This window comes from Trichomycterus rosablanca, chromosome 27 (assembly GCF_030014385.1).
Source record: "Trichomycterus rosablanca isolate fTriRos1 chromosome 27, fTriRos1.hap1, whole genome shotgun sequence".
Lineage (NCBI taxonomy): Eukaryota > Metazoa > Chordata > Actinopteri > Siluriformes > Trichomycteridae > Trichomycterus > Trichomycterus rosablanca.
The window spans coordinates 7,047,481-7,160,908 of NC_086014.1; the positions used below are offsets into that span (position 1 = coordinate 7,047,481).

Below are 113,428 nucleotides of genomic sequence, written 5' to 3' on the forward strand. Positions count from 1 at the left end.
GTTGCTGCTGTCAAAGTGGATTGTTTCCTTTTCATACTTAATATAAGATTTCTCCTCCTCTAAAGTTCAGAGTCTCAATTTGCTTCATAATGCAGCATACATTTTGCATATACTGCATACTGAATATAGGCCAATCTAGCCCCTGCATTGTCTTACAACAGACAAGCATGGACATCCCTGAATAAGACATTGTCTAGATGGCAGCAAACGCTGCTACAACATGCATTTGTAAGATAAGATAAGATAAGATAAGATAGCCTTTTATTATCCCACAGGGGAAAATTTGTAGTGTTACAGCAGCTTTCAAGAATACAAAAAATAGAAAATTACAAAATGTTTACATGTATGTATACATATATTAAAAAGTAAGAATATGTAAAAATTACAAAAATATAAACAGTATTTATAGAGGAAGTTAACCAAATATTGCAGTTATTAGAAATATTGCACAAAGTACAGCAGTAAAGTGCAAAGTTACAAAAAATTACAAAAGTAAAAATTACAAAAATATAAACAGTATTTATAGATGAAGTTAACCAAATGCACAGTTATTAAACAAATATTGCACAAAGTACAGCAGGTACAGCAGGTATTGCACATAATTTAAAAGTAATTGCACAGAGAAGTACTAAAAACCAAGTGGATTATTGTACTAAAAACCAAGTGAATTACTGATAAATATAGCCACACTGTACAGGAGTACTTCAGAAAACCGTTAACTCAGTCCACCATGGCAAGAAATCCACAGTATTTGTACCCCATTAATTGTGCCTAGAAGGGCAAGTAAGAACTGATGTAAGGCTTGCTCTTTGCTTAATAAAGTTTCAGGTTGGATTTCTTGCCATGGTGGACTGAGTTAACGGTTTTCTGAAGTACTCCTGTACAGTGTGGCTATATTTATCAGTATATTTATACAGTTTTTTATGTGATGCCATCTGAGGGCTCAAAGTTCATGCACATTCAACAGAGGTTTTTGGTCTTTCTCTAAACAGACTGAGAATTCTTAAGATTCCCCAAATCTTTAAACAGTGTTATGCGTATTAGACATTCAAACACATTTAAAAACCCTTGCACTGAGAAATGAATCTTATTGATGTGATTGACAATTCTCTTACAAAGTCTTAACTTTTTCAGAAATTGGGTTTGCATTTATGTATTGACAATGTACAGTAAACATTTGTAATGAACTACAAATCCCAGGGGCTACAGTACTCAACAGCACTTATCTGCTATAGCTGACTCCACCATTATATTAGGAAAGCCTAGAGATTAGTCCGATGCTGACCCAGTCGGTAAGGTAGACATCCAGTGTTGCATTATTTCTCTTTGTATAACAATACTACCAGTGGAGGCTCTGCTGCTCATCACCACCATTGACAGTCAAGAACTGGCATCCGGAGTGGTTACCTGGCAAATTCACCCGGTTAAACTGTGGCTGGGTAATCATACCGAAAAGATTTCACTTTTCCAAAACCAGGCTTCAGATCTTCCACTAATCCTGGGGTTTATTTGGCTTTAGCACCACCCATTTCATTGTGCTATCCTATATACAGTGGATAGAACATGGCAGGGCATGTTGTTCTTTGTCTTTCCTTAAGCATAAAACCATGATTAAATATATCCAGGTTGCACTGACCCTAGGGTACATAAGACCCTCTACCTATAGGGCTGGGGCAAGCTTTTTTCTTGTTGAGAAAAAGGATGCTTCCCTGCTTCCTTGCATTCTCATCAATGAGATACTCCAGGAAGCACTGGGGCATAACTATGTTTGTTTATATTAATTACATACTTGTCTACAACAGAATGTCAAGTGTTGATGAACATATAGCTGACATCAGGCACATCCTGCAGCTGCTCTTGGAAAACCACCAGTACATCACTTGAGAAATTCCAGGCTTACACCAGCTCTGTGAACAAGCAGATGGCTTGTGTCAAGACCAAGGCCATCACTGAATGGCTTTGTCTCACCTCGATTCTATTTGTCCAGCATAAGGAACAGAAAACTGCTAGCAGTAAAGCTTGCTCTTAAACAGTGGAGGCATTGGCTAGAGGGAGCTAAACTTCAGTTCCTGGTCTGGATCAACCATTGGAACTTAGGCTACATTCATGAGGCCAAGCATTTTAACCCCTGGCAAGCCAAGTTGGCTCTGTTCTTCAGCCATTTTGACTTTGTCATACAGTCACAGCAACAGGAACACCAAGCCAGACTCCCTCTCCAGACAGTAGGAACCTCCGATCTCCTCTCCCCACAGTGAGCCCAAAATTCCATAATCCCGTATTGTAGCTATTGAAGAGGCCATGCAGAAGGCTTAGCAGCAGCCCTGATCCTGCAATGGCCCTCTGAGAAAATTATTTGTCCCCACATCTGTTTGAGGGTGGGGACAGATGCTGTCTTTGCAGATGACCCCGGGGGGGTTTATGCACACACGATTCAGGTGGCCTTTGATGGACAAAGATGTATGGGAGTACGTTGGAGCATCTTAGGTTTGCACCCTCAATAAGGACCCAAGAATGAACCCTGCGGGTTTACTGCATCCCCTGCTTATCTCATCCGAGCATAATCACCCCTTTTCCTTGACGTCATAATGATGCTGTTGCCCTCTGATAGCACTTTTCCACCAAAAGAACCATGGTTCTTGAACCGGTTCTGTTCAGGTTTCTTCGAACCTTGGTGTTTTGTAGAGAACCGAACCACGTTTCCACCAGTTTTTGGGAAACAAGCCTGCATCATCAATGGTGGGCGTTACACAGCGAAAGTAAAGAGTAGTATCATGATGGTGGAGTGTGTAGATTATGTGCGAGCATTTGTGCTGTTGTTACAGATGATTGTTTTTATGTAAAAAGCATCGATCAGCTGTTGGTGATAAGAAGACGTAGACGCGTTTGTCGCAGTTGTTGTTTTCTTTAGTTCATTGACGTGAGAATCGTTTTGCGCTTCGCTCTCACCGCGACTCTTGGCGTAAATAGCCGATTTGCTTAGCGCTCGACTTGAGCGATAAAACATCATTAAAGTTCCATGACACGAACATCCATCTGTGTGAAATAACCATCAAATCCAGTGTTTGTACTGTCCTGGTCACTTTTACCACGTCTTATTACACAGTTCATCGCTTTGAAAATATCAGGGACTATCAGCGGCAAACTGCCTCACAATTTAATTAATTGAACTTTAAAAGATGAAAGTGGTTTAAATTCTATAAAATGTTATAATGTCTCATGTGAAAGCGTCCACTCCAAACCTCTACACTGTGACACGCCCACAGATGGACGTCACGGTTCGCGCTGAAAAACCAGGTATTCTGTGGTGCCAGATTAGATCGCAAGAACCTTTTTTTTTCGGTGGAAACACCGGGGTATGAAGGTGACACCATGATCTTTGCCTAAACATCTCTTAGCCAAAGGGTTGCCAAGATTGTTCTAGAGAAAGTGGTTTGCATCCATGGACTTCAGTTCTTTAGCCAGTTCCGGAAACCCTTCTGCCAACTGCTATGGGCCTTCATTAGCCTCTGGATTCCACCCATAATCCAACAGGCAGATGAGGAGGGTTAATCAGGACATAGAACAAACGCTCAAGTGTCTGGCCTTGACCAATCCCACCACTTGGTCCAAACATGGGCTGCATAACACCATGTGGCACTCTTCCAATAATATGTCTCTGTTTGAGTGCCAGTTTGAGTACCCCTTCACATGATCTCACAGCAGGAGGCTGACACCAGTATTCCATCTGTGCAGCACTTTTTTTTTTATTTTGCACTTTTCATATTTAAATCTTAAAAATTAATAAAACATTAATTACAACTTAATAACATTATCTTAATTTTTATATCTTTATTTTTAAAATGTAATATAAAAATCACATAACATACTGTATCTACCATAACATTAAAACCCCCTCTTTGTTTCTACACTCACTGTCCATTTTATCAGCTCAACTTACCATATAAAAGGACTTTGCTTCCATCACTTTGCTTCCATCTGAAACAGTCCATCTGTTTCTTTGCATGCTTTCCTTTCATTTCCTATCATGCCATTCTTCAATGGTCAGGACTCTTCCAGGACCACTACAGAGCAGGTATTATTTAGGTGGTGGATCATTCTCAGCACTGCAGTCACACTGACATGGTGGTGGTGTGTTAGTGTGTGTTGTGCTGGTATGATTGGATCAGACACAGCAGCGCTGCTGGAGTTTTTAAATATCGTGCCCACTCACTGTCCGCTCTATTAGACACTCCTACCTAGTTAATCCACCTTGTGGATGTAAAGTCAGAGACAATCGCTCATCTATTGCTGCTGTTTGAGTTGGTCATCGTCAGTTGGTGGTTGGTGGACTAATCTCAGTCCAGCAGTGACACTGAGATGTTTAAAAACTCCATCAGTGTTGCTGTGTCTGATCCACTCATACCAGCACAACACACACTAACACACCGCCATCATGTCAGTGTCACTGCAGTGCTGAGAATGATCCACCACCCAAATAATACCTGCTCTGTGGTGGTCCTGTGGGGGTCCTGACCATTAAAGAACAACATGAAAGGGGGCTAACAAAGTATGTAGAGAAACAGATGGACTACAGTCAGTAATTGTAGAACTACAAAGTGGTCCTATATGGTAAGTGGAGTTGATAAAATAGACAGTGAGTGTAGAAACAAAGAGGTGGTATATGTACACAGATCAACCATAACAGATCAACCATGCTGGTGGTGTGTTAGTGTGTGTTGTGCTGGTACGAGTGGATAAGACACAGCAGCACTGCTGGAGTTTTTAAACACCTCAATGTCACTGCTGGACTGAGAATAGTCCACCAACCAAAAACATCCAGCCAACAGCGCCATGTGGGCAGCGTCTTGTGACCACTGTTAAAAATAATCATTTAAAAATATAAGTAAAAATAAATTTCTTCATATCTGTCTAATAAATGCATTAAACATTTCACTTAAACTGCCAATTTTATTTGTAAGGAAAAAAATATTGTATTAAACTCGTGTAACGTGTAAAAAACACAAGTAAATAACATTTATTTATATTTCATTTAATTAAATTTAAAGCAATTTAATCTATACTTATAATAATGACCCGTCCAACAAAGAAGGATTACTTTTAAAGAGTCAATGCTGCTATCTGCTGGCGAAAATAAGGACTACTGGACGCTCTTATTTATCTGCCAGTGAGGCTAGTGGATTATGGATAGCAGCACACTATTTAGCCACTGACGTCACTAATAATTTTCTTTATCCTCTGGTTGGTCTAGAATCTAGATCTTTGTCCCTGACACACTGACAAGGTTTAATTTCATAGGACAAAAGACACCATATATAACCTACGCTTACTACACTCCTACCCTGCCCATCCTCACCAAACGCTTCGAATTTTTATCTAGGTTTGTAACTGGCATTATGAGTGCACTGATAATGGTTATGGATAAGCTGTCATCAACTCTTCAGACATAGCCAATCATGTCTGTGTAGATGCCGGCCAATAACACCGAATCAAACCTGCTGTGCCGCACGAGCGCCCATTGTTATTTTAATTACCAATTTTCTTTGGCTATCAAGGCCATTTTTAAAAAGACTGCTAAAATTCAATCACATAAAAATTAATTGCCGCTCAGGTGGTGCAATGGTAAAAAAACACACGCTAGCACACCAGAGCTGGGATATCATATCGTATCGAGTCTCAGCTCTGCCTGCCGGCTGGGCTAAGCATCCACATGAACAACGATTGGCCTGTTGTTCATATAGGGGTGGGTTACGCCGGATAGGGACTCTCTCATAACTCATGCAACTACAACCTCTGCTGGCTGATTGATGGCGCCTGCACAGAGACGGGGAAAGAGTGTGGATCAGGGTGTGTCTCTCCGCACACAGACCTGGTCCGCAGCTGATCTCATCTGGTGTGGGTGACAAAATGCATACGAATACGAATCCTTTATTGTCATTGAACATTGTACTTGTACACTTGCACAACGAAAAATTTTTTCTTGGTGCAAGAAAAAAAACAGCAAACAATAAAAGTACTATATACAAATATAAATATAAAAATATAAAACAGCACTCGAACTAAACAGAAGCAGAACCAAAGCTATTGCACATGTCCTATTCAAATTAAATTAGAAGTTGCACATGTCCCATTAAAGTGAATGAAGTGAAATTGCACAATACCCATTGAATGACGGCTGCTGCCCATGTGTCGGAGGGGGCATGGGTTAGCTTCGTTCTCCTTAATAGGCATTAGTGGAGAGGAAGCATGATGCAATCGGGCAATTGGACGCTCTAAAAAGGGAAAAAATGCATAAACAAAATATTTAAAAAATTAATTAAGTTAAAAATGACCTGCTACTTTCAAGGTACAGTGCAGTGAGCTAGAGGAGATCACACAAAAGAGGACCTTGGCAAATCTTAAGAGACTCTGTAGAGAGGAATAATCTCAAATTCCCTGCTTTGAATTATCCAAGGTTATGAGATCTTACAGGGAAAGTGTTGTTTCATTGGCTAAGGAAGGTTGTGCAAAGTACTACATGCAAAGGTGAAAATAGCTGTGGCTTTTGTTGTTGTTTATTTTATTTTCTCATAATTTGACAATCAACATTTAAACAAATATGAAATCTAAGCACCTTCATACAAATCTAAATCCTTCATACCTGCCTATTCAATTTATGTTATAATGTGAATGCATAAATTAAAGAAGCCATTTTTTTCTTCCTATCATATTCCTATCTGCTGTTGCTGGAGAGAATGTTGGTGATTCGTGGGCCAGCTACAAATTTTCAAAGAGCCAGGCTATAGTAATTGACCAATCATATCTTCCCTCTAAATGGGTGGGCTTTGTTATCCCTAATTTTATGACAAGAGTGAGGACATGGTTGTTGTATAGAATTGTTAATAGCAATGGTTCTACATGGACATGTTTAAGTGTAACACAAGTTTGAGTAAGTCACACACGGTAGTTAAAGTCAAGCCAGAAAGTTTGCGCACCCCTTTCACCTTCTCCACATTTTATTACATTACAGACTTATTTTATAATAGATTGAGTTCATTTTTTGTGACAAAATTCGACACAAAAAAAGACCTCAATGACAAAGTGAAGGCGGGTTTTTAGACATGTGCTATTTTATTAAAATGTAAAATATCATATGTACACAAGTGTGCACACACTTTGATATGACACCCAAAAGTGAGCTGAGCTGCATTTTGTTTTCACTGATACTGCTTGAGATGTTTCTACAATGTAATTGGAGTCCACCTGTGGAAATTCAATTGATTGGACATGATTGGGGATTGCCAACACCTGTCTATATAAGGTCCCACAGTTGACAGTGCATATCAGAGCAAACTCCAAGCCATGGGGTCAAAGGAATTATCTGCAGACCTCAGAAACAGGATTGTGTCAAGGCATAGATCTGGAGAGGGTTACAGAAAAATTGCTGCAGCTTTACAAAGAGCACAGTGACCATCATTCGTAAATGGAAGAAGTTTGGAACCACCAAAAATCTTCCTAGACCTGGTCGCCCGGCCAAACTGAGCGATCGGGGAAGACGGGTCTTGGCCAGGGAGGTAAGCAGGAACCGTCACGTCTCGAGGAAACCAGGCGTCGCTCATCACCTGGCTAATGCCATCCCTACAGTGAAGCATGGCGGTGGCAGCATCATGATGTGGGGATGTTTTTTTCAGCAGCGGGACAGGGAATGATGAATGCAGCTAAGTACACCGAGATCCTTGAATAAAACCTGCCCCAGAGCGCTCTGGACCTCAGACTGGGGTGAAGGTTTACCTTCCAACATGACAACAACCCGAAGCACACAGCCAAGAGAACAAAGGAGTGGCTTCAGAGAAAGTCTGTGAATGTCCTTGAGGGGTCCAGCCAGAGCCCAGACCTGAATCCAATCAAACATCTGTGGAAGGAGCTGAACATGGCTGTGTACCGACGTTCCCCATCCAACCTGACGGAGCTTGCAAGGATATGCCAAGAGGAATGGGCAAAAATGTCTAGAAACAAGTGTGCCAAGTTCGTAGCTTCTTTCCCAAGACGCCTTGAAGCTGTAATTGCTGCCTAAGGTGCATCAACCAAGTATTAGGCGAAGGGTGTGTACAGATATGTAACCCCTGTTTTCACTTCGTAATTATTAGTGATTGTGTGTAGATGTTTGAGGCAAAAAAAGAACTCAATCTACGTATTATAGAATGAGTCTGTAAAATAATAAAACGTGGAGAAGGTGAATTGGGTGTGCAGACTTTTTGGCTTGACTGTATAACTGTTCTTCAACTAATAAATATAAGCTGCACAAAGATAAATGCTTTAGCTGTCTGTTGAATGAAACACTGAGTGCAGTCCAAATACTTTAAGAATAAAATTGAAGTATCATGCTCATAGGGAGTGCAACAAGAATATTTACATTTAATCAAAATTAAAAAATTTCAAGGGAGTGGAAAGGCAATTAAATGCTCCACCCAGAGACATTTATATTCCATGAAGCAGCATGAGGAAAGACAGTTGTGATAAGCAAAATACCTGTCAGGTGCCATCAGGACATATATCTTTTTTTTTTTTTTTTTCATTTATTAATTCTCCAATCCAAAAAAATACAGTAAAAATGCAATAATTAGGAATAATAGATTTTATTGAATTTGGTCTTTAGTATTAAGTTATTTTTAAGTTATTGTGGATGTTTTTCGTTATGCTATGGGTCAGCATTTTAAAAGCATGTCAGTTCTAAGAGCTGGTCTTTTCCTCGTCACACTGTTTTTGTGGGTAAGTTAACATCAATCAATTATTACACCAAAATGTTTTTGTATTATATTATATTATATTATATTATATTATATTACATTACATTACATTACTTTACATTATATTATATTATATTTTTTAGTTTTTGTATCTTTTTTAATAGCTGATTACTGGTACAATGTATGAAGAAATGTCTTTAATCAATTCCAGATGAATCTTTTATTTACTCAATACAGTAATTTCACATCGTTGCTGGTGTTTATTTATCTTTACAGAATTTATGGTTCTTTAAAAATGTATGGAATTTGTTGGATGTGATAATTTCTTGAAACCCATATATGCCAATAGAGACATCACATCAGTGTAGTTTCATTGTGTAATTATGTATACATCAAATAACAGTGCAACGAGATTTGGGCGGCACGGTGGCTAAGTGGGTAGCACTGTCGCCTCACAGCAAGAAGGTCCTGGGTTCGATCCCCAGGTGGGGCGGCCTGGGTCCTTTCTGTGTGGAGTTTGCATGTTCTCCACCGTGTCCGTGTGGGTTTCCTCCGGGTGCTTGTGTTTTCTCCCACAGTCCAAAGACATGCAAGTGGAGATACAAAATTGTGCAAGACTGTGTTTGATATAACCTTGTGATGAATCTTGTGTAATGAGTAACTACCGTTGAATGTAACCAAAGTGTAAAACATGACGTTAAAATCATAATAAACAAAGATATTTTTTTTAGATATTATGATTCCCAACCTCAAGTTTCAAAAGCTACACATGATTTTCCCATTCAACCACATCATTTTATTTTATAACTAACTATTATAACTATAAAAAGTGTGAATTTAATACACTGCCTGGCCAAAACAAAGGTCACCACCTGGATTTAACTAAGCAAATAGGTAAGAGCCTCCCATTGGATAAATAGTGCATGGGTGATTATGTTTCAGCTGGCAACAAGTTATTTAACCCTAACTGATGCAGTGAGTAGCTTCTCATTTGTTAAACAACCACGTCGAAAAGATGTTAATCGGTCAAATTATTGGCATGCATCAAGCAGAGAAAACATCTAAGGAGATTGCTGAAACTACTAAAATCGGGTTAAGAACTGTCCAACGCATTATTAAAAAGTGGAAGGACAGTGGGGAAACATCATCTTCGAGGAAGGAATGTGGTCGGAAAAAAATCTTGAGTGATCGTGATCGGCGATCACTTAAACGTTTGGTGAAATCAAATCGTAGAAAAACTCCAGTAGAACTCAGGGATGTTTAATAGTGAAAGTAAGAGCATTTCCACACGCACAATGCGAAGGGATTGGGACTAAACAGCTGTGTAGCCTTAAGAAAACCACTTGTCAGTGAGGTTAACCAACAAAAACGGCTTCAATTTGCTAGGGAGCATAAAGATTGGACTCTGGAGCAACCAGATTTACCCTGTTCCAGAGTGATGGGTGCATCAGGGTAAGAAGACAGGCGGCTGAAGTGATGCACCCATCATGCCTAGTGCCTACCGTACAAGCCTGTGGGGGCAGTGCTATGATGCTGCAGTTGGTCAGGTCTAGGTTCAGCAACGTTATGTGCCCAAAGAATGAGGTCAGCTGACTACCTGAATATACTGAACGACCAGGTTATTCCATCAATGGATTTTTTCTTCCCTGATGGCACGGGCATATTCCAAGAAGACAATGCCAGGATTCATTGGGCTCAAATTGTGAAAGAGTGGTTCAGGGAGCATGAGACATTATTTTCACACATGGATTGGCCACCACAGAGTCCAGACCTGAACCCCATTGAGAATCTTTGGGATGTGCTGGAGAAGACTTTGCGCAGTGGTCCAAATCTCCCATCATTAATACAAGATCTTGGGAAAAAATTAATGCAACTCTGGACAGAAATAAATGTTGTGACATTGCAGAAGCTTGTGGAAACAATGCCACAGCGAATGTGTGCCGTAATCAAAGCTAAAGGTGGTCCAGCGAAATATTAGAGTTTGTGACCTTTTTTTGACCAGGCAGTGTATTTTTGTAGTTTGGTTTTTAGAGTGATCAAAGCATTAGCATTTAAGGCATGACATGGAAAGCAAACATAAGCTAAACTATCTATTCATTTTCAGTTATGTCAAGATGTTTGTCATGAAACTTTGCAAACCAGGAAATCGCACCATCCAGACACTTGTACAGATGCACTAGAGGCATATTATACCAGGGACGGTGGTAGCCTAGTGGGTAGAGCTTTGGGCTATCAACTGGAAGATTGGCAGTTCAAATCCAGGCAGCCACTGTTGGGTCCTTGAGCAAGGCCCTTAACCCTGTCTGCTTCAGGGTACGATGGCTGACCCTGCGCTCTGACCCCTGAATTTCATTGTACTGTACAACTGTATATGTATAAATGACAAATAAAGTATATCTTCTATATTACGAGGTGCTTCATAAACAAAGCGAATTTGCTCTATTCTATACATACCGTCAATTGGCAGGGTTTATATGAAATGTCCTGGTTGTTAAATGGTATAAAATGTCATTTTTAAATATTCTGGTAATTTATTCAAGTAATATGGTCTTTTTTTACTTTTTTAATGATCGCGACTACAGTAATTTCTCTATTGTCTTGAAAAGGTAAATAATAGCTAATTGCTTATATAGCTAATTGCCAGTGACGTAGTAACTAAATTCCCAATTACCTATAAATGGAAATACTTAGACTCCACATTTATTACAACCCTAGATCAGAAAAAGTTGGGACAGCATGGAAAATGCAAATAATAAAAAACACAGAGTTTCTTACATTTACTTTGACTTTTATTTAATTGCAGACAGGATGAATCTGAGATATTCCATGTTTTGTCTGCTCAACTTCATTTCATTTATTAATAAACATCCATTTCAGGCCTGCAACACATTCCAAAAAAGCATTTATCACTTTATAATGTTGCCATTTCTTTTCACCACATTTAAAAGACATTATGGCACTGAGGATACCAAGTAATTTAATGTTTCAGCTTTTATTTTGTCCCATTCTTCCTGCAAACACGTCTTAAGATGTGCAACAGTACGGGGTCGTCGTTGTCGCATTTTTCGTTTCAAAATTCTCCACACATTCTCTATTGGGGACAGATCAGGACTGCAGGCAGGCCAGTCCAGTACCCGTACCCTCTTCTTCCGCAGCCATGCCTTTGTAATGTGTGCAGCATGTGGTTTTGCAATGTCTTGTTGAAAAATACACGGACGTCTCTGGAAAAGACGACACCTTGAAGGCAGCACATGTTGCTCTAAGATCTCAATGTACTTTTCTGCAATAATGCTGCCATCACAGAAGTGTAAATGACCTTTGCCAAGAGCACTGACACAGCGCCATACCATGACTTTTTGGACTTGTTGCTGATAACAGTCTGGATGGTCAGAAACACACGGCATCCATTTTTTCAAAAAAAAAAAAAAGAAAAGTCACCTGTTTGGAATCACATCATTATTTCGTTTTTTCACCTCATTACTAGCCCTAAATTGGCTCCGTCCCAACTTTTTTTGGAAAGTGTTGCAGGCCTGAAATGCAGGAATGGATGTATATTAACAAATGAAATTAAGTTGAGCAAACAAAACATGAACTATCTTGGGTTCGAACTGTCTGCAATCAAATAAAAGTCAAAGTAAATGTAAGGAACACTGCATTTTTATTTTATTTGCATTTTCCATACTGTCCCAACGTTTTCTGATTTGTGGTTGTATGATATTTAATTGAATAGGATCTGATTCTAGCCAATCTCTGATTAGCTTGTTAAATTACTTCATGGTCAATTTGGGCTTTAAAACAATGTCATGTTGACCTTTTGAAGAGCTTGAGTGTCCTTTAAGTATGTGAAATATGTTATTTTTTTATTTATATTTTTTAAATCATATATTTAGTATAATTATAAACAAAATATTTCTTCACACGTTGGTATTAGCATTATACATTATGCATAAAAAATGTTGATTAAGGTTGATTTCAGTAACTTTCAGATTTTACTGCAAAATATAATCCATAAAATTACATTCATAAACATCAGCTGTAATATTGAATAAACAATTAGGCCAAGTTTTGAAAAGTTATAATAACAGTAACATATTTTATATCAGATAGTTATAATCACCACAGTAAAATAAAGTGGTGCACATAGATTTGTATTTCCAAATGTGTTGTTATTGATTGGAGACAATACATAATGGTATTCTGGTGATTATATTTTTATTTGGGACTTTTTCAGGTTACAATGCAAATCACTCTTTATTACACTTTACTACAAGTTCACGTTGTGTTATAGGAAGTTGTTATCAGCATGTGGAACAGATGAAGTTGGGTGTGTGGGACAGGCAGTATCATGCAAATAGGGCTTCAAATGTACTTCCTAGAACAGTTAGTCTATGAGGAAGTACATCAGAGCTGTTATACAATCTGTACAATCAAAAATAAAACAAGTAGAAAAGCTGCTCAGGTGGCACAGCGGTAAAAACACACGCTGTTCACCAGAGCTGAGATCTCGACATCGTATCGAATCTAGGCTCTGCCTGTCGGCTGAGGCTGAGCGGCCACATGAACAACGATTGGCCTGTTGTTCAGATAGGGGCGAAATTAAGCCGGATGGGGACTCTCTCTCAGACTAGTGCGATTACGACCTCTGCTGGCTGGTTGGTGGCGCCTGCACGGAGATGGGAAAGGAGTGCGGTAGAGGGTGTGGCTCTCCGTACACAGCGCTGTATTGCACTGCACTCGTCAAGTGTAGGTGATAAGATGTTTGATTGCTGTGCACGTGTCGGAGGGGGCGTGGAGCAGCCTCGTCCTCCCCAATCAGGAGCATGAAGTAAAAATAAAAATCTGTAATTTGTTAAATAAATATTGAATCTTGAACTGACAAAAGTAGAAAAGATTTAAAAACACACTTAGAATTTGATGTCTACAACACACTCCAAAAAGTTGGGACAGAGGTGAAAACTGTAAAAAGCTCATAGAACATTTATAGAATAAATGTGCATTCCACACCACTTTGTGTCAAACATCAGTAAAGAATCAGTTTTAAAAGAACATTTCTCAATGCAAGATTGCAAATAATTTAGACTTTTACTATCTACTGTTCATAATATTATAAAAAGTTTCAGGGGGGCCGCTCAGGTGGCGCAGCGGTAAAAAGAAACGCGCTGCAACCAGGGCTGGATTCTGAGAAGCGTCGTATCGAATCCAGCCTTGCTTTACCGGTTCGAAGCTGAGTGGCTATATGAGCAACGATTGGCCGGTTGCTCATGTGGGGGGTGGGACAAAGAATCGGATGTGGGTCGCTCTCTGTCAGAATGCGGTTGCGTTCTCTGCCGGCTGATTGGAGGCGCTTACACAGAGATGGGAGGGGGTGCACTTAGGGTGTGTCTCTCCGCATGCAACGCTAGGTGGCGCCAAACTCGTTAATGTGTGGGTGGCAAAGATGCATCTGGCTGCTGCTCGTGTTTCGGAGGGGATACGGGTTAGCTTCAATCACCTCCGTCAGGGCAGGGTTCGGCATAGACAGAGAGGAAGCACGATGCTAATTGAACAATTGGATGCGCTAAAAAGGGGAGAAAAAGGGGTAAAAATTTAAAAAAATAAAATAAAAAAATAAATAAAATAAAAAGTTTCAGGGGATCTGGAGAGATCTCAGTTTGTGCAAGCCATTAGAGCTCTGAGACTGCACTGCATGAGAAATCGTCATGCTACTTTGATAAATATAGCCACATGGGCTCTTAAGTACTTAGGAAAACCATTGTCACTTAACACAGTCAACCGCTGCGTTTGTTTGTTTGTTTTTAGGATTTTAACATCATGATTTACACTTTAGTTACATTCATGACAGCAACGGTAGTTACTCATTACACAAGGTTCATCAGTTGACAAGGTTATATCAAACACATTGTCTTGGACAATTTAGTGTCTTCAATTCACCTCACTTCAGAGATGGGGAGTCGCACGTAATGCCAAGTTCACACTACACGACTGGATCTCTTGTAATCGGGAGTCTTTCAAGTCAGTGTGGCTTTCACACTACACGACTGATCGGCGATAGGGGGTTTCACACTACACCAACTATCACCAACTGGAATCGCAGACGAGCTTCTCTGGTCTCCAAAACTACGTTCTGTCATGAAAACAAACGTGAGAACTGATGAGGGGTTTAATGATATCACGTCAAAAAATGCACGTCAACAAGTAGCGAGCGATCAAAGTTGTGTATGCCGATGTATTCTGATATAAACTACAGTATATTATGCCCCTGTCCCACCTTTTTACAACGCCTCCCCTGCGTTTCCCTTCACCCCGTATCTTGCGTTCTCACTGGCTGTTCGACATAGCACTCATTGGCAGTCAGGCAACTTAGATTCAAATATCTGACATGCTAGAAATCTCGTTTCGGTCGCTTCGGCGAGCCGCTCGGATCGAGTTGTTGGGTAGTTCACACATAGCGATTGAGAGTTTCGATCGCCGAGCGAACACCGAGCTGCTCCTGAGCCGGCAAATCTAGCACTGACCAGTTGCTGAGCGAAATTGTGTAGTGTGAACTAGGCATAAGTCGCACACACAGCCACTTCAGACTGTGACTCATTTCAAATGACTCAGACTCGATTCGTGACTCACATAAAATGACTTGTGTCCAACAAAAGTCAGCAACATTAGTTACGTGTGACAATTATATACAGTGTATCACAAAAGTGAGTACACCCCTCACATTTCTGCAAATATTTTATTATATCTTTTCATGGGACAACACTATAGAAATAAAACTTGGATATAAGTTAGAGTAGTCAGTGTACAACTTGTATAGCAGTGTAGATTTACTGTCTTCTGAAAATAACTCAACACACAGCCATTAATGTCTAAATGGCTGGCAACATAAGTGAGTACACCCCACAGTGAACATGTCCAAATTGTGCCCAAAGTGTCAATATTTTGTGTGACCACCATTATTATCCAGCACTGCCTTAACCCTCCTGGGCATGGAATTCACCAGAGCTGCACAGGTTGCTACTGGAATCCTCTTCCACTCCTCCATGATGACATCACGGAGCTGGTGGATGTTAGACACCTTGAACTCCTCCACCTTCCACTTGAGGATGCGCCACAGGTGCTCAATTGGGTTAAGTCCATCACCTTTACCTTCAGCTTCCTCAGCAAGGCAGTTGTCATCTTGGAGGCTGTGTTTGGGATCGTTATCCTGTTGGAAAGGATTTCGAAGGGAGGGGATCATGCTCTGTTTCAGAATGTCACAGTACATGTTGGAATTCATGTTTCCCTCAATGAACTGCAGCTCCCCAGTGCCAGCAACACTCATGCAGCCCAAGACCATGATGCTACCACCACCATGCTTGACTGTAGGCAAGATACAGTTGTCTTGGTACTTCTCACCAGGGCGCCGCCACACATGCTGGACACCATCTGAGCCAAACAAGTTTATCTTGGTCTCGTCAGACCACAGGGCATTCCAGTAATCCATGTTCTTGGACTGCTTGTCTTCAGCAAACTGTTTGCGGGCTTTCTTGTGCGTCAGCTTCCTTCTGGGATGACGACCATGCAGACCGAGTTGATGCAGTGTGCGGCGTATGGTCTGAGCACTGACAGGCTGACCTCCCACGTCTTCAACCTCTGCAGCAATGCTGGCAGCACTCATGTGTCTATTTTTTAAAGCCAGCCTCTGGATATGACGCCGAACACGTGGACTCAACTTCTTTGGTCGACCCTGGCGAAGCCTGTTCCGAGTGGAACCTGTCCTGGAAAACCGCTGTATGACCTTGGCCACCATGCTGTAGCTCAGTTTCAGGGTGTTAGCAATCTTCTTATAGCCCAGGCCATCTTTGTGGAGAGCAACAATTCTATTTCTCACATCCTCAGAGAGTTCTTTGCCATGAGGTGCCATGTTGAATATCCAGTGGCCAGTATGAGAGAATTGTACCCAAAACACCAAATTTAACAGCCCTGCTACCCATTTACACCTGGGACCTTGCCACATGACACCAGGGAGGGACAACGACACATTTGGGCACAATTTGGACATGTTCACTGTGGGGTGTACTCACTTCTGTTGCCAGCTATTTAGACATTAATGGCTGTGTGTTGAGTTATTTTCAGAAGACAGTAAATCTACACTGCTATACAAGCTGTACACTGACTACTCTAAGTTACATCCAAGTTTCATGTCTATAGTGTTGTCCCATGAAAAGATATAATGAAATATTTGCAGAAATGTGAGGGGTGTACTCACTTTTGTGATACACTGTATATACTACCGGGGGGACAGGGGGGCAGGTGCACTGGGGCCTAGGGCGGAGGGGGGCCCTCCACGACATTAACTCAACTCTCCACCGCACTACACCCCTAACCCCCCCCCCCCCCCCTCATTGGCTGCACTCGCCAGGTCGTTATTATTAAATTACAATATTGTAGCGGCAATATGTGAGTGACATTCAGCTCAGCCAATCAGAATGCAGCACCCGGTTTATACATGTGCGTTTGGACGTTCTGCAGTTAGTTAGTTTTTTATATGAGAGTCGCCGTATGGCACAAGCATTGAACCCAAAGTGTTGTAACGCTCATTGAACGCTCCTTTATTCCCACACCTCGGTAAAGTGCGGCGATAACGAAAGTAAAAACATGACAATATTTTTGTTAAGTAAAATATTAAAATACCTAAAAGACAATGAAATATCATAATACATGTAATCACAATATACAGTGAGTGCACAGCAAGGAATTTTGGAAATCTGTGTATCCTTAACGTTACTAGGCCAATATATGTTTATATATGAAATTTGTTGAGGTGGCCCATGAGCTCCTAGTTACGCCACTGCTTAGATGGTCTGAAAGACAGTGAAAACGTGGACTGTGAACAGATGAATCCACGGTTCACTTTGTTTTGGGGAAAAATGGACGTCTCTGTGCCCAAGATGAAAGGGACCATCCAGACTGGTTTGATGAAAAGAGCAAAAGTCAATATCTGTCATGGTATTGGGGTTCATCAGTGGTGAATTGCATATATGTGTATGTAACATTGACGCGGTGACGCATATTGGAATTTTTAGAGAGACACATGCTGCAGTCAAGGCTGTCTTTTTCCTGCAGTTCAGATCTGTCTCCTATCAAAAATGTATGGTGTAGCATGAAGAGCATCAGACAATGGTGACCACGGACTGCTGAGCAGCTGAAGTCTTGTATTAAGCAAGAATGAAGAAAAATTCCACTTTAAAAACTGCAACATTTAGTGTTCCTAAACCAATAAAAAGTGTCATTAATAGGAAAGGTGATGGTGATGTTTCCTACATCTAACTTTCGCCCAACCTGTCAGACCCTCTGCGACCCTGACTTAAACAGAAACAGCGGTGGCAAAACAGAAAATGAATGAATGAATAAATTAATGATATTATATATTTGTATTTAGATATCAAATAATTGTGTTGTTGTCTCCCTCCAGGTCACTTTTGGGCAATCAAATTGTAAGTATATTCTTTAACATTAACAAAGTAAAAAATTTTAAGATATTGTCTAATTGGTGTGTATTTTTTTATTTTATTTTATAATTTTTCCCAATTTTTTCCCCCAATTTTCTCCCCTAATCTAGTCGTGTCCAATTACCCTGAATGCGTCCTCTATACTGATTCGACCCTTCGCTGACTGAGGACGCCTCTGAACTGACATACGCCCCCTCTGGCACGTACAGTCAGTACAGACTGCATTTTTTACCTGCACGAGTCGAGTTCATACACCGACGGGTACTGTGTACAGAGGGCCACACCCCCATCAGCATTATTCCTCAGCCCTGTGCAGGCGCCATCAGTCAGCCAGCAGGGGCCGCAGTTGCACCAGTTATGAGGACCTATGATCCGACTTTTTACCCCTAACCCTATAAACAACAGCCAATCGTTGTTCATGCTGCCGCCCAGCCCGGTCGGAAGGCAGAGCTGAGATTCGATACGATGTATTCGAAACCTCAACTCTGGTGTGCTAGCGTACTTTACCGCTGCGCCACCTGAGCGGCAATTGGTGTGTATGTAACACATTCATGTTTATCACTGTCCTACATTACAACTGCTTTTAAAAACATTTAACCATTTAGGAACTAAGATACCAACTGATCCAGTTTAAAAACAGATGTTTTTTTCTCATTTTTATGTACTTATGGTCTTCAGCTCTGCTACCCTACTGGGTTTTGTTGACATAATTTGCTCTGCTACAAAAAAAAAGGGTCTGGACTGGAGGCAAACAAGTACAGCAACAACATTCATTGAAAAAAAATTGAAAAGATGTCAAGCTAAAGGCATATGTTTCTCCAAAATGTCCTTAATTTCCATAAACAATCCACATGGAAGACGTGTACGATTTCAACAAAGGTTTTTGTGTACATCTTTATATTTTAAGTGAGCTTGAGCCCAGAAAAGTCAAGGCCATTGCAAGTCAAGTCAAGTCAAATTTATTTATATAGCGCTTTTTACATTAGACATTGTCTCAAAGCAACTTTACAAAATCCAGGACCAACAGATACAAAAACCCCTGTTGAGCAAGCCGAGTGCGACTGTGGCAAGGAAAATCTCCCTTAAAATTACAGGAAGAAACCTGGAGGAACTAGACTCAGCAGGGCCCATCCTTCTTGGGTGGTCATTTCTGGACGTTGTTGACGTGGGCCCTTTACTGAGTGTAATACAGGGCTAACTTGCATTTTTGAATTCAGCAAACTGGCTGTATTTATTAAGAAAGTTTTTTAAAGTATTCCCAAACCCATGGTGAAATTGATTAATGATATTATGCATTAAAAGATGCATTTTTTTGTATTATTATTGTTATTAAAAATGATAATACCTGTACTGGTATACTTAATAATATGAGTGTTCTGTTTCAATTTGTTTCTAAATAACAATGGCAACTATAAAACCTAATATATTTTGCCAGTTATTGATAGTCACATCTTAAAATCAATATGTTGCAATCATCCAGTTAAAAATCTGGATTCTTTGTATACGTGTGTATGCACAAAAATATTTTATCCACTAAAATATGTTACTATTTTGTTATTTATTTCTGTTGTTTACACAGAAATGTGTATAAAGTATAAAAATAGTACTAAATAAAGCAATAAATATGTACATGACCTTTTATATCTATTAATTATTTATTTACTGAATATCTACGGACATGCAGACCTTAAGATCAAATAGTCATGCATTCAAATAACTGCACCATCTACTTTACATGTCAAACTCAAGGCCCGCGGGCCAAATCCGGCCCGCCACATCAGCGAGAGCTTAAGGCGTATGATTGTCTTAAAATACACTGTAAAATCATACATAAACTGCATCTCCCACAATGCATGCTGATTTTGTGACCAGCAAAATGACCACATCCTGCCACTAGATGGCAGTGTTTCTACATCAGCGTTTAACTGAGGTGGTTTTCCAACAAGTGATGTTGAGAAATATTTGCAAATAATCCCAAAATGTACAAGAAGAGAAAATTGAAGCAGAGGGAAGAGAATTTAATGAAATATGGGAAAGTTGTGCTTCAAGTTTGTGCTTCAAGAAGAAAAACTGGTATGCCTTTTGTGTTATGAGGCCGTGTCTGTGGTAAAGGAGTACAATATAAATGTATCTGTGTATCTGACACCAAACACAGAATTTTGCCTCCAAGAAAAAACAACAGTCATAAATTTTCACAACTCAACCAAAATAAGTAAAGTAACGTATGATGCAAGCCAGTCATCAGAACAATGCACTATGCTGGGCTTAATGCACTTATCAGGGTTGTGTATGCCTGATTAGGGGTGGGCAATATAATATCGTTCACGATAATACCGGTAAAGTTGTAAATTCGATATGATTTTTGCCATATCGCGATATTGTTAGCAAACGCGCGTCACTCGCTCTCAAGCGCATAACAGTGAAATAATGGCAACCAATGCAGAGAGTAGTACCGGAGTTAGCATTGAGGACGAACTCGTCCCTAAAAGGCGAGCTACATCAGCGGAAAGCGGAACACTTTCGTTATTCATATGTGCAATAATTTCGTTATTCATATGTGCAATAATAATAATAATGTAAGTATTTTAATTATGTGTGAAATAACTTTTTAACCCTTTGATGCACAACCTGGGTCAAAAGTGACCCAACTGAGTTTTTATTTTCTATATCTTTGCAATAAATTAATTTCGTCATTCAAGCTTCCATGAATTTTTCAGTTAACTTGTTTTTGATCATCACAAATCCATCACAAATCATTTTTGTATCACTACCCTTCTAATGCACAACATGGGTCAAAAATGACCCTTATGTATTTACTATGGAATTTGACAGAAACTACTGACATTTGTAAGTGTTTGTAGTCAAAAACATATTTACTGATCTTTTGAAAGACAACCAAAGATTAGGCTCTTGAATCTTGAATATGTCCAATACTATTTGCTTCCTAGCTGTTTACATATTCTAGTATAGATAGCTTGTATTTGTTAAGACAGCAAATACATGAATAACTGACAAATGTGCATATTAAAATATTCTTAAATGGATGAATATGGGTAATTTTTGACCCATGTTGTGCATTAGAAGGGGTTTGCTTAGCTTGTGCATCAAAGGGTTAACTTTCTATTTGCTAATTTTTCTTCTTTTTTTTTCTTTTTTTTAAATTATTAAAGTGTTTATTCTTCTACATAAATGAGTACTACTGTAAGAACTGCAATTTCCCTCTGGGATCAATAAAGTATTTCTGATTCTGATTCTGACTTTCCTTTGCGTATGAGCATGGAAATTGAATCACTAAGTCAGTAAGTCAGAAACGACTCTTTTCAGATGAATTATTCATTGGAATCGAATCAGAAAACTGTGCTCCTATCTATGGTAAATATTCATTCCTTTTGCTCACTCTGTGGGCAAAACAACTCCGGTTCAAGAGATTCAAATGTATAAACCAATCAGAGCTTCGAATTCAGATTTTGGGCAGAATTTCAAGCTCTCTCTTTATTGGTTGCTGTATAATTGACAGATAAGTGAACAAATTACCAGTTTCAGCTTTCAACCGCGACAGCCGAGAGAATAAATTAAGTTAAATCTAAGACGGTTTTCATTAGTTAGGTGGATAAACACAGTTAAATATGGATTTTTATATTCTGGAAATATTCTGGAAATATACAAGATGGCCTCCAGGGTAAGCTGCGCGCTTTCATTTTGCAATGATAGCAAAGCATTATTAAGTATTAAACGTTTGTTTAATATAAATATTGTCAATATGAATACAAATACAGCCTGTAATAATACAAAATATAAACACTGTAATTAGTCAGAATTGATCAGAACTACAATGCTTTGTGTTTTTAAGATAACTTATAAACAATATAAGGTGAAATACGGGCAGTGGCCTGCCATTGTACTTTAAGTTTACATTATATCGTATCGTATCCTATATCACCACTTCTCAAAAGCATATCGAGATATGAGGTTTTTAGCCATATCGCCCAGCCCTATTGGAAGTGATGCTTAATTTAATATACATTTAGTAACGTTTGTACCTTAGATTTCCTGACTGTCTGCAAAACAAAAGTGTTTTTAAAATAGACTTTTTAAAACTTTTTAAAGTAACCAAAATATTGTGATATTATTTAAAGGCCATATCGCCCACCCCTATGCCTGATGGTATTTTATTAACTGAAAACACAGCAAAAGGTGGAAACACTGTTGACACCTCGGTTTGCATAAAAATGCATACTCACATCTGTAAAGACTATTACATACAGGTAAGATTCAAATATATTTTATTAATTAATATTTGCTTTCCTATCTTTCTAGGTCCGTCATGTAAATATAAAACACTTGCGTCAGTAAATGAGATCACTATCTGGACAGAAAACAGGACTTGCAGTGTGCAAAATGCCACAATGCAACAGAATGACTCCAGTATTATAGTCACTAAACTAATGCCTGGAAACACGTACTTTCTTAAAATCAACTGCTCGGACGTCTGCTGTGACAACTTTTCTACCAGTAGGTCTTGCTACAAGGTTCTCATATAATTTTTTCCCAAACAAAAAATCATGAGTATATTATTGTCAAAATAAATTAGATTTGACACACTTATTTTACATTTCTCAATAATTCATTATCCTTGGGTTTTGACATTTAAACCCTCTACCGCCACAAGCAAGCCACATTTGGGCTTTCATATATACTCATTTCTTTCAAACCGTAGAATTTAAAATTACACTATATACCCATTCTAAAGTGAAAAATTTACCATGAAAAAAAGTATGTCGTATGTTTCTCTGCAGATCCCGAATCAGTGAAGAATATCAGTGTATTGGATCAAAATAACAGCAGCGTGCTAATGGTATGGTCAGCTCCTCAGGGTCATGTGGACTCATATGAGGTGAACATCTCCAATGTGGGACTGAACAAATATGTCACAACCGTGCAGAACCAATCACTGATCCAAGAGCTTCAGCCAGGATGCATGTATAACCTAACCATAACCTCGGTTAGTGGAGGAATGAAGAATATCTCTCAAATCTTTCAACTTGCTACCAGTAAGCACTAAATACATTACAAAGCTATAGATTATACATCGATCAGCCATAACATTAAAACCACCTTCTTGTTTCTACACACACTGTCCATTTTATCAGCTCCACTTACAATATAGGAGCACTTTGTAGTTCTACAATTACTGACTGTAGTCCATCTGTTTATCTGCATGCTTTGTTAGCCCCCTTTCATGCTGTTCTTCAATGGTCAGGACCCCCACAGGACCACCACAGAGCAGGTATTATTTGGGTGGTGGATCATTCTCAGCACTGCAGTGACACTAACATGGTGGTGGTGTGTTAGTGTGTGTTGTGCTGGTATGAGTGGATCAGACACAGCAGCGCTGATAGAGTTTTTAAACACCTCACTGCTGGGCTGAGAATAGTCCACCAACCAAAAATCTCCAGCCAACAGCGCCCCGTGGGCAGCGTCCTGTGACCACTGACGAAGGTCTAGAAGATGACCAACTCAAACAGCAGCAATAGATGAGCGATCGTCTCTGACTTTACATCTACAAGGTGGACAAACTAGGTAGGAGTGTCTAATAGAGTGGACAGTGAGTGGACATGGTATTTAAAAACTCCAGCAGCACTGCTGTGCCTGATCCATTCATTCCAGCACAACACACACTAACACACAACCACCATGTCATTGTCACTGCAGTGCTGAGAATGATCCACCACCCAAATAATACCTGCTCTGAGGTGGTCCTGATCATTGAAGAACAGTGTGAAAGCAGGCTAAAAAAGTATGTAGAGAAACGGACTACAGTCAGTAATTGTAGAACTACAAAGTGTTTCTATATGGTAAGTGGAGCTGATAAAATGGACAGTGTGTGTAGAAACAAGGATGTGGTTTTAATGTTATGGTTGATCGGTGTATAGCGTGTGCATGTTGGCACATTTGTGACAAGTTGATGATTTATTCTATTTTTACAGAGCCCAACCCTCCAACAGAAATCACTCTGATTGGCCAAACAAATGTGTCTCTCACTCTAAATATATTGATGGATGGACCTGGTGTGGCTTACGAAGTTTCGTATAAATTGGACCAATTTAACACCACTACGATTTTACAAACAAACAAGACCGTACAGCTTACAGCTTTGTCACCTGGGAGCCAGTACAACATGACAATATGCACCATTGGAGTTATGGATTTGAAAAGCTCCAGTATCAACATCACTGCCTACACAAGTATGCAGACATTTACACCCACCGCAAAATAACTCAAAAAATTTGGGACTGGGGCAAAATAAATAATGTTTATACTTGTAGTTCAGTTCCATTGGTCCGGACCAACTATAAGATTTATACATTGTTACATTTTAGTCCAGGTTTGCTTAGCGTTCAAACTCACATATTCACAATCAAACCAAAATAAGTAAAAAGGGACATATGACGCAGGCTCATGTTCATATTGTGGTCATACCTAAAATGTATCACACCAGAATTCATTTAGGAATTGACTAAGACCCCTTTATTTGGTGCGCACTAGAGTTTGAAAGAAAGTGTTTGTAGTTTGAAGTAGTGCTGGATGATTTTCATGATTAATTCGGTTAATTTGAATTAATGTTTTCACATGTTAGAAATGTGACAATCAAGATCGGGGGAGGGGGTTGTGGGTCTGTTCGAAAACCTAGTGCACTCTCTACATAGACAGCATTTTACATCATTCTATGCGCGCTCCCGACAAGTAGGCTGTTTGAAATCCTAGAGCCCTTAAAATGTTCTCTACTGTAGATAGATATCTTAAATGTAAACATTGTTTTCAGTGAATAACGAGGGAGCATCCGATGCTTCCTTAGCGATGAGGCCAATTCAGTGCAGCACGACTTTTCTCACAAAACTGTCAGTGACAATTTAACCGTTTTCGGTACACGGAGGAAGATGTTAGTTCACATGCTAGCGCGTTGTGCCACCTCATCCCATTGGTTTGAATGCCATGAGGTTAACTGTGTTAGCTTAGTAAGCGAAACCCAATGTAATCTCTGTCTGCCTATGTAGGCAGTAAAAGAGCAAGGTAGCTCACTAGGTTTTTGAACACACCCAGGGTAATGTTAATATAAGGAGGTTATGCTTGCACATTATTAAAAGTGAGAGTTGTTTGTGAGCTATTCTTAAAAAGGATAAAGCTTATTAAGATTTCTGTTAGTTTTAATTATTGTTATAATTTTTGGTACAAATTTTGTTGTGCTTACAAAAGTAACCATTGTTTGCACAATTTAATAATTATAGGTGGTGCTGTTACTATTTTTGCACTTCTGCAGTCTTTTAAATAAAATGCAAAAGAAGAACAAACCAAAAAAATTGCAATCGTAATTGAAATATCGTTAATAAATTTGAAAATAATCGAGATTTAATTTTTTTGCAATATCACCCAGCCCTAGTTTGAAGTTTGTTTTAATTACACCAAAGCTTAAAACATTTCACAATGAATAGCTACATTAGTAACATGTGAGGGAATCATGATTGGGTATTAAAAAAAAATCCAGGAAATCACATTGTAGGATTTTTAAAGAATTTATTTGTAAGTTATGGTGGAAAATAAGTATTTGGTCAATAACAAAAGTTCAACTCAATACTTTGTAACATAACCTTTGTTGGCAATGACAGAGGTCAAATGTTTCCTCTAAGTCTTCACCAGGTTTGCACACACTGTAGCTGGTATTTTGGCCCATTCCTCCATGCAGATCTCCTCTAGAGCAGTGATGTTTTAGGGCTGTCGCTGAGCAACACAGACTTTCAACTCCCTCCACAAATTTTCTATGGGGTTGAGGTCTGGAGACTGGCTAGGCCACTCCAGGACCTTGAAATGCTTTTTACGGAGCCACTTCTTCGTTGCCCGAGCGGTGTGTTTGGGATCATTGTCATGCTGGAAGACCCAGCCACGTTCCATCTTCAATGCTCTCACTGATGGAAGGAGGTTTTGGCTTAAAATCTCACAATACATGGCCCCGTTCATTCTTCCCTTAACACGGATCAGTCACCCTGTCCCCTTTGCAGAAAAACAGCCCCAAAGCATGATGTTTCCACCCCCATGCTTCACAGTAGGTATGGTGTTCTTGGGTTCTTCTTCTTCCATTTTGGTTTCATCTGACCACATGATATTCTCCCAATCCTCTTCTGGATCATCCATATGCTCTCTGGCAAACTTCAGACGGGCCTGGACATGTACTGGCTTAAGCAGGGGGACACGCCTGGCACTGCAGGATTTGAGTCCCTCTCGGTGTAGTGTGTTACTGATGGTAGCCTTTGTTACTTTGGTCCAGCTCTCTGCAGGTCCCTCAGTGTAGTTCTGGGATTTTTGCTCACCGTTCTCATGATCATTTTGACCCCACGGGATGAGATCTTGACCCCAAGGGAGATTATCAATGGTCTTGTATGTCTTCCATTTTCTTACAATTGCTCCCACAGTTGATTTATTCACACCAACCTGCTTGCCTATTGTAGATTCACTCTTCCCAGCCTGGTGCAGGTCTACAATTTTCTTCCTGGTGTCCTTCGACAGCTCTTTGGTCTTGGCCATGGTTGAGTTTGGAGTCTGACTGTTTGAGGCTGTGTACAGGTGTCTTTTATACAGATAACGAGGTCAAACAGGTGCCATTAATACAGGTAACGAGTGGAGGACAGAAGAGCTGCTTAAAGAAAAAGTTACAGGTCTGTGAGAGCCAGAAATCTTGCTTGTTTGTTATTGACCAAATACTTATTTTCCACCATCATTTACAAATAAATTCTTTAAAAATCCTACAATGTGATTTCCTGGATTTTTTTCTCATTTTGTCTCTCATAGTGGAAGTGTACCTATGATGAAAATTACAGACCTCTCTCATCTTTCTAAGTAGGAGAACTTGCACAATCAGTGGCTGACTAAATACTTTTTGACCTTACTGTATGTTTCCATAAAGATGACATCAATGCCAGGCCTTATTCTTACCCAAGGTAGAACAATACTGTGTCTAGCTTTAATGGAGTATCCCAGGCTGCTACAGCTTTTAGAATTGGAGATCTATGTTAACTGCATTGTCCACAGATCAGTTGTCTATGTAGATGTACTACATGGGTCTAGGAATGGGTCAGTGATGGTTTTGAGGTGGGACAGCATAAGGCACTCAAAGCACTTCATTAAAAAAATAGTTTTATTATTTATATAATGAAATCATATCTCTTATTCTTTAGGACCAAATCCAGTGTCTAGTTTAAATTCCACTTCTGTAAACACGACTACAGTGCAGCTCACCTGGTTTTATCAGGGTGAAAGCACATATGAGGTAAGCGTGAACGAAGAAGCACGACAGAACCTGACTGGCAAGACAGCTAATATAACCAAACTGAACCCCGGCAGCAACTACACCTTCACTGTGGTTGCTATAACAAACAATGTCCGCTCTGACCCCACACAGACCTCTGCGTTCACAGGTATTGCATTTTTACATACTACACTCACAGCATTACTCATATAAACACATACACCGACCAGGCCTAACATTATGACCACTGACAGGTACAGTGAATAACACTGATTATCTCTTCATCACGGCACCTGTTAGTGGGTGGGATATATTAAGCAGTAAGTGAACGTTTTATCCTCAAAGTTGATGTGTTAGAAGCAGGAGAAATGGACAAGCGTAAGGATTTGAGCGAGTCTGACAAGGGCTAAATTGTGATGGCTAGACAACTGGGTCAGAGCATCTCCAAAACTGCAGCTCTTGTGGGGTGTTCTCGGTCTGCAGTGGTCAGTATCTATCAAAAGTGTGGGGGGGGGGGGGGCAATGAAGACTGGGCCGTGTGGTCCGATCCAACAGACGAGCTACTGTAGCTCAGATTGCTGAAGAAGTTAATGCTGGTTCTGATAGAAAGGTGTCAGAATACACAGTGCATCACAGTTTGTTGCGTATGGGGCTGCAAAAGGGGGACCAGCACAATATTTGGAAGGTGGTCATAATGTAATGTTATGCATGTTTGTGTCTGTTACACACAGGCGCTTAATTTTAATATATCTTCACAGTTCCACTACCAGAAACAAAACAGACCCAGATTGGCTCTTTATTGGCTTTTATACATGCAAATTTTATGTTTCTTTGTGCCCTGCTTTGTCAGGTCTTGATAAAGCATCAAACATTTTAGCGGTGGGGACATGCGTGAGTATGAGAGTGGAGTGGAGTGGCCCGTCTGGAAATATTTCCTTCTACACCGTCAGCATCCTACAAAATGGAACCATTATTCAAACGAAGAAACAGACAGATACAACGCCTGTGATGTTCTCAAGCCTGCTTCCTGGAACCCTCTACACTGTCAATGTGGGCATTACCTCTGGACCAGTGAATGTTGACGGTGGAAGTGTGCAGAATGCTACCTGTAAGAGCTTTTTAATATCAAATAATCCCTCAAATTCCAATTAACTATATAAAACCCTATTTCTGGAACATCAGGGACATTTTCTAAAATTCAATGAAAAGAAGAATTAACAGTTCCAGGTCCATGAACCATGGCCCAAGAAAACCCTGGTCCGTCAATATAGTCCCAGTCCAAGCTCTCCTGACCTGCCCTCTGACCTTCTGAACTATCCCTAAAGTGTCACCATTCCCAGAGTGCTTCCTGGAGATCAATCTCCAACCCAGGACCTAGTCATCTCTCTTGATCAGACCATCTGATAATGTAAGAAGATCGTGCCGGTTCCTCCTCTACAACATTAGGAAGATTCGGCCATTTATCTCCATGGAAGCCACTCAGATTCTTGTGCAGTCAGTTGTAATCTCACGGCAGCTCCCTCCTGGCTGGTGCTCCTATGTCCACTATTAAATCCTTGCAGCTCATTCAAAATGCAGCTGCCCGTCTGGTTTTTAACCAACCTAAACACTGCCACATCACCCCACTGCTGCGTTCTCTTCACTGGCGTCCTGTAGCTTCCCGCATTCAGTTTAAAACACTGATGCTTGCCTACAAAGCCAAAAATGGACCAGCCCCAAGCTACCTTCGAGGTCTAATCAAACCCCGCTCTGTACCACGCAACCTCCAAGCCACTAGTCTCGCTCGACTTGATCCTCCACCCAGGACTCCAGAAAGACAAGCATCAAGGCTCTTCTCTGTACTTGCACCCAAGTGGTGGAAGGAACTTCTGTCCGAACATCTGTGTCTCTTGCTGTCTTTACAAAACGATTAAAAACCCACCTCTTTACTAAGCACTTAAGCTGACTTGTACTTACTTATTAATGCTCTTATTCATTTCTTGCAAAAAAAAAAAACCCAATAACCTTGGTTCTAATAGGGTTTCAGCAGGGTTTCCCTTCTCCACTGCCCAAACCAACTCTAGCCATATACAGTGGTACCTTGTAACTCGACATCCCCTAAACTCGAAACTTAGAAACCTGACGCCCTTCATCAAGAAATTTGTACCCTTAAACTCGACATTTCCCTTAAACTTGACGTTTTGGTCAGCGCATGGCTTGAGCAGTGTGGTAAAACGTAATCAAAGTGTGCATATGAGACGAATATGCATTTGTGTGGAATAACTGTCAAATCCACATGTATCTGTGTTTAGGTGGATTTTTCTCCTGTTTCACTTTTAAACTTGTGTTATAGCTCGGGGTGAGGAGCAAATGTGAGAATCAGCTTTTCCGAGAGAGTCTAAAACGCTTTTCGTTTAAAAAAAAGCTTAATGTGACCATGTATTAAAAGAAAAACATAGGAACACTAAACTTCTCTTAATTATTATTGCTCATAAGTTCCAGGACCTCCTCTTAGTAACAGACCCTCGCCCCAGACCTGCTTGCCTTCTCTTTAAAATGAAAAGTAAAAGTAAATAAGACACACTTTGTTTTTCTACACAGAGCCCTGACTTTAACTCCACTGAACATTTCTAAAATAATGTGAAACATTAGTTGCAACCTAAGATTGCTCAAATAACTTTGAGTGAAGGGGCACAAAATCCCACTTCACATTCTTGTGAAAGGCCGTACAGACCTGTTCCAGGCAGAATGGGGAGGGATTCCATAGAATTGCCCATTGCCTTAATATTGAGTATCCAATATACACTGATCAGCCATAACATTAAAACCACCTCATTGTTTCTACACTCACTGTCCAGTTTATCAGCTTCACTTACCATATAGAAGCACTTTGTAGTTCTACAATCACTGCCTGTAGTCCATCTGTTCTCTACATACTTCTTAGCCTGCTTTCACCCTGTTCTTCGACAGTCAGGACTCCCACAGGACCACCACAGAGCAGGTATTATTTAGGTGGTGGATTATTCTCAGCACTGTAGTGACAATGACATGGTGGTGGTGTGTTAGTGTGTGTTGTGCTGGTATGAGTGGATCAGACACAGCAGTGCTGCTGGAGTTTTTAAATACTATGTCCACTCACTGTCCACTCTATTAGACACTCCTACCTAGTTGGTTCACCTTGTAGATGTAAAGTCAGAGACGATCGCTCATCTATTGCTGCTGTTTGAGTTGGTCATCTTTGAGACCTTCAGCAGTGGTCACAGGACGCTGCCCACAGGGCGCTGTTGGATGGATATATTTTTGGTTGGTGGTGTATTCTCAGTCTAGCATGGACAGTGAGGTGTTTAAAAACTTCAGCAGCGCTGCTGTGTCTTATCCACTCATACCAGCTCAACACACATTAACACACCACCACCATGTCATTGTAACTGCATTGCTGAGAATGATCCACCACCCAAATAATACCTACTCTGTGGTGGTCCTGTGGGGGCCCTGACCATTGAAGAACAGGGTGAAAGCAGGTTAAAAAGGTATGTAGTGAAACAGATGGACTACAGTCAGTAATTGTAGAACTATAGAAGTGCTTCTATATGGTAAGTGGAGCTGATAAAATGGACAGTGTGTGTTGAAACAAGGAGGTGGTTTTAATGTTATGGCTGATACTTTCTAAGTGTAAACTAAAAACTGTCTATGTCCTTATACTTTTGCCCAAAATGTTTGTTACAGATGTATGTAAACCTTTTACTTTACTTAACGTATGTATGCATTTTGGATGTGTATGTGAGCCTTTGACTTCTTTTTTTTATTTTGTTTGTTTTAGTGCCCTCTCCACCCGGTATGCCTAACATAACTCAGCAGACCACAGATTCCCTAAACATCAGCTGGTCTCAACCTCTTAACATGAGCTCTGTGGACTATGGATATAGAGTTTTGTACTGGTGTAATAACTCCAACAGCTCCATTTGTCCACAAAACTGCCTAAATGTGAGTGGCAGCAAGAACTCAATCACGCTGACAGGTCTCACTGCTGGTTCTCCCTACGTCATCACAGTGCAGACGGTGGGAGCACTTGGTTACCTGAGCTCTTCTTATCAGATATTTGCGTACACGTGTATGTATCTTTTTTAAGCACATAAGCAAGTAATAGAATACATTTTTGTGTGGTCTTTTCAGATGATCGAAAATGCCTGTGTATAATTTTTGCATTTGAGGTTGCCAAGCATTTTAAGCAGATGCTTTTGTTGTATCCAGTTTTCTGTTGCATTTATGGTGTCCTAATGGTGTCAAGTCTTTATACTTGAACAATATACTGTTATTCTGTACTGAAAAGGACATCAAATCAGATGGACCAGAGGAGCAAAAATGATCCACTGTTGTGACCCCAAAAAATGTGTGAAAAGAAAAAAAACTTACTTTAAATTTGGAGCAATACAGGTTAACAAAACCAAAGCAACAGAGAACCCACAAAAATACCAGAGCCAGCGCAGCGGGATATTCCGCTAGCACATCAGCGCCAAGATTCTGAACTCCTCAGTTCGAAACTCGGCATTGCCACCGGTCGGTTGGATGGGCATAATTGGCAGTGCCTGCAGCAGATACTAATTGGCCACCATATCTGCTATGGCGGGACGACCGGACTGTCTGTGGGTGGGATCTTCATACGCTGTGTAAGGACCCTGATTGGCAGAAGAGACGCCTGTGCAGAATGCAGGGGCGAGAAGAGAAGGGCTGTGTAAGAGGCGTGAGCAACGACATGCTCTCCTCGGATTCAATCGGGTATCCCTCAGCAGCAGAAGACAATTTGACTGCGCTAAATCGGGAGGAAAATGCATGAAATAAATTAATAAATAAAAATACAGAAGCCAAGGGTCAAACCTGGGTCCTTAAATAAAAAAAATTTTAAAGTTTAAATAAGTACATAAATAAATAAATGAAAAAATTGAAAAAGATTGAAAAGATTGACTACTGTGTAAATATGATCAAATAATTAATAAATAATTGCTCAAACTGTAGATAATAAATTATGGTTAATAGTGTAAATAGTCCTAGTCACAATAATTACATTAATTGCCATCATTATACCTTGATGAAAATTTAACCAGTAAAATAATGTTATTTCAATACAATTATAAGCATGGATCCAGTTTGAATTTAACTGACCCATAGACAATCTAAAAGAAAAATACCTAAAAAATTACTGATCATTATATTTCATTTCACATATCCTTCCACAATAAACCACCTTTATCTTCTTTTGTGTACATGTCCATACAGGTCCAAACCAAGTAAGCAGTGTAAATGTGGACTGGTTTAGTGAAAACAGCATATTTCTGAGCTGGAAACAGCCAGACACTGAGTCAAGCAAGTACACCTACCTGCTAACCATCACAAGCCCTAATGGGACATACATTCTTCAGCAAAGTGTGTCTGACATTACAGCACAGCTGCAGCCACTGCAGTCCGCGAGCCAGTACAATATCAGCATCATCACATGCACTGCTGACGGCACCCAGTCTTCGGCCAAGTTCATTACAGCCTTTACCAGTAAGTAATCAATTGAACTCTTTTCAGATTTTTAAGATTGTTTTTCTTACTCAAAATTACGCTAACATTTAAATTCATTTTCATTTAAAAAATTTTTTTGTAGTTTTATTTTAAAATTATTTAAATTTTATGTCACTCAAAATACGCTAAACGCTACAGTTGTAAAACACGCTAGCACACCAGAGCTGGGATCTGAAATACATTGTATAGTGCAGTATGCATTATATACTGAGTGCAGTATGCATTATATACTGAGTGCAGTATGCATTATATACTGAGTGCAGTATGCATTATATACTGAGTGCAGTATGCATTATATACTGAGTGCAGTATGCAGTACATACTGAGTGCAGTATGCATTATATACTGAGTGCAGTATGCAGTACATACTGAGTGCAGTATGCAGTATGTATTCAGTGCAGTATGCATTATATACTGAGTGCAGTATGCATTATATACTGAGTGCAGTGTGCAGTATATACTGAGTGCAGTGTGCAGTATATACTGAGTGCAGTATGCATTATATACTGAGTGCAGTATGCATTATATACTGAGTGCAGTATGCAGTATATACTAAGTGCAGTATGCAGTATATACTGAGTGCAGTGTGCAGTAAATACTAATTGCAGTTTGCAGTATATACTGAGTGCAGTGTGCAGTATATACTGAGTGCAGTATGCAGTATATACTGAGTGCAGTGTGCAGTATATACTGAGTGCAGTATGCAGTAAACACTAAGTGCAGTGTGCAGTATATACTGAGTGCAGTATGCAGTAAACACTAAGTGCAGCATGCAGTATATACTAAGTGCAGTATGCAGTATATACTCAGTGCAGTATGCAGTAAACACTAAGTGCAGCATGCAGTATATACTAAGTGCAGTATGCAGTATATACTCAGTGCAGTATGCAGTAAACACTAAGTGCAGCATGCAGTATATACTAAGTGCAGTATGCAGTATATACTAAATGCAGTATGCAGTATATACTGAGTGCAGTGTGCAGTAAATACTGAGTGCAGTATGCATTATATACTGAGTGCAGTATGCAGTAAATACTGAGTGCAGTATGCAGTAAATACTGAGTGCAGTGTGCAGTAAATACTGAGTGCAGTGTGCAGTATATACTGAGTGCAGTATGCATTATATACTGAGTGCAGTATGCAGTATATACTAAGTGCAGTATGCAGTATATACTGAGTGCAGTGTGCAGTAAATACTAATTGCAGTTTGCAGTATATACTGAGTGCAGTATGCAGTATATACTGAGTGCAGTGTGCAGTATATACTGAGTGCAGTATGCAGTAAACACTAAGTGCAGTGTGCAGTACATACTGAGTGCAGTATGCAGTAAACACTAAGTGCAGCATGCAGTATATACTAGGTGCAGTATGCAGTATATACTCAGTGCAGTATGCAGTATATACTGAGTGCAGTGTGCAGTATATACTGAGAGCAGTATGCAGTAAATACTAAGTGCAGCATGCAGTATATACTGAGTGCAGTATGCAGTAAACACTAAGTGCAGTGTGCAGTATATACTGAGTGCAGTATGCAGTAAACACTAAGTGCAGCATGCAGTATATACTAAGTGCAGCGTGCAGTATATTTTGAGTGCAGTATGCAGTATATACTGAGTGCAGTGTGCAGTATATACTGAGAGCAGTATGCAGTAAATACTAAGTGCAGCATGCAGTATATACTGAGTGCATTATGCAGTACATACTGAGTGCAGTATGCAGTAAATACTAAGTGCAGCATGCAGTATATACTGAGTGCATTGTGCAGTACATACTGAGTGCAGTATGCAGTAAATACTAAGTGCAGTATGCATTATATACTGAGTGCAGTATGCATTATATACTGAGTGCAGTATGCAGTAAATACTGAGTGCAGTATGCAGTAAATACTGAGTGCAGTGTGCAGTATATACTGAGTGCAGTATGCAGTAAATACTGAGTGCAGTATGCAGTAAATACTTAGTGCAGTATGCAGTATATACTGAGTGCAGTGTGCAGTATATACTGAGTGCAGTATGCAGTATATACTGAGTGCAGTGTGCAGTATATACTGAGTTCAGTATGCAGTAAACACTAAGTGTAGCATGCAGTATATACTAAGTGCAGTATGCAGTATATACTTAGTGCAGCGTGCAGTATATACTGAGTGCAGTATGCAGTAAATACTGAGTGCAGTGTGCAGTATATACTGAGTGCAGTATGCAGTAAATACTAAGTGCAGCATGCAGTATATACTGAGTGCATTATGCAGTACATACTGAGTGCAGTATGCAGTACATACTGAGTGCAGTATGCAGTACATACTGAGTGCAGTATGCAGTAAATACTTAGTGCAGCATGCAGTATATACTGAGTGCATTATGCAGTACATACTGAGTGCAGTATGCAGTAAATACTAAGTGCAGTATGCAGTAAATACTGAGTGCAGTATGCAGTATATACTAAGTGCAGTATGCAGTATATACTGAGTGCAGTGTGCAGTATATACTGAGTGCAGTATGCAGTATATACTGAGTGCAGTATGCAGTATATACTGAGTGCAGTATGCAGTATATACTGAGTGCAGTATGCAGTAAATACTGAATGCAGTGTGCAGTATATACTGAGTGCAGTATGCAGTATATACTGAGTGCAGTATGCAGTCTATACTGAGTGCAGTGTGCAGTATATACTGAGTGCAGTATGCAGTAAATACTAAGTGCAGCATGCAGTATATACTGAGTGCATTATGCAGTTTATACTGAGTGCAGTATGCAGTAAATACTAAGTGCAGCATGCAGTATATACTGAGTGCATTATGCAGTTTATACTGAGTGCAGTATGCAGTAAATACTAAGTGCAGCATGCAGTATATACTGAGTGCATTATGCAGTTTATACTGAGTGCAGTATGCAGTAAATACTAAGTGCAGCATGCAGTATATACTGAGTGCATTATGCAGTTTATACTGAGTGCAGTATGCAGTACATACTGAGTGCAGTATGCAGTAAATACTGAGTGCAGTATGCAGTATATACTAAGTGCAGTATGCAGTATATACTGAGTGCAGTGTGCAGTATATACTGAGTGCAGTATGCAGTATATACTGAGTGCAGTATGCAGTATATACTGAGTGCAGTATGCAGTATATACTGAGTGCAGTATGCAGTATATACTGAGTGCAGTATGCAGTAAATACTGAGTGCAGTATGCAGTATATACTGAGTACAGTGTGCAGTATATACTGAGTGCAGTATGCATTATATACTGAGTGCAGTATGCAGTATATACTGAGTGCAGTATGCAGTAAATACTGAATGCAGTGTGCAGTAAATACTGAGTGCAGTATGCAGTATATACTGAGTGCAGTATGCAGTATATACTGAGTGCAGTATGAAGTATACAGTATATACTGAGTGCAGTATTGTACTGCTATGCCACCCAAATGCACACCTAGCACACTTTCATAAATAATATGTTTTGTGCACATGTACTGTAACTTGAAAAAGAAAACAGAATATACCCAAAAGCAATGCCAATTTCTGCCCATACTAAATAATTTAATTGTATTATTTCACATTTTCATATTTATTTTGCAGAACCATTAGCACTCTCTGGTTTGGAAGCAAAAGTGTTTAACAGCACAACCGTGTGGCTCAACTGGACACGTCCTACCGATTTCCATGAAGGATTCTCATACCACGTAGGGGTGACAAACTGCACAGAGTCCAGTAGAAGCCTGCAAGTTCTGTCTGAGAACATCACAGTTTCAAACCTACAACCTGGAACAATGTGCTTGTTTAGCGTTTACAGTTCTTTCCAAGGAAATGAGGGACAGCCAGTCAACGTCTCCATTTACACTAGTATGTAACATACTGTACCGTATTTATATAGCTTACATGTTTACACTGTTTAAGAAAAATATTCATAATTTGTTTTCTTACTGCTCTGTAGAACCATTTCCAGTGAATCCTACAATATCTAATAATGGTTCCAACGCTTCTGTGGTGGTGTCCTGGAATACCCCCTTTGGTCATGTTGATCAATACTTGCTTAACATCAGCAGTGAAGACTGGGAAAGTTCAGTATTGCTGAATAACACTGAACACTTTTATACGTTCACTCAGCTTTCAGCCGCAACAGTCTACACAGTAAAATTCATCACTATAAGCGGATACTTGAAAGAAGCATCACAACCAATTTCCACGGCAACCTGTAAGTACACAAAGTTATCTTAATTAAATAGTAATGTGCAACCATTATGTATTCGGGTGTTGAAAAAGGAAAATACCAATAGCTGCTGTTTAGGCATTTGGATAAGGGTCAGAGGGTCAGAGAAATCATTCCATAATTTAAATTCACATGTTTATTAGAAGGGTGACATCTGCTAATGAAGTATTAGGAAAAAAAAACACATAAAGCTAATAGCTTCCTTTAACAATTATTTTACAATTCTGTTATTTTCGAGTAAGGCCTTGCCGCCAGTCCACATAGAGTTTGGTGTATTCCTGCATCCATGTGGGTTTTCTCTCATTTTGTGGACAGTATGTGTATTAAATAATCTAAATTGAACCCCATTTGTAACGCTGGGCACAAGGACCTGGACAAACACACTTGCAGAGACGTTCTAAAAGTAACAAGTTATTAAAAAACAGACTTCGCTTCACTGCTAATTTGCATAGCATTAAATATACTTTGCTCAACTTTTCTGTGTCACCGACTCCACCCACTTCAAATCAATAACATCACTAAAAAATCGAGCAGAGGAGTGAACAGGCACTGCCAATTATGTCCACTAGATGGCCAGTGGCAACGCCGAGTTTCGAACCAAGGTTCTGGTGTGCTAGCGGAATAACCCGCTGCGCCACCTGGGTGCCCTACAATGTAGATTTTGATGCCAGCCTTGCTACATAAAACATAAAACTCACTATGACATTCATCACTATGAGAAAGGCCAGAGAAGTAGTGTATAGTAGTGTGTAGAGCTTTTTAAAAACAAACACTAACGAAGCGTTCGTCGTAGACACAAAGATAGCCATGCGTTTTTCCCGAAAATAAGCTGAACTGTCTGTTTTGGACCATCTGACCTGGACCCAGAGATCTCTGCAGCATTTCTGTATAGAAATATAGAAATATTCTGGTTTCTTTTGTGTAATAGAGTTTCAGGTTGCATTTGTTGATGCAGCGGTGGACTGTGTTAAGTGACAATGGTTTTATGAAGCACCTATCCTCTTATAAAGCTTTATGTTAAATGTGTTAATGTATGTTAACATGATTAATTTAACATTCCCATTTAATAAAATACTGAAAATGTTGGTTGTTTGATTACAGACCCGAACAAACCGGGAAGTGTCCAGGTGTTGGCTAAAACAACAAACTCGCTCCTGCTGGAATGGGCGACAGCTCAGGGCATGAAAGCAAGAAACTTCAACTACAGCCTTACGTACCAGCCTAACCCGAATTTTACCACTTTTATTACACAGAACAACACATTCCTGCTCACCAACCTGCAATCTGGGACATCTTATAACATTTCTCTTAATACTGTGGGTCTGGGAGGGTTCCAGAGTGAAGCATTTATGACATGCTTTATAACCACAAGTAAGTTACTACAGTAAATGCAACATGGTATGTTCAATATCAGTTAAAAGCTAAATGAAATACATTTACAGTTCATTAGCACAAGCGTTTATCAGCATAAGTGTTTTATTAATAGGAAAGCATGGTAGTTTAGCAAGAAGCCTTAAGGTCTCAAAATATACTGTATATTGACGGCAATGCAATAGTCCATGTCAATTAATGTCATATTTACAAAAAAGAGTGTCTTCCCTGAACGTTAAGGTTTTTAATAATACTTCTAAAATTGATAAAATATTTATTATTGCTACTTTTTCATCTATATAATAATAAATCACTAGCAACAATTCTGCCCTAATCCACAAGCATTCATTTACAAGCTGGACAAGGCAACTACTAACCAAACATTAAAAATCAAAATGTTCTACTACTACTAAAATGTATGAAAATAAAACTACAAGAACATTTTAATCACATAAGAAACTGATAACAAGCTCAGCAATTCCTCTGCCGCTTTACACAATAAGAGTTTTTTTCATATACACCTGACCAACAAATGAGGCTACAAACACAAGGGTTTATATACACATGACACTGGTATACAATTACCTTCATCCATTAGTCCGTATATCTGTCCATCCATCTGTCTATCCATTTATCCAAAATGTCTCAAAAGAAACTAAATGAAATGAAAATGGTTTGGCAAACAGTGATTCAATTTTAGACACAAGCTGTGGGCAAAGGAGGAAACCTGTTAAATCTAGTTTTTTTCTTGTTTTTTCAAATGGGAAGGTAGATGTGTGATGCATCAAAATGGTAGAGAATTTCACCAGTTTCACACACCAAAACAACGATGTGTTTCATGTTAACGTAACTTTATTAATTTACATGTTAAAACATTCATTTAATGTGAAATCCGGACATTAATATTCTGTTCACCATTTTGAGTGTTAAGGCTGTTCTTTTCTTCTATTTTGAATAAACTTTTACCAAAAAATATGGCTAAAAGCTAGCACAAGCATCGACTATTCTGTCTTTAAAAAACAACTATTCTTGCTACTTTTTCATGTACAGGTCCTTCTCAAAAAATTAGCATATTGTGATAAAGTTCATTATTTTCCATAATGTAATGATAAAAATTAAACTTTCATATATTTTAGATTCATTGCACACCAACTGAAATATTTCAGGTCTTTTATTGTTTTAATACTGATGATTTTGGCATACAGCTCATGAAAAAAATTTGCATATTTCATCCGACCAATAAAAGAAAAGTGTTTTTAATACAAAAAAAGTCAACCTTCAAATAATTATGTTCAGTTATGCACTCAATACTTGGTCGGGAATCCTTTTGCAGAAATGACTGCTTCAATGCGGCGTGGCATGGAGGCAATCACCCTGTGGCACTGCTGAGGTGTTATGGAGGCCCAGGATGCTTCGATAGCGGCCTTAAGCTCATCCAGAGTGTTGGGTCTTGTGTCTCTCAACTTTCTCTTCACAATATCCCACAGATTCTCTATGGGGTTCAGGTCAGGAGAGTTGGCAGGCCAATTGAGCACAGTAATACCATGGTCAGTAAACCATTCACCAGTGGTTTTGGCACTGTGAGCAGGTGCCAGGTCGTGCTGAAAAATGAAATCTTCATCTCCATAAAGCTTTTCAGCAGATGGAAGCATGAAGTGCTCCAAAATCTCCTGATAGCTAGCTGCATTGACCCTGCCCTTGATAAAACACAGTGGACCAACACCAGCAGCTGACATGGCACCCCAGACCATCACTGACTGTGGGTACTTGACACTGGACTTCAGGCATTTTGGCATTTCCTTCTCCCCAGTCTTCCTCCAGACTCTGGCACCTTGATTTCCGAATGACATGCAAAATTTGCTTTCATCCGAAAACAGTACTTTGGACCACTGAGCAACAGTCCAGTGCTGCTTCTCTGTAGCCCAGGTCAGGCGCTTCTGCCGCTGTTTCTGGTTCAAAAGTGGCTTGACCTGGGGAAAGCGGCACCTGTAGCCCATTTCCTGCACACGCCTGTGCACGGTGGCTCTGGATGTTTCTACTCCAGACTCAGTCCACTGCTTCCACAGGTCCCCCAAGGTCTGGAATCGGCCCTTCTCCACAATCTTCCTCAGGGTCCGGTCACCTCTTCTCGTTGTGCAGCGTTTTCTGCCACACTTTTTCCTTCCCACAGACTTCCCACTGAGGTGCCTTGATACAGCACTCTGGGAACAGCCTATTCGTTCAGAAATGTCTTTCTGTGTCTTACCCTCTTGCTTGAGGGTGTCAATGATGGCCTTCTGGACAGCAGTCAGGTCAGCAGTCTTACCCATGATTGCAGTTTTGAGTAATGAACCAGGCTGGGAGTTTTTAAAAGCCTCAGGAATCTTTTGCAGGTGTTTAGAGTTAATTCGTTGATTCAGATGATTAGGTTAATAGCTCGTTTAGAGAACCTTTTCATGATATGCTAATTTTTTGAGAAGGACCTGTATATAATAATAAATCACTAGCTGGACAAGGCAATTGCTTGTGAAAAAGTGTAGTAATAAAATAACCAAACATTAAAAATCTAAATGTTCTATGACAATTAAAATGTATGAGAATAAAACTACAAGAACATTTTAATCACCTAAGAAACTGGTAATAAGCTCAGCAATTTCTCTGCCGCTGTACAGAATAAGAGTTTCTTCATGTTTGTTCATACACAGCTGGCTTTTGACTATAAAACACTTAATTATATGTTCTCCAAACCAAAAATGAAAAGGACCATCTAGACTGTCATCCGCAAGTCCAAGAGCCGAGGTAGCATGGCAGCATTAAAGCAGAAAATAACATTAAAATTATAGAGTAACATATGAAACACCTGAAACATGTGATCGCTTTGTGTCCTTGGTGCTAAAATGTCTTTTAAGTGTTGTGAGAAAGAAAGACAACATTACTAAGTGGTTAATGCTTAACCGTCCCAACTTTTTTTTGTATTAAAATTACCAAACGGGTATGTAAAATTAAAAATTAAAACATTCTAACTATAGCAAACCTAAGAAGAAAAACATTTTATTCACTTAAGGAACTAATAATGAGCCCAGCAAATCTTCTGCCGCTGTACAGATTAAGAATTTTTTCATACACAGCTGGCTTTTGATAAAGCACTTATTATATTTTCTCCAAACCAAAAATTAAAAGGACCATCCAGACTGTTATCCGCAAGTCCAGGGTAGCATGACAGCATTAAAGCACAAAAGTACATTAAAATTTTAAAGTAACATATGAAACACCTGAAACATGTAATCTCTTGGTGTCCTTGGTGCTACAACATATCAGACCGTGTTGTGAGAAAAAATGGCAACATTACAGAGTGGTAAATGCTTTACAATCCCAACTTTTTTGTATTGAAACTACCGAACAGAATACAAACATTTTAATCACCTGAGAAACATTAATAAACTCAACAATTCTTCTGTCGCTGTACAGAATACGAATTGTTTCACACACAGCTGGCTTTTAAATATAAAGCCCTTATTATATTTTCTCTGGACCAAAGAAATTGTCCAAGAGCCAGGGTCTGTCATGGTATGGGTTCATGTCAGTGCCCTTGGCATTACACAACTGTGATGGCAACATTAATGCAGAAAAGTACATTGAGATTTTAGAGCAACATATAAAACACCTGAAGTGTTTTTAAGTGTTGAAACCACTTTGAAGTGTTGTAAGAAGAAATGACAACATTACAAAGTGGTAAATGCTTTACCGTCCCAACTTTTTTAGTATTAAATCTACCAAATGGGAATGTAATATTGGAAATTAAAACATTTTAACTATGGCAAACCGTACAGAGGGTACAGAATAAGAATTTCTTCATACACAGTATAAAGCATTTACTATATTTCTTCTGCTTTACAGTCCCTGATCGTGTAAAGAATCTGAGGACTATTTACACATCTACAGACCAATTGTCTGTGGAATGGAAAGGACCAGAAGGGGTTCTATCATATGCAGTAAATGTGGTGAGTAAGTGGAGTATATTTGTAAGGAAAACAACCACTCTGGAATGGACGACCGTGGACGCGCTGGTTCCTGGAACACCTTACAATATTACAGTGCAAAGCGTAACATCTGATAACACCACCGGAGAAATGGAACTGCTGCAAGTATGCACAGGTACTTTTTATTAATTAGGCCACAAAAGACTGTTAAACGTAAAATTATTATTATTTTTTATAAAATTATTATTCTTATTCTTCATATTGTTATTATCATTTTGATATAAAAATGCTTTTTTATAAAAATATTTTTTACAATAATAACTAGCAATTAAAATGAGTGACAGAAGTCTATACCAATTTATATTTTATGTTTTAAAGTTTACTGTGACTCATAAATCACAATGTTTTTACTGTGGTAAACATACAAGGTGACACACAAGTCTAAATCTTTTTTCTTATTTATACTATGAGAAAGCCCACAAAATACAACAGTAATGTAGATCTTTTAAAAAAGTTATCCATGTGTTTTTTATCCAAAAACAAGCTGAACCATGGACTCATTTTATAAAGCACATATTTCCACTGTCCTCAGGATCCTCTGAAATGGGCAAAGAGATCTCTGCAGTATTTCTACAAATGTGTATAGAAATGATGCATGGCTTTCTCTTTTTGTACTAGAGTTTTAGCTGGCATTTTCTTGATGCAGTTAAGTGACTATAGTTTTGTGAAGCACTACTGAGCCAATGTGGCTATATTTATTACAGAAGCATGATGGTTTCTCAGATGTTTTCTGAGAGCTCAAAGGCCATGCATATTCAACAGTGGTTTCTGACTTTGCCCTACACAGACTAAAATCTCTCCTGATTCCCTGAATCTTTTCACAATATTAAGAACAGTAGATGGTGAAAGACTAAATTATTTGCAATCTGGCATTGATAAATGTTCTTTTTAAATGGATTAACAATTATCTCACGAAGTTTGTGAGCCACAACCCATCATTGCTTGAAAAGACTCACCTGCTTCTTGTGGAACACTGTAACTTAAACATTCTATACATTTTTCGCTATTCTTTTGTCCCTGTCGCAACTTTTTGGAGTGTGCTGCCAGCATCAAATTCCAAATACATTTACACTTACCAAATTCAATGTATTTCTGTCTATCTATCTATCTATCTATCTATCTATCTATCTATCTATCTATCTATCTATCTATCGATCTATCGATCTATCTATCTATCTATCTATCTATCTATCTATCTATCTATCTATCTATCTATCTATCTATCTATCTATCTACTGCATTTTACACATTGTCCCAAATTTTTCAGAAATGTGGTTTGCAAAAATGGATAGAACTATGGTCTAGTATGGCTGGAAATACCCACCTAAGGATGCTGCAAAAGTGGATTTTGAGTGACTGATTTTCTGATGGTTATACTCTTATTTCTGCAGATGCAGCTCCGATAGAAACTGTGGCTTGTTCGGGCCCTGATTTGACTTCCCCGATGCTGAATCTCTCATGGAGTCCACCCAGTGGTTCCTATATGAGTTTTCAAATTCAGCTTGTTAGCTCCACCATGGACAGGAGAGCAAACACCACCGATTTACACTACATGTTTACTGGACTTCGGTATAAAACGTACTACACAGCTACACTTTGGACAGTTGGCTGTGGGAACAAAAGCTCAGCAAAAGAAATTGGCTGCACAACAGGGGTTACAAGTATGACTAATGCCTTTCTTTTTTTTAATTCTATTAGCTTATTTATATTTAGTAGGGCTGTCATGTGATTACATTTTTTGATCACGATTAATCATGATTAAACAAGGCAAGTTAATTTGTATAGCACCTTTCAAACACAGTGGTAATTCAAAGTGCTTTACATAAGGAAAAATTAAAAGCGTTAAAACATTCCTGAGATCTAGAACCTCAAATAAAATTATGATAAAATTATTAAATGCCTATATAGAATTGTAAACAGCTACCAATCTTTTTAGCCAGTTATTTAAAATTACAAGTCTGTTCACATTATCTGGCAAAAGTGAGAATTTTTTCCATTCGTAACCCTGCCACTGAAAACAGGCGCTCAGGGTACTAATATGAACCATTTCTAGATGCAACACGTATAACGTCATGTAGACCCACATCGTTAACTATGTTAAATCCATGCGATCCATTTAACACCAGTGTTTGTAATGTTCCCAAACTAAAATTATTACTCAAAACACGCTACATTTCACAATATGTAGCAGCAGGAGCTAGAGTAATTTGTAACTCACGACCGCAAACTGGAAAAAGACCCGTGTTATCGCTATACAGTATAAACACAATGTTGCTGTGTTAAAGCAGTGCAAATTACCACAGTAATGTATGTTTAAAGTGACACAAACATAGCCCAATAAAAGTCGCTTGATTAAAAATTTTATTAGAGATTAATTTTTTACGCGTTAATCGCATTAATTAACACAATAACGACAGCCCTAATATTTAGTAATTTAATTTGATCATTTAAATGTAATCCTATATGACCTTCTTCTTTAAATACTGTACTGAATAAGAACTTGCTAGATGTTTGATGATTGTTTACTATAACTTCCATAGATGTATTCTACATATATATACAGTGTATCACAAAAGTGAGTGCACCCCTCACATTTCTGCAGATATTTAAGTATATCTTTTCATGGGACAACACTGACAAAATGACACTTTGACACAATGAAAAGTAGTCTGTGTGCAGCTTATATAACAGTGTACATTTATTCTTCCCTCAAAATAACTCAATATACAGCCATTAATGTCTAAACCACCGGCAACAAAAGTGAGTACACCCCTTAGTGAAAGTTCCTGAAGTGTCAATATTTTGTGTGGCCACCATTATTTCCCAGAACTGCCTTAACTCTCCTGGGCATGGAGTTTACCAGAGCTTCACAGGTTGCCACTGGAATGCTTTTCCACTCCTCCATGACGACATCACGGAGCTGGCGGATATTCGAGACTTTGCGCTCCTCCACCTTCCGCTTGAGGATGCCCCAAAGATGTTCTATTGGGTTTAGGTCTGGAGACATGCTTGGCCAGTCCATCACCTTTACCCTCAGCCTCTTCAATAAAGCAGTGGTCGTCTTAGAGGCGTGTTTGGGGTCATTATCATGCTGGAACACTGCCCTGCGACCCAGTTTCCGGAGGGAGGGGATCATGCTCTGCTTCAGTATTTCACAGTACATATTGGAGTTCATGTGTCCCTCAATGAAATGTAACTCCCCAACACCTGCTGCACTCATGCAGTCCCAGACCATGGCATTCCCACCACCATGCTTGACTGTAGGCATGACACACTTATATTTGTACTCCTCACCTGATTGCCGCCACACATGCTTGAGACCATCTGAACCAAACAAATTAATCTTGGTCTCATCAGACCATAGGACATGGTTCCAGTAATCCATGTCCTTTGTTGACATGTCTTCAGCAAACTGTTTGCGGGCTTTCTTGTGTAGAGACTTCAGAAGAGGCTTCCTTCTGGGGTGACAGCCATGCAGACCAATTTGATGTAGTGTGTGGCGTATGGTCTGAGCACTGACAGGCTGACCCCCCACCTTTTCAATCTCTGCAGCAATGCTGACAGCACTCCTGCGCCTATCTTTCAAAGACAGCAGTTGGATGTGACGCTGAGCACGTGCACTCAGCTTCTTTGGACGACCAACGCGAGGTCTGTTCTGAGTGGACCCTGCTCTTTTAAAACGCTGGATGATCTTGGCCACTGTGCTGCAGCTCAGTTTCAGGGTGTTGGCAATCTTCTTGTAGCCTTGGCCATCATAATGTAGCGCAACAATTTGTCTTTTAAGATCCTCAGAGAGTTCTTTGCCATGAGGTGCCATGTTGGAACTTTCAGTGACCAGTATGAGAGAGTGTGAGAGCTGTACTACTAAATTGAACACACCTGCTCCCTATGCACACCTGAGACCTAGTAACACTAACGAGTCACATGACATTTTGGAGGGAAAATGACAAGCAGTGCTCAATTTGGACATTTAGGGGTGTAGTCTCTTAGGGGTGTACTCACTTTTGTTGCCGGTGGTTTAGACATTAATGGCTGTATATTGAGTTATTTTTAGGGAAGAATAAATTTACACTGTTATATAAGCTGCACACAGACTACTTTTCATTGTGTCAAAGTGTCATTTTGTCAGTGTTGTCCAATGAAAAGATATACTTAAATATCTGCAGAAATGTGAGGGGTGTACTCACTTTTGTGATACACTGTATATATATATATATTTATTTTTTATTTTTATTTTTTTTTTTTCATATGTTTTTAGATCCTCCAGTACCTAACATTGATCCATCTGTAAGTGTGGCTGATACACAATACAACCGATTCAGTCTTATCATACACCGTAAGCTGTTTGACAACTCCTGTTGTTCAGTGCTTTACTTTGGCATTCTCATCACTTCAGACACCAGTACGGCTGATTTTTTCATTATTAATATTCAAAATAAAAGCCATAACATTAGAACCACCTCCTTGTTTCTACACTCACTGTCCATTTTATCAGCTCCACTTATCATATGTCTGTCCATCTGTTTCTCTACATACCTTTTTAGCCTGCTTTCACCCTGTTCTTCAATGGTCAGGACCACCACAGAGCAGGTATTATTTAGGTGGTGGATGATTCTCAGCACTGCAGTGACACTGACATGGTGGTGGTGTGTTAGTGTGTGTTGTGCTGGTACAAGTGGATCAGACACAGCAGCGCTGCTGGAGTTTTTAAATACCAGGTCCACTCACTGTCCACTGTATTAGACACTCCTACCTAGTTGGTCCACCATGTAGATGTAAAGTCAGAGACGATCGCTCATCTATTGCTGCTGTTTGAGTTGGTCATCTTCTAGACCTTCATCAGTGGTCATCACTGGTGGCTGGATGTTTTTGGTTGGTGGACAATTCTGAGTCCAGCAGTGACAGTGAGTTGTTTAAAAACTCCAGCAGCATTGCTGTGTCTTATCCACTAATACCAGCACAATGCACACTAACACACCACCACCATGTCAGTGTTACTGCAGTGCTGAGAATGACCCACCACCCAAATAATACCTACTTTGTGGGGGTCCTGGAAGAGTCCTGACCATTGAAGAACAGCATGAAAGGGGGCTAACAAAGCATGCAGAGAAACAGATGGACTACAGTCAGTTATTGTAGAACTACAAAATGCTTTAATATGGTAAATGAAGCCGATAAAATGGACAGTGAGTGTAGAAACAAGGAGGTGGCTTTAATGTAATGGCTGATCGGTGTATGTTGTTAATTGAATTTTAATGCATTATTCTTATTCTATTTATTTACTAGAATTAGTGGACAATAAGTCCCAGTATAACCATTACCTAACGCAGACATATGATGACTGGAAATCAGGACAGACCAGTACTTATCTTGCGCTGGTGTACGAAAACATAGATGCTGTTGCTGAAAATGTGGAACTCACCATTAACATTGGAGACGAGACTCAGTGGAACAGTTACAGAAATGGTCCCCTCAGTGCTAAATACAGCTACAGGTAATACCCCAAGGCACATCACACTACCAAATATAAGGCAACAGCCTGGTAAGGCAAAATAACAAGGCTGGCTTTTAAAGTCTGGTTTAGGCACCAGCAAAAGTGGTGGAACAATACTAAGAGCATAGCATGTTTTCTGTATGCAGTAAAATATCTGGTGGCTGGTGAAAAACAAGCAGTGTGTGCTAGTCTGAGGCCCCTTTTGGACAGTGTTGGTGTGGAGTATTCAACAAAAGAATTTAAATTGGAAGTGGAAATGTCTTAATTAAGAGAAAAAAGCAAAAAAGAGAAACAAAGGCATCATGCTTTTGCTGACTGATCAGCCATAACATTAAAACCACCTCCTTGTTTCTACACTCACTGTCCATTTTATCAGCTCCACTTACCATACAGAAGCACTTTGTAGTTCTACAATTACTGACTGTAGTCCATCTGTTTCTCTACATACCTTTTTAGCCTGCTTTCATGCTGTTTTTCAATGGTCAGGACCCCCACATGACCACCACAGAGCAGGTATTATTTAGGTGGTGGATCATTCTCAGCACTGCAGTGACACTGACATGGTGGTGGTGTGTTAGTGTGTGTTGTGCTGGTATTAGTGGATCAGACACAGCAGCGCTACTGGAGTTTTTAAATACCAGGTCCACTAACTGTCTGCTCTATTAGACACTCCTACCTAGTTGGTCCACCTTGTAGATGTAAAGTCAGAGACAATCGCTTATCTATTGCTGCTGTTTGAGTCGGTCATCTTGTAGACCTTCATCAGTGGTCACAGGACGCTGGCTACGGGGCGGTGTTGGCTGGATATCTTTGGTTGGTGGACTATTCTCAGTCCAGCAGTGACAGTGAGGTGTTTAAAAACTCCAGCAGCGCTGCTGTGTCTTATCCACTTATACCAGCACAACACACACTAACACACCACCACCATGTCAGAGTCACTGCAGTGCTGAGAATGATCCACCACCTAAATAATACCTGCTCTGTAGTGGTCCTGGAAAGGGGGCTAACAAAGCATGCAGAGAAACAGATGGACTACAGTCAGTAATTGTAGAACTACAAAGTGCTTCTATTTGGTAAGTGAAGCAGATAAAATGAACAATGTGTGTAGAAACAAGTAGGTGGTTTTAATGGTATGGCTCATCAGTGTATATTTACAACATTTAGCAGACACATTTATCCAAAGTGACATAGATTACTGAAACAGTAAACAGTCTAAGCAATTAAGGGTTAACGTTTCTGCTCAATCACCCAACTGTGGCAGCCTGGCAGTAGTGAGGCTTGAACCAGCAACCTTCCAAGTACTACTCCAGTATCCTAACCACTAAGGTACAATTGTATGACTGCTCAACTGTTAACAGGTTTTTCTTTTACTCAGTTTTGCAGTTGTCAGCTTCACTCATATGGTTCTACAAAATGGATTAGTGGTGGTGTCTCAGTCATACTTCTCTGTATCTCACTTTCATCAAGATTTTATCACCCTGCCTGAAGCCCCAGGTAAAAAAAAAATCATAGCCTAAATATTTATTTTGCTTATCTTAAAATTATTTTGCAACAGAATGGCTGCATTTGTAAAAGGTCGTAAATATATGATTGCAAATGTAACAATTATTTAAAACACAATTTTACTGCTTGATACAAATGGGCTGTGGGTCTGTAGAGATGTTACAAGAACACAAGCCTTTCTGGGGTTTAGAACAACGGTTTGACTGGAGCCTATCCCAGCTTGTCAATGGGTGCAAGGCACACAGTAACACCCTGGACGGGACTGTGGGAAGAAACCGGAGCTCCCGGAGGAAACCCACGCAGACATGGGGAGAACGCACTGGCGTAACTACAGGGGGTGCAGGTGCACTGGCGGGGGGGGGAACTCAACCACCCATCTCACTGCGCCCCCCCCCCCCCCCCCCCCCCATTGGCTGCACATATTATGCATGCAAGCCAAACAGGAAATATATAGCAAACATATACGTATATGGAATATATACTGTATATAGCTGATATATATGGAATAAAATATGTGTATATATATATACGTATATATATATGTATATATATATATATATATACTGTATATATATAAATATACTGTATATACAAAGAAGAAGAAGAAAACAGACAGTACATTTTAAAGAGTATTGAAGAACAATGACTAAATTCTAACACTGTTTCTAATTCTTTTTCATACCTGAAAGTCAAATTTGAGGATTTCACTTCCCCTGTTGGAGGAGCAGTGGGTGTTGTCATTTTTCTTCTCGTCATTATCACCACGGCTGTTGTTTTAAGGAGGTAAGTTTGCTTTTTACTGGTATGATGATTAGTTAAGATCTAGACAGCCCTGAATAGTCTCCTGATGATAAAGTGAAATGCTGAGCTGGATGACTCAGCTTGTGTCACGTGACTGATTTGCACGCGGGGGTGCTAACAGCATTAGAGCTGGGTGGTTCCTGAATCACCCGGGTTAATGAGTCGAATCTTCATACTGAACCAGGAATCACTAGTCCCAGGTCTCAATTAACCCGGATCCTATGAGTCCTCTGATTGGCTGCTGCTAAGTACACAAGGCGAGTGAGCAGACTCGCTAAAAACACTGCGGACTTAGATGATTCACTCCAGTCCGTGAATCTAAGTAATTAGTAATATTCCAAAAACAAGCAGTTAAACACACTGGTGTTCGTTATGTGGCTCATTTTATGCACATGCTATTATCATTATTATTATTATCAGTAGTAGTGGTATAGATTAGTAATGCAGCATATTTTCTTGTAAGCAAAGCAAACTACTTTAGGACTGTACCACTTAGGGAGTATCATAGCCCTTCCCCAATTTTTTGACTGTTTGTTTTGGTGCCACTGTGGCTGCCTGACTGGGTCAAGTTACCATGGCAATTTGTTGTTGACCATCCCCCTTGAACCCTTGACCCATTAATATACCCATCTGATTGGTAGGTGAGTCCACCCCCCTCTCCTCCCTCCTTGTCCCTATCCCACCTCCTTGTCCCTATCCCCCATGATCAAGGTTCCACTTGGAAAAAAGTGTCAACTTGAACTTGTCACTGACAAGAGAAGTGTGAGGTGCCAAGAGAATTAAGAGAGAAGGATTTATTTACAGAAGACATGGAAGACAAGTGATATTTGGATGCATTTTCATGCAGTAAATCAATCACAATCAAGATGTCAGTACAAGTGACTCAAGTCAACCGGATCACATCACTGAGTGACACAGATTAACCCGAGTCCATAAAATGAACCGAATTTACCACCACTAAACAGCATAAAAACATAGAGGAGAAATCCCACAATAAAGCAATAAACCACGAGAGACGCGAAGTGGAGTGCCTGAAACGTCTTTCCCCGTGATAAAATCACTTTTATAAAACAGTGGTCAACATAAAATATAATAAAATACAACAATGTTCAATTTATAAATGTTTTTATTTACAAAAACACTTACAAAAAGCATTCTTCCGTGACCCCAGGTAGTTCGTTAACAGTGTTGCTAGGCAACATGAGGGCGAACATAACATTCACCTTTTCTTTTCAGTGGCGTATTAATATGGAATGATGTGAGGTGGTCATAGGTGTGCGTTTATCGGGGATTTTACAACGGCTTTGAACGTGGCTCAGCCAATCAGATTTTAGGACCGGAACTATCCGTTTTATAATTAAGCAATAGAACACGAGAGGGAGTGCGTTATCGCGAATAACATCACGGCTGTGATTTGGTCGCAGGCACGAACCGAAGGTGAGTGCCGTAGATCATCACAGCCGTGATGTTATTCGTGATAACACATGACCTCAAGTGTTCTATTGCTTTTATACAACAGTTTTTACAAAATAATGAAAGAAAATAAATCAAAGAAGCCCTGAATTTCATATTAAATATGCTTTAATATTGACAATACCTTCCGCCAAAAAGTAGTTCCACAACGAATATAAAGTTTAACACTACAAAGCAGACATCCCAAGTTGCAAAAACTCATTTCAGGGAGGTAAGAACAAGAAGAAGAAGAAAGCAAGAACCTCCGAAGGGAAAAAAAGAAATAAAAAAACCTCTCGCACACACCAAAGGCTATGGATGAAAACAGAACTACTAGGGCTTAACTAACTGTTCGCGTTACAAACACATTAATGTTCCCTACATAGTGCACTAGACTGTGTATCAGATCATGGATATATGTTCCCTACATAGTGCACTAGATAGTGAATTAGACAATTGGTTATGTTCCCTACACAGTGCGCTAGATTGTATATCAGATAACGGATTTAAAACGTGACCGGGAAAAAAAGGCTGTGTTGCCTGCGTGCGCGTTTATGTGCATGAAGCTTGTCGTTAATGGCAACGCGTCAGCGGAGTAATACCATTGTGGTGTGAAAAGACCGTGCTGTTATCACGAATATCAGCACGTTTAGAACGCTTCTCAACCAATCAGATTGTAAGGTCGGAACTACCTGTTGTATAAAACATTATTGACAACAATAATGACAACAATAATTAAACCTTTTTGGGGAAAAATACATTCTGGATTAAAATTATTAAAATAGAATCCTAAAAATTCTATTTTCCTGGTCTCCTTGGTACACTTGTAGCCAAATAAAGCGGTACCTTGAAACTTGACGTCATTTGGTTCTGGGACAGGCGTTGAGTTTGAAAGACGTTGAGTTTCAAGGTATTTTTTCCCATTAGGATGTATAGAAAACCTGTTAATGCATTCCATGGTCCCGTGGAACTGCATATATTTTAGGCAAATGTAAAATATTTGGGTTGTTTTTGACACTTATACACTGAAAATCAATTGAAAAACAGTTAAAAATCAATATAACTATTCAATAAAACCTGCATTTTACCTTTACTTCTTTATTGTTTTCTTATGCTTTTTAATCGTGGATATACTTGATCTTGTAATACGGTATTCCAAGATCAAGGATTCACAATTAAGAAGCGTAAGGAAACAATAAAAAAGTAAAGGTAAAGTGCAGGTTTATTGTATTTTTATATTGATTTTTAACTGTAGTCAATTGTATTTCAGTGTAGACTTATTTTAGACTTACTGTACTAAAACAACGAGCGAGGAATTTCATTAGTGGAGAGAACTTATGAGCAGTAATAATTAAGGGAAGTTTACTGTTCCTGTGTCGTTCTTTTAGTACATTAATCCACTTTAAGCTTTTTTTGTGTGTTATACCCCCCCCCGCTATAACACAAGTTTATCAGTGATACAGTGAGGAAAGTACAGCTGAACACAGATACATGTGGACGCTTTCAGAGTGGATTTGATTGTTATTGGTCTCATATGCGCACTTTGATGACATTTCATGGCACTGCTCAAGCTAAGCACTAAACAAAGCTGCTGTTCATTGTTAATTTTAAATTTAAAAAATAAATTTTTTAAAGGCTGAACATGTCCAATTTAAGGGAATGTCGAGTTTAAGGGTACAAATTTCTCCCTGAAGTGCGTCGAGTTTCAAATATTTCAAGTTTAGGGGACAAGGTACCACTGTATCCCAAATATCTAAATAGCATTTAAACCAGAATACATAAATATCATAGGTGTTACACATGTAAAATGTTTTAAACCAGTTAAAGGCAAAATAAGGTAGAAGTTGGACAGGTAATTAGTTAAGCTTACTCATTTTTGTCACATTTTGCTGTCTTGAATTCTCTACTTTCACACCACACAAGTGAACCCTCATATGTTTATTTCCATATTATGCAAAATGCATATTTTAGAGTATTTGTATGGAAATTCACAGAAGGATGAGACATGGAATAAATAAAGCTGGTACAGTATCTTGTATCCTACATTGGTATCAATATCACTAGAAAATGTGTTCACAGGTCATAACTTTGATAAATATTTACAGCTTGTAAATTGTAATTACAAATAATTATAAAGTTTTTTTCATCTCAATGTAGAAAGCAATGCAAAAAGGATTCTCCAGGAGTTCCGATAAACTCCATAAGGTAGGCAAAGTACCACATTTAACACTACAGCAAAACACAAGTTCAGAAAAGTATTATTTGACACCCAATTTTACTGTTTTTTTTTTCTTACAGATCAGAATTGTAAGTAACTAACCTTTAATAGCTTTGTATAAACATTTTAAAGCAGGTTAATTTGTTATATCATGTGATAATCTGTCTCATTATGTTTGTTTTGCAACTTCCCATAGCCAACCAATCTGTGTAGAAGATTATGAGGCCCACTATAAAAAAAATAGAACCGATTCATTCTGTGGTTTTGTCAAAGAGTTTGAGGTAAAAATCCAAAGCTTTATATATATCGTTGTAATGTTTTTGGGGCTTTTTTAACTTTTACAACGTTCACTGTTTTTTAGAACAAAAGTGAAAATTTATTTAGTTGAAAAACTGAAGTGCTTAACTCCATATTAATTCAGTACTTAAAAACAACAATTTATATACATATTGCAGACAAGAGCACATATACACACATGGATACATATTGCAAGTATTTTTGTCATTGCACTTATTTATTATTAATAATAATAATAGTAAAACATGATTATTACACCCTGGCAGTATAATTAATTAAATTCTCCATAAATGTATGTAACCAGGGACAATAAATGTAAATAAAAACAATAAGCCATGACTAGTGAAGTTTTGTATTAAATACCTGTATTTTTTTATGTAAATGAATGGCAAAAGAAATTATATTTAATGTTTCACATTATCAACTGTATTGATTTTTATATGTATATGCCTAACTTAATATCAGCAACACCAGAGTATACTTTCTACTAGTCATTATAGTATGATGGTATGAAAGGAGCATTAAGTGAAGGATGGGTTGAGGTTCAGAAGTTTGCAGAATTGTACATGCCACATACTGCTGTTACTTTACAAGCAATTTACTGTAATTGAAAAATTTGTTAATGAATTCTGAATTACAGTACTACAGTAAACAGCTTTTTACAGCAATTTTACTGTAACAAAGGGCTCATGATGAAAGACCAGGGCAGACACACACGCAGAGATGTTACATATAATTTATTCATACTTACACTAGACATAAGACACACAAATGACCTATGCTAACTGCTTCGCTCAGTGCTATGCTAAATGCTAATGCTAATCTTAACACACATGATACATGACTGAACTATTCACTACCCTAAGCTAAGCTTAACCATGCAAGCTAGAACAAATGCTAATGCTTTTAACATGAACTAGGCTACAACATAAGACATGATTATCTAAGCATTCTCTAAGCACAGTCTTCACAGTCTCTGCATTTATACTTGTAAATCCCCATAAATAAAAAAGTAAAAATTAAAATTCCAGAAGGATATATATTAAAGAAAAGATTGCTGTCATTTACTGAAAGTTCTCAGTGACGTGTATAGCTGAATTAATGGCAGGCTTTACTGAACCCATGAGCATAAGATGCTTTTTAAGCAAAAAAAAATACTGTATTATACTGATAAATTACAGTTATCTACTGTTATTGGTTAACTGACCACATTTCTCTTAATGTACATTTGAAGTATGACTAACAGTATTTTACAGTTATTAGAGAATACAGTAAGATAATGTTGTAAATCCACAGTAAATTTACAGAAGTTCATTACAGTGGTGTGTGTGTGTGTTTTTTTTAGGATCTGAAACTGGTAGGGATCAGTCAGTCCAAGAACATTGCGTTGGCACCTGAAAACAGAGCCAAGAATCGCTATAACAATGTGCTCCCATGTAAGCCACTACAGAAACATGTCTTAACAAGTAGAACATTGTTAATATATAAACTCTTATAACTAGGACATGATGTTTTCGTTTGAGTCTGGAGTATAACTGACCATTTTTAAACCATTTTTTGTCTGTAATATTTGTATTATATAATGTTCAGATGCAGTTGTTTAAAATTCACAATAAATAATGTTGTCATTAGTAATTGCACATTCTAATGTAAATGTCCTTCATTTATTTTTGCCTTAGATGACACATCACGTATGAAGCTGTCAGTTCTGGTCAGTTCTTTTGACGATTACATTAATGCCAGCTACATTCCGGTATGTATAAAATAAAAAGAGTAACAATCATATATACGTATAATTAGAGATTATAAGGGACAGTTAATCATGTTGCTGATGTGTGTTTTTTTTTTCAGGGTTATACATCGAAAAAAGAATTTATAGCAGCACAGGGACCTTTGCCATGTACAGTTAATGACTTTTGGAGAATGATCTGGGAAAAAAACATTCACACACTTGTCATGCTGACGAGATGCAATGAGCAAGGACGGGTATGGTGCACAATTATTACAAATCATAATTCCTGAAATTGGGACAGTATTTAAAAAACAAAAAAGCACATAGCACAATAGCACATAAAGCAGTGTTTTTTTAAAATCCACAGTGAAGTGCATTTTAAATAACACACTGCAAAGACAAAACATTTTTTTGATGAACTTGTTGTTTTTTAATAAATACACACTAAAAATTAAAATTAGAAACTTAATGTTTAAATAATATCTTATTTAGTTAATGCAATAATGATTGGGTGTAAAAGGAGCATTCATGAAAAGCCTATTTATAATCAAGCACCTTAAGAGCAATTAAGATGAACAATTTGAGCATTAAAGAACAATTTGGGAATTTTACAATCTACAGTACATAATATAGTCAAAAGATTCACACAATTTAAAGAAATCTTTTGGTGTAAAATGCTAAATATAAGAACACTGTATTAAACACCATGGCTTGAAAGTAATTTGACAAATTATTGTAAATAAACACTGTTGTCAACAACGTCCAGAAATGTTGCCGATTTCTCTTTTGCTGTTTTGAAATGTGAACCATTCAGATTATCCAATGGTCTCAAAATAGAAAAAGACCCAGCACTGAGTTTCTGAACTCTTCGGTTCGAAACTCTGTGTTGCCACCGGTTGGCTGGGTGCCATCTGGCGGGTATAATTGGCAGTGCCTGCAGCAGACTATGTGTGGGTGGTTGGGACTTCATACTCTGTGTAAGGACCCTGATTGGCTGAAGAGTTGAAAAAGATCGTTCGTAACCCAAAATGTCTGTATGGTAAACCGTTCGTAACTCAAGGGTCCACTGTATTTAGACTTTTCAGGAACCAGCTATATCCTGCATACGTTAAACCAGATACGTCCTGTATGTATTAAGCCAGCTATATCCTTCACAAGGTCAACAAGAAAAATTAAGGTTTTGACTTGAATTCCAAAATGCATTCACAGTGACAGAAAGACTCATAAGTTATCACAAATGTTTAATTGCAGTTGTTACCAGTTATTAGGTTTAGGGGGCAATTACTTTTCCACATGGGAGATATAGGTTTTAAATAAATCTTTATTTTCAGTAAATTTACTGACCCACTTTGTTTAGTTTACTCTTATTGTCTTGATCTTATATTAATTTTAACAAGCTAGGATATGGGGGGAAAAAAGAATTTCATTGTACTGTGCACGTGTATATGTACAGTGTATCACAAAAGTGAGTACACCCCTGACATTTCTGCAGATATTTAAGTATATCTTTTCATGGGACAACACTGACAAAATGACACTTTGACACAATGAAAAGTAGTCTGTGTGCAGCTTATATAACAGTGTAAATTTATTCTTCCCTCAAAATAACTCAATATACAGCCATTAATGTCTAAACCACCGGCAACAAAAGTGAGTACACCCCTAAGAGACTACACCCCTAAATGTCCAAATTGAGCACTGCTTGTCATTTTCCCTCCAAAATGTCATGTGATTTGTTAGTGTTACTAGGTCTCAGGTGTGCATAGGGAGCAGGTGTGTTCAATTTAGTAGTACAGCTCTCACACTCTCTCATACTGGTCACTGAAAGTTCCAACATGGCACCTCATGGCAAAGAACTCTCTGAGGATCCTAAAAGACGAATTGTTGCGCTACATGAAGATGGCCAAGGCTACAAGAAGATTGCCAACACCCTGAAACTGGGCTGCAGCACAGTGGCCAAGATCATCCAGCGTTTTAAAAGAGCAGGGTCCACTCAGAACAGACCTCGCGTTGGTCGTCCAAAGAAGCTGAGTGCACGTGCTCAGCGTCACATCCAACTGCTGTCTTTGAAAGATAGGCGCAGGAGTGCTGTCAGCATTGCTGCAGAGATTGAAAAGGTGGGGGGTCAGCCTGTCAGTGCTCAGACCATACGCCGCACACTACATCAAATTGGTCTGCATGGCTGTCACCTCAGAAGGAAGCCTCTTCTGAAGTCTCTACACAAGAAAGCCTGCAAACAGTTTGCTGAAGACATGTCAACAAAGGACATGGATTACTGGAACCATGTCCTATGGTCTGATGAGACCAAGATTAATTTGTTTGGTTCAGATGGTCTCAAGCATGTGTGGCGGCAATCAGGTGAGGAGTACAAAGATAAGTGTGTCATGCCTACAGTCAAGCATGGTGGTGGGAATGCCATGGTCTGGGGCTGCATGAGTGCAGCAGGTGTTGGGGAGTTACATTTCATTGAGGGACACATGAACTCCAATATGTACTGTGAAATACTGAAGCAGAGCATGATCCCCTCCCTCCGGAAACTGGGTCGCAGGGCAGTGTTCCAGCATGATAATGACCCCAAACACACCTCTAAGACGACCACTGCTTTATTGAAGAGGCTGAGGGTAAAGGTGATGGACTGGCCAAGCATGTCTCCAGACCTAAACCCAATAGAAAATCTTTGGGGCATCCTCAAGCGGAAGGTGGAGGAGCGCAAAGTCTCGAATATCCGCCAGCTCCGTGATGTCGTCATGGAGGAGTGGAAAAGCATTCCAGTGGCAACCTGTGAAGCTCTGGTAAACTCCATGCCCAGGAGAGTTAAGGCAGTTCTGGGAAATAATGATGGCCACACAAAATATTGACACTTCAGGAACTTTCACTAAGGGGTGTACTCACTTTTGTTGCCGGTGGTTTAGACATTAATGGCTGTATATTGAGTTATTTTGAGGGAAGAATAAATTTACACTGTTATATAAGCTGCACACAGACTACTTTTCATTGTGTCAAAGTGTCATTTTGTCAGTGTTGTCCCATGAAAAGATATACTTAAATATCTGCAGAAATGTGAGGGGTGTACTCACTTTTGTGATACACTGTATATATGACAAATAAATGCATTCTGTTAAGCTGGCACAAAGCCAGTAAAGGTTTTAGAGGAACCACAAGGTGAACACCACAGACACAGAGATAAGTTAAACAGGGAACCAGAAGGCTGGGATGGAAGCAGGATGAACCGGCAGGAAGGGTGGCAAGGAACTGAGGATCTAGGAGAGAGGAAGGATAGGGTCAGGAACAAAGAAATCCAGGAAAAGGCAAAAATCTAGTAACTAGGGTTCAAAAACCAAGGACAGCAGAGATCAAAGAGGTGTCAACGGACTATCTGGTGGAGTGGGGGAAAACCAGAGGCTTATGAAGGCTGGGTAATGAGGAGCTGGATGAGACCAGATGTGTCTAATGCCTAGTTCACACTACACGATTTTTGCACTGATTTTCGCTCGCTGACTGGTCGGTGCTAGATTTGCCGGCTCGGGAGCAACTCGGCATTCGCTCAGCGATCAAAACTCGCTATGTGTGAACTACTCAACAACTCGACTCGCCGAAAATATCTAGCTTGTCAAATATCTGGATCTGAGTTTCCCAACTGGCAATGAGTGCTATGAAGAACAGCCAATGAGAACGCAAGATACAGGGTGAGGGGAAACGCAGGGGAGAAGTTGCAAAAAGGTGGGACAGGGGCATAATATAGTTTATATCAGAATACATCATCATACACACAAGTTTTATACAGTATTTATACAAAATATAATACCAACGTTGCATTGCCAACTCACTATAGAACAATCCATGCTCTTCCTATTTTTCCTACTTGTTTTTATGCTGCACATCAGCGCACAAACTTTGATCGCTCGCTGCTTTATGACGTACATTGTTGGACGTGGTATCATTAAACCCCTCGTCACTTCTCGCGTTTGTTTTCATGACAAAACGTAGTTTGGGAGACCAGAGAAGCTCGCCTGCGATTCCAGTTGGTGATAGTGTAGTGTGTGACCCCCTATCGCCGATCAGTCGTGTAGTGGGAAAGCCACACCGACTTGAAACACTCCAAGATGCCATCAGATGCCGCCAAAACTCCCTGAGCAGAGCATGAAGAATAACATGCAGAAATATGACTACTGACACATTCTTCTTCTCAAAATTTGTTTACATCTAAAAGTAGAAGAAATTGGGGAAGGGGAAAATACTTTTTCACAGCCTTGTAGACTATTATAACTGTTACTGATTACATTATTAATTTACTCCCAGGTGAAATGTGAAAAATACTGGTCTTCTGAGACATCACACTTCAATGCTCTAACGGTAACTATCACTTCAGAGATCATAATGAAAGAATGGACCATTCGGGACCTTGATGTAAAAAATGTAAGCAGTGATTTTACTGTTTTTACTTTTTCTTTGTGAGTGCTTTACAACTAAAATGTATGGAAACAGTATGGAAAATATAGTGTCATACAAATTTTCGTGCAATTTTAGGTGAAAACTGCAGAGACTCGATCCATTCGGCATTTCCATTTCACGGCCTGGCCCGATCACGGAGTGCCTGAAACCACAGAGCTGCTCATCAATTTCAGACACGTGGTCCGTGAGCACATGGACCAGTATTCATGCCACACACCAACTCTTGTACACTGCAGGTACTTAACCATCGACACATATTCTAATTAGCTTAATATGCTAATATATTATTATATTAACATGCATTCGCTGCAGCTATAGTCTCATTATTTGTGTGTTTCCACAATGCAGTGCAGGGGTGGGTCGCACTGGAACCTTCATTGCCATTGATCGCCTGATATACCAGATCGAACGCGAAGGAGTGGTCGATGTTTATGGGATCATCCATGACTTGCGTATGCACAGACCACTCATGGTGCAGACGGAGGTACAGCAACAGTACAACAGCTTTATATTTTATCTTTGATACAACACATTTACTTCAATTTCAGTTATACAAATGCTCAACTACCAACTGAAAATTTTATATAACAGAAGTAAAATTTGTGTGTGCTGAGCAGTGCAATATATATCCAGTGCAAAGTTATACTGCATTATTATTAAAAAATAATAATAATGCTAAGAATAAATATAAAATAAATTGGCTTTTTAATATTTCCTGTGGGCTTCCGATGTGGTCTTAAAGGCAAATTTGATGGCTATGCTGAAGCTGTCATAAAAAAAAAATGTAGGGGAGAGCACAGATTCCTGTATTTGTAGTAAAAGGCTTTTGTCTTACCCATCCACACAGCCCAGACATATGAAGAATATGGGAGATTGTTGAGATGTGGTAATGTCACTGTGCCATATTTTAGCTACTTGTTGATGACCGTCTTTACTGTGTTCCATGGTAAATGTAATGTAATGTAATGAACTTTTAGGGTTAATCAGAGTCACTTTAACAGATGGTGGGCATCATTAACTACTATGTAAGATGAATTTGAATGTGATTGATTCATTCTAAACATAGACACTTCCCCCAATTAAAAGACCACATTATTGTATTTTTTTTATTTTAATTGGTCCCCCCACGTAATTTCAGTTTATTATTATTCAATTGAATTGCACAGATTAAATGTGAAAACAAATCTCAATATATTTTATTAGATCTGTTTTTTACATCACAAAAACTGCCATTTTATTAGGAATATGTATACTTTTTATGTCCTCTGTATATATTTGTCATCAATAATGCCACATTTTATTCTTTCTCCTTTGTTAGGATCAGTATGTGTTTCTTAACCAGTGTGCTGTCTACATTATCAGATCTCGGAATGGCAGAAATGTGGACTTTATCTATCAGAACGCTGCTGCACTCACAATTTATGAGAACTTGGAACATACCAAAAAATCCAACAAAAAATAACAAAATACAAAGTCTTTCAACACAAGGATGGAGTAATACATGCACTTACAAATCTTCTACACTATTTGTCAAAAATCTTTTACTTATACCTTTGTTCTAACAGGGTTTTAGCAGATTTGTGTCCGTGGACTGTTGCCCACTTGATCTAGAGTTCACAATGTCCACAGTGTTTACGGTTTAAGCAATTTTGTAAGTCGCTCTGCTAAATGCCGAAAATGTACTGTTTTAAATATTATTATTATTGTGTTAGAATGTCTTGTCAAAAAGTGTTTTAAACAATATTATTTTTCTAAACTTATATTTACTTTAATTGTTTGATTATATGTGTATATGTATATTAATTTAAAGTCAGTTGGAATATGCACTTTAGGTATAAATTTTAAATGCCTTTTTCTAATTTCAGCAAACTATTATTACAGCTTTTAACAGCTCTTTCTCATGAAAACAGACTTCTACTTTTAGCAGAACATGTAGCTGAATTTACACTTCTCATTATTAATAAAAATCACATACAAAACCTGTATAAACATGCTGTTATTTTTTATGCTTTATTTTAAAATATAATAAGATGCTTTCAATATATATGGAGATTTTGGTAGGAAGCAGGGTATGTAATTTATACAGAAAGTACCAAACTGTTTATGGTAGGCCAATGTAGCTCCTCTTCATCAATCTTTTTAAACCATGGCATGGACCTCATCTTGTGCTCAGGAGTAAAGCTAGAAATGAAAGGGCTTTTTCCAAAAAAAATTTTATATAGGGCTGTTTGTTCATTAACTTGTTAAAATTTTTATCGTGATTAAAAAAATTATTCGAGATTAAAAAATTTTATCGAACTATTTTTATTGGGCTGTTTGCGCCACGTAAATATGTGTCTCTGTGGTAATTTGCATTTCTTAAAAGTGCATGAAGCAGAACGCTGATTAAAATGCATTAAATGTTGTAATAGTGCACAGTCAGAGACAATCATTTTTTATATCTTCCTTACACACTTGCTCCCTATGCCCTAGCATAGTACACTTAACATTCTTAAAGGGCCAGACATTATAATTGTAATTCACATTACATGACAGGTGAGATGTTAGAAAACAACATTCTTTTTCTTAGAATAGCCCTTTTTTAGGGAAAAATAGTTCCTGTGTGAAATAAAAGGGCAGAAAAAACTACGGCAGACACAAAAGTCAGAATGGGACGTTGGATAACATTATTACTGTTTGTTCCGTCTTCTTTACACTTGGGCTTGTTTTACACTTCCTCTATATAAAGCAAATAATATACACGTCAGCACGTGCTTGTGTGTTTATTTCCAGGTGAACTGATAAAAACTGACCTTAAATGGATCATAATGGACTGTATAAACGCTTTAACATAGGTAACAATGTGGGTTGACAGGACGTTATACATGTTGCACAGGGGCGTAAATACAGGGGGTGTGTGTGGCAGGTGCACCTGGGCCCATGGCATGAACTCAACCACTCACCTCACTAACACCCCCCCATTGGCTGCATTCGCCAGGTCATTATTATTATATTACTATATTTTCGTTAAAAATTAAAAATTAAGATAACTAAAACTGTGCATTAAAAAACCAGAGGCAGGAATTTGGACTTGAAGTCTAACTTCTGAGTGAGAACTTTTAATTCATTCTGATCAGCTATCAACATATGCAATTTGTTGAGGGGGCCCAACATTTTTTTTGCACTGGGGCCCATGAGCTCCTAGTTACGCCACTGGTGTTGCATCTAGAAATAATTCATATTAGTACCCTGAGTGCCTGTTTTCAGTGGCAGGGTTATGAACAGGAAAAGATTTTCACTTTTGTCAGATGATGTAAACAGACTTTTTAAAATAACTGACTGAAAGATGGGTAGCTGTATATAGGCATTGGCTGGCTTTCTAAAAATAATTTAGATTTAATAATTTTATCATAATTTTATGAATGTTTTTATTGGTAAATAAAAAATGTGCCTAACTTTTCAAATTTTGCTTAGTTATTAGTTTGCGAAATGATACAATACCTCATAATACCTCATGCCAGCAAAATACTACTGAAGATCTTACAAAGACGGTTGCAGCCTTACTTTGACAGAGGGCTGCCGGAGGAACAAGCAGGATTCAAGAGGGGCAGAGGTACAAGAGATGTGATTGCTAACATTAGGTGGATAATGGAAAAGGCCAAAGAATACAACAAGGAGCTTTAATTTTGCTTCATCGATTACAGTAAAACATTTGACTGTGTTGATCACCAGAAACTTTGGATTACCATGAAGGATATGGGTGTGCCGAGCCATCTGATCAGCCTCATTAGGAACCTTTATATCGATCAAGAAGCAACAGTCTGAACAGAACACGGCATGGTTCAAAGTAGAGCGGGGCGTCAGACAAGGATGCATCCTGTCGCCATTTCTCTTCAATTTGTACGCAGAAGCCATTTTCAGTAAGGCTGGACTAACTGAAAAAGAAGAAGGAATTAAAATTGCTGGACGAATCATCAACAATCTTAGATATGCAGATGATATAACTCTGATAACAACAAGTGCAGATGAAATGAAGGACTTATTACGGAGCATCAAGCTGGAAAGCTCGAACATGGGGCTGTTACTCAACACAAAGAAGACAAAGATATTGACTACTGCCAGATACGACCAGGACACATTTGAGATGGATGGCGACGAACTGGAAGTTGTAAAGGACTACAACCTACTCGGAGCGTTGATTACTCAAGAAGCTGAAACGACACCAGAAATCAGATGGAGAATAGGTATGGGGAAATCAACAATGAAGTCACTGGACAAGGTCTTCAAATCGAGGAACATTTCACAATTGACGAAAATACGCCTTGAACATAGTTTAGTCTTCTCTGTGGTAACATACGGATGTGAAACCTGGACGATAAAGAAACAAGACAGAAGAAGAATCAACGCCTTCGAAATGTGGTGTTGGAGAAGAATGTTATCAATACCTTGGACGGTCAGAAGAACAAACAAATCAATTTTGGAACAAATCAAGCCAGACATGTCACTCGAATCAAGGATCACTAAGCTACGACTTGCCTACTTTGGACACATCATACGAAGAGAGCGATCACTGGAGAAGGACATCATGGTCGGAAAAATAGAAGGAACAAGGCGAAGAGGAAGACCAGCAACTCGATGGCTCGACACAATCACAGTAACGGCAGAGAAGACCCTGGCGGACCTATCTAGACTTGCACGGGATCGATATTCCTACAGATCGTTCATCCATTAAGTCGCCATGGATCGAGATTGAGCGAAGGCCAATAAAAAAAAAAAGGAAACAAAAAAAAGTTTGCGATTAATTGCGATTAATCACGATTAATTTGGTTCTTTAATCGCGATTAATCTCAATAAAAAAATTTAATTGCTTGACAGCAATAATTTTAGATAATTACATTTATACTTGTTACTACGGAGCCCTTTATGGGTCACTACTGAAAAAAAAAATGTGAAGAGCAAAATCCGTACCCTCAGTTTAGTCATCCATACACACGGTTTAGTAATCTGTACCCTCGGTTTAGTAAATCGTACCCTTAGTTTAGTAATCCGTACCCTCGGATTAGTAATCCGTACTCTCGATTTAGTAATCTATATGCACGGTTTAGTAATCTGTACGCATGGTTTAGTAATCTGTACGCACGGTTTAGTAATCCGTACTCATGGTTTAGTAATCCTTACCCTCAATTTACTAATCCGTATGCATGGTTTAGTAATCCGTACGCACAGTTTAGTAATCCGTACGCACGGTTTAGTAATCAGATAATGTGAACAGACTTTAAAATAACTGACTGAAAGATGGGTAGCTGTTAACAACTCTATATAGGCATTGGCTGGCTTTCTAAAAATAATTTAGATTTAATAATTTTATCATAATTTTATGAATGTTTTTATTGGTAAATAAAAAATGTGCCTAACTTTTCAAATTTTGCTTAGTTATTAAAAATTGTAATCGCTTGACAGCCCTAATTTTGTATAATTACATTTATACTTGTATACCCTCAGTTTAGTAATCCGTACGCACAGTTTAGTAATTCGTACTCTCAGTTTAGTAAGGCGTATGCATGGTTTAGTAATCTGTATTTAAAAATATGAACTCAAACATTACAGTAAAATGTTATCATTATATTAGAAACACAGTTAATCTAAATATACCACAGTTTTTCCACAAATAATCCCATTACTAAATAATACCATTCCTGATTTTTTGTTACAAAGACATTTTGCTAAACATGACCTTACCTCTGAGTTTTGCTACTCATTATACAGCATTAAAACCCTCAGAGACACTTTGAATAATGTGCCATCTTATGTGTCTAAAATGCTACAGTGTCAAGTAGGTAAGCCATGTAAACTAGTTAACTATGTAAACTGGACCAAGAACTTCATGGCTGCTGCTCGGTTCATATGACAATGAAACTGTAAGACTTCTGTAAGTTGAGCAGAATTGGTAATTTGGTAACCAGGTATCAACTGACACAAGACACAAACAGACTGAGGTGGTATAAGAGGTATAAGAAATGTATTTTAAAAGTTTAAAAGTCAAGTCAAGTCAAATGTATTTATATAGACATGGTCTCAAAGCAACTTTACAAAATCCAGGACCAACAGATACAAAAACCCCTGTTGAGCAAGCCGAGGGCGACAGTGGCAAGGAGAAACTCCCTTAAAATTACAGGAGGAAACCTTGCGAACAACCAGACTCAGCAGAACTCATCCTTCTTGGGTAGCCATGAGAATACTTTAAATAAATAGGATTTACACAAATCATACAAACACAGAATTAAAATGAACTAAAAGTTATAACTAGCAATAAATAAATAAATAATAATAGAGTTATTATTCAGTCCAGTCTGTAATAAAGTCTGGAGTAAGTTCTTGAAATTCTTGGTGCAAACACGCCAGGACCCGTCACATCCGTCAGGAGCAGCATTGTTGGCACGGCAGTCTTGACTTCATTCCTTAACCTCGGGCGGGTAAACAGATTTCCATTCGAACCACCTTGGGGTAAAACAACAGAAAATGTAGTTAATAATGTACAATGTGAGTTGAGAAAAATATCAGTTTTACAGAAAGTTTTAGACTCCGGCAGCCCTAATTATAACAGCATAACTAAAAGGGAGAGCGAGCAGGTAACAAGGTCATGAAGGATTTCACAGGACATCAGCACCCACCTCCCCACTGTCATCAAACCTAAGTGATCGGACATGAGAGGCAGAACGACAGCAACGACATCCCTGATCACAAGTTTCTATGACCAAGAACCCCCAAGCTCTGCGCCTTTGTCTATACTAATCAAAAGCCTGAGAAAATAAATATGTTTTCAGTCTAGTCTTAAACATTGAGACTGTGTCCGAATCCCGAACAGAGGCAGGAAGATTATTTCAAAGTTGTGGAGCTTTGTAAGAAAATGCTCTTCCACCAGCCGTGATCTTTTTAATTCTTGGAACTATAAGTAACCCTGCATCTTGTGAGCGAAGTGGACGCGCTGGGCTGTAGTGATTAATAAGTTTACTCAAGATACTGTGGAGCCAGACCATGTAGCGCTTTATAAGTTAGTAAAAGTATTTTGTAATCAATGCGGAATTTAACTGACAGCCAGTGTAGAGACGATAGAACAGGACTAATATGATCAAATTTTCTAGTTCTAGTCAGCACTCGAGCTGCTGCATTTTGAACTAACTGGAGTTTGTTTATGGATCTACCAGAGCATCCAGTTAGAAGACCATTACAATAATCTAACCGAGAAGTTATAAATGCATGGATCAGTTTTTCAGCGTCATTAACAGATAGTATATTTCTTATTTTAGAGATATTATGCAGATGAAAGAAAGCAACTCGAGTAATATTATAAACGTGTGCATCAAAGGAGAGATCTGAATCTAGTGTGACACCCAAGTTTTTTACATCTGAGATAAAAGTTTGGATATGGTTGTCATTTGGAGACATAAGAAAATAAAAACCAATCCAAAAGAGTTCATCAAACTTTTTTTAATTAATCTAAAGATGAATTTTATTATATTAAACAGCTACAACGCCAAAACTAGTTATTCCAGAATTAGGACATGCACTAAAATGCAAACCTGGTCTCCCTATTTCACAGTTTACTAGTCGCTATACTATATTTTTTGTCATAGTAGATTTAGGATTGAATTAAACAGTTAAACAGTTTTAAAACAGTGAGAATCCTGCTCATTTCTTCCTGCAATGTCTCGACTTTGCTTCTGTCTACATCAAGTAAATAATTTGTCAAATTGGCAGCACTTCAGCAGCAAACTATGGTCAGAGTTCAAAATCAAGATCAAATCAAGGTTTATTTGTCACATACATACGTAGTCATACACGCCGAGTTCAATCAGAAAGTGGTACTTCTTGGCTGCTGCTCGGTTCATATGACAATGAAACCTGCAAGACTTCTGTAAGTTGAGCAGAAAACCTTGATTTGGTAACCATGTATCAACTGACACAAGACACACACAGACTGAGGTGGTATAAGAGGTGTAAGAAATGTATTTTAGTTTAAAAGTTTGGATATGGTTGTCATTTGGAGACATAAGAAAATAAAAACCAATCCAAAAGAGTTCATCAAACTTTGTTTCATTAATCTAAGGATGAATTCAATCATATTGAACAGCTACAATGGCAAAACTAGTACTAGGACATGCACTAAAATGCAAACCTGGTCTCCCTGTTTCACAGTTTACTAGTCGTTATGCTATATTTTTTTGTCATAGTAGATTTAGGATTGAATTAAACAGTTAAACAGTTGTAAAACAGTGAGAATCCTGCTTATTTCTTCCTGCAATGTCTTGACTTTGCTTCTGTCTACATCAAGTAAATAATTTGTCAAATTGGCAGCACTTCAGCAGCAAACTATGGTCAGAGTTCAATCAGAAAGTGGTAAGAACCAATCGTCAAAGTGGTAAATGTGCATGGTTCTCAAGGTAACACAGCGGCAAGTACAAGTGGCAATGCCCCACACATGGCTAATCCCATCTTTAGCGTGAAACATGGTAGTGTTAGCTTTATGTTATGGGGGAGCGTCTCAGTGGAAAGGACAAGAAGACTGTTAAAAATAAAGGGGAATGAATGCAGCAATATACATGAATGTCTTTGAACCTCTGAGGTGCAAGCAAATACAGACGTGGCTTCGAGGCAAGACTTGAATGTCGTTGAGTAGCCCAGCCAAAGCTTAGACTTATAAACCACATTTTAACATTTGTGGTGAAACATGATAGAATATCTGACAAAACTGATAGAATATCTGACAAAACAGGGATCTGACCAGAAGAATTAAATAAACTGCCCAAAAACAGATGGAAAAAGATTTTAGAAATGCATCCAAGAAGACCGCTCTGGCGTTGTGGAGGAGCAGCCACAGCCGGTGTGACATCCATCAGCTGTAATTGGAGCTTTAACAGAAACTAAATAAAGTGGTTTGTGAAATAAAGTTATACATTTTTTAATTTTAGTCAATATTTAAAAAGGTCAAAAAAATTATATTTAATTATAGTTAATTATATTTAAAATCAAATCCACAACTTAAAAAAGTCAAGTTGCCTGAACACTTTCTAAATCCACTGTAAGTGCAAAAAATACTTCCAAAATATCCAAGCAAGCAAGCAAATAATCAACTAAATAAATTAGTTTAATTAAACATAATAAATGACAAAACACTCTTGTCCAGCCAGTAATTACTTTGTTTTATCTTAATTCATTTCAGTAGATAAATACTTTGTAAATCATCTTGGTTTTCAGTGATTTCCTTCATGTATAGTTTTTATGGTTTATAAAAACAGCTAATAAACAAAAAAGGCTTGGTTCTTATTAACTCGTTTGTATTGTATTCCAGAGGTGCATATAATTGAAATAATACATACTTTGTTAAAAAAAAAAAACTGAAACTAAAACATTAACCTAAGTGCATAGATCAAGCATGTCACCCAGTTTAAAACTACTGCAACTAGGATCTGAGCTTCTTTTACTTCATCTGATATTAGCTAAATCATCAAATATTAGGATTTCTTTTACAGTAGTTGCTTCTCCATGTAAAGTACAAAGTACACCTGTACACACACATCAATCTTCTGAAGTTGGTTGTGCTAATTGTGATAATTAAAAGCTCAATTATTAATAAAGTGGATAAATAATATACAAATAGCATACGAAGCTTGCCCCAGCGAAAGAAACCGGCAGGCCTTGAGAACTGCTCGCGCCAAGGTCCAGAGATGTGCTAGGCAATGTGCCAATGAATACTGGCTTCAGCTATGCTCTCAGATCCAGGGTGCATCCAATACAGGTAATGTCAAGGGCATGTATGAGGGGATCAAGCAGGTGCTGGGCGCTATCCAGAGAAAAACTTCTCCTCTGAAGTCTGCCACAGGAGAGGTCATTCAGGATCGAGTACAGCAAATGGAGGTTTGAGTGGAGCACTACTCTGAGCTGTACTCACAGGAAAACATGGTCACTAAAGATGCCCTGAATGCAATTGAGTGTCTGCCCACTTTGGAGGAAAACTCTCGGAACTCGTTGAGGCCCTCAGCACCCTCTTTTCCAGAAAGGCCCCAGGAAAAGATGGCATCCCAGTCAAAGTTTTGAAATGCTGCAAGCATCCCATCCTGCAAGATCCTGTGCCTCTGCTGGAGAGAGGGCAAAGTCCCACAGGACATGAGAGATTCAAACATAGTCACCTTGTACAAAATGATGCACCCATCATGCCTAGTGCCTACCGTACAAGCCTATGGGGACAGTGCTATGATCTGGGGTTGCTGCAGTTGGTCAGGTCTAGGTTCAGCAACATTATGTGCCCAAAGAATGAGGTCAGCTGACAACCTGAATATACTGAACGACCAGGTTATTCCATCAATGGATTTTTTTCCTCCCTAATGGCACAGGAATATTCCAAGATGACAATACCAGGATTCATCGGGCTCAAATTGTGAAAGAGTGGTTCAGGGAGCATGAGACATAATTTTCACACTTGGATTGGCCACCACAGAGTCCAGACCTGAACCCCATTGAGAATATTTGGGATGTGCTGGAGAAGACTTTGCGCAGTGCTCCAAATCTCCCATCATCAATACAAGATCTTGGGGAAAAATTAATGTAACTCTGGATATAAATAAATGTTGTGACATTGCAGAAGCTTGTGGAAACGATGCCACAGCAAATGTGTGCCGTAATCAAAGCTAAAGGCGGTCCAACAAAATATTAGAGTGTGTGACCTTTTTTTTGGCCGAGCAGTATATATATACAGTGTATCACAAAAGTGAGTACACCCCTCACATTTCTGCAGATATTGAAGTATATCTTTTCATGGGACAACACTGACAAAATGACACTTTGACACAATGAAAAGTAGTCTGTGTGCAGCTTATATAACAGTGTAAATTTATTCTTCCCTCAAAATAACTAAATATACAGCCATTAATGTCTAAACCACCGGCAACAAAAGTGAGTACACCCCTAAGAGACTACACCCCTAAATGTCCAAATTGAGCACTGCTTGTCATTTTCCCTCCAAAATGTCATGTGATTTGTTAGTGTTACTAGGTCTCAGGTGTGCATAGGGAGCAGGTGTGTTCAATTTAGTAGTACAGCTCTCACACTCTCTCATACTGGTCACTGAAAGTTCCAACATGGCACCTCATGGCAAAGAACTCTCTGAGGATCTTAAAAGACGAATTGTTGCGCTACATGAAGATGGCCAAGGCTACAAGAAGATTGCCAACACCCTGAAACTGAGCTGCAGCACAGTGGCCAAGATCATCCAGCGTTTTAAAAGAGCAGAGTCCACTCAGAACAGACCTCGCGTTGGTCGTCCAAAGAAGCTGAGTGCACGTGCTCAGCGTCACATCCAACTGCTGTCTTTGAAAGATAGGCGCAGGAGTGCTGTCAGCATTGCTGCAGAGATTGAAAAGGTGGGGGGTCAGCCTGTCAGTGCTCAGACCATACGCCGCACACTACATCAAATTGGTCTGCATGGCTGTCACCCCAGAAGGAAGCCTCTTCTGAAGTCTCTACACAAGAAAGCCCGCAAACAGTTTGCTGAAGACATGTCAACAAAGGACATGGATTACTGGAACCATGTCCTATGGTCTGATGAGACCAAGATTAATTTGTTTGGTTCAGATGGTCTCAAGCATGTGTGGCGGCAATCAGGTGAGGAGTACAAAGATAAGTGTGTCATGCCTACAGTCAAGCATGGTGGTGGGAATGCCATGGTCTGGGGCTGCATGAGTGCAGCAGGTGTTGGGGAGTTACATTTCATTGAGGGACACATGAACTCCAATATGTACTGTGAAATACTGAAGCAGAGCATGATCCCCTCCCTCCGGAAACTGGGTCGCAGGGCAGTGTTCCAGCATGATAATGACCCCAAACACACCTCTAAGACAACCACTGCTTTATTGAAGAGGCTGAGGGTAAAGGTGATGGACTGGCCAAGCATGTCTCCAGACCTAAACCCAATAGAACATCTTTGGGGCATCCTCAAGCGGAAGGTGGAGGAGCGTAAAGTCTCGAATATCCGACAGCTCCGTGATGTCGTCATGGAGGAGTGGAAAAGCATTCCAGTGGCAACCTGTGAAGCTCTGGTAAACTCCATGCCCAGGAGAGTTAAGGCAGTTCTGGGAAATAATGGTGGCCACACAAAATATTGACACTTCAGGAACTTTCACTAAGGGGTGTACTCACTTTTGTTGCCGGTGGTTTAGACATTAATGGCTGTATATTGAGTTATTTTGAGGGAAGAATAAATTTACACTGTTATATAAGCTGCACACAGACTACTTTTCATTGTGTCAAAGTGTCATTTTGTCAGTGTTGTCCCATGAAAAGATATACTTAAATATCTGCAGAAATGTGAGGGGTGTACTCACTTTTGTGATACACTGTATATATATATATATATATACAGTGTATCACAAAAGTGAGTACACCCCTCACATTTCTGCAAATATTTTATTATATCTTTTCATGGGACAACACTATAGACATGAAACTTGGATATAACTTAGAGTAGTCAGTGTACAACTTGTATAGCAGTGTAGATTTACTGTCTTCTGAAAATAACTCAACACACAGCCATTAATGTCTAAATGGCTGGCAACATAAGTGAGTACACCCCACAGTGAACATGTCCAAATTGTTCCCAAAGTGTCAATATTTTGTGTGACCACCATTATTATCCAGCACTGCCTTAACCCTCCTGGGCATGGAATCCACCAGAGCTGCACAGGTTGCTACTGGAATCCTCTTCCACTCCTCCATGATGACATCACGGAGCTGGTGGATGTTAGACACCTTGAACTCCTCCACCTTCCACTTGAGGATGCGCCACAGGTGCTCAATTGGGTTTAGTCTATCACCTTTACCTTCAGCTTCCTCAGCAAGGCAGTTGTCATCTTGGAGGTTGTGTTTGGGGTCGTTATCCTGTTGGAAAACTGCCATGAGGCCCAGTTTTCGAATGGAGGGGATCATGCTTTGTTTCAGAATGTCACAGTACATGTTGGAATTCATGTTTCCCTCAATGAACTGCAGCTCCCCAGTGCCAGCAACACTCGTGCAGCCCAAGACCATGATGCTACCACCACCATGCTTGACTGTAGGCAAGATACAGTTGTCTTGGTACTTCTCACCAGGGCGCCGCCACACATGCTGGACACCATCTGAGCCAAACAAGTTTATCTTGGTCTCGTCAGACCACAGGGCATTCCAGTAATCCATGTTCTTGGACTGCTTGTCTTCAGCAAACTGTTTGCGGCTTTCTTGTGCGTCAGCTTCCTTCTGGGATGACGACCATGCAGACCGAGTTGATGCAGTGTGCGGCGTATGGTCTGAGCACTGACAGGCTGACCTCCCACGTCTTCAACCTCTGCAGCAATGCTGGCAGCACTCATGTGTCTATTTTTTAAAGCCAACCTCTGGATATGACGCCGAACACGTGGACTCAACTTCTTTGGTCGACCCTGGCGAAGCCTGTTCCGAGTGGAACCTGTCCTGGAAAACCGCTGTATGACCTTGGCCACCATGCTGTAGCTCAGTTTCAGGGTGTTAGCAATCTTCTTATAGCCCAGGCCATCTTTGTGGAGAGCAACAATTCTATTTCTCACATCCTCAGAGAGTTCTTTGCCATGAGGTGCCATGTTGAATATCCAGTGGCCAGTATGAGAGAATTGTATCCAAAACACCAAATTTAACAGCCCTGCTCCCCATTTACACCTGAGACCTTGACACATGACACCAGGGAGGGACAACGACACATTTGGGCACAATTTGGACATGTTCACTGTGGGGTGTACTCACTTATGTTGCCAGCTATTTAGACATTAATGACTGTGTGTGGAGTTATTTTCAGAAGACAGTAAATCTACACTGCTATACAAGCTGTACACTGACTACTCTAAGTTATATCCAAGTTTCATGTCTATAGTGTTGTCCCATGAAAAGATATAATGAAATATTTGCAGAAATGTGAGGGGTGTACTCACTTTTGTGATACACTGTATATATATATGGGCATCAGGGACAATAGTGGCCTAAAATACTTGGTTTAGCAAGAAAAAAAGAAAAGACATTTATCAAATCCATTTCTAGCCTCGAAAAAGAAAAAAAAAACCACATTAAATGATTGCTACAACACCTCGTATCGGAATGCAAGTAATTAGAGAAAGTACTTTTTAAATTAAAATCTAAGTCCTTCTCAAAGCCTAAAAATAACAATTTCAGTACCACTCCTTGAAATCATGTGCTGAATCTGGAAAAGAAAAGCTGCAGACTTTGCAGATTAAGCAGAAAGAAAAAATAAAGAAACAATTGTAAACATGTGGTGGGTTTTTCAGCAGGTATTACAAGAATATTTCAAAGAATCAGGTACATATTCTCTCTCTGTCCTCTGTTTAGAGAAAGACTTCATTCCATAAAAAACACTGAGGTCCTGTTTTTCACAACAGATTAAACAGTCTGGCCTGTAAATCCAGTTAATGGTGTTGTACTTGATAGCAGCTGCTGCTTCACAGGTCATCCTCACTCACATGATTACATCTATAATGGTGCATAAAAGTCGATGGGATAGTCATCAAAAAAATCTAAATGTAAATGTAATGCCACACACATTCACACACACACACACACACACATTCATTCGAGAAACAAACAAAACAAAATTAGTTATCTCCTGCACTCGCACTGATTAGCAAAACTATACAAAATAATGCAGCATAATAATTGTGTTTGTGTCTTATGTTTATACCATTGCCGCTGGAAGAGGAGCTGATTTGGCATTCCTTGTGCCAGTCTGTTGGAATGACTGAGCGTGTAAGTTTAATAAACTCCTGTAAAGGGCACTGTTGGGCACAGCCAGGTAAAGTCAAAGGATATGCTTTAGTCCCAGAGCTGTCATTACGATAAAACATCTCGACAAAGAATGACCTAAAAAAAAGAAAGAAAAAAAAAACACTGAATTGGTATAAAATATTTGTTTATAATACATTTGATAAAAAACCAAACACATTCTGACTTTGTAAAATCATAAGTAAAAAAAAGCACTAAAACATCACAGCAACCAAATTATTTACGTAAAAAAATGATGACCTCTAAATGCTTTTTAGAACAATGCAAGTGCAGGATTAAAATACAATAAATAACTAACATTTATTGTTAATAATTATTGTAAACAACTATAGAGTGTATGTGAAGGTTTGTATAGCGTGAGCGTTCAATTTACCCATTGTCATCCTGGTTTAGTTCAAAAATGTGACAGGAGGCATATGGTGGTTGCAATCCATTATACACATTAAGTGCTTCCTGCAGAGCTACAACGGTTGTGTCATGCTAAAAAAAAAAAAAAAGAAACACACCAAAACAAGCACTGCTATAAAGCATGTCTAGAATACATAATACAAAGATTAAGTTTAATTAAATATCAACTTCATTTCAAGAAAAGTTAAGACATTTTGTAAAATGCAGTTAAAACAAGTTTACAAAATGTCCCAACTTTTCCAGAAATGGGGTTTGTAATACACTTTTAACTTTGTAGCTACAGTTGGGGGAAGAACTTTTTCAGTTCCAACATGACTAAGACCCTGTGCCCAAAGTCTCCATAATGGAATAATGGAATATTCAAAAGGCCTATGGTCAGGTATTTCCATACTTTTCACCATATAGTGTACAAAAATATGCACTATTGCACATACTTACTGAGACCGCCCAAATAAATGTGGATTTTGGTGGCATGCACCTACGGACTTACCGCTGAATACATTATCATCTTTAGATGCTCAGTTGAATTTAGAGTTGCAACAGCTATAATTTTTTTGATAATATGATCCAGTAGGAGACCTAAAAAAAGAACAGCAGCTTTATTTATTTATAAATGCTCACAGTACTGTACGTCTTGGATCACAAAGTGCACCAGGATGCTGGATACTACTTTTATCAACTTTCTCAACATGTCCACAAATTCCTGCTCAAATTCCCCTAATAAAGCATTTTATAGTTTGAGAAGCACAACACAGCAGAATCAAATACAACATTGTGCTCTTGTACTCTAAAGATTGTTTAAGTTTTGCATTTTCTTAACCCCAAAAAGTACGGTCAAAATGAACACTTTTTTGATCCTGAGTTCATGAAATGGTGTTAATGACTTCCAAGATACTCTTTAAAGTTATAAATAAAAATAAAATACCTCCTTGTAACCGACATTTCTCCTCTCGTTTATAGAGGCCAAACTTGACCTGAAGGCTAAAGTTATTCAGCACCTTTAGTTTCTCCATGACTTCAGAAGTCACCCAGGCTGGAGGGCGCATACCATGTTTCTTCTGAGAGATGAGGAGTGAAAGAGAACAAAGTTCGGATTAAACTGCTAGAAAAATGCATGAAAGGTAAAGTACTAAATAAATGAAAGCCCATTACACCTTTTTATTCATGTCATAAATGAATCAGATAAACTTGACAGCAGCTTTAGTGAATGCATCAAACTTCAGAAAATATAAAAGTTTTACTTAGTTCTCTAAGTAATTGTAACTTTGACATGGGTGTTGTTGCTGGATTAGTAAGTTGGCTGTATGTCTGAATCTCCTGGAATTTTCAATCATAGAATAATATTATTATACAAAATGGTGTGCATGCTGACTGATTACTGACTTAACTGGTGATTGACAAAGAAATCATTGTTCAAATAATGTTGTCAGCTAAAAAAAACTGACTGCATTAATTTAAATAATGCAAATGCAATTCCAACAGCTGATGCTTGATCCCATGAGAGAACATACACAGTGTGTACAGAAAAAAGAATACTAATTTGAAACTCACTCTTACCCACCTTCAGTGCACAGCTTTGTGTACGATGTCATTTAGAAGTTTATCTAAATTCATTTATATAGTTTGAATAATGAATGATAAAACTATTAGACATTAATATTCAAATGGTTTTGTGTATATCTCAAATGAAAGCTATTTTGTCTGCACATGCAGATGTGTCTAATAATTTTGTTCTTTTTTTAATGAAAATGATAAGGATATCATGTCCCAATATAAATGTTAAACTCTGCTTTTTATCTTATAATAAGATAATAAGATATTATACTGACAAAATCCCACTACTTTTGTAAAACCTACATTCTAAATACTAAAATGTTTTATCCTTACTACATAATGTAGCCACCTTTACTACATTATGCTGTTTTTAAATCAATAAAGCAAGTGTGACTTCTTGATATGAAATGGTTGGTGAAAAAGTTGGGATATTTAGTAAGATTAATTGATTACTTATTCTGATGATACTTAGAATACTATATCCTCATAAACCACTTCCTATTTTTGCTGGCGGCAGCGTGTACCTCATGAAGGAAGTCATGTTTCGTGAGCTGGCTTGATGGGTAAATAAGGTGTGCGATAGGCTGTCTGCACACCTTATATACCTGTATGTCACTCACTGCTGTCATGGGTAAAAGTACCGTCAGGAAAATTGTATTCCATTAAGCGGATGGGATCTTCTAGCAAGACTATGCGACATGTCACATGGCTAGAAATGTACTACCCTGGCTCAACTGAACTGAACATGTGGGACCACCTCGATCGTCATGTTCGCTCTGTGGATTCTCCTCCACGCACCCTCCAGCAGCTGTGGGGTGCACTGCAGTTAGCATGGCTCCAGATCAGTGGCGGCTGCTGGTCTTTCAAAGGGGGAAAGCTCATTGTCGGCTTACATTATAAAATTTGTCAATTTATTTATACATAAATTCTGCCCTCTGTTCCTTTTCAAGAAAATGGCCTGAAATGGGTTGCAGTTTGTCTTTCGACTTCACTCACAAAATCCGCGATGGGACTGAAGCTCCCAGCAGTGTTGCCAACTCCTCAGTAAGGAAAGTAGCTATTGGCTGTCCTAAAAGTCGCTAGAAGTCGCTAAATGACGTAATCGCCTAATTTGCATAAGGTCCATTTGCGTGTAATTGACGCTGTAGAAGAGAGGAATAACGTCGTGGGAGAGACAAAAAGTGGGTAAAAAACACCCTAAATATGTTTAGAACTACAAATGAACGTTCTTCTGTTTTTGTTTTTTAAGACAACACTGAGCTACTCTGGGCAGGGTTGCCAGATTGCGACAGTAATTTTCAGCCAAAATGCATAAATAAAAACGCCCAAAACACAGGATAAGCAGATGATGTTCATTTCATGATGTTCATTTCACAAATAATAAACCAGTTAAACCATCATGACGTACAAATTAATATCTTAAAGTGTACAGATCAGTAATTATACAGTGTATCACAAAAGTGAGTACACCCCTCACATTTCTGCAGATATTTAAGTATATCTTTTCATGGGACAACACTGACAAAATGACACTTTGACACAATGAAAAGTAGTCTGTGTGCAGCTTATATAACAGTGTAAATTTATTCTTCCCTCAAAATAACTCAATATACAGCCATTAATGTCTAAACCACCGGCAACAAAAGTGAGTACACCCCTAAGAGACTACACCCCTAAATGTCCAAATTGAGCACTGCTTGTCATTTTCCTTCCAAAATGTCATGTGATTTGTTAGTGTTACTAGGTCTCAGGTGTGCATAGGGAGCAGGTGTGTTCAATTTAGTAGTACAGCTCTCACACTCTCTCATACTGGTCACTGAAAGTTCCAACATGGCACCTCATGGCAAAGAACTCTCTGAGGATCCTAAAAGACGAATTGTTGCGCTACATGAAGATGGCCAAGGCTACAAGAAGATTGCCAACACCCTGAAACTGAGCTGCAGCACAGTGGCCAAGATCATCCACTCAGAACAGACCTCGCGTCGGTCGTCCAAAGAAGCTGAGTGCACGTGCTCAGCGTCACATCCAACTGCTGTCTTTGAAAGATAGGCGCAGGAGTGCTGTCAGCATTGCTGCAGAGATTGAAAAGGTGGGGGGTCAGCCTGTCAGTGCTCAGACCATACGCCGCACACTACATCAAATTGGTCTGCATGGCTGTCACCCCAGAAGGAAGCCTCTTCTGAAGTCTCTACACAAGAAAGCCCGCAAACAGTTTGCTGAAGACATGTCAACAAAGGACATGGATTACTGGAACCATGTCCTATGGTCTGATGAGACCAAGATTAATTTGTTTGGTTCAGATGGTCTCAAGCATGTGTGGCAGCAATCAGGTGAGGAGTACAAAGATAAGTGTGTCATGCCTACAGTCAAGCATGGTGGTGGGAATGCCATGGTGTGGGGCTGCATGAGTGCAGCAGGTGTTGGGGAGTTACATTTCATTGAGGGACACATGAACTCCAATATGTACTGTGAAATACTGAAGCAGAGCATGATCCCCTCCCTCCGGAAACTGGGTCGCAGGGCAGTGTTCCAGCATGATAATGACCCCAAACACACCTCTAAGACGACCACTGCTTTATTGAAGAGGCTGAGGGTAAAGGTGATGAACTGGCCAAGCATGTCTCCAGACCTAAACCCAATAGAACATCTTTGGGGCATCCTCAAGCGGAAGGTGGAGGAGCGCAAAGTCTCGAATATCCGCCAGCTCCGTGATGTCGTCATGGAGGAGTGGAAAAGCATTCCAGTGGCAACCTGTGAAGCTCTGGTAAACTCCATGCCCAGGAGAGTTAAGGAAGTTCTGGGAAATAATGGTGGCCACACAAAATATTGACACTTCAGGAACTTTCACTAAGGGGTGTACTCACTTTTGTTGCCGGTGGTTTAGACATTAATGGCTGTATATTGAGTTATTTTGAGGGAAGAATAAATTTACACTGTTATATAAGCTGCACACAGACTACTTTTCATTGTGTCAAAGTGTCATTTTGTCAGTGTTGTCCCATGAAAAGATATACTTAAATATCTGCAGAAATGTGAGGGGTGTACTCACTTTTGTGATACACTGTACATTATAAAGGACAAATTATTTATGCTTGCATGTCTTTGAAGTAGCCTACCAAGTTTGTAAAATGCATTATTTATGATAGGACACACAACCCTTTGCAAGTAAATAAAAATAAATTTAATAGGTTAAACTTTCATTACTTGCTTACCTTCATATTCAACTCAAATCACTTGTCTAACATATGAATTTGGTGGAAACCCACCCAATCTGGCAACACTGACTGTGATCCTGATCGCCTGTAAGTGCTTTGGGACGGCGGAGGGACTCACGGCAGCACCCGCTGCTCGTTGAGGACAGTAACTGCGGAACAATATGTGTTTTCACGTTCGAGTCTCAAAAAGTCTCTAGATAACACCAGAAAAAGTCGCTAGATTTGTCGCTAGTCGCTTTTTTTAAGAAAAAAAAAAAAAGTCGCTAGAGGGGTCTGAAAAGTCGCTAAATATAGCGACAAAGTCGCTAAGTTGGCAACACTGGCTCCCAGTGATAGCTGTCAATCAAAACGGGATTCAGCCTTTCGACTGATCCTCCAATCATCTTGCAGAAGCTTCTTCCAGACCCGTCCGGGGCGGGACAAAATCCACATTTATCCAATGACCGGCGAGTTTCGAAGCAATGAAAAAAAAAACATGCAGCCCATAGAAGTGAAGAGACGCTCAGCTTCTGCGGGCAAATGCATTGACGCTCCGGGAATGTATGAGTATAAGTATAAGTTTGAGTCAGTCGATTTGTGATAAGTAGCTGATTCTGAACGAACTCGTCTTCAAGATGAACGTGTTCTAACGCATTTGTAGTCAATGAAATGTTAACACAACTGTACATATTTGACCATTTAATTTTTGACATTTTAGGGGAAGCTTAGAGAAATCGCCACTGCTCCAGATACCTGTGACAACCTACCAGGACACTACTGAGTCACTCACAGCCCGTAGAGCTGCTGTCTGTGCTGCTCACTGCGTTTACTCTGGATATTAGCTGGTGTTCATAATAATGTGACTTGACTGTGTATTCTTCAAATGAACTTAGTCAACTACATCTAATCATACTTTAAACCCCATTTCCAAAAAGGTTGGGACACTTACAAAAATGTTTTTGTTTTTTTTGCATTTTTAGTAAGTAAGTTTAGTAAGTTTAATTACTTGAACCTTCATTAAACAGACAAAATGACAATTCTGTTTGTAAAGTATAAACAAATTTAGAAATTGATGCGTGCAACACACTTAGATAAGCTGGGACAGAGGCATGTTTACCACTGGGTCACATTTTCTAGTAACATACAGTCAAGCCGAAAAGTCTGCACACCCCTTTCACTTTATCCACGTTTTATTACATTACAGACTCAATCTATAATAGGTTGAGTTCATTTTTTGCCACACCTGCCTATATAGAGTACAGTTGACAGTGCATATCAGAGCAAACTCCAAGCCATGGGGGTCAAAGGAATTATCTGCAGACCTTAGAAACAGGATTGTGTCAAGGCATAGATCTGGAAAAGAGTACAGAAAAATTGCAGCAGCTTTAAATGTTCCAAAGAGCACAGTGGCCACCATCATTCGTAAATGAAAGAAGTTTGGAACCACCAAAAATCTTCCTAGACCTGGCCCCCCGGCCAAACTGATCAGGAAGACGGGCCTTGGCCAGGGAGGTGAGCAGGAACCCGAGGGTCACTATGACAGAGCTCCAGCATATACTTGTGGAGATGGGAGAACTTATTAGAGGACCATCCAGGCAGCAATGCACAAATCACGGCCTGTAGAGTGTAGAGAGGCCAGACGGAAGCCACTCCTTAGTAAAAGGCACATTATAGCCTGCTTGGAGTTTGCCAAAAGGCACCTAAAGCACTCTCAAACCATGAGAAACAAGATTCTCTGGTCTGATGAAACCAAAATTGAACTTTTTGGCCTGAATACCAAGGGTCACGCCTGTAGGATACCAGGCACCGCTCATCACCTGGCTAATGCCATCCCTACAGTGAAATATGGTGGTGGCAGCATCACAATATGGGGATGTTTTTCAGCAGCAGGACCGGGCCGACTAGTCCTGATAGAGAGAAAGATGAATGCAGCTAAGTACACCGGGATCCTTGAAGAAAACCTGCTCCAGAGCGCTCTGGACCTCAGACTGGGGCAAAGGTTTACCACGTTGCTACTGTCTTTAAGTCCATCTCAAATAACTTCAGGCCTAAATAACTGACTTTTAAATGATATTATGAACTGTAAATGGTAAAAGACCTAAATTCTGTGCATTCTGCTGCTGAAAAACATTGTGCCAAACTTCATGAGAGAATTATTAGTCAGTTCAAAGACAAAGTGGTAAACCATGGTGGTAAACCATGAGCCATCCTTGCTTGCAAAGACTAAGCCTTTGGTAGATGCTCAATTTATACTCAATCTTGATGCCAGGTGAACTGCTAATTGTGAAACTTTTCAGAACAATGTTACTCATATAACCTTAGTCTTACTTAGCCTCTGTCCCAACTTCCAAGATAATTTGTACTTTTATCAGTTTTTTATCAAGTTCAAACAGTTTAACAAAATTAGTTTTACAATTTTTATTGCAATTTTAGAAAGTGTTCCAATGATTCTGGAAATAGGTTTACACATATACATTTTTTTTATCAGATAGAACTGATATTTATGTTGCAGCTGGTTTTGCTGATTGTTTTACTTTAAAACCTTACCTCACAGAATAGTGTGTCATGCACACTCCACACTGTCTCAATGGAAGGTAAATTCAGCCCCGTGTTGTTTTGCACCATCTCCATGAAATCCTGCTCATTAAAAAATGGCATTTACCACAACGTGATAATGTGCAAGTTGCAGGTTTTACAAACAACAAACATTATAAGGAAAAACTGTTTACCATACTTTTTACCATGCTCAGCATATGAGTGGATGTACTAATTACTTGGGCAAAAGTAAAATTGATACATTTTGTGCAATAATAAGTGCAATAATATAATTGTGTTACTGTGCAATTAGATATACATACATGCACCATATGAACACTATATAAGAATGGGGACACACCTCTTAATAATTTCATTGCCACAAGAGTATAAAATCAAACACCTAGCCATGTAATCTGCTTTTACAAACATTTGTATAAGAATGGGTTGTTAGAGCTCACCGAGTGTGGTACTGTAATAGGATGCATCCTTGCAACAAGTCAGTTTGTAAAATTTCTTCCCTCTTAGATAATTCAAAAATCAACTGTAAGTGATATTATTGAAAAGTGGAAGCATTCAGGTTGAGGCACATACAGCATAAAAGTCACCAATGCTCTGGGTTTTGGTGAATGTCAGCAGAACCTTACATGCCTGACTGCATTGTGCCAGCTGTTAAATCTAGTAGAGGAGGAATAATGCTATGAGGTTGTTTTTCAGGGGGTTGTCTTGGTCACTTAGTGTCAGTGCAGGGAACTCTTAATGCTTACATTTGGACAATTGATTGCCTTCAACTTTGTGGGAACAGTTTTGACAAGGCTCTTAAAAGATTGGTTGGGTGAGTTTGGTGTAGAAGAAATTGACTGGCCCACACAGAGCCCATCAATCACCCTTGGGATGAACTAGAACAAAGATTGCTAGCAAGGCCCTCTCGACCAACATCGATGTGTGATCTCACAAATGTTCTTCTGAATCAAATTGCAAAACTCCCACAGACAAACTCCAAAATCTTGTAGAAAGCCTTCCTAGAAGACTGGAAGCTTTATAAGCTGCAAATGAAGGCCCCACATGGATTTAGAATGGAAGCTCCTGTAGGTGTAATGTGTAGGTGTCCAAATATTTTTGTCCATATAGAGCGCTGGACAAAGTATCAGAAACTAAAGTTATGTTAGGTCGATTGTTAATTAACATAGCATTATCAGCTATGAAAAACTGCTTGAGTAAAGCTATTTTGTTTCCAGGTGTTTCCAAAGCCAAAGTTATTTTTAGAGTTATATATGGCATGTCAATTTAATAGAAACTTTTGGATGAATAACTTGCTTGACGTTAAAGGTAAGGTTAAATTAAGTCTTTGTTGAAACATCAACAAACACATGATATATACAGTGGGGTCAAAAAGTATTTAGTCAGCCACTGATTGTGCAGGTTCTCCTACTTAGAAAGATGAGAGAGGTCTGTAATTTTCATCATAGGTACACTTCAACTATGAGAGACAAAATGAGAAAAAAAAAATCCAGGAAATCACATTGTAGGATTTTTAAAGAATGTATTTGTAAATTATGGTGGAAAATAAGTATTTGGTCAATAACAAAAGTTCAACTCAATACTTTGTAACATAACCTTTGTTGGCAATGACAGAGGTCAAACGTTTCCTGTAAGTCTTCACCAGGTTTGCACACACTGTAGCTGGTATTTTGGCCCATTCCTCCATGCAGATCTCCTCTAGAGCAGTGATGTTTTGGGGCTGTCGCTGGGCAACACGGACTCCACAAATGTTCTATGGGGTTGAGGTCTGGAGACTGGCTTGGCCACTCCAGGACCTTGAAATGCTTTTTACGGAGCCACTCCTTCGTTGCCCGAGCGGTGTGTTTGGGATCATTGTCATGCTGGAAGACCCAGCCACGTTCCATCTTCAATGCTCTCACTGATGGAAGGAGGTTTTGGCTTAAAATCTCACGATACATGGCCCCGTTCATTCTTCCCTTAACACGGATCAGTCGTCCTGTCCCCTTTGCAGAAAAACAGCCCCAAAGCATGATGTTTCCACCCCCACGCTTCACAGTAGGTATGGTGTTCTTGGGTTCTTCTTCTTCCTCCAAACACGACGAGTTGAGTTTTTACCAAAAAGTTCCATTTTGGTTTCATCTGACCACATGATATTCTCCCAATCCTCTTCTGGATCATCCATATGCTCTCTGGCAAACTTCAGACAGGCATGGACATGTACTGGCTTAAGCAGGGGGACACGCCTGGCACTGCAGGATTTGAGTCCCTCTCGGCGTAGTGTGTTACTGATGGTAGCCTTTGTTACTTTGGTCCCAGCTCTCTGCAGGTCATTCATCAGGTCCCTCCGTGTAGTTCTGGGATTTTTGCTCACCGTTCTCATGATCATTTTGACCCCACGGGATGAGATCTTGACCCCAAGGGAGATTATCAGTGGTCTTGTATGTCTTCCATTTTCTTACAATTGCTCCCACAGTTGATTTATTCACACCAACCTGCTTGCCTATTGTAGATTCACTCTTCCCAGCCTGGTGCAGGTCTACAATTTTCTTCCTGGTGTCCTTCGACAGCTCTTTGGTCTTGGCCATGGTTGAGTTTGGAGTCTGACTGTTTGAGGCTGTGGACAGGTGTCTTTTATACAGATAACGAGGTCAAACAGGTGTCATTAATACAGGTAACAAGTGGAGGACAGAAGAGCTTCTTAAAGAAGAAGTTACAGGTCTGTATGAAATCTTGCTTGTTTGTTATTGACCAAATACTTATTTTCCACCATAATTTACAAATAAATTCTTTAAAAATCCTACAATATGATTTCCTGTATTTTTTTTTCTCATTTTGTCTCTCATAGTTGAAGTGTACCTATGATGAAAATTACAGACCTCTCTCATCTTTCTAAGTAGGATAACCTGCATAATCAGTGGCTGACTAAATACTTTTTGACCCCACTGTAAGTATATGGTCATGCGATTCTGTTGTTTTTAAGACTGTCTGTGTGCACTTTCATTTTTCACCAAACATTTCTTCAGATAAAATTTTCTTCAGATAAAACAATTCTGATAATTGGATGATTCTATGTATACTTAAAACCAATTCCTTAACACACTTTTCAGATGTCTATTCTCTTTTTAATGTCTATTTTCTTGTAAGTTATGACAGACATGGTTATTATAAGTGAGTAAAAAAAAATAAGCAGAGCTCTGCAGACTTACTTTGTACATCTCAGTCATGTTAAGAAAGAACTTAGTTCTCTTTGTCTCATTTACAAGTAACTGGTAGAGAGGACAGTTCGGTAAAGGAAATGAGAGCAGCTGGCACAGAAAAAACACAACAGAGATTTAAAACACAGAAACACTGTCACACTTAAACTACAATATACTAAAGCATAAATAAAATGTTGCTTTTGTATGTGAATAATAATAATATTTAATTACACTATCCACTAGTAAGCAGTGATTTGTAAATTTTTCTTGGCCTGTATTAAGCCTGATTTAGCCATTGTCCCTCCCACAACAGACACACAGCCAATTGTTGATTATATTACTCTGTGGAATTAGGAAAGGTATACTTTTTCCACCTTGTTTCTAAATGTTGGTACTTGGAAGTATGATTACATAATGACATGTGTTGTGTTATTTGACTTTATAATCTTGTTTAAGTATATAAAGTATACTGTATATTAAAATATAACTGTTAATTAGGCCCAGACAAGCTGAAGGGTGTACTTGACACCCCACCCCAAATCACTGTGGGACTTTAAACCTACCCGCTCATCTTCCAGGGGAACAGTGTGTATTGGTATAGGCTGCCATTCTAAGCCAGGATGAAACATCTGTGAACCATTGGGTGGGTAAAGACCAGCAAGATTTGAGGCAGCACTCATCAGTGTGCGATCATGATCTGTGCTCCGAACAGTAATCTGCAGCACAGACAGAAGATTATCAATAAAACCACTATTAAAACAGGCCTAAAACACACAGCAAAAGTAATGTCTAGAGTAAAACAAGACCCAGCAATGACATAATCAGATGCTAGTGAGTTAAATGATTGAAAATAGATTTACTACCCCCTAATAAACATAAACAAACAGACTGCTAGGAACCATTCGTTGTTCTGATAAACAATAAAAATGCAGAGCTTTTCTAAATTTGTAATAAATTGATTATCAAAATAATACTAATTTGATTATACCTAACAATTCCCGATAGAACTTTTACGTTCTAGAATACATTTTTAACACAAACACCATTTCCAGAAAAGTTGGGATGTTTAGTAAAATGCAGTAAAAATAAAAATCTTTGATTTGTTAATTCTCTTACATCTTTAACTGTCAAAAGTAGAAAGATTTACAATGTTTTCACTGATCAATCCTTACTGTAGTTTGTTTATATAACAATGTTTAGAATTCAATGTTAGATATCAGTTAAATACGGATAAAAAAAAAAATAATTACAAATCACAGATATTTCTTTTTTGTGCAGTTTACAAAATGTCCCCGCTTTTTTGGATATGGCTTTTATATGTTGGTACTTTATATACTCATATATACTTATCATGGCTGGATTACTGATCGGGCCAGTGGGGCCAGCGCCCAGGGGCCCTTGAGGTCAGGGGGCCCCGGGGGGGCCCTGGCCCAAAACATTTTGCGATGCCTATCAACATTTATGATACAATATATTTTTATTTCCGAGGGCCCTCCACTTTAAGGATCCTCTGACTATTAGGGACTTTGACCCCAGGGCCTCTTGGGGGCCCTAGCCATGCTTTTGGGGCCCCTAGCCATGCTTTTGGGCCCTAGACATGCTTTTGGGGGCCCTAGCCATGCTTTTGGGCCCTAGCCATGCTTTTGGGCCCCTTATGAAAATGTATGAGGCGTTGTGGCACTGCTCTGACTTCGACTTCTGGCTATTAGGGGTCCTAGGAAAGAGGGGGGCATATTTTTAGAGGGCCCTGGTTATGAGAGCCCCTACCAGGGGGCCCTAGAGAAGAGCAGGGCATACCATTAGAGGGCCCTTGATCACGAGGGCCCCTGCTATGGGGCCCTTGACTTCCATAGAAGTCGTTTACCATGGCTCCTTGACTTTCTAGGGACCTACAAATTGCCAGGCAAGCTACCATATTTCATAACAGACGTTTTGTTGCAAATATGCGATTCAGGCCCTTACTTAATGTTTCTGTATTCTGTATTAAACAATTTGTATTGTTTCAAAATTATTATTATTATTCAATTTCTCTTAAGCGCAGAGACACAAATTAATTTAGCAATTTTGCAATTATTTAAATTTAAGACAAGCAATTTCAAGCAGTTTGAATGCATACACACACTTAACTGAGCTATTTGATGTTCTTTTCATGCCTGACAATATGTCCAACAGTGAGCTCACTTTAAAGGCTAACTCACTCGCTGCAGCATATCCTTCAGATCTGAACATGAGCCTGGCAGATGAATTGATACAATACAAATCATTCATAACAGAAAAAGAAAAATGTCCTAGTAAAATGCTCAAAACCATGATAAATTTGAATTTACAGTCAACCTTTCCAAATGTCTACATAGCACTTAGACTTTTTTTGACTGTGCCTATCACAAATTGTGAAGGGGAGCGTTCATTCTCCAAACTGGCTCGTATTAAGAATGAACTCAGGATTAGGATGCGCCAAAACCGCCTGAACTCACTGTCACTTCTGGCCATTGAATCAGATTTGGTCAGACAGCTTAATTTTGATGAATTAGTGGATGACTTTGCAAGAAAGAAGAGTAGAAAGAAACTTATATAAAATAGATTCTTGTGTTAGGGTTAGTTATTGACAGGTTGTTTCATGTATTAATTTATTTATGTTTTTGGAGGGGGGGGGGGCGCCCCTTGCCCAGGGGCCCAGACTATCCTTAATCCGTCCTTGATACTTATGTGTTTATATGTTTCCTTTTTTCTGTTCCAGCATGACTGTGTTTTCTTTCAAATCATTAATACTGCAAATGTTTTTGTTAAATGAACACAAATCACTTAAATGGGCCCTTCTCTACATATGTATAGCTTTAGTTGGTGCAACATGGAAATAAATCCTCTCTAAATAATGTTAGCTATGTTGACAATAAACAATGCCATATAAAGCTTACTTTAGAGGTTATAAACTAACACAAACCTCTAAGCGTGTATAGTTCTCACTGAGGAAACCTGTGTACCGTTGTCGCAGAAACTGGCCCAGCTCAAAGTGCTCTCTCATACCCTCCTGTAAACACAAAGAAGACAAATAAGTTATCAGTGTAAACCATAAATATCTAATTAATAACTAAAACAAAACCTGCACATTTGGAAATGCTAGATTACAAAACTCATTTAACAGGCTTATAAATGTAAAATGAATGCAAAATAAACTTTATAAATCCATTATAACTCCTTTATTATGTGCTTGGTAAGCCAATATTTGTACTATATGCATTTCACAACTCCGACAAACACTTATTCAAGTGGCTTTACTGTAATTTCAAACATGTAGACAATGAAACAAAATTTATCTTGATTTTTAAAATGAAGCTAAAATATATGCAAGTGTGTGTGTGTGTGTGTGTGCAATGCCTGTGAAAGCTGTCCAAATCCCTGTGGCCATGCATTCTCCTGGTATGGGTCTGTTGGATAGGCTTTGATTGGAGAACGGTCTCCATGTCGATATAACTAAACAGATACATGAACAAACATTTCTCAGTATAAGTAAAATATTAAAACATTAAAATTAACAAACATTAATATAATAACTTAATTAGGTCAGGAGTTACTTATACTGTCACTTAACACAGTCTTCCACTGCATTAACAAATGCTACCGGAATTTATATTATGCAAAGAGAAAGCCATTCATCAATTTTAACCTCTGGTCAAAACTTATCTCATGTAAAGACAGTGGAAACGTGCAGTGGTTTTCCGTGTAAAAAAAGGGCCATATGGATTGTTATTAGCAATCCATATAATAAGTCAACATCTCTTGTGCACATGTGCAAGTGCCCATGGTTGAGCAGCTGAGGTCTTGTAGTTTTTCAAGAGGATTTTTTTGCCTTTTCTTGCTTGAACAATTAGTATCCTCAGTAACCAAAAAAAGGATTACTGGGAATGGTGATGTAACAGTGATAAGTTAAAATTCTGAATACGTATATTTACAAACTAGTTGGATAGTAAAAAGCAAATCTTTTCTATGCACTTTTTGTCAGTTGAACAAAAGTTCAAAAGCATAAACAAATCAGATTCTTGTTTTCACCGCATTTGTAAAACATTCCACTCTTTTGAAAAATTGGGGTTGTAATAACTAACATGACAAGAAAAACTATTTAATCTTAATTACATTTTGGCAAATGTCATTCAAATAATTCTAATTAATTATTACAGCTTTGTAATGCACATCTTTAAAAAGCAAATGAAATAAATAAATAATATTTAAATTTGCATAATTTTACTACGGAGCCCCTTACTCTTGAAGAATACTTCTGCTTCTACTTACTGACTTTATGAGGCTCATTTATACTGTACATTTTACTTCACGTTTGTATGCAATCCTATTATTCTAAATTCCTACGGTAAAATAGTCTCAAAATCACAAGAGTACTCGTGTTCTTTATGATTGTGTGGGTGGCATTTGATAAGATTTTGATTTGACTTTTTAATAAGTTTGCTATCCCATCACCCCAGATTACTACAGTAAAAATGTCTGAAATGTATTTCATTAATAAAAGAGTTAATGCTCTTAAAGAAAAAAGTGGAGTGCTTTAATAACAATTTGATTTGCTTATTTTATTAGACCTTTCAAATTGGTCTAAAACAATTCCACTTGTTTTAATGGAATTTTAAAATTATCCATTTGCATAATTTGCATAATTTTACCATGTTATGTGCTTTTGTTGCCAATATACAGTGTATCACAAAAGTGAGTACACCCCTCACATTTCTGCAGATATTTAAGTATATCTTTTCATGGGACAACACTGACAAAATGACACTTTGACACAATGAAAAGTAGTCTGTGTGCAGCTTATATAACAGTGTAAATTTATTCTTCCCTCAAAATAACTCAATATACAGCCATTAATGTCTAAACCACCGGCAACAAAAGTGAGTACACCCCTAAGAGACTACACCCCTAAATGTCCAAATTGAGCACTGCTTGTCATTTTCCCTCCAAAATGTCATGTGATTTGTTAGTGTTACTAGGTCTCAGGTGTGCATAGGGAGCAGATGTGTTCAATTTAGTAGTACAGCTCTCACACTCTCTCATACTGGTCACTGAAAGTTCCAACATGGCACCTCATGGCAAAGAACTCTCTGAGGATCTTAAAAGACGAATTGTTGCGCTACATGAAGATGGCCAAGGCTACAAGAAGATTGCCAACACCCTGAAACTGAGCTGCAGCACAGTGGCCAAGATCATCCAGCGTTTTAAAAGAGCAGGGTCCACTCAGAACAGACCTCGCGTTGGTTGTCCAAAGAAGCTGAGTGCACATGCTCAGCGTTACATCCAACTGCTGTCTTTGAAAGATAGGCGCAGGAGTGCTGTCAGCATTGCTGCAGAGATTGAAAAGGTGGGGGGTCAGCCTGTCAGTGCTCAGACCATACGCCGCACACTACATCAAATTGGTCTGCATGGCTGTCACCCCAGAAGGAAGCCTCTTCTGAAGTCTCTACACAAGAAAGCCCGCAAACAGTTTGCTGAAGACATGTCAACAAAGGACATGGATTACTGGAATTGGTCTGATGAGACCAAGATTAATTTGTTTGGTTCAGATGGTCTCAAGCATGTGTGGCGGCAATCAGGTGAGGAGTACAAAGATAAGTGTGTCATGCCTACAGTCAAGCATGGTGGTGGGAATGCCATGGTCTGGGGTTGCATGAGTGCAGCAGGTGTTGGGGAGTTACATTTCATTGAGGGACACATGAACTCCAATATGTACTGTGAAATACTGAGCAGAGCATGATCCCCTCCCTCCGGAAACTGGGTCGCAGGGCAGTGTTCCAGCATGATAATGACCCCAAATACACCTCTAAGACGACCACTGCTTTATTGGAGAGACTGAGGGTAAAGGTGATGGACTGGCCAAGCATGTCTCCAGACCTAAACCCAATAGAACATCTTTGGGGCATCCTCAAGCGGAAGGTGAAGGAGCGCAAAGTCTCGAATATCCGCCAGCTCCGTGATGTCGTCATGGAGGAGTGGAAAAGCATTCCAGTGGCAACCTGTGAAGCTCTGGTAAACTCCATGCCCAGGAGAGTTAAGGCAGTTCTGGGAAATAATGGTGGCCACACAAAATATTGACACTTCAGGAACTTTCACTAAGGGGTGTACTCACTTTTGTTGCCGGTGGTTTAGACATTAATGGCTGTATATTGAGTTATTTTGAGGGAAGAATAAATTTACACTGTTATATAAGCTGCACACAGACTACTTTTCATTGTGTCAAAGTGTCATTTTGTCAGTGTTGTCCCATGAAAAGATATACTTAAATATCTGCAGAAATGTGAGGGGTGTACTCACTTTTGTGATACACTGTATATATACACTGTGTTCCAAATTATTATGCAAAAAGTGTTTAGGAGTGATAAGGTAAGAATTTTTTTGTTTGTCAGTTAAACTCATTGATGGTGATGTGTGTCAGGGCTCTTTATATCACTGAAAGCAATTGCAGACACCTGTGCTAATTAGTTTGGCAGGTGTGTCCAATTAAAGGCAAGACTACTTAAGAAGGCTGTCCCACATTATTAAGCAGCCTACATTTTCAGCCAAAATGGGAAAGAAAAAGGATGTGTCGGCTGCTGAGAAGCAACAAATTGTGGAGTGTTTAGGTCAAGGCATGACTACAATCAACATTGCCAAGACACTTCATCGTGATCATCGCACAATCAAGAAGTATGTAGCTGATTCAGAGCACACACGTGTGCGTGCTGATAAGGGAAAATTGAGGACTCTTTCCAACAGGCAATTACGTCAGGTTAAAAGAGCAGCTGCAAAAATGCCTTGTCATAGCAGCAGACAAGTTTTTGAAACTGCTGGTGCCTCCAACGTCCCCCGAACAACAAGATGCAGGGTCCTTCAGAGGTTTGCAGCTGTGCGTAAGCCATCCTGTCGACCTCCTCTATCCACTGCACACAAGCAGAAACGGCTCCAGTGGGCCAAACAATACATGAAGACTGACTTCAAAACTGTTTTGTTCACCGATGAGTGCCGTGCAACGCTCGATGGTCCAGATGGATGGAGTGGAGGATGGCTGGTTGATGGACACCCCATGCAAACAAGGCTACAGCGCCAACAAGGAGGAGGTGGAGTAATGTTTTGGGCTGGAATCATGGGGAGAGAGATTGTCAGCCCCTTTAGGATCCCTGAAGGGGTAAAGATGACCTCCATAATGTATGTGGAGTTTCTCAAACAGCACTTCCTGCCATGGTTCAAGAAGAAGAACCGTGCATTCCGCAGCAAGATCATTTTCATGCATGATAATGCACCGTCTCATGCTGCAAAGAACACATCTGCATCTCTGGCTGCTATGGGCATAAAAGGGGACAAACTTATGGTGTGGCCCCCATGCTCCCCTGACCTCAACCCCATTGAGAACCTCTGGAGCATCATCAAAAGGAGTGTCTATGATGGCGGGAGGCAGTTCACATCTAAGCAACAGCTCTGGGAGGGTATTCTGTCCTCAAGCAAAACAATTGAAGCAGATACCATCCAAAACCTGACAAATTCAATGGACGAGAGAGTTCAGAAGCTCCTTTCGAACAAGGGGTCCTATGTGCAAATGTAACATCACCTAGAATAAAGTTTTGACTTGAAAACTGTTTGATTTCAGTTCGTAATAACCTGCTAATGCTTATAATTTCACAAATGACCATTTTTTTGTTCTTTATAAAAATGAAAAGGTTGAAAACTCTGCTGTGCATAATAATTTGGAACATGCATTTTGAGTGTTTTATTTTTTTTAAAATATACTGTTATCATTGGCAGTTTGTTCAAAAACCTTTCAATTGTACTCTAATAGTTGATGACTGGAAAATTACAATGACTGCAATTCATATAGGTAATTTTGGAAAATCTGAGAAAATATTATTTGCATAATAATTTGGAACACAGTGTATATATATATATATATATATCAGTGGCGGCTGCTGGTCTTTCAAAGAGGGAAAGCTCATTGTCGGCTTACATCATAAAATTTGTCAATTTATTTACACATAAATTCTGCCCTCTGTTCCTTTTACAAGAAAATGGCCTATATCTAATATATAGTATATTAAGCTGTAAAGAGATGCTTTATCCTCTTCAATGCTTCGCAACTGTATTACCGTTTAGGCGCACAATAAAACTTGTAGCGCGTGACCGCGGTCGGACTTTAAAACTAAGAGTACAGTTTACAAATCCGTGGGAACGGTTTACTAAACTGAGGGTACGGATTTTGTCTTCACATATTTTTTTTTTCCTTACTGACCCCTAAGGGGCTCCGTACGATTTTGCTCATCAGACGTCAAAGAATGCTTTAAAAAACAACATTGCGTGACTATAAAGCTGATTAGTCGGTTAGCTGTGAAGTTCTTAGTAAGACTAATGATAAAAAACTAATAAGAAAACAAAAACCTACTTACCATCGTGACAAATTTAAGTTTACTTTCTCCACTCGAACATTTAAAGACACATAGCAGAAAAATGAACAAATACGCAGTCATTCTTAAGTACTCTGTCGTTACTGTAACACTACATGTATAACCAGCTGTGTAAAAACAGTATTTCCTTGGCCGCTTCTCACATCATGCGTTTTGATTGGATAGAAACATCTGACTCGTGAGTTGGTAATTCCACGTCAAGGTGTCTGTAGAGTATTCGCTTGTTAAGTGTGACGTCACGCGTCATTTCCGGGGCCAAACGAACCTAATCGCAAACGCAAACAACTATGGCTAAACCTGTGAACCTTTTTATATATATATTGTAAGATCCATATTGCATTAATTGTAATGAACTATGTTTATTGTCATAAATATTTTCTGTTTGGTTAAAGAATACTTATTTGAGGTGACTTGGTATTTCAGCTATTGATGATTTTTCCTGGTAATCAGTGTATGCTGTTATTCATTAGTCCTCTTCGGTGGAGCCTGCGGGGGGCAGAATTGTACTGACTCTATATACTGACAATATTTATCAAATATACGGAAAGAAAGAGGACGTGGAGCAATAGATTTATGATCGTAGTTTTGTTTGTTATACGCCAATTGCGAACATAGTGAGTTTTTATAAGAAACTTGGATTAACGGATGAGTCAATGTAAGAAGAAAGTTAAAATAAATTCTGTTTGTGGAAAACTTAAGGAACTCGTGTTGCTGTCGTTGGAAATTGGATTTACAAACATTACCCGAGTCATAAATGTCTAGTCCTTCTCAATAGCTGTCTGGACGAGAAAAGGTCTTATTATATACATATATTATATATATATTAGAAACATACATTAAGATACAAAGAAGACAAGATGTGCAGTACACTAGTGCACTTCAGGTAATCTGAATATCATGAAAAGTTCATGTCATTAATTCATTTCATGTCGCGGTCATATTTTTAATTCATTACATGAAAACTGACATTTCTAACTCTTTGGTTTTACTTTTAATCAGTATAGCTTATAGCTTATATAGTAAAAATCCAGAATCTCACATTATTATATGAAATAAATAAAAAAAGCTTGAAACACGTGTAATGAATATACAATGACAGTTTATCTTTTTACATTGAATTATGAACAAAAATATTACTTCATGATATCTAATCGCAAGGAAAGAGGTAAAAAGACGGTTGAGTAGTTTTTTTTCGACTCGGACCTGTTGAAGCAGTACGGCACACAGCACTGTGGCTTATTGAAAATACGAGGGACTCGGCCAACTTGGACCCGGATGTGACGTATCATAAGGTCGACACGTCACCACTTAACAAGCGGATTGCTGCCGCTATCTGTTTCTAAATAGTAATGCACCTCCAAAATTCTGACAGCGCTACTATTTCAGCTTAGCGGGGTGGCACGGTGGCCAAGTGGGTAGCACTGTTGCCTCACAGCAAGAAGGCCCTCGGTTCAATCCCCAGGTAGGGCGGTCCGGGTCCTTTCTGTGTGGAGTTTGCATGCTCTCCCCGTGTCTGCGTGGATTTGCTTTGGTTTTCTCCCACAGTCCAAAGACATGCAATTGAGGTGGTGAATTGGAGACACTAAATTGTCCATGACTGTATTTGATAACCTTGTGAACTGATAAACCTTGTGTACTGAGTACCCACCGTTCCTGTCATGAATGTAACCAAAGTGTAAAACATGACGTTAAAATCCTAATAAACAAACAAACAAACAAACAAACATTTCAACCTAGTGTCATCTTTTCATTTCATTAAAAAAATAATTTATGTCACGGCTGGATAAACCAGACTGTACATAGGGACACCCCTTCCTCCCGCCCCGCCTCCAGAAAAAAATTGTAAATAAATAAAAAATAAAAAACGCCAAGAAAAAGTTAATTACAAGCCTTAATTCTTTTATTTTCTTTTAAGCAGTAATTCGCTTCGGGGGTAAGTTAAAGCCTCAAGAAAATAACCAACAAAATATTTCTAACTGATATTAGAAACTGTAACGGGTCGATTACCTGCGGCCAGAGCCGTAGATAGAGAGAGTTGCGACACTCCTTGATCTCGCCGCTACGCGGTCACGTGGTTCATGTAACCCTCCAATAGTTCCAAACAAACCCGGCGCTGTCATGTTCTCATATGGGACAGGCAGCAGTGAGTGAAATATTAAACAGTAAATAATAAACATTTGTACAATTTCTGGGTATTTTCAACTGCGTTTACATTTACTGCATCTGCTTTAATATCAATTTGGTATATGAAGTGGAAGATTGATGTTTATAATGACTTAATAGGTCGTTCTTGTTAACACACAGTACATTATATTAGCATACATTACATAATGCGATATCATTAAGTAGTAGAGACAATATACAGTATAGAGATTAGACAGTTTTTTATGTTTTGTTTTTTACATAAACTAATCTCCCTTCACTTTCCTGAGGATTCATAATAATAATCATTTTGGTTAAACACTAAGCCATGTGGCTGGATTCATAAGGTTTACCTGCACTGAATGAACAGATTCATAAACACACTACCGTACCAATACCTTTAACATTATAGTGCAGGTACATGAAATAGCATTAATTCATGTCTTATTTCATGAGTAAGTAATAATTTATTCCTACATGTAATACATGAATTAATTCATAATTAATATGCACTAGTTCATTTTGTCTAATGTAAGTGGTGGACAAGGTAGACAAACCATGTAGTTGAGTTAAAGTAGAGATATCCAAGGTAACATATTACTCCAGTAAAAGTAGTAGTAAAAGTAAAAATACTCTTTACCTCCACTAAAGTACTAAACTAAATTTACCTTCAAATGTACTTAAGAATGAAAGTAAAAGTATAATGATTTATTATGGCTCTGATGTTTTATTATCATTTCTGTAACAAGACTCTTGATTAATCAACTTTTAATTAATCAATTTTAGGTGAAAAGACTCGTGTCAATAATTTAGCTTAGCTGACTAAGCTAAATTCAGTTATACCTATTAATTAAGATAAACATGTAACATTTAGTGCTGAGCAAATGCTAAACAATAACAGTATTACGTATATTAATGACATCAAATTCATTATTTTTTTTTAAACAAAGCAACAAACAGCTAAAAATGCTTGATAAGTAGTGGAAATGAATGGGGCTCTATGGGATGTTTGGAACTATACAGAGCTCCACAACCCGGAAGCTGCACAGAAAATATGTCCCGCCCCCTTTCCAACGGTTCCCTATGGGAGTGTCGCCACTCTGTTCTCTCTACCGCTCTGCCTGCGGCCATTTCCACACGTAGTCGGAAGCGCAGGTCGACTCGTTGTAGTCCTAAAGGAACTGCAAATCCCAGGAGCCGCGCCAGCGCCAATCTGCGCTAATTGGCAGCACCTGATCGCGCTCTATTTAAGAGATCCTTAGCCACGCGATCAGTGCTGAGACATACTCAGTCGGTAAGGTAGTTGGCCGGTGTGTGTTCCTCCTTACTTCCGTAACTTTATACTTAAGCCAGCGGTTTGTTAACGCTCGCAAGATACGAATGCGTTTAGCGTTCACTTCCGCATTTAGGAAGTCCTTTTTCTGCGCAAGCGATTCCGCTGCTGAGTCGACTCCTAGTTCGGAGTCGTTTTGCGCGAATCGATTCGGAGTCGATACTGTAATCGACTCCCTCGCGATTTTTACTTTTGTTTTCTGATTAGAATAGAAGAGAAGCACTGGGGCCACGACTGTGTGTTGGTATCATGGTGGATTGAGTAGCTGGGGTACTGACCATGGTTATGGTTCCACCTAGCGCTCTCTGATTTCTCTTATTCTGTTTTCGTGGCCTACCACGGTGAGAGGTTGGCGGAGTTTACCTTTCATCCGCGTAATAAGTTCACTTCTGTTGTTGCACAAGCACTCTCCTTCCCTGCAATTGGGTCCAGCCCCCTACTGGTGAGCTTCCCACCATCTGGCGCACCAGTGCACCCCGTGACAAGAAACTAACCTAATATGCTTACTTAGATTAAACAAAAGCTTTTCCCACTAACCGGCTTTGTAATAACAAAGACCATACCTCTTTTGGCCAATGTGAAGCAGCCGCAACATACGCAAATGAAGTAAAGTTAAGCAGCCACCTCCGCTTCCCTAAAGGCAGTGGCGGAGCCAGATAATTTTCATAGGGGTGGCCAGACTGAGACCATTGCTCACACGGGGTGGCACAGAAACTGATACCTTTTTTTTAATGTGGCAAGTTGCTGTGGATCTAGTAGTGTTTTGGTCACTCACTCATTTACCTATACAGGCAGTGAATGCCATGTAGAATTACACCAAGGCCAGCATATTAAGCTTTTTATTTTTTCTCTTCATTTTCCCTAACAAGTGAAAAACTAAAATATAGCAACCTTAACATCATGAGAAAGAATTTCAAAAATATTCTTTTGCAATACTTTATCATTTGGCTGCCAACTTGTGTGTACTGATAAGACTCACTGAAACCCCAGAACATGCTAGTGTAAATGCATGGAAAACAAATTTTTATTTTCTTTCAAGAATATGATACAGATTTAAGATACACTATTAAGCCAAATCAGCATTGAAAATTGACATTACTTTTAATAGCCTTCCACAATGCTGGGGATTCTTAAAACTGAATATTTTCTTTTAAATAGAAGTGTTATTTGCCTGCTATTAAACTGTTTTCCAAAAAAAACCGCCCAATTTAGCAGAAAACGCCCGACCTGGCAACATTGGAACGCGCAGTAGTAGTAGTACTAAGTACTTTTGTAATTGTGTTGGTGGTTGACATTTATGTTGAGTGTATTACTGCACTGTTTTGGTGGAGAACTACTTGTTTGAGGTGCGCTCGCTGTTGAATTGCGCTGTGAATTACTCAACAACTCGATCCGACATGTCAGATATCAGATCTCAGTTGCCCGACTGGCAATGAGTGCTATGTCGAACAGCCAATGAGAACGCAAGATACGGTCTGAGGGGAAACGCAGGAGAGGAGTGTGAACAGGTGGGACAGGGGGATAATATAGTTTCTATCAGAATACATCGGCACACACACAAGTTTTACAGTATTTCCGGCTTGATCCTCTACAAAACATAACACCAACACTCCGCTACTCCATAAGTGTTTTATTAATAGGAAAGCATGGTAGTTTAGCAAGAAGCCTTAAGGTCTCAAAATATACTGTATATTGACAGCAATGCAATAGTCCATGTCAATTAATGTCATATTTACAAAAAAGAGTGTCTTCCCTGAATGTTAAGGTCTTTAATAATACTTCTAAAATTGATCAAAAACATTTATTATTGCTACTTTTTCATGTATATAATAATAAATCACTAGCAACAATTCTGCCCCAGTCCACAAGCATTCATTTACAAGCTGGGCAAGGCAACTACTAACCAAACATTAAACCAAACTTTTTCATGAAAACAGTATTCCCTGATGGCTGTGGCCTCTTTCAGCAGGATAATGCGCCCTGCCACAAAGAGGGTTCAGGAAAGGTTTGAGAAGCACAACAACGAGTTTGAGGTGTTGACTTGGCCTCCACATTCCCCAGATCTCAATCCAATCGAGCATCTGTGGGATGTGCAGGACAAACACGTCAGATCCATGGAGGCCACACCTCACAACTTACAGGAGGGAAGTTTAAGGATTTGCTGCAATTTAAAGGATCTGCTGCTAACATTTTGGTGCCAGACACCACATCACACTTTCAGGGGTCTAGTGGAGTCCATGCCTCGACGGGTCAGAGCTGTTTTGGCAGCAAAACAGGGACCAACACAATATTAGGAAGGTGGTCATAATGTTATGCCTCATCGGTGTATACTTTTATATCTTACATTGGTAGCAATATCACTAGAAAATGTGTTCATAGGTCATAACTTTGATAAATATTTAGAGCGTGGAAAATATATATATAAAGTTTTTTTGTCAATGTAGAAAGCAACGCAAAAAGGATTCACCAGGAGTCCCGATAAACTCCATAAGGTAAGCAAAGTTCTACATAAGTACCACATTTAACATATTTAACACTACAGCAAAACACAAGTTCAGAAAAGTATTATTTTACACCCAGTTTGACTTTTCTTTTCTTACAGATCAGAATTGTAAGTAACTAACCTTTATTGGCTTTGTATGAAATTTTAAAGCAAGTTAATTTGTTATATCATGTGATAATCTGTCTCATTATGTTTGTTTTGCAACTTCCCATAGCCAACCAATCTATGTAGAAGATTATGAGGCCCACTATCAAAAAAATAGAACCGATTCATTCTGTGGTTTTCTCAGAGTTTGAGGTAAAAATCCAATGCTTTATATATACCACTGTATTTTTTTTTTTTTTTTTTTTTTTTTTTTTTTTACTTTTACAACATTCACTGTTTTTTACAACAAAAGTGAAAATTTATTTAGTTGAAAAACTGAAGTGCTTAACTCCATATTAATGCAGTACTTAAAAACAACAATTTATACATACAGTATATTGCAGACAAGAGCACATATACACACATGGATACATATTGCAAGTATTTTTGTCATTACACTTATTTATTAATAACAACAATAATAATAATAGTAAAACATGATTATTACACCCTGGCAGTATAATTAATTAAATTCTCCATAAATGTATATTTGTACAACCAGGGACAATGCATGTAAATAAAAACAAAAAGCCATGACTAGTGAAGTTTTTCATTAAATACCTGTAAAAAAAATTTAAATGTAAATGAATGGCAAAATAAATTATATTTAATGTTTCACTTTATCAACTGTATTGATTTTTATATGTATATGCATAACTTAATGTACTTTCTACTACTCATGCTATTATGATGGTATGAAAGGAGCATTAAATGAAGGATGGGTTGAGGTTCAGACGTTTGCAGAATTGTACAACCCCAAATCAGAAAACATTGGGACAGCATAAAAAATGCAAATAATAAAAAAAACACAGAGTTTCTTACATTTACTTTGACTTTTGTTTCATTGCAGACAGGATGAACCTGAGGTATTTCATGTTTTGTCTGGTCACCTTCATTTCATTTACTAATAAACATCCATTCCTGCTTTACAGGCCTCTGAAACACTTTCCAAAAAAAGTTGAGACAGTAAAGCATTTACCACTTTGTAACGTTGCTATTCCTTTTCATCACACTTAAAAGACGTTTTGGCACCAAGGATACCAAACAATTTAGTGTTTCAGGTTTTGTTTTGTCCAATTCTTCCTGCAAACACGTCTTAAGATGTGTAACAGTACGGGGTCGTCGCTATTTGCATTTTTCCTTTCAAAAATCTCCACACGTTCTCTATTGGGGACAGGTCAGGACTGCAGGCAGGCCAGTCCAGTACTCGTACCCTCTTCTTCCGCAGCCATGCCTTTGTAATGTGTGCAGCATGTGGTTTTGCATTGTCTTATTGAAAAATGCATGGATGTCCCTGGAAAAGATGACGTCTTAAAGGCAGCATATGTTGCTCTAAGATCTCAATGTACTTTTCTGCATTAATGCTGCCATCACAGAAGTGTACATTACCTTTGCCATGGGCACTGACACAATCCCATACCATGACAGACCCTGGCTTTTGGACGGTCCTTATTGTCTTTGGTGCAGAGTGCATGGCGTCCATTTTTCCATTCCAAAAAGATCTGGAATGCTGATTCATCTGACCACAATACATGTTTCTACTATGTGATGGTCCATCCTAGATGCCTCAGAGCCCAGAGAAGTTGACGCCGCTTCTCGACATGGTTAACATAAGGCTTCTTTTTTGCACAGTAAAGTTTTAAGTGGCATTTGTGCATGTCACTCTGTAGGGCTTGACAAAGGTTTGCCAAAGTAATCCCTCACCCATGTGGTTATATCAGCTATTGTTGAGTGGCGGTTCTTGATGCAGTGATCGAAGATCACAGGCGTTCAGCTTAAGTTTGCGCCTTTGGCCCTTACCCACTGAAATGCCTCCCGATTCCTTGAATGGTTTAATGATATTATGCACTGTAGAGGAAGAAGTATGGAAATCCCTTCCAATCTTTCTTTGAGGTTCATTGTTTTTAAACATGCCAATCATTTTCTCACGCATTTGTTGTCAAACTGGAGATCCTCTCATCATCTTTGCTCAAAAACAGCATCCAGCCTTTCCTCACCTGTTGACATCACCTGTTTGGAATCACATCATTATGTAGTTTTTTCACCTTATTACTAGCCCTAAATTGCCCCTGTCCCAACTTTTTTTTAGAATGTGTTGCAGGCCTGAAATGCAGGAATGGATGTATATTAATAAATAAAAATGAGTTGAGCAGACAAAACAAAAAATATCTCAGGTTCAAACTGTCTGCAATCAAATAAAAGTCAAAGCAAATGTAAGGAACACTGCAGTTTTATTTTATTTGCATTTTACATACTGTCTACATACTGAATTTAGGGATCAGTCAGTCCAAGAATGTTGCGTTGGCGCCTGAAAACAGAGCCAAGAATCGCTATAACAATGTGCTCCCATGTAAGCCACTACAGAAACATGTCTTAACAAGCCAAAGAACATATTGTTAAAATATGAACTCTTATAATTAGGACATAATGTCTTTCGTTTGAAGTTGGAGTATACTTCACCATTTTTAAACCATTTTTTGTCTGTAATTTTTATATTATATAATGTTCAGATGCAGTTGTTTAAATTTCACATTAAATAATGTTGTCATTAGTAATTGCACATTCTAATGTAATTGTCCTTCATTTACTTTTGCCTTAGATGACACATCACTTGTGAAGCTGTCAGTTCTGGGCAGTTCTTTTGACGATTACATTAATGCCAGCTACATCCGGTATGTATAAAATAAAAGGAGTAACAATCATATATACAGTCATGTGAAAAAGTTAGAACACCCCATGAGAACCTTTGCCTTTTTGAACATATTTAAACAAATGAACATTTGTGCATCATTTGAACAGTATTGGGAGATGGAGCTTATATAACTAAACAAATGAAACTGAAAAATTACTTTAAAACACAAGTTGTAAAATGTAATAAACAAAAATGAAAATTTATTGTGAGGAAAAAGTAAGGACACCCTATGCCCTAATAGCTGGTGTTTCCCCCTTTGGCTGAAATAACCTCAATTAGACATTTCCTATAACCATCTACCAGTCTCTGACATCGACTGAAAGAAAGTTTTTCCCACTCCTCCATGCAGAATTTCTTTAGCTGTGTGAAGTTTGATGGGTTTCTTGCATACACAGCCCGTTTCAAATCACCCCACAGCATCTCAATAGGATTAAGATCCGGGCTTTGACTTGGCCATTCCAGAACTCTCCATTTCTTTCTTTTGAGCCATTCCTTGGTGTATTTACTGGGATGTTTTGGGTCATTGTCATGTTGCATGGTCCACCTCTGCTTCAGCTTCAGTTTTTGGACAGATGGTCTTACATTTTTCTCAAGCACCCTCTGATACAGTGAAGAATTCATTGTGGATTCTATAATGGAGAGCTTGCCAGGCCGTGCTGCTGCAAAGCAGCCCCAAACCATGACATTTCCACCTCCATGCTTCACAGTTGGTATGAGGTTCTTGTTCCCAAATGCTGTGTTGGGTTTGCGCCAAACATGTCTTCTGTTATTGTGCCCAAATAATTCAGCTTTGGATTCATCTGTCCAAAGCACATTGTTCCAGAAGTCCTGGTCTTTGTCTAGGTGTTCTCTGGTAAACTTTAGTTTTGCCCTGATGTTTTTTTCACAGCAAGGGTTTCCTCCTTGCTCACCTCCCATGAAAATCAAACTTGTGCAGTGTCTTTCTGATGGTAGATGCATGTATCTTGACATCAACTGTGGCAAGAGCTAGCTGTAGGTCCCGTGATGGCATTGTAGGATTATTGGAGATTTCTTTACACATCTTGCGGTCTGCTCTTGGGCTGAACTTGCTAGGACAGCCTGACCTGGCCATGTTGGCAGTTGTTTTAAATGTTCTCCACTTGTAAATTATTTTCCGGACAGTGGAATGGTTGATTCCTAATTGTTTTAAGATCTTTTTAAATCCCTTCCCAGACTCATATGCATCTACAACCTTCTTTCTGAAGGCCTCAGAGAGCTCTTTAGATCTCACCATGGTGATATCACTTACTTCAACAATAAAGAGCAAACCAAACTAATGTCTGAGGTTTAAATAAAACTCCAATGTCCTCTAACGATGGTCTAATCATTGCAGCTGATGTGGTGCACCGGATTCTAATTTTAGACATTTTAAGTAGTAATAAATGTGGGGGTGTCCTAACTTTTTCCTCACAATAAATTTCCATTTTTGTTCATTACATTTTACAGTTTGTGTTTAAAAGTAATTTTTAACATTTTATTTGTTTAGTTATATAAGCTCCATCTCTCAGTACTGTTCAAATGAAGCTCAAATGTTCATATGTTTAAATATGTTCAAAAAGACAAAGGATTTCATGGGGTGTCCTAACTTTTTACATGACTGTACGTATAATTAGAGATTATAAGGCACAGTTAATCATGTTGCTGATGCATGTTTTATTTTCAGGGTTATACATCGAAAAAAGAATTTATAGCAGCGCAGGGACCATTGCCATGTACAGTTAATGACTTTTGGAGAATGATCTGGGAAAAAAACATCCACACGCTTGTCATGCTGACAAGATGCAACGAGCAAGGACGGGTATGGTGCACAATTATTACAAATCATAATTCCTGGAATAGGGACAGTATTTAAAAAGCAAAAAAGCACATAGCACATAAAGCAGTGTTTTTTAAATCCACAGTGAAGTGCATTTTAAATAACACACTGCAAAGACAAAAATATTTTTGATGAACTTGTTTTTGAGTAAATACACACTAAAAATTAAGATTAGAAACTTAATGTTTAAATAATATCTTATTTAGTTAATGCAATAATGATTGGGTGTAAAAGGAGCATTCATGAAAAGCCTAGTATTTTATAATCAAGCACCTTAAGAGCAATTAAGATGAACAATTTGAGCATTAAAAAACAATTTGGGAATTTTACAATCTACAGTACATAATATAGTCAAAAGAAATCTTTTGGTGTAAAATGCTAAATATAAGAACACTGTATTAAACACCATGGCTTGAAAATAATTCGACAAATTATTGTAAATAAACACTGTTTATTAAATGCAAGTTTGGCATTCTGCACAGTAAAACCCAAATGTCAACAACGTCCAGAAATGTTGCCGATTTCTCTTTTGCTGCTTTGAAATGTGAACCATTCAGATTATCCAATGGTCTCAAAAAAGAAAAAGACCCAGCACCGAGTTTCTGAACTCCTCGGTTCGAAACTCGGTGTTGCCACTGGTCGGCTGGGTGCCATCTGGCGGGTATAATTGGCAGTGCCTGCAGCAAATACTAATTGGCCACCGTATCCGCAGGGTGGGGACCGGACTATGTGTGGGTGGGTGGGTCTTTATACGCTGTGTAAGGACCCTGATTGGCGGAAGAGACGCCTGTGCAGAATGCAGCGGCGAGAAGAGAAGGGCTGTACATGTGTCGGAAGAGGCGTGTACAGCAACGTGCTCTCCTCGGATGCAATATGGTATCTCTCAGCAGCAGAAGACAAAATTGAGTGCACTAAATCGGGAGGAAAATGGGGAGAAAATTCATTAAAAAAAAGACCATCCACACTGTTACCAGTGTAAATTTTAAAAATCAGGCTTTGTTACGATATGTGGTTGTATTAGTGCCTGTTGCTTGGGTAACATCTGTAGGAACACCAGTATTTAGACATTTCAGTAACCAGTTATATCCTGCACATGTTAACCCAGATATGTTCTGCACATATTAAGCAAGCTACATCCTTCACAAATCAACAAAAAACAAAATTTGGAGCAGCCGAGTCCTGACTTGAATCCCACTGAGATGCTGTGGCCAGACCTGGCAATAAATGCTTGTAAACCCTTAATTTTCACCAAATTAAAACAATTTTGCAAAGACAAGTGGGTCAAAATGCATTCACAATGATGAAAAGACTCATCATAAGTTATCACAAATGTTTAATTGCAATTGTTACCAGTTATTATGTTTAGGGGCAATTACTTTTCCACATGGGTGATATAGGTTTTAAATAAATCTTTATTTTCAGTTAATGTAATGATTATTTACAGGCTGCATTTTGTGTTTACTCTTATTGTCTTGATCTTATATTAATTTTAAAGGAATGACCCCAGCTGCCAAATAAGCTGGGATATGGGGAAAAAGAATTTCATTGTACTGTACACGTGTATATGTACTGTATATATGACAAATAAAGGCATTCTGTTAAGCTGTCACAAAGCCAGTAAAGGTTTTACGTGGTTAGAGGAACCACCAGGCGAACTCCACACCACAGAAATAAGTTAAACAGGTTTATTAAAGACACAAAATGAAAATACCCAGGGGCAGAAGGAACTCGGGAGGAGCAACTAGGGACCCAGAAGGCTGGGATGAAGGCAGGAGGGACACAGGAGGGGCAACGAGGGAACCAGAAGGCTGGGATGGAAGCAGGAGGAACTGGCAGGAACTCTGGAGGCAGGAGGGTGGCGAGGAACTGGGGATCCAGGAGAGAGGAAGGCTAGGATCGAGAACAAAGGAAGCAGGGAAGCAAAAAATATAGTAACTAGAGTTCAAAAACCAAGGAGAGCAGAGCAGTGATCACAGAGGCATCAATGGACGATCTGGTAGGCCACTCAGGTGGCGCAGCGGTAAAAACACACAGTGGAACCAGAGCTGGGATCTCGAATACTTCGTATCGAATCGAATACTGTACATCGTATCCGGCAGCTCTGCCTGCCGGATAAGGCTTAGCGGCCACATGAGCAACGATTGGCCTGTTGTTCCGATGGGCGGGACTTAGCCAGATGGGGTCTCTCTCTCTCATGACTGGTGCAATTACAACCTCTGCTGGCTGATTGATGGCGCCTGCACAGAGATGAGAAAAGAGTGCTCTCAGGGTGTGTCTCTCCGTGCACAGTGCTGAGCTGCACTGCACTCATCAAAGTGTTGGTGATAAGATGCATACGGCATGCTGCCCACGTGTCAGATGGGGCGTGGGTTGGCTTCGTTCTCCTCATGCCTGGTTCACACTACACGATTTTTGCCCAGATTTCGCTTGGCGACTGGTCGGCGCTAGATTTTCCGGCTCGGGAGCAACTCGGCGTTCACTCGGTGATCAAAACTCGGCTCTCAATCGCTAAGTGTGAACTATCCAACAACTCGACCCGACCGGCTCGCCGAGCGCTCGGCGACTGGATTGAGTTTTCTAGCAGGTCATATATCTGATCTGAGATGTCCGACTGAGAATGAGCCAATGAGAACGCAGGATACGGTGTGAGGGGAAACGCAGGAGAGGAAACAGGTGGGACAGACAGGGGGATAATATAGTTTATATCAGAATACACCGGCACACACGTTTTACAGTATTTCTGACTTGATCGTTCTCTACAAAACATAACACCAACACTGCATTGCAAAATTATTAATTAACCTCCAACTCACTATAGAACAATCCATACTGTTTGTGTTGCCAAATCCACTCAGATTCATTTATTTTTACTCCTTGGTTTTACGCTGCATATCGGCGCACAAATACTTTGATCGCTCGCTACTTGTTGACGTGCATTTTTGGACGTGGTATCATTAAACTCCTCGTCACTTCTCGCGTGTGTTTTTGTAAAAAAAAAAAAAAAAGGGAGACCAGAGAAGCTCGTCTGTGATTCCAGTTGGTGATAGATCGTGTAGTGTGAAAGCCCCTATCACCGATCAGTCGTGTAGTGTGAAAGCCCCTATCACCGATCAGTCATGTAGTGTGAAATATACACCAACTGAAAGACTCCTGAGTGCAAAAGATTCAGTTGTGTAGTGTGAACTGTACAGAGACCCGACAAATCAGAAAGTTGTGTAGTGTGAACTTGGCATCAGTCGGAGCGGGGATCGGCATTGGTGGAGAGGAAGCATGATTCAATAGGGCAATTGGACACGCTAAAAAGAAATTTTTTTATTTTTTTATTTTTTATTTTTTTTAAACGGATGGTCTGGTAAAGAGTGGGGGAAAACCAGAGGCTTATGAAGGCTGAGTAATGAGGAGCTGGTTGAGACCAGGTGTGTCTAATTAGCAAAGGGAGCGGTTTATTGCAGAGGCAGTTAGACTGGTGCAGTTCCGTTAGCGCCACCAGATGCCGCCAAAACTCCCTGAGCGGAGCATGAAGAATGACATGCACAAACGTGACTCCTGACACATTCTTCTTCCTAAAATTTGTTTACATTTAATAATAGAAGATATTGGAAAGGGGAAAATACTTTTTCACAGCATTGTAAACTATAATTAAGCTGTTACTGATTAAGCTGACCAGGTGAAATGTGAAAAATACTGGTCTTCTGAGACATCACACTTCAATGCTCTAACAGTAACTATCACTTCAGAGATCATAATGAAAGAATGGACCATTCGGGACTTTGATGTAAAAAATGTAAGCAGTGATTTTACTGTTTTTACTTTTTCTTTGTGAGTGCTTTACAACTAAAATGTATGGAAACTGTATGGAAAATACAGACTCGATCCATTCGGCATTTCCATTCCATGGCATGGCCCGATCACGGAGTGCCTGAAACCACAGAGCTGCTCATCAATTTCAGACACGTGGTCCGTGAGCACATGGACCAGTATTCATGCCACACACCAACTCTTGTACACTGCAGGTACTTAACCATCGACACATATTCTAATTAGCTTAATATGCTAATATATTATTATATTAACATGCATTCGCTGCAGCTATAGTCTCATTATTTGTGTGTTTCCACAATGCAGTGCAGGGGTGGGTCGCACTGGAACCTTCATTGCCATTGATCGCCTAATATACCAGATCGAACGAGAAGGAGTGGTCGATGTTTATGGGATAGTTCATGACTTGTGTATGCACAGACCACTTATGGTGCAGACGGAGGTACAGCAACAGTACAACAGCTTTATATTTTATCTTTGACACAACGCATTTACTTAAATTTCAGTTATACAAATGCTCAACTACCAACCGCTACACAGGAATCACATTGCCATGCTTTCCATCCCTTTTTTTAGCTTAAAGAACAGTTTATTTAAATACAGTGCCATAAAAGTATAAAACGGAAGTGAAATTTCTGCGTGCATAGCTCCCAACAAAAATGCAGTGCAATAAAAATCCAGTGCAATGTTATGCTGCATTAATATTAACAAATATAATAATAATGCTAAGAATAAATATAAAACGAAGATTTAAATAGATATATAGAATAGATTGACTTTATTAATTTTTCCTGGGAGCTACCTCATCGTTATTAAAAACCAGTCCTGTTGTTGTGGTGTTATAGGCAAATTCAATGGCTATGTTAAAGCAGTGTTTGACAAAACAGTCATAGAGAAATAACAGAGTAGAGTAGAGCACACATTCCTGTCTTTGCAATAAAAGGCTTCCTCTTTGCCACCCTACCATACAGCCCAGACATATGGAAGATTGTTGTCACACGTAGTACACAACCAGTACTTTCTGGTTCCTGAGGCTTCTTTAAATGTTGCTGTAGGCCTCTTGACAGCCTTGAAGACCAGTTATCTTTTGTCTCTTCATCAGGGACATCCAGGTCTTGGTAATGTCACTGTGGTGCCATATTTTATCTACTTGTTGATGACCGTGTTCTCTATGTTCCCTGTACAGTTGTACCTTAAAACTCAACGTCAATTTGTTCTGGGACTGGCGAGTTGTAAAGGCGTTGAGTTTTTTTTATTTATTTTTTTTATTGCATTTTCTCCCCTTTTTTTCTTCCCCTTTAGCGCATCCAATTGCCCAATTGCATCATGCTTCCTCTCCGCCTATGGCGATCCCTGCTCTGACCGAGGAGATTGAAGCTAACCCACGCACCCTCCGACACGTGGCCAGCAATCTTATCACCCACACATTGACCAGTGTTGTGCCACCTAGCGTTGTGTACGGAGAGACACACCCTAAGAGCACCCTTTTCTCATCTCTGTGTAGGCGCCTCTAATCAGCCAGCAGAGGTCGTAATTGCACCAGTCTGACAGAGAGAGACCCATATCCGGCTTAGTCCCGCCCATCTGAACAACAGGCCGATTGTTGTTCATGTGGCCGCTCAGCCGGCAAGGCAGAGCTGAGATTCGATACGATGTATTCGGGATTCTGCTCTGGTTTCAGCGTGTGTTTTTACCGCTGCGCCACTTGAGCGACAAGGCGTTGAGTTTTAAGGAAATCTGTTGATGTGTTCCGTGGTCCTATGGAACTGCATATATTTTAGGCCAATGTAAAATAATGGAGTTGTTTTGACACTTATACACTGAAAATAACACAAGTATAATATACAAACACTGAAATACAATAAAACCAGCATTTTATCTTTACTTTTTTATTGTTTCCTTACGCTTCTTAATCGTGGAGAATACATTGTCACAGCTTTTTTTACGTACAGTAAGCGTTTTAGGCTCGGAAAAGCTGATTCTCACAATTTCTCACCACCCCAAGCTATAACACAAGTTTAAAAGTGAAACAAAGAGAAAAATACAGTATGTGGAGCTTTCAGAGTGGATTTGATGGTTATTCCACACAAATGCAGATTCGTCTTATATTTACACTTTGATGACGTTTCACAGCACCGCTCAAGCCAAGCGCTGAACAAAGTGGCTGTTCATTGTTAATTTGATAAATACGTATATATTTTTAAAGTAGCTGAACACATCGAGTTTAAGGGAAACATCGAGTTTATGGGTACAATTTCTCCACGAAGTGCGTCGAGTTTCAAAGATTTCGAGTTTAGGGGACGTTGAGTTACAAGGTACCACTGTATATGTAATGCCTTGGAATTTTTTGTACCCTTCTCCTGACAGATCTGTAAGATGCAACTATGTAAATGTCAGGAAAGTCCTGCTAGATGAGCTTAACTATATTTGGGGTTAATCAGTCACTTTGACTTAACTTTTCTATTCTTTCTCCTTTGTTAGGATCAGTATGTGTTTCTTAACCAGTGTGCTGTGGACATTATCAGATCTCGGAATGGCAGAAATGTGGACTTTATCTATCAAAACGCTGCTGCACTCACAATTTATGAGAACCTGGAACATACAAAGTCCAAAAAATAACAAAACACAGTCTTTCGGAGCAAGGATGGAGTAATACAGGCACTTACAAATCTTCTACACTATTTGTCAAAAATCTTATACCTTACTTATACCTTTGTTCTAACAGGGTTTTAGCAGATTTGTATCCTTGAACTGTTTCCCACTTGATCTACAGTAGAGTTCACAATGTCCACAGTGTTTACGGTGGAAGCAATTTTGTAAGTGGCTGTGAATAAGAGTGTCTGCTAAATGCCGAAAATGTACTGTTTTAAATATTATTATTGTGTTAGAATGTCTTGTCAAAAAGTGTTTTAAACAATATTATTTTTCTAAACTTATATTCACTTTAATTGTTTGATTATATGTGTATATGTACTATATTAATTTAAAGTCAGTTGGAATATGCACTTTAGGTATGAATTTTAAATGCTTTTTTCTAATTTCAGCAAACTATTATTACAGCTTTTAACAGCTCTTTCTCATGAAAACAGACTTCTACTTTTAGCAGAACATGTAGCTGAATTTACACTTCTCATTATTAATAAAAATCACATACAAAACCTGTATAAACATGCTGTTATTTTAATGTTTTATTTTAAAAGATAATAAGATGCTTTCAAGATATATGGAGATTTGGGAGCAGGGCATGTAATTTATACAGATGTCTTTTTAATGATAAAAATTCAGACAGTATGAAGGAAGCTGAACAATAATTGCTTTATACATACAAATCAAAAAAATAATTTAAAAAATCAAATCAAAGTTTGTTTGTCGCAAAAAGCATCAACATCTGTGACTGTCCAATTATGTGACCTCAGTGAGCATATATATACTGTATATATATATAAAGGCATAGCTGAGATTCGATACGATGTATTCGAAACCCCCACTCTGGCGTGTGTTTGGCATTTTGACATCAGCGCTTGCACTATGTTGGCAGAAATGTGTTATGGGTAGACCAATGTAGCTCCTCTTCATCAGTCTTATCAACACTGATGTCAGTAACTCTAATCTGACCACATTTTTCAGTAACAAGTAATCTAACGAGTTACTATTTCCAATCCAGTAATCAGATTAAAGTTACTTATCCAAGTTACTGTGCGTTACTATTTTTGCAACTCGGGGAGTGACGTCTGGCCTCTGCGACAATTAAGTCACGAGCTGTGTCCGGAATCGCATACTTACAGAGTATGCACTAGATTGGAGGAACTATGCACTACTCGGCCGGTAAAGAAGTACATACTTTCAGTACAGAAGTGTGCAGTATGCACACAACACCGCTACGTACTACACGTGGGGACGTGATGACGTAATATCACCATAGTTACAGACTCATTACAAACCCAAAATTTTGGATATTTATCAACTTTTTGTTATTTATTTGTCTCTAAAAATTTTATTTTATTTATCTTACTTACACTTGTGAACAGAGGACTCCGTTTTCCGCTATCTTTTTTTGTTTCTTATTCCGCTTCAATCGCCTACGCAGCTCCAGTTGCATTACGGCAGCTGCTGAATGTAACTAATAAAGTAACTTGTAATCTAACTTAGTTACTTTTAAAATCAAGTAATCAATAAAGTAACTAAGTTACTTTTAAAATCAAGTAATCAATAAA

The 113,428-nt window shown here is 39.0% G+C and overlaps 2 protein-coding genes and 1 long non-coding RNA gene across 3 annotated transcripts; 1 reads left to right on the top strand and 2 right to left on the bottom strand.

Annotated features, from left to right (window-relative positions):
• The first annotated feature begins 17,626 nt into the window (after window positions 1–17,626).
• Window positions 17,627–62,273, top strand: ptprja (protein tyrosine phosphatase receptor type Ja). The gene is made up of 26 exons (XM_062989305.1): window positions 17,627–17,669; window positions 22,526–22,720; window positions 23,005–23,259; window positions 24,196–24,453; window positions 27,436–27,675; window positions 28,357–28,614; window positions 31,306–31,596; window positions 32,760–33,029; window positions 36,626–36,889; window positions 36,981–37,241; window positions 38,358–38,627; window positions 42,504–42,761; window positions 44,038–44,307; window positions 46,905–47,048; window positions 47,933–48,140; window positions 49,516–49,634; window positions 50,333–50,426; window positions 54,195–54,203; window positions 54,311–54,395; window positions 55,757–55,847; window positions 56,091–56,164; window positions 56,263–56,397; window positions 60,443–60,559; window positions 60,671–60,831; window positions 60,944–61,079; window positions 61,914–62,273. Exons 1-26 carry the CDS (start codon window positions 17,627–17,629, stop codon window positions 62,055–62,057), a joined length of 4,650 nt encoding a protein of 1,549 aa, XP_062845375.1. The 3' UTR covers window positions 62,058–62,273.
• Window positions 62,274–66,571: 4,298 nt separating this feature from the next.
• On the bottom strand, window positions 66,572–69,595 carry LOC134304008 (uncharacterized). Its single transcript, XR_010007735.1, has 2 exons — window positions 68,404–69,595; window positions 66,572–67,072 (listed from the first exon to the last, which is right to left on the bottom strand). It is a non-coding gene; the product is annotated as an uncharacterized LOC134304008 (long non-coding RNA).
• A 5,306-nt stretch (window positions 69,596–74,901) lies between these two features.
• Window positions 74,902–94,807, bottom strand: LOC134304006 (lysosomal acid phosphatase-like). The gene is made up of 11 exons (XM_062989528.1): window positions 94,727–94,807; window positions 89,691–89,786; window positions 89,257–89,343; window positions 86,879–87,031; window positions 86,325–86,423; window positions 83,128–83,217; window positions 76,758–76,890; window positions 76,323–76,411; window positions 75,798–75,904; window positions 75,324–75,502; window positions 74,902–75,159 (listed from the first exon to the last, which is right to left on the bottom strand). Exons 1-11 carry the CDS (start codon window positions 94,805–94,807, stop codon window positions 75,116–75,118), a joined length of 1,158 nt encoding a protein of 385 aa, XP_062845598.1. The 3' UTR covers window positions 74,902–75,115.
• Window positions 94,808–113,428: the final 18,621 nt, after the last annotated feature.

Bases quoted from the DNA above. Each gene is read 5' to 3' on its own strand.
- ptprja (XM_062989305.1), top strand. From the start codon at position 17,627: ATGGACGTCTCTGTGCCCAAGATGAAAGGGACCATCCAGACTG. The intron at 54,396-55,756 runs GTAAAAATCCAA...TGTTTTTTTTAG, and splicing joins GTTTTGTCAAAGAGTTTGAG to GATCTGAAACTGGTAGGGAT. The intron at 60,832-60,943 runs GTACTTAACCAT...TCCACAATGCAG, and splicing joins CCAACTCTTGTACACTGCAG to TGCAGGGGTGGGTCGCACTG.
- LOC134304006 (XM_062989528.1), bottom strand. From the start codon at position 94,807: ATGACTGCGTATTTGTTCATTTTTCTGCTATGTGTCTTTAAATGTTCG. The intron at 87,032-89,256 runs GTTTGTGTTAGT...TCTGTGCTGCAG, and splicing joins AGAACTATACACGCTTAGAG to ATTACTGTTCGGAGCACAGA. The intron at 75,160-75,323 runs GTATAAACATAA...ATTTACATTTAG, and splicing joins CTCCTCTTCCAGCGGCAATG to ATTTTTTTGATGACTATCCC.